This window comes from Fundulus heteroclitus, chromosome 15 (genome assembly GCF_011125445.2).
Source record: "Fundulus heteroclitus isolate FHET01 chromosome 15, MU-UCD_Fhet_4.1, whole genome shotgun sequence".
In the NCBI taxonomy this organism is placed as follows: domain Eukaryota; kingdom Metazoa; phylum Chordata; class Actinopteri; order Cyprinodontiformes; family Fundulidae; genus Fundulus; species Fundulus heteroclitus.
In genome coordinates, this window is record NC_046375.1 from 17,588,432 (window position 1) to 17,718,755 (window position 130,324).

At 40.2% G+C, this 130,324-nt stretch overlaps 4 protein-coding genes across 6 annotated transcripts; 2 read left to right on the top strand and 2 right to left on the bottom strand.

Annotated features, from left to right (window-relative positions):
• The first annotated feature begins 808 nt into the window (after positions 1–808).
• Positions 809–1,774, top strand: LOC118566112 (C-C motif chemokine 4-like). The gene is made up of 3 exons (XM_036147165.1): positions 809–977; positions 1,198–1,303; positions 1,494–1,774. Exons 1-3 carry the CDS (start codon positions 899–901, stop codon positions 1,630–1,632), a joined length of 324 nt encoding a protein of 107 aa, XP_036003058.1. The 5' UTR covers positions 809–898; the 3' UTR covers positions 1,633–1,774.
• A 5,028-nt stretch (positions 1,775–6,802) lies between these two features.
• On the top strand, positions 6,803–37,770 carry stum (stum, mechanosensory transduction mediator homolog). The gene is made up of 5 exons (XM_021324752.2): positions 6,803–7,068; positions 7,551–7,790; positions 28,805–28,987; positions 31,750–31,758; positions 34,019–37,770. The coding sequence occupies exons 2-5, from the start codon at positions 7,580–7,582 to the stop codon at positions 34,051–34,053; spliced, it is 438 nt and encodes a 145-aa protein (XP_021180427.1). The 5' UTR covers positions 6,803–7,068; positions 7,551–7,579; the 3' UTR covers positions 34,054–37,770.
• A 4,873-nt stretch (positions 37,771–42,643) lies between these two features.
• coq8aa (coenzyme Q8A, genome duplicate a) lies at positions 42,644–73,123 on the bottom strand. Of its 2 annotated transcripts, XM_021324756.2 has the most exons (18): positions 72,682–73,123; positions 65,301–65,365; positions 65,110–65,210; positions 62,512–62,594; positions 62,152–62,399; positions 61,877–62,069; positions 61,713–61,779; positions 57,927–58,001; positions 55,664–55,792; positions 53,671–53,756; positions 50,815–50,955; positions 50,389–50,470; positions 49,946–50,039; positions 48,875–49,016; positions 48,608–48,715; positions 44,537–44,602; positions 44,293–44,379; positions 42,644–44,175 (listed from the first exon to the last, which is right to left on the bottom strand). In XM_021324756.2, the coding sequence occupies exons 3-18, from the start codon at positions 65,201–65,203 to the stop codon at positions 43,885–43,887; spliced, it is 1,986 nt and encodes a 661-aa protein (XP_021180431.2). In that variant the 5' UTR covers positions 65,204–65,210; positions 65,301–65,365; positions 72,682–73,123; the 3' UTR covers positions 42,644–43,884. The 2 variants fall into 2 exon arrangements, with proteins under 2 accessions (XP_021180431.2, XP_012734492.2); XM_012879038.3 differs by lacking the exon at positions 65,301–65,365 and having other exon boundaries at positions 72,682–73,122.
• A 2,973-nt stretch (positions 73,124–76,096) lies between these two features.
• On the bottom strand, positions 76,097–117,613 carry itpkb (inositol-trisphosphate 3-kinase B). Of its 2 annotated transcripts, none has more exons than XM_012879062.3 (12): positions 117,119–117,613; positions 112,129–112,334; positions 111,635–111,782; positions 109,724–110,002; positions 107,579–108,538; positions 86,526–86,625; positions 86,242–86,279; positions 85,977–86,152; positions 84,197–84,401; positions 81,614–81,715; positions 80,458–80,529; positions 76,097–79,938 (listed from the first exon to the last, which is right to left on the bottom strand). In XM_012879062.3, the coding sequence occupies exons 2-12, from the start codon at positions 112,173–112,175 to the stop codon at positions 79,729–79,731; spliced, it is 2,337 nt and encodes a 778-aa protein (XP_012734516.2). In that variant the 5' UTR covers positions 112,176–112,334; positions 117,119–117,613; the 3' UTR covers positions 76,097–79,728. The 2 variants fall into 2 exon arrangements, with proteins under 2 accessions (XP_012734516.2, XP_012734515.2); XM_012879061.3 differs by having other exon boundaries at positions 111,635–111,785.
• Positions 117,614–130,324: the final 12,711 nt, after the last annotated feature.

Consider the following 130,324-nt stretch of genomic DNA (forward strand, 5'->3'; position numbering starts at 1 on the left):
GAAGCAGAAAAAAAAATCAAGTAGAGCGCACTATTTTTATTTAGATTTATTTATTTTACAAATAAATACCTAGAAGTACTGTGGCGTGCATTTTTACCAATAGCATGGTTCTTAAAAACAGGATGCAGTGCAATATGTTGCGTTGCATGTAATTCCAAAGCAACTGAGGAACAGATGAGAAACAGGCTGACATCTATCAATGTGGGAAGATATAAAAAGTTATTTCTAAGGCTTTGGGACTATTAACACACCACCAGAAAATCCAGAAGGAGAAAGTTCGGACATAATTTTGAGACTTGAGCTCAGTTGTTATTCAGCAGAAATCCCATCTCTGAATGGCAGATTTAGGCTTAATATAATTTCATTTTACCAACATGTTTCTTCCCACTGGAAGTAGTACCAAAGTATTGGAGTGGTCCAGCCAGTCCAGAGCTTTTCTCTCAAGCTGACCTTCATTCTTCTTTCTCTGACATTGAAGTTCACCACGGCCGATAGCAAATCACACGTGAGTCGTAACAGGTAGGGAAGATGCAAACCACCGTGCATCTGCACACACATGCAAACGCATAAAAGTTTGCATACCAGTAGTCTGAGACGTTCTCAGTTTCAAGCTGCCTGAAACCCACAGCAGTATTCACCCCCCCTTCCTTTCTTTACCCTCATGCTTTTCCCCTTTTGAGAAATGTTGACCACATGACCGCAGCGTTTTTTCTTTTTTTTTTTTCTTTTTTTTTTTTTGCAGGTAGTGTTTTGTCATGGAACCTGTTTCCTGCACATACACATGCATATGAGATGCAGGCCAATAAAAAGGTACTGAGAGAGAAGCAGACCCACAGACATCTCAGCAGGACCTGCAGGCGAGCAACAAGAACAACAACAGAGACAAACAACAGACAACATGGTGATGATGAAGAGCCCCGTCACTCTGGCGACCTGCCTCCTGCTTCTCTCATTTCTCGTTCTTCAGACACAAGCCAGTAAGATTAAATTACTTTCCTTCATCATTCATAACAAACGTGTGCATCAGAGTTGAATTTATATATATATTTAAACCGTATCTTCATGTACAGTATGCTGCTGATTACTAGTGTTCCTGGTGGATTAGTCTGACGATGGAGAAACACAATTTAGTTTTTATTTTTTTTATTTTTTTTCTGCATGCCAAATAGTTTCTTAAAATTTCTGCCATCTTTTTAGACTTTGGTCCAGATGAATGCTGCTTCAAGTTTGTCCCAAAGCTGCCGAAGAGAGGTGTGGTGAGCTTCAGATACACAGACTCCCTGTGTCCCATGAAAGGCGTGCTGTAAGTGTCCTTAGACCCTAATACCTTTACATTAAATACAAATGATTTACTGTTGCTTTTTATGTATTTTATGAAAAATTAAAAAAATAGTTTTCCACTTTTACGTTACTTTTAACAAATCCCCAGAAATTAATTTAACAACAGACATGACTGTTTACTAAGCAAACTTGTTTCCTCATCTTTGTTGCAGTTTTACAATGAAAAATGGTAAAGAGTACTGTGCCGACCCGGATCAGGACTGGGCAAAGGAAATCATCAAAAGCAAGGAAAAGAATCAGACCAAAGGAGTGAGAGACTCCACCACCACCACTACCACAGTGTTCCAGTGATATCTACCCCAACCTGTCAACGCTCGCTGAGCCAAGCTGATGTACTGGTGGAAACATTTACCTTAAGCTCTCTCTACCTGTGCACTGAGAATTTTTTTAAATATATATATATATTTTTCAATAAATGCAAACATCACTGAAATTATTTGTTTGTTGTTGTTTTTTTTGTGGGGGGGGGGGGGGTTGGGATGCATGTCAATTTAAAATAATTACACATTAAAAATCGACGAAACACATGTCACCTGTTTTCATGGCATACAGTGGAAAGGAAAAAGACTGAACTTAGCTTAAACCAACTAAACCTAAGCGTAACAAAAGGCCATCACATACAATTCAATTCAGTAAATTTACGTATTGCTAATTCACAACAAACGTCACACGACGATCAGAACCAACTCATATCCAGAGATATATTTTCAAATCCATCTAATTATTGAAAGCGTTTCAAATAAATTGACACACTTTCCATTTTTATCTAATTCTAAACACTGTGCAGCTGATTTCAGTTCACAATGCCATATGCTAAAGGTTATCTATCTATAAGGAAGGCTAGAGTCACTGACACTGCAGCAATCCCTCATGCTGAGCAAGCATGTGGCAACAGCGGACTCCCTATCCGATGCTAGATGGACCACCTCATAAACCAAACTGCAGGCTTGTTTAATAACAATCGCTGTGATAAAAATGTGATTTATGATACACTTTATGTTCAGAAAGAGTCTAAATCTACCTTTTCATACTCGTTCAAATGATATAAAGCCTCAGAGTTCCTGTGGTTTCTGGTCGTTGAAGGAAGGAAGTTCTTATCTAAGCCACAAAGGTTTGGCTGTGACCTACAAAACAATTTTAAAAGTTACAAAAACTCAAAAACAAACAAACAGGTTGAGCTCTGTGGAAAAAAGTTACATGTAAGATTAATAAGCCCTTTTCCATACTTGGGTGTCGTCATATGTTTGACGACTCTGCATGTGTTTGCAGTTTTTTTGCACCAGGGGTCGCACTTTCGTTTAACACTGCAATGTTTCAAATCAAACATGTTTATATTGGACAGAGTGGACCGGTCATAATTAGATTTTTTTTTTTTTAAATCTCATTTCCAAATGCACTGTCATCAGCAGAAGCTCAGTAGGATCATTTTATGATGATTTCAAAGGACAACTTTGTCATAAAACCCTTTTGATGTGCTCAGTGCTATATGCAACACACTGCTGAAAAAATATTCTCATAACATTTAAACATTTAAACATTTAAAGGCCATGCATATAATTTTTTGTTGGATTTATTTACTGTATTTAATATAGATGTAAACAAAATGGCAAATGGCGTCACCTCAGCGGGACATCACAACACTTATCGTCGTCTAGAAACAGATTTTAGAACAAGATTTATATTTTTTACACCAATTCCTCCATGCAAGCTATGGAAAGAAGCTTTACTGGCTCCTTGTGTGGACTTTGGAGGACCTGCTGCATGGATTCACGTGATAATTGGATTGAAAACAGAAGAGAGACGGAGTGGCTCGAGTGCCTCTTGTTTGCAATTGGCATGAGGCTCTTCTAAAGACGGAGCGAATTAAACAGAACAATAGGTGTGTGACATATTAGAAGGGATGCTAATGGGCCTTATAATAAAGTCAAAGCAGATATGACTCTTGTTATGTGGGATTTATTTTGTTTAGAAAGCTCAGTTGTCAGTTTTTCTCAGAGGTGTCTTATTAAATTTACATAAAACTGAGCAGCTTAATGAATGCATGACCTACCTGGGGCAGAAGGAAATTAGGGCAAAGCAAAAGCGGGCAGCCGGAGGTTTTTCTTTTCACTGCAAACCAATGTCAGTCAGAAAATGTCAGCGCAGTGAGAACAGATCTGAGTAAAAGGTTCCCCAATAAGCTATGAATCTCGTTATTTACCGAGAATCTTTAAAGGACGGAATATGTAGTGGCTGAAAAAAAACAAGTCATGACGTTGAAAACATGAATTTCAGTTTGCTATTTAATTCATTTTAGCCATGAAAAAAATCCTTTTTTTTTGGATAATACAGGCAGGGTTATGGTTAGTTAGGGTTAGTTTGGTTATTTTTTAATTGGTTTCTATTTCCTTTTTCACATTTCATGACAAAAATTACAACAAATCAAGAAGTATTAAAATGCTTCATTAAAAGTAAGAGAAAGACTGACTTTTTAAGCATTGGATGTTTGAAATAATAAAGTCAGTCAATGAAATCAAACATTTTTGTTGTTTTGTTATTTTGCAATACATTTACTACCCACTCCGGCATGAACAAGAAAATTGCAGTTGGAGTTTGAATAAACTGACCTACTGCTATAATATAGCGGTTTCTATTGCTCACAGGGTGCCTTCACACAAGCAATCAAGTTTAACCTTTTTCATTTTGCATTTTGTGATATTGCAACCATAACCTTCAATGCATTCTATTGCAATTGTATCAGATCAACTAACACAGTAGTGAATAATTGTGAACTACAAGGAGAATAATACAACATTTTCAAGCAGCAGAACAAGGAAAAAAGAGACAATGAGGTTAAAAAAAACAATATGACCCTTTGAGATCTCATGGAGCAATGTCTGATCTATCATTCAAAACTGGAAAGGGTGCAGCACAACTTCCTAAGCTTAGAGGCAAGGCAAGGAGAGCGTTAATTAAAGAGGCCCATGTTAACTTTGGAGGAGCTGCACAGATGCATCTCTCAAATGGGAGAATCCATTCACAGGACAACTATTTTTACAGGATTAATGAATGCTGTTGTATCAAAGAATATATATATATATATATATATATATATATATATATATATATATATATATATATATATATATATATAATTATTTATTTATTTATTTTAAGCCATGTACGTCATACAGCAAATGTGGAACAAGGTGTTCTGGCCAGGTGAGACTAAAATGTAACTTTTTGGCCAACATGTAAAACTATGTGTGGCAGACAATTGCACACCCCGCTGAGCGCTCCATCACCACGGTGAAACGAGGTGATTGCAGCATTATGCCTCACAATAAAAGAATAAGAAAAGAATGCTTGTTCATTAGAAGCAAAGAAAGAAAACCAATCTGCTGCATTACACTTGAGTAGGGGAGCTCGTGTGGCGTTATGGGCAACAAGGAGGAATGAAGGAGGCAAAAAACAGTGAGTCAGACCACAAGATGCAGACGAAAAGCGAAAAAGAAAAGTGTGCGCACATGCGGCGTACACATGTAAAAATAACCGGCATGTGATGTCAGCTTTTCCTGACAGATGGGATCAACATAAATTAGGTCTTGTGTGAACCGGAGAGAGGCAGGGTGGGGGGTGGGTTCCGTGTCTGTGTGTGTTTCCCAGCAGTAAACGGAGGAAGTCAAAAGAGATGACAGGAGCAGACACACGCGGATGGACTCAGTTAACAGCTCGTTATGATGCTTGCAGGGTAATTACACAGTAAATCACTGTGGTCACATCTCAGTTTCTAAAATGTTACGATTAGAGCCTCAATGTAACAATTATTGTATGACTTTTAACGAGACACTATCATAATAACAGGCATTGAACTGAGGTTGGGTCCAGATAGTTTAGAGCCGTGTGCTGAAAAAACATAAGCCTCCTCTTAGAACGATTAACCAAAATTAAGAGTGGTCATCAAAGAGAAATTATAGGGAGGGATGAGAGAGAGAGAGAGAGAGGGAAAACGAACCAAAAACTCGAGATCGATATCTTCTTTATAATTACCTAAGGCTTCCCCGTTGCTTAGAAACCAAACAGAGATGAGAGAGGGGGGAAGGAGATGAAGATGATGAGACGGACGGGGACGCTAATACAAAGCCTGAGACTAATTCCAGGGCTGAGACGATTTCCACTCTCTTTGCTACTTCTGTTAAAACAGAGCTTAGGATGACAGGCAAGGAGGTGAAAAAGTGTGGGGGGGGGGCATGAAAAGTCGGATATAGAGTTACAAGGAGCTACAAGGAGACGGGGTGAAAAGACGGAGACGTATGTCTTACATGCAGGAGAGTGGAGGCATGAATAATTACTGAGATATTGACATTGGTCCTCTCTTCGTCTTTCACCAATTCATATTTTTTTTGTGTCATCTTTTCAGTTGCAGAGCCAAATCTTTATTTATTTTTTTATTTTTTTATTTTTTTTTGGGGTGGGGACTAAGACAGAGGTCTGTAACCTGCGGCTCCAGAGACACATGTGGCTCTTTGGCCACATGATTTTAGCAGTGTTTTATTCACTATCTGCTTTATATATCTATAACAACAGGGCACCAATTCACAAAGCTTTTAAAAACAATCTAACGTGAGTGAGCTTCGAGCTGAGTGCTTTATATTTTTATGTGGGCCGCTCCCTTAGCCTTCAACCGTCTAGCTCCACCCCTGCATCCTTTGTCCTGGATGCCCTGCCGTCTCTTGTCCTCTCACCAGCATCAATAGGGGCCGTTGTTAACTCAGGCCTCAACCGGTCTGGTATGGAGATTGTGTTCTTGACTTGCATGGTACATTTAGCTGACTGTTCTCTCACAAAATGTGTCTGACCTGTGATTGTTCGGCACTCTCATTGCATTTTGGTTCATCCAAAGAAATAGCACAGATCCAGACTGCAACAATTATGTCTCCAGAGAGGATCGCCAGTTTTACAGGATTTTATGCATTACATATTGCAAAAATGGCTTTGCATACAGATACATGTATGTTCCTTTTATTTTTATTTCCTTTAAAGTTGATCTATTTATACTTAGTGTCCGTATGGTGTTAGTGCTTGAGAGCATAGATAAATCTGATTTTGATTCTGAACGGGTTTCATATTGAGCATTATATATATATATATATATATATATATATATATATATATATATATATATATATGTATGCATTGAGCTGTTTTCAGCCTGAGAGCATTTGTATCTGCTATCCCTCCATTATCTCCGACTCATTTCTGGAAAGCCTCCTGTGAATGTTTTAATAGACGAACAGCATTTAAATATTTTAACATGAAGCTGCACAAAACATAAAGCAAAAAGTGCATTAACTTCAATCGACCGGCCCCACGTAACAGCTTGTTGAATGTGACCCTATTGCTGTGAAACAATGGAGAGGTGTGCTGTTGCTTTAAATTGAGGGAAGACATGGGAGGAGCAGAGGGAGAGGAGAGACGGGAGAGAGGGAGATGTAGTAAAATAATCAGCGCTGTGTTCATGTTTCCTTCTCTGTCGAGGGGTGTGCATGGATAAGACAGAAGGATTTTAAGGAAAGAAACAAACAAACAGACAAAGAAATTGCCTTAAGGACTTGCACGTCTAACTGGATTTTTTTTTTTCTAAAAGCATTCCAACAATTTGAGGAGGAGTTATCTCAGATCAGCATCCTGCAAGAAGATTTTGTGCAAGGACTCAGCTCAGAGATATTGCTGACCTCTGATGAAGAGGTAGCATCTCTATTTTTGAGAACAGCTAGTGGCTTAAACGGGGAATATTTTTATGATATCAAAGCAAAATCCTTGCCTGCATAAAGACTTTTAGAACCCCCGACTGAAACAATAAGTCACTTTTTAAAAGGAATTTCAGCACCTCATCCAGAGGATATATATGAATTTAAGAGACATCTTGTTTACCCATGAAAACCTGTAAGGCAGAAATAATTGTCTGCACATTTTTCAAGTTGACTGAAAGAGAAACATACTTCAGAAATTCATGATTTTTCTTTCTACTTTATATCCTAACTACTTTTAGCCAGCCCATTTACGCTTTAATTTACGTTGCACTGAAAAGACAGCTGTTGACATTAGCTGCTGAAATTGTAGTTGATTCTTGTCAATGATGAGTTTTTAGACATTGGCTGAATTTTGTCACAGATTTGCCAAGCTGCTGTTTTAAAGTTAGCACAGTTACTTAAAATTTTTGCATCCAGGTGACAGAGGGAGAAAGAAGAGAAGACAGATGGCTCAGAAAGAAGGAGTAACAGGGCAGGGGCGCATCAAAACGGAGGACAGTTTAGGGGCTAAAACCATGGCTGGGGCCCCCTCAGCTGGTGGAGGAGTGGTGGTGGAGGTTCGGGAGAAGAAGGGACCTCTGCGGGCTGCAATACCCACGATGCCTTTCCCTGTGGCTGTCATTTGTCTTTTCCTAAACACCTTCATACCTGGGCTTGGTGAGTTTAAAATCACTCTTTCTGTCTTAGCTCAATCTGTAATTGCTGTTGCAAGAGGGGAAACCCAAAGCTAAATTTTGTGATTTTCATTGTTTGCCACTGAAATAACCAAAAGAAAGTGGTCATGCATGTGATGTCATTGTTTATGTGTTGCACAGGAGTTACGCCCATAGACTGTACGGTTAGGTCCTCCCTCTATGTGGTTGCATCCACAAACCATGTACGAATACACATAGACTGTGTGGTTACTCAAGCAGACCTTACAGGTCTGCTTTCCTCAGCGCCTCCCCCACACTGGAGCCAGCCGTACTGCTCTGATGTTTACCCTCGTTTAATTTCTGGCTTGGTCCAATTCTTTCATTTTAGCTTGTTTTTCGTCATTGTTCTTCGAGAAATTGGCAGTTTTCTTGTAACATTAGGTTGTTTCTCCGCCATTTCTCCACACAGCTTGAACGACGGTACAGATGTGCATGGGAGGGGTGGGAGCAGCGTGTATAGGAGCATTGCAGTGACACTCCTCCTGGCTCTGATTGGTTGTTTCAGAGCAGTGTATTTCTGCAAATGGCAGTAGGACCACTGGGAAGAGCAAGAAGAGCTTGATTTTTTTTTCACAGATTGTCCGTCTTATTTTTTGCTGTCAGGATATAGTGACAGTTTTACTCAAATGTGTACAAAAATGCATTTTTACTAAAGCTGCAGTGGGTAAAAATGTGTGAAATATATTTTTACCTACTGGAGCTTTAAAGTTCAAATAGAAAACCACATACTTATAGTTTCTCGTTTGATAGTATGTACAAAATTGAATACATCACAAGTGAAAAAAATTCCACCGTTTTGTTTTTATAGCATAAAATATATCACTAAGATAGCAAATGACGCTAAATTTCTCATTCAGTCACGTGACCCACTGTCTTAGCCACAAGGAGGCGCTGCAGAATGCCGTGACGTCAGTTTAGTCACACAAAAAATCAGGAAGTAGTCATTTTACATAGCAAGTCAATATTTATTCACCTTTGTGATGGAGTTTTTAACCTTAAACGAGGACGAATACGAAGCTAGCCAATTGGATGTTAACAACGAAGAGTGCCGTGTCCAGCCACATGCTTTTGAGACGATAGTTAGGCGTGAATTCCGGGACAACACTGAGGGCAATGGAGAGTGGAGTAGTAGCGATGATGATGATGATGACGCTAGTGTCCAGCATGGCAGGGATAGGGATTTAACAGGGGTAGCTTTACCCAGCCTTTCTGGATCCAAATTTGATGCAAAACCGGGTCCATCGGATAATTAAAAATTCCTTTCCCCGATCCAAAGCCATTCTTACAATTGGCTGCAGTACAATAGACCATTGTAATGACTTTTTAACGATCCTTTCAGAGTGCTTAAAGGCATACTATGCAACATTCTTCAGTTAATGAATGTGTTCCATACCGTTTTGGATGATTAAATGAGTCATTTCAGGTCGAATAAAGGTTTTCTCGGCCGCCCTGGGGGTCTGTGGGGGAAATACCGTACTTGCAATTGCAAGAGCTCACGGCCCGCACATACAGAAGTCTCGCTTTACGGCGAGAACTGTGTTTTTGCCCTGCCATTCACTATATGCACGCGCGAAAGCAACAACAAAGAACCGCATGTTAACGTCAAATAAACATGCAAGCATATCGAGTTTTATTATTATTATTTTTATTTTTTTTATGTTGGCGAGACGCGGCCGCGGCGAGGCGGCCGCGGCGGCGGCCTCGCCAAGTTAGCGCTGCGGGAAGCTTGATGTTCATACCTTCATTGTGTTAGTCATTGTTTGTACTGACGTTTTTTCCACTTTTCGTTGCGTTCGCCTGTCTGCTAAGCTCAAAACAACCGCGCCTGGCTTGACGGAGAAACCAGAACAGCTGAGCATCTTTACGACAGTGCACTTTTACTTTCGCCCTCTGGGGGGAGCCTCGCTGGAAAATCAACCCCGGTTGCATAGTATACCTTTAACAATGCGTGAAGTAGTGGTTCTGGACACACACTCGAGGATGTTTGAGTACACTGATGTCACGGCTGTGTTTTCGTCATGTGACTGCTCTCGCTGGACTCGCGAATCGCTGGAGGTGCCCAGCATAGTGTAAAATTTTCGCAATTTTTATTACTTGGGGCATTTTTATCGCGATTTGGACCAATCACATAGAGAAAAAAACGATAATCTACCATCACACGCGATAAAACTGCTCTAGACACACTCCTTTCTATTTGAACATTAAGGCCATAGACCGTGTGGTTATGATCATAGACCTGTAGATTTTATGGTCATTTGTCTGGTTTAGTAAACTTGACATGTATGATCTTGTTGACCTTTTCGGTCTACAATAAAATGTATAAAGCTGTCCATTGGCAACAAATACACTCAGTCGAGTAACTCATAGCAGAAAGTTTATGTGAGACCTGATACCCAAACCTTTCATGCTTTGGTTTGTAAGTTCTTTAATAGACACACACACACACACACACACACACACATCCTTGTTTAAAGTGCAAAGTGTCATTCATTTGGAAGCCTTTCTATGGCCTTACCCTAACCCTAAATACTTAACCCTGACCTAAACCTTTCAACATCTTAGTACTAAAACTAACCCCTAGCCCAGAATAAAGTAAGGACTGAAAAAAGGTCTTCATTTACATCAAAGTCCTCACTTTAATAGTAAAAACAAATGTCTCACTCAGCTACATGTACAAGAACACACACACACACACACACACACACACACATACAATAAATAACTTATTTATTGTATGTTTATTGTTAAATACTTACACAGTACGAGCTACATTCTCTTATTCCCACATGAACCACTTTATGTTCATTTATCATGTTTTATGAGCTAAAGTCTGTGACAATTACTAGATTTGTTTCTTGATCCCGCATTGATTGCAGTTTGGTTCATCCAAACATGCACATGTTTTTAATATGCCCAAAATGACATCAAAGCTGCCCTTGTTCGCATATATTTCTAATCCTGTCAGTGTAAAATTCAAGACTTAGTCTCCGAACCCCAAACCGTAACTATATTGTACCATATTTAATCTAAAAGGCAGAGGGATGTTTACAGCTTCAGTACAGGACTCTCACACACATAAACGCAACAGGTGCCAGAGAGAGAGAGTCCCGTTTACTCTCCCACACAGACATCAAATAGGACCCACTGTGTACGTGTACACCCATTCAGGGGCGTGCACAACACAATATCAGTGTTCTGTTCATCACATTGGTGAAGAAGATAACGCCACAATGCAGACATGTCCAAGCTGACACACCTTCCCCTAAACAGTCATTCTGTCCAATCTAAGTATGTCAGGCTCTGGTCTCCAGAGTCTGTTTATCTGTAATTTCCATGGTAACCAACTTTGCAGTCCAGTCTCTGTAATCTCATAATCTCTAACAAAATCAATGAGCGTATGGCAACGTGGCTATGAGTCACATCACACTTTGTTCCACGTGAAGTTGCTTAAGTGCATCCTTAAGCAACTCTCGGTTTACTGCAGCCACTTTGTTCTCAAACAGAATGTTTACTGTTACAAGAAAATTTTTCACTCAGTTTAAAATTTAGGTTCAGATTCTAAAGAAATAATAATATCACTCATCAAACTTGTCATGCACTCCACATCATGAATGCCATGTACCTACAGGGGACATGTTGAACTTGTGCTTGGAGGAAGTGCATGACCTCTGTTGCGACTCCAAAGAAAAAACAGCCTAGTCGCTTGAGAGGGAAAGGTAGGGTCCTGTCTGTCTGACGCACTGGAGTCGCTTGAGAAGAGAAGCGCACTGAGTCGCAGATTATTTCTTGAACGGTTTATTGAAACAGCAGCTTTCAGTGTTGATTACATTAAGTTGGAAACATGTCAATATGGTGTAATGTGATCTGTAATTTATCGAAGCAAGGCAAAATGGTCAACAAAAAAATACAGCTACTCCGTGCCCCTTTCTCCTGTCAAATCCCAGTACAGGTAAGCACGCCTCTTTTAAAGCAATCAGATCCATTCACCAAATGTGTCACATGACACACACTCTACGCATCACCACAGCAACCATACACCATGTGAAGAAGAAACATAATACATGGCTCCTACAACCTCTATTAAAAATCACGTTTTTAATTTCTTGTTTTATTGTGGTTGACAAAAGCTAATTTTCGGAATACTCCAGATAGTACTTTGAATGTGCAAAATTTAGGACACTAACCTTGTTTTAGGATGCTGTGTCAAAGTTCCTGAATAGTTCATATCTTATCTCTGTGAAACACCTGTAAGAAAACACACAGAAAAGCAGCGAGAGATCCTTTTCACACCTAGGAAATGTGTTAGGTGTATAAAAACACTACCTGACTTTGCGAGGTGTTAATGCACTGCAGCAAGAAATGTCAATAATGTGGGTGAAAAAGAAATGTCAGCGGTGTCATTACAGGCAATAATATCCTCCCTGTGGATGGATACATCAGGTCAAGTGTGGACAACATTACTGTAGCGGACTCATGATTTGTCATTATCAAGGCATTAAACCTTGACACATCTTGGAGGAAACGGCACTTTATCAGGCTGTTAGTCCAGATTAGCTGGCTTTCCATCACCATCTAACAAGGAACCTGTCATTAGTCTTGTCTGTTTTTTTTTTTTTTTTTTAACAAACCAAACACTTTTATGCAATCTTTCCATGAACTTATACTCTGATTTCTTTGAGAATTCATCACTGTTTTATTTATCCCTACTTGGGTAGACATCCGTTTCTAGGCTAGGCTAGTTTAGAAATTATGAATACAAGTTACAGAGTTACAACTTTGCAACAGTACAAGTATCAATTTCTGAGTACGGATCACAAATTTATGGGTACGAATCTTCAAGCCCTGATGAAGCTGTTTTACACTCCTTACCACTTGGTGGCGGTAATGCAATTGAATGATTTTGCGTGCCAAACGGAAATGACCAAACTGAAAATTCTCAATATAAATGTGTGCACTGTTAAACCCCCAGTGGATAAGGATTGCTGAGTAAACATGAGCCAAATTCTTAAATAACCCCAACTTAATCAGTCTGTTTAAGCACTCGGTGGTTACTTTAATTGCTCTACATTTTTCTTTCTGGATCTAAACCTTGTTGAAAAGTTACCCATCTTTACATTTTGTTGGTATAGTAACCATGTTCGTTTATACACACACATTATCCACTCTTTGTACTGTATTTTTTCTTCTATATGAACAGTATTTATTCTTGTGCTGTTCCATGCTCAGTTCACACTCACCCATGGACTATCAAATAAATCCTACATTTTATCGCTTGTCATTATACTTTTGTGAAATGCCCCTTTGTGTTATTTATTGTGCCTTGCAATTATTGAGCTGCAAAGCAAACATTTATGGAATTGAAGATACAAATGACATCAAGAATATAAAAAAAGTCAGAAAATTGAAGTTTTGAAATGACAACTTAGCTTATCTTAACACATTGTTCAATGTTTCTCTTAGCATTTTGGGAGGACCTGGAAAAAGAAAAAAAAATTAAACGTCATAATATGACTGGCCCTGTGCAATAAAATAAAATTATATATATATATATATATATATATCTGGCATGCTTTTAATATTTGAGATCAAACTGTGGCAAAAATGTATTTTGATGCATTCTAGACTCCTGTTCATGACAGGTTTTACTGACAGTATAACAATACATTATAAAAATAAATCCATTGTAACTTATCTGTAGTGTGTAGATGGACTCCAGTCAGTCTGAATCGCTTGGTATAACACAGCAATTAATTAAGTCCATCAGATTGTTTCACTTTGTACCTGTACTTTTTGGTGCAAACAGGTATCCGATAGACATCGTTTTCTAAGATAACGTTGTGTTTTCTTTTGTTTCCACCTTTTACTTTAAACTACCGGTCCTTCATCCTTCACTTTGTTGGGCGTCTATGTTTTGTGCAACGCAACGTAGCAACATCTGGTGGCTAATGACACACAAACAAATGAATGCACAGTCTCAGCAGGTGGCCTCGTCCTCACTTATGTGTTGGTCCACATTTTTGTTTGGAACAAAGCTCGCCGAGCTGGAGTAACACTAATATAAGAAAATTGTGCACACTGAATTTATTGCATAAAACCCAAAAGAATTCACCTATAAACAAGAAGAAATTCAATGTAAAAAAAACAGAATATGCAGGGGGGGGGGGGGGAGAAGAGGTGATTATTCTCTAAAAACACTGTATGGGAAAATTGAAAACAAAATTACTTTTTTTAGTAGCAGAAATAATTAAACTGATGTCTCCACAGTGCTTGATCTGAAATTTACAAAAACTAATGATGTGTTTGTTGCTTACTGGGGAGTTATCCTGTTTTAATCCACTTTTTCTTGACTCGAAATACAATCTGACTAATAATCTGATTTAACAGAAAAATGATTTCTCTGAAAGTGACTTTTTGACATGAACATTGGCAGCAGACTGTGTCCTAGATGCCTTCAGAAAGCATCAAGGCGGCAGTTCACCTCGCTGTGTCTGAGCTCGCGCGCTTGTGTGTGTGTGTGTGTGCGCGCGCGCGTATGTGTCGCCTGAATGCTTTGACATTTCGTTGAATGGCTGCGGCTGGTTGCCATGACAACCGTGACTAAAATCGCGCGCGCCCCTTGTGCGCGTCAGTGTGTCATGGCCGCTCGGCTCTAATTGACTTTGACTGAAAACAGCGTCTCGTTCTGTGCAAACCGCGGCCAGAATACAATAAAACGGAAAAGTGTGATTGAGTTTGGGCGATAACCGGAGGCGCGTGCCACCTGCCCTGCAGGCGTTCGTGCAACACGGCGTAACAAATCAGGACACATCTCAGAAGAAGCACCTGCATGGGGGGGACAGCCTGCAATTGCAAGGTCACTGAAACCTACAAAACAAAACGTTTAAAGGTATCTAAAGCCTACTGCTTGAAGTAAATTGATTATGTGGGATGTGAATAAAGAGCTGTGTCAAGGTGTAAATCACAGCAAATCCCTTGGTGTGAAGACCTGCAGCTGAAACCAGATATTTAAACCCGATAAAAAGACACTAAAACCTTATTTTCCCTTATATTTAATTGGACTCAACCTTTCTGGCAATAGATTAGATATGATTACCAAATTAATTCTCTTGGCTAAATTCAAGAACAATGAGGAAATTTTTACTTTTACTTCATTAAAATGCAAACGTGTCTTAAGTATTTAGTGTTTTCTTTAAACTGTATGATTTGGTTCAAACATTTCGGGTATGCTTCCACAGGTTTCTTACAATTCAACCAGACAGTTGTAAACGAGCCAGGTTTGGCAGCCACCTGCTTGAACATAGATTTTCATGCGTACAAGCTGATGCTGCCACTGCTGTAAATCGCTATTGGAATGTAGTTCTCATGCCTGCAACTTTCTCACTTTTTCCTGTAAATGTAACAATGGTCATTAAGGGCAAATTCTTCAATATTAGTTTCATCAGACCACAGGATGTGTATTCAAAAATGAAAAAAAAAAAAAATTTTTTTTGTCCCTGCATAGATTTGCAAACTGTGCTATGGATTTTCATTTTGCTCTTGGGGTTAATGGCTTCGATCCCGTTGAGTGGGCCTACGGAAGCCCTGAAAGGCAAGTAAAGAAAAAAACTACAGACATATTTTCAAAGTCTGACCAAATAACCTTTTGCTCACGTCTTTAGAAGCTGTGTGCAATTTAAAAACAATTGTAGATTAAAATATTTTATAGTATTTTTTTTTTGTGCTGCCCTGAAAGGCAAGTGAGGAGAAAACAAACATTTGATAGCCTTGTTTGCTGTCTCTTGTTGTGATGCTTTTTTTAGCCAATAATAAAACCACAGGCCTTCACTAGCAGCTGTATTGTTCCTGTGGATAGTCAGATGCCTGGTTCTGAATTTAAAAGCAGGTAATTTTAGAATGGACTGATTCCATATTTAGTCATATTTTTTGTCTAAAAACACCTCAAGCAAAATATAACTTGCTGCACTCACCTGCACCGTAGCTGGCAGCACCACCCCTTTGATATACTGAATAGGTAGTATTACAAAAATATATTTCACTTGACTTTTGGCAATTTAAACAAATAATAGACCTTTTTAAGGTCTGGTTTCCCACTCTGCTGTTTGAGGTTTGTTTTTCCCTATTAGTTTTTATTTATTTGTTGTTGCTGAAATATAAATAAATGAATTACTAAATACATATATAAATTATGAAATGGTTCATATGAAATTTTTTATATTTTGATTTATTATACCCCTTTCTAATTTATTCTGACAAGTTAAGATGAGTATGTGCTGACAGCAAGCTTTCAAGGTCATTTGCAAGATGCAAATTTCAAGCAAGAACACATTCCTCTTTAAAACACAGAACCCATTAATTTTAATAAACAGTGTGATGGCTGGTGTTTACACTTCTATAGAAATATTTGAACAGATGAATTTGCCTCTTTCAGATATCTAGAAATGGTATTCAAGACCTGTTGGAGTCAACAATGATTTTCCTGATATCTTACCTGTTTTCTTTTGAGGGTTTTTTTTTTTCAATTCTGCCAGAAAAGGAAGCAGTGTGTTTGAGGTGTTGCTTTCAAATGGATTCAATTAACTCAAATGCTGTAAGTTGTTATATCAGAAGCCTACAACATGGCTATAATTTCATTATCCAGACCTGCCAAATTATTTAAAGGCATAAAAATCTTAGTGTATGTAAAATTCTGAGTTTTACAGAAAGTTTGTCCCTCATTATTTTGGCATTAAAAAAAGTGTAAAATACTTGTGTTACCCTATCTGACCAAAAACAGAAAATTTCAATCCTATTTAGTATCAGACTGTGAGTAAAAGGGTTGAGTCTTTTTATACAGTGTGTGTAAAATCTGCTTTCAGCTACATGCAATACAGGCTGGAGTTTGGCAAAGTAGTGCGTAATATTACTTCTAGTATTATGCCCTTATAAATATAATGTTTGTTCTCTGTTAGGTTAACTATAAATAAAATCTAGTACAGGAGATGATGATATATAATACTTCCCTGTAGTCAGGTTTACACCACCTTGAACTTGACTAACTGATCTGAAGTATCATGCTACCATGGGTAGCATGTCAATGCTCTGTTTTTTAGCCTTCTCCCTCTTCTATGTGCATATCCATACAAGAACATGCAGATATGCATACAGAAAGACTGCAGCAGATAAGAATCCTGAATTAAAAAAAGCTACTTAGATGTATGTTTTCTTATTTTTATTGACTTTTTTTATCGTTGTGACTAATGATGTTGTTTTCCTGTTTGCCTCCGCGCTTTACTCTTTTGCTCCACGCCTTGTTATTTTTGTCTCTTTATAAGTGTCCTAGCCTGCCCTCTTTGTTAACAAAAGCAGATGCTCTGGTTCATAGTTTTAATCTAATGAAGTCATATTTCCATCAGGAAGAATACCATCCTTTCCCTAGAGCAGTTCTGCCCCTACATGGTGTGGCAACAAAATAGTCTTTGCCTAAGCTGCAAGGATATGAAAAAAAAATTGTGACCAACATTGGAAAAAGGCATTGCTGTCGTGGTTATTTATTTCACAGGAGGTCTATTCCTTACTTTCAATAAACATTGTCTGGAAAATCTATATCTGTGTATTGCTGCTATTTTCTAGATAATTAAATAATAACCAACATTCTTTGCAAATAGATTCAATAATCTATTCAGATAATGAAAGTTTAATAGAATATTAATGAAATGGAAAAAAATGATAACCAGATTACTTTCTGAAACATAATGGGAAATATCAGCGAATATCAGATTTCTCAGAAATTCAAACAGTAACAGTCTCAGTGTTTCTCTGTTGTCGGTAGATTTTATGCAGCTGAGGTCTTCGTGATTAATTTAATTCTCGTTCAGCTGCCTGAGGACAGAAATAACATGGTTATTAACAACACATTAATACCTGACAAACCCTGCTCAGAATCAACAAGTGCTTATGAACTGATAATTACACCTTTTTTTTTCTTTTGGTTGTGAATTGAATCTAGAGGCATCAATAGGCAAGTACTCATGGGTGTCTATTGAACGAACATTTGATTCTTCCTGGAGAATTTGAGAGTGTTTATTTTCAGGCTAACAGGTGCTATACTAGGCGTTGCAACACAGGGGAAATGCTGTTCAACAGGAACCCACCTGCGCATATCAATCAGTTCCCATCAGCTCCTAGAGGAGAAAAAAAGGCTATATGCTCTTGCTATTGTTAGCTAAACGTTAATTTGCACGTAGGAGCCTAATTAGGACATTTTAAAGAAAAAAATAAAAAGCAAATTTCAGTTCTACTGTACTTATGAACTTGAGTTCTACTTATTTATAATTAATAGGGACATCTGAGGGGAGCTCAGCTAATGTGAAACGTGACTGACCGATCTGGGAGGTTAAAGGTTCAGATTCGGTGTGATCTATTTTACAAAGGTTAGCATGTATAGTTTCCAATATCATGGAAAGGTATCCATAGGCTGTGTGTTTGAGTGTATGGGGGAGTTGGTAGGGATGGGACATTTTAGTGCTGAAGTCACTCATTTTCTCCAGAGCATCCCCTCAGTCTCCCTGCACTTCATTTTTTTTTCTTCTTGTAATCAGAACCATGTGCTTGTGTAAGAAGGGTAGAAGCTGGCCTTACCAGACCAATTATTGTTTGTTCAATTGGAAGAAAACAATTGTTGCTTCTGTGGACAGATCAGGTTAAGTTCTCAGAATGATTTGTGAAACATTTTTATCAGTTGTAGCCATACGTGACGTGTGCTTGAAATCGGATTGAGAAGCTAAAATGTCAGCTGAGACCTCTTAACACACCTACAGTTCTAAGTTTCATTAAGTATTTTAGTTCACAAAAACACACTCTGTTCCAGGAGCTTTGCAATAGGTTAAAAAAAACGAGCCAATCAGGATCAAGCTGTGATATTCCTCTGGGTTATTTTAAAATGTCTGCTCTTGCATTTCTTTGTCTCCTCACAAGTGGCCATCAAATGACAACTGTTCAGCTATTTTTACCATGCGCTGATTAACTCACTGGACTGTTGTTATAGGCTGGGCGTGCTGAATTTACAAAACAGCAATGTTTTACTAGACTTAGGTTAATTTTAAGCAAAAATGTGCTTTAGTCCTGAAAAAATTGGTTGCCAAAATAAAGCACAACAGAAACACCTGCAAGAGCTATAAAGACTAAAAGATGTGCCATAAAGTTTCCAACGACATCTAAATGAAGACACATTTGTGCTTTCAGATGAATGTGCCACCACCTGGCCTCTGGTTCCACCAGTTTGAACAGCTGCTTTCCCCTTCTAACTTTAGTTACTACAAGCATCCTGCTCACATCAGACCGATTTCAACAAAGAGTCTTGCCAAGCCTTAGCACAGGCGAAAGGTGTATAAACCAGCTTGTGTTTTCTTTCCCAAATCTTGATAGGTATAAGAAGTAAGATCTACTCTTAAACCTTTGCTGCAAAGCAATTATCTTACATTCAGTGACACATGGAGGGCAGCAGCATTTATCATAGCATGCTTCCAATGAATCAATAGATAAGTAGTCATTGTAGCTGTTTTGCCCACAATGTCCTCCCACCAGGCTACGTCCAGACTCCGTGACAATCAACCGCTGTGGTTGCTATCGTACCATGTTCCTCACAGCTTCAGCCTTTAGCTCTAGTAGGAGCCCCCAGCTTGAAGATCAAATTTTTTCTGCAGACACGTCACTATGCAGTCGGTACTGAGGGACGTTAGCTTCCAGAACTGGTAGCACTTTGGCCCTTACTTGCAAGTGTACGTGCTCGGTGTGTAGTTGCAGCTGTGATTAAATGTATCCTAAAATCCAAAGATTAATAGTAGCAGAAAAAGGTTGTGAAGTGGCGGTGTCTCCTGCGAGGCAACGCTTAGCCGTGCACTACCAACACCTCTCCTGGCCTGCCTCCATCTCTGAGCTAACAGCATTCCCTGTGTCTTCACTCTGTGAGCCCATTGCCTCCTCAGCAGATGGCCATCCAGCTTCTCCATAACAAGGTGACTCCGAACTTCTATCCATAATTGAAAGTTACCCTACATTAATACCCCAGCATTATGGTACATGGACTAGAAATGAAGATGTTTTTTCTAGGAGTAAGAAAGGCCAGTGAACAATTCTACCTAACCATTTTTTAACAGTTTGAGCCATTTCAAATTCTTAGAAGTAGGAAAATGATTATCCGTGGTCATATTGAGTTTATTCTAATGCCTACGTGCATTCAGAGAAGTTTATTATATATGTCTTAATCATTTCATCTTGCAGGTATCAAGTAATTTATTTAGCATTACTATCAAGTTTGAAATTTAGAATCCTCACAGTCTAATTAGAAAAGAAATTTAGCTCACAGATCCAATTCAAAATTTTGTCCAAACTGTTGTGAACACACTGCAGGTTCCCTCGGGTGGCATTTGTAGTAAACGTATGCTTGATGACATTACCTTTTCCAGATCCTCATCATTTCAATGAACAAACTGTCAGAGGAAGCTGTCAGGGTTGGAAATTTAATATGAATAAAACAAACCCTAGCTGTGATTTAGCATGGCAGGCGCTACAAATTATTCTTTCTAATACTACAGTACTGTCAGAGGGGTAGATTGGACTCATGTGGGACGTAGCGGTCACATTTCTCTGCGTGTACGCGTCCACGTGCGTGAGGCTGGTGTCATGTGATGATGGAGAAATTGCATCAGTGTACTGAGTCATGTTGACATCTCACCATCACAGAGTTTGTGCGCACATTTTAGAAAGTCGGTGCTTGAAATGACCCTTCTTTGCCACCCGTGTATAGAGAATTTCAGGGCTGACAGATTAAACTAAGATTGCTTTTTGCAGCAACATGTTGTGCTGTAGTGCTTGAGCGTTTTGCATTGGACCTCTTGGAACGGTTGTTATGAAAGAACCTTGTAAGCTTTAAGATTTGATGAACTTCAAATTCACAAGTTAAAGAAAAAAATAATTTTTTTGAAAGCACAGTGTTAGGCTACTTAAACAATTCCCCTTATTGGGAAGAAGTTTGAATTTCTTATGTCTTTATGTCTTCCTCTCCCTTTAAGTCGTCTTCTCTTTTTGTCCTTGACACTCTCACACTCTGTCATTAGCCTCCCACACTAGCAGTGGGTGCCTTGTGGAGCTCTCCGTGTAATTATAGTAATAAGTCTGGCTAATATCTAGGCACACACTTTCGAACTCTCACAGTGTCCCACATGCTAAAGCAGCCAAGGGCTGTTCAGAAATGCAACATTTTTCAACATCCCTCATGGAGAAAAACTGGAAGATTTATGGAATCTGGTAACAACGTTGAGCTCAAGGATTTGCTCACTTTCAAACGCAGCGCCAGATATCATACAAGATAAGCTGTTTTCATAATCCTTGGCTTTAATATGGCCCTTTGATCGTACTTTGAATTGCACTCTTCTAAGCTTGAGGTTCTAATTAAAACTGTAACCAGACCCTAGTTATGTCCAAGATTTGACACAATCCCAGCTCGGTATTGCAAGGCATTGCTCAACAACTCAAGCAAGCTATGTTTAGGTTGAGAGTATAGGAGCAGCACCAGCTACACACAACCTGCCGCTGCCTTCACCTAGGAAATGCTGGGTTTTTCGGAGGTTTTGTATGAAACTAAACAGATATTCAGACAGAACGCCAAGGAGCAAACAAAGCTTCTAACTATTGTCACTTAGTGGCAGCTCGGTTGTGTCACAGACAGTAAAAAGGTTTGTTCTGAGTTGAGGAGGCGGTGGTGTCGCTCCAGGAGGTGGAGAAGTCGTCACCTGTTGTTGTGGAAGCCAACTGGTGCTGCTTTCTTACATTTTGTGGGGATTAACAGTCTTTATCCAGATTGCCTTACTGGTTATAAAAAAAAATAGTCAGATGAAAAGTTATTCTCAGTTTTATTTTACTATACTTTCTTCTAGAGTTAAAGACGGACGGAAATAGGAAGTCGTTTTCTTACAGCGCATGTCTTTCCAAAAAGATAGGAAAGATAAATGAACATGAAAGTTCACTTTTTTCACAGCAAAAACTAAACAGGTAAAATGCATATCTTGTAAATATTAACTAAAAAGCAAAAATCACCATATTTAACTGATTTAATGCACAAGTATTTAGGTTAAATGTGTTTCACTGTGGGCACTGATGACATAAATCAACTGTCTCCCTGAATATGATTGGTTAAACCACTAGTCAGTCATCTTTACTGACATGCTACTTCAACCACTCACATCGAAACTGACATCAAAACCGAAACGATCGTTTCCACTAACAAAAGCCTTCAAAGCCGTTGAAGGCTTTTGTTAGTGGAAACGATGACCAGATTTCTCTAATGGAAACCAGGGACGTCTCTGATTTTGCTCTGAGACTCTGTCAGGGGGTTGGTTTCTTTTGCCCGATCTGTTATGCCGACGGGGCAAGGAAGACGTGTTCTGCTCAGCTTTTCGACAATGCAGGGACAGCGGCAGGACCGGGTAAATACTTCTTGCTGCGTTAAACTTTTGTACTCCATCATGATACACTGAAATTGGAGACATTTAGGGGACACTTGCCTGGGACACCCAAAACAGTGACGTCTGGTCAGCTCTTGCTTCCTCGCTGCAAGCATCCATCGTTGTCTGAATCTGAACAGTCTCTTCTCTGATACCTCACATCTACGAAAATCCCCCCGGGCGATCCTGATTGGCCGGTCCATTTCATGTGGTATTGAAATCCCTCCCAACGGCAGCGAGTCCAGATGGATGTGTGGAGCCGTGTGGAGCTTGGCGAAACTACACCCATCTGGCGAGGGTCAGGTTAGTTTTGAACTGCATTTTGTCGACTTCCTGATTGTCAGAAACCGCAGTAGTCCAGCATTGAAGTAACAAGTCATTTTCCTTTTTTAAGTGTGACCGCTAGCTCTCCTAGGCAGCGATCGGCGAGCATGCTGAACGGTCCAATTAACAAGGTCGTCAAAAATGACTGATCGGCATCCTGGGGTAGAAAAAAGCAAATCTGTCATTCATCTCATGCATCTACTAAACTAAGACACAATATTCGCCCTGTTCAACTCCGGTGGTACTGAGCTGCTGAACTCGTCCCCTGCATTCACTTGTTTCCCCAAGTCGCTTCAGTAATCGCAAATAACAACAAGGAATATTCTACCTCTTCCCCTTCAAACGGTTTGTTCTCCTCCTCTTAAAATATTTTGTTAATAAATTATTCTCTTTGGAAATAAGCTGCTTGTGTTTATTCTGTGCAGTTCTAGCTATTAGGGAACGCCAGCGCACAAACTCACTCCTTCACCCGTTGTTCTATAATAAGATAAGATAAGCTTTATTGATCTCACATCGGAGAAATTCACGCCTCACCAGGCAGGTATTCATAAAACGATAACTGACAGGGACGGTGAACTTTTGGCTGTTATTACCTGATAATGTGCCGCTCCAATGCAGCAGTTTTGATCAAAAACAAATAACTATACTGGTATTTGTTACAACCAAACCAAACGTGTTTGGTTTGGTTGTAACTTTGGGTATTTTCAAAGAACAAAGGGGATTGCTTAGAAAATCACTACAGGCAACATATGAATTTAGGCACCAAAGAGAGAACAAATAAAATTTTTCTAATCATTGCTTTCTTTCCTAGCGGATGTATAATACACCAGAGACACATAGGACGTGTTTCAGCTGCTCGGTGAAGGCGACACTTGTTATCTGTACCTGACAGAGTGAGCAGGACTTGGAAACCAGACAGGAAAATTGAAAGTAGCCAGACCGAATAAATCCTGTTCTTCTTGCCAAAGCTCAGATGGAAGTGATGCGTAACCACGTAGCTCGCTGTCACTCACGTCTGGAAGTGGGCAGCTCCACCGGCAGCCCGAGCAGCTTCTGGTGGGCGAGGCCTGCACGACCCGAGGATTTGAGCACTGGATCGGATCTGAGCCTAGTCTCAGTTTGTCTTCCTGCTGCTCTTTTATGCGAGAGGCTTCAAAGTGAGTTTTTGAACGCACCGACTTTTTTTCCCCCCACGTCATTTAAGGCTTACTCGCGTTTGGGTTTAAAGGTATCAGGTGTATTCAGATTTTTTCAGCTCTCATGTAAAAGACTGTTGCATCTGTTTGAATAAGAGGGCCCTGGTTATTAACGAGAAGTAAACTGAGATCAAACTAACTCGAACGTGATCTCTCTTTGGCCTTTCCCTCCTCCCAACGAGCAGGATGCGGCGGGCAGCCGGGTCATTCCCGCTCCTCCTTCCCTCCACCTGCTCGGCTTTTTCTTTCTGGTGCTTGAGTTCCTTTCGATGCGACAAGAGCTAAAGCGAGCGCAGAGGAAAAGGACCGAAGTTGTGATGCACATGACGCCCACTGGCATTTCTTGTGTGGCTGTCAGTGTTCACAGAAATCGGTTCAGATTTTTCAAAAAGAAAAACAGCCGAGCTTTGAGAGACAACAGTTCCTTCGTTGACCTCTTTATATAATAAAAGATGGTCAACAAACGCCTCGTGACTCCCAGTGCTTCATCGTGTCTTTATGTTACTATTCTGACAAACTCAAGTTATGTTTCCTTTCTTTCCATTCAGTGTGTAACAACTGGGGTGTGAGTTACACACTGTAAAAATGCACATTCAATGGAAAACTAAACTGCTGAGAATTAAAATGATCTTGTTAAGACTTTATTTCTTAATATATCTAACTAAATCCCCATGTGGTACATCTGCATAATTCCTGGTAAATTTCTAACTTAATAATAAGACGCGGCCTTGTTCTTTAACGTTTTTGATCAATGAGCTCACGAAGCAGAGCAGACTGGGAAGCGTTTTTTTTTTTTTTTTTTTTTAGCAAATTTCCTCTAGTACATACCCACAATCCAATTATGAGCTTGGAAATAAGCAGAACAGCAGCCCTTTCACTGAACAGTACAAACTTTACATGATTAAAGGCAATTTTATGAGTAAATCAATGGAAATTGCGGATTCATCCGGACACTTGTTATATACAGACACTGGTGTATCAGGATACGTATCCCTGGTGCGAACGAAGGTTTGCTTGGCTGAAAATAGATTAGAGGCTGTAAAAGAGGGGATTTGAATGTGAAGCATAACAAGACAGGTTTCTAAAAATCTGTCAGAACGCCAGAAGTGCTACAAGTACAGTGTCTTTCTTCAGAAACTCTTTTTTTCTACTGTTTATATCTATTAGCAATCCATTCTTTAGCCATAAACAACACATCTAATCATTGAGTCAATCCGGTTGGCAGTAAAAGGCTACCATGATGAGTAGGACATCTTCCACATGAAAACCTATGCACACAAAAGGGTTCTGTGCCCCAAATCCTCTTTCTCTTTGGAGTTTTTAAAGATTTTCTTGTAAACACAACATCTTCTGTAAAAAAAAAAAAACACACTTGTAAGTAGCCACGTCAGACCCATTTGCTTCAACAGAACGAGGCGTTTGGACTTGAGGATAACATCCGGTCATCGGTTTCAAAAAGTTACACATTGGTTTTCTTCTTGAAGGTTTTGAGGCTCCAAGTGTCCATGTGAATGCAAAGTCAACGTGACTAAGAAACACACACATTTGTACATTCACTATGTAACGTGTGTGTACAAGATTAAAATCTGAGTTAGCTTAGCCAATATCCAATACATCAGTGTATAACGTTAACACAGAGGAAATGCAATGTTTCTGGGTAGCTGTATAAGAAATGTATCCTGCCGGGTGTTTCAACTTTTTTCCCACTAAATGTTTCAGATCAAACGTATTTTTTATATCTGACAAAGATAAAATGAGTAAATAAAAATCCTGTTTTCAACTAATGGTTTTCTTTATCAGGCGACATAAACTATCCAAACCATTTAAACAGCTGTTTAAATGTTTGAAATTAAATGGCCACAGGACCTGCTTTGAAAAATGATGTCGATTGCATCTTTCTTTTCTCTTTTTGCTGAGACATGTGTCCAGAAAACACAGGTGGTTCACAGGCTACCCCAAGACTTTTGAATTAAAGCAGATAAAAGCATCCCAGGCCAGATCTGTTGGACGTCTAACTAGGGCTGGACGATCTAGAAAAAAAGCATATTGATCAAATAGAAATCCTTATTGGTCGATATCCATAATAACAAATTCAAAACATATATTTTAAGTGCAACCCTGGCCATGTTATGCTGTTAGCAACCTATTTTTAAATACAGAATACACAAACACTGAATTCAAACTCAACCCTTCATTCAACCAACTATTTACCAAAACTGCACGTTTTTAAAAAAGAAAAAAGAACGCGTGCTCTCTGAACTCTTTGAAGGGGGCGGAGCATTCCTGGGTCTGCGTTTGTGATTGGTTGGGAGGACGTGATGACTGTAATATTACCCTACATCATAGGCTAGAATGCAAAAGGAAGGAAAACTGTTCTATTGAACTTTTTACTGACCATTTTTTTCCATTATCAATATACATCTATCGATCGATGTATATTGTTATTGAATTATCGTCTAACTCATGCCCCCCTCAGTTCATACTGCGTGTCCTCACACCTTCATTTTGCGCTAACCGTCCCTGAGAACGACCAGGATGGATGTGAGTGCCGTCTGAACGGAGCACTCAAAAGGTTAAAGGAGAAAAGACTCAGGGTGATCAACTAAGGGGGGCTGAGTTTGTTACCAAGAGAGCTGCTCAAACACATGAGTGTAAGTCAAAGTACACACAGGAATAAATACGAATATTTGCATTAAAAAGGGCTATTTTTATATTGCAGAATGTTTACTAGACAACCCAGTGTTCAGTAGTCTGATAAATAGTGTTTAGACTGGAAACCAAACATAATCTAAGACCTCTGCCTGCTGTGCCAATATAGTCTGAGCCCCATTTGTGACCATAAATGGATGAGTACACCCAGGAAGGCCTAATCACACACGGTTTGGCCACCAGTGAGACAATCCATATGAAAACACTGCAGGAGCTACAAGTATCACCAGAAACCTTCATATCAAAGAGCAATAGTCACGCCACAGAATATTCTATTCATGAGCGCGTGTTGTCATGGAAACACAATGATAAAATAATGTGCGTGCACAGACACCGCGACACACATTCACACAGAGCGTTCACGGCAACAATAAACGAGGTGCGAAGGAGCCCGGTCAGTCCTGTTATCCCCGGACAGCGGGACGGGGAGCCATGGTGCGTTCAGGCACAAGATGATCGTCCACAGACCCGATCCCTAGTTTCCGCTCACATTACCCACGGTGGGTTAACATCTCTGTGGGCTTTCAGTCAGTGGAGACCTGACGATACGATGGCTGCAAGCTGAGTAGATGAATGGCTGAGGATGTGGAGTGAAATCACAATTAAAACTGAATGAATGTCTACTGCCAGAGTTTTATTAGTTGGTCTACAATTACAGTGTGTACAAGAATGTCATGATTAAAAGAAAGTTTTGGCTGCAGGATGGCCACAGGTCGATGCAGCGGCTTGCAAACTTAGTCACACGTCTTTATTTATTTCGTTTTTCACGTTTTCTCCTGTAAAAGCCACAGACTTGAGTGTGTTTTATGTCATACACAAAGAAAACGGACATAATAACTGTGAAGTAGAAAAATACATGGATATTTATAATCTTTTACAAGTGAAAACAAAATTTTAAAAAAATGTATTTGTACCTGTCAATATTTTGCAGACTCACCTTTCACTGCATATAATTCATAGAGGGTCTCCACCAGCTTCGCACATCTAAAGACTGACAATTTTTTACACATGGTTCTTTGCAAAGAAGCTCAGGCTCAGTCAGGCCTGAATGGTTGGCATCTGTAAATGTTATTTTTGAAGTCTTAAAATATAAATGTGGTTTGATCTGAACCATTCCCATGTATCTCTGACTATGTCCGGTGTCGTTGCCCCTCACTGGAAGGTGGAGCTTTGCTCTGCAGGCTCAAAATTTCTTGTTTGTATTTTTTTACAGGTCCTTTTTTCCTGTATTTAGCTCCATTCATCTCCCCATCAACTCTGATTGGTTACCCTGTGATATTCAGTCCCACAGCATGATGCTGTCACCACCATGTTTAATAATGGGGATGGTGTGTTTAGATTTAGGCCTAAAAAAGACCAAAAACAAATCTTTAAAGCCTTGACAGAACAATTATGTTGAGATTAAATAATAAACGAGCGGATTGTATTTGTATTTCATTCAGGGATATGAAGTAAAACAGATGCACTGCGAACCACACTTTTCACATTTGTATTTGTGTGGTTAAAAAAAGAAAACCGTGTTTCGTTTTAGTTTGTGTCGGTCTATCACATACATCCCAATAGAATTTAAGTTAGTGGGTTTTAGCCAGACCAAATGTGAAAATAGTTTAAACTTTTGTAAGGTGTCTCATTGTAAGCAGACGAAGTAGAGCAGGTGTAAAGGAAGTAGTGTGTGTTTGTGTAAACGTGTGTGTGTGTGTGGTTGTCTTGTCTGATAGCTCCGAGTCAGAAGAGTCAGGGGACTGTGGGATTTCCGTGAAATTATGTGAACTTCATAAGGCTGAGATTTGTGTCAGGAAGATGAATGCCAGCACCGTAGTACTCCCACTCCGAACGCTTTAAAAAAATGTAATCACATTTCCAACAGTTATTGTTTTTTTTAATTCAAGCAGCAAAAGGATGTAATTATGCTTAGATGAGGATGGAGAAGACTTCCCACATGTTGTCCTGCAGCTCAAGGCCCCGCCGTGAGTTTTCCTTCAGATTAACTTGTGAAATGTTTTCATCAGGGTTCTCTGGTCTATTTCCCAGGGGAGACAGTTATTTGGTATAACTCACCAGAGACGAACCAGAGCGCAAAACTACTTTAAAACCCTTTAATCGCGTCAGTATACAAATCAGAGCCAGGTACACGGCAGCGACAAGTGCCACTGCTTCAGAGACTTCCCAGCTGTTACTAACCTAAAAAAACCTAGTTTTTTATATATATATATATATATATATATATATATCTCAGGATTTTCTCTTTATGTGTGTTTGTGTTGCAGGAACGTTCGTCTCAGCGTTCACCGTGCTGTGTGGAGCGCACAGCGAGCTGATCTCCGAGCGAGGCGTGTGCTGTGTGTTCTGGCTCAACGTGGCAGCTGCCCTCATCCAGATCCTGACAGCCGTTATAATGGTCGGATGGATCATGAGCATCTTCTGGGGAATGGACATGGTCATCCTGGCAAGTCAGTAACTGCACTGTTTTTTGTTTTGTTTTTTTCCTTCCCCCTGTGATTCTGGCATTAACTTTTTACCTCTTTGTTCAACGCTCGATCTGTAATCAAGGGAAGCCTGTGGAAATGGAAAGCTTGCATGATATGACAGAATTAGCTCTACCATTCTGACAGAATGCGCAATGATACGTGAAACCTGTTAAATTGTTAGCAAAACAGACGCACTCCATCAATAGTCTGGTCCTTCTTTCATTATCCTGCCAATTTCTGCAAGAAAGTTCAATATTTACACTGCCTTGCAAAAGTATTCACCCCACTTGGATTTTTATCTGTTTCATTACATTACAAGTTGCAATTTAAATGTTCATCAATCTTATTTTATGTGATGATTTGCACAAAATAATCTAATTTAGCAAAGTAAAATAAAGGAAATGAGATATTGAGAAAAGGAACAAAAAAAAGGAGTTTTATAGTGAAGGGCACCCTCTTGCTAAGGCATACTATCTTATAATTTACTTATTTCTGGGTCTCCATTGGTTTTTCTAAGGTCTCCTGACTTTGGTTAATAGGCGCGTCAATTACTGGCCGAGATAATTCAGTTGCGGCCTTCTGTTTAGGGTCAGACTTCTTTTCGTCTTCCTAGAAGACAAAAATGTTAAGAGATCTGGGTGAATAATCAAAATGGGACAAACTCAACATCCTCCAAACGGTATGAATAGCCACGTGGACGTGTCATTATTTCTTAACTCTGGTATGTGTGAAAAGGTAAAATGGCACATATGATGCCCACATGTTTCCAAATGGCACATTTAGTAGTTGGAAAAAACAGTGGAATTGCTCACATTCACATTTTTTTGTTGTTGTTTTTTTGCATCTAGACTTGCACGGCTACTTATCAAATATTACTCGGTGATCTGTGTTAAGATGTGTTAATTTAAGTGTAACTGTGGTCTTCTTTATTTTAGACTTATTTATTAATAAAAAGACTTTTAAAACAGAAATAATACTTTAACATATTTAATCTAACAAGCCAGAGGAAGGGTACGGCTTCAGTACTGGACTCTCATACATAAAAACCATGCAATCAGATATACGGATAAGCAAGGACCTGCTCCAGGATTGGTCGAGCCTTCCCATACTGTCTTTGTGAAGCGTGTCACCTTTAAACTCTGGAATAGCCTGGCTCCAGGGATATCCAGGGATATCCACATGTGCATTTTGCCCCAAGATAACTGTCCATTTGTTTATGCGTGCCACATCTGTGAAGCCCTTGGTGTCTGTGAGTTATCTGTTGTTTCCCGGTTAACTGCTTTCTGCAGCTCTAGCCTCTGTGATCTCAGATGCAAATGTGGTTTTCACTCGAAGCAATGGTTTACAGGTTGTGACACAGTAACACACATCTTCATTCTGACCGTGACAGCCCGGTAACGTTTTTTTTAAGGCCAATATTAAATATGAGCTGGAGGGTGGAAATAAAATAGGATGTAAATGCAATCCAATCTAATATCGTGCTGTGATTGCAAAAAAAAAACAAATCTAAATTACACGAGTCCTATCTTTTAGTGGTAAGGTTGCAAAAACAAAAAAAAACATCAATGCACCTTATAACTCTAGTTGATCCAGATCTGTTCAGGACACAGTAGATTATGATTTAGTTCACAAAAAAGCAAGAGTGTGTAAGCCAGACGTGAGAAGGTGGTCTAATTTCCCTTACAGTAAGTAATTTCTTCTTTTTTGGGGGGGGGGGGGATAATGCCTGAACAAGCTCCAACACAGAGAAAGGGTCCCCGTGGCCCCAGGGCAGAACCGCCTCCTTTGTGAGCATGCATGAGTGTGCACATGTGAGGCGGTTGCTGCCTGCGTGCGATCAAAGCGCATCAGCTCACATTTGCCTGTAAGACGGTGTGTGTTTGCGACCGCAGCGCAGTGCCTGTTCATGTCTGTTTGGAGCGAGCAGCCCCCACAACCCCCGGTGTGTTTTTGTGCGCGGCTCCCAAATGTTGTTCAGGCCTTTGGGCTCTAGTCCTCCTCAACCGAGGCTGCTGACATCTCTGCTCCTATTATCTGCTGCAGAGCTGGACGTTTACAGTGAATTTTTCTGGTCCGCGATGCTTTTCGAGCTGAAACCATTCATGCTTGTTTGGTTGGTGTACTGCTTGTTGGATCGTTCTTACAACACAAATCTCTGCAGCTTTGGGAGTTTATGCTCCTTTTCCGCTGCACTTTTTCCTGCTTTTTGCCTCCAGCAATTTAAGACGTGGGAAACGTGGGACTTTGATCAGTCTTCCTCTCTACTTGACTGGCCTCCATTTCTCCATATTTCTTTTCACGCTCTCTCTCTCTCTCCATATACAGTATCTAATGATGTAGGTAGTATTTCCACTACTGTTCCTTTTTCATCCTTATCTAATGATTATTCCCATTTAATCTCTCCACATTGTTTCCTCCCCTTTTTCTTTCTCCTATATTCCTCCCACTCTCTGGCCTCCCACCCTATCTCCCTCTGCCTCCCTTTCTTCTCTTCTCTCCTATCACCTTCCCCGTTCTCTGCCTCCCTCTCTTCATTCATTGATCCAGCAAACTAGAGTTGTTTTCCTGTAAATGCTTTCAATAGACCATGTAATGCATCTGGATTAAAAGATGAGCCCCCCACCCCCATTCCTCCCGCTTCCTCGTGTTTTGTACACGGTACATAAATGCAGCAATCTTTGTAAGAATATATGACTAACCTTGTCTTTGTCTCTTTCCTCTTTCTCTGCTCTCCTTCGCGAAAGTTTCTGACGGTAGGTGTTTTGGTTTTCTTTTGCTCGCTGTCCAAAATGCCACCAGGTTTGACACAAATACGATAAATTAAAACCCCAGAAAGCTTTGAACCTGAGACTTTACTTTGCCACATGAACTGTCAAAATGTCCAAAACAATTGTTCTCATTAGCAAATTGTAATACTTTGTTTCACAGAAAGCCTTTTAGATTACATTTTGAGTTGCAATCACACAATGTTACTCTCCTTAAACACAAAAGCTGACATAATCTGCAACTATGTGAAATAAAGGCAACATCTGTACTGTTAAATGGGCTCCTTACCTGAGAGAAAAGCGAGAAGTGTAACAGAATGAGAGTAAAGCTGAATTTTTTCCTCATCTTCCACCAACAAACAATAAAATTGGGGGGCAAAAAGCTTAACCAATCATCCTGATTGATCTGGCAATGGTCCTTTAGTTTATTCTAATATTTCTAAAGTGAATCTGAGGACATTATAATGAAGTTTAAAGGGAGAAACATTAGTTATCAATATTGGGTAATAACAAAGATGGCAAAATCTATGTGATCTGAAGAGCTGAACAGCTGCTGCCCTCATGCAAATAGGCACCCAGCAGTCAGCCCAGCTCTCACCTAGAGGGAAAGTATTTTTGGTTTATCATGCATAAAATATTTACAAAGCTTGTCCCCGATAAACTGCACAAATCTTTTGATCACCCCGAAATGGAGCACATGTTACTATCACATCGATGAGTCTGGATTTAATGAAGTCACTCACACAATTATTATACCATCTTGAGATATTCCTTGAGAGCAAAACTGGCCTGCCCCTTGTAAGCAACCTAAATGGTATGACTGAAATGCCACGACAGGGCACATGGGAAAAAAAATCAGATGTTTCCCACAAGGACTAAATAAAGCAAAGCTTGTTTAGCGAACCCTACTCGACTCTTGCCTGGATGTTTCCATGGTAAATTCTTGCGCTGAAAGTCAGTTCCAAAGCTCCCTTTAATGTCACTCCTGTGGATTTGCAGAAGTTGTCAGCAGACTGATTATTTTCCTGGTACATGCCTGTACACCCTGCTCACCAAAAACTAACCTGGAGTCTGCTGTCATCGCTGCTTCTGTAATATTTCACACCTCCAGCCACCCACTATCTTCACAACCTTTCATCTGTTTGGTGACTCTGACTGAGAGATGTTATGATTGTCATGTAAAGCCAGAATGTGGATTGCCTGTTTTAACGATAGTCCTGGTCAGAAGCTTACATACAGCCATCATGAGTATGAATGTCACTTAGGTTTTAGACTTTCATACATGGTTAAATATTTATATAAATCCTCAGTTCCATTTGCTTTAGTGTCCCATGGCAAGTTGCAGTCCAACCCATCATAAAGCGTTTGGCATAATTCTGGCTGAATTTGTTTTCAATCCTATTGGCAGAAGCAGTTGAGGTCCACAAATTTTCTCTTGGGTTTATGTCCGGGTCACTCCAGAAGTTAAAATTTAGCCAGCTTCATTCTTTTTAAAAATCCAGTTTGAATGCGCGTTTGAGGTCATTGTTCTGCTAGAGCACCCGACTGTGTCCAAGTTTCAATCATCTGACACAAAGTGTCCCTCTCGGATGGAAGGAAATTGTTCAGGCTGTTCAAGAACAACTCAAACCACCGTATAAGAGGCCTCTGCTCCTGATTTTACTTGATCAACCCCACCTAAGAACACTGTACCAGCTGTTGGATGAAAAACAGCTTAGAAACAATTGGGTGTTACAACAGGACAATGATTCAAAACGCACATCACAACTGATTTGCAGGCAAGGCAATGCAAATGTGCTTGTATAGCACATTTCAGTACAAGGACAACACTAAGTGCTTTACATGATTAAAACAGAGGAATAACGAACAGAGCAGGCAAACATTAAGCTTCTGGAATGGGCACAACATCAACCCTGTTGAAAATTTGTTGACAAAGCTGGAAAGCCAGATCTATGACAGGAAATCAGATATATATTAATTTTGATGTTCTTATAAAAAGTAATTAGGTTTATGTGCACTGATAATGCAATATAACTAGAAAATACATTTTCAAATGGATAATTTAATTAAATAAATGTATCTGGAAATGTATTCTGATTATGAGTGTATGCAAACTTTTGACCAGAACTGTGAATATATGTGAACAAGCTGGTCAGTGGGTGCTTTAGCATGAGCTACTAATGCTTTTAGTCTTTTGCAATCTCTACAAACAAAAAATGTGACGTTTCTCTGTTTCTTCATTCCTCAGGTTGTAGAGACCAAGGTATCCCTCAAGATGTCTAAGACGTGTCTTTCTCACATTTATTGGCGGATCATACGAACAGTTTGACCAGGAAAGCCACCATGGAGGCAAACTGCAACTTTCACCTTGATAATGAGTTCACCACGCGTGGCAGAGACGTAACTGAAAGCAATGGACATGAATTGACTGATGGCTGGCTGCTCATTTGGTCAACACCATACCGCATTTACGTTTATATTGAAAAAAAAATTGGGTCATTAAAGAAAGATCAATATGTTTTATTCTCAAATTTTAGGGAAAATTTTAAGAGTGCATTTAAATTTTGTTTTTCTCAACAACAAAAAAAGATAACGGCTGTTTGACCTCTGCATCTTTGGGTTGTAAAATTGGTAAAAATCCAGTTAAATTGTGAATCCAACAAAAATAAATAAAATAGGTTTTTCAGCTATTCACATGTGGTGAAACTTTACAAAATGCTCATAATGGGGCTAAACCATTTATTCCATTCCTGAACTGGAAGTAGAGTAAGGGTCAGATTATCTTTGGTTAATCCGGAGAGTGATGCTCTCTCCTTGTATAAATGTACGTTAGCACAAGCTAGGGCATTAGCATCGCCGATTTTTACTGGGAAATCTTGCAAATATCCTCCCTAAATTTCTTCACCCTGTTTAAACTTCTCATAGGCATTTAGTTTTTTCCAATGAAAAGAATCAACATTTTCAATAGCATACTAACAGCCTGTAGGGCTAGTGGATATTTTGTCATCACAGATTCATGCTAACACTTCACAAAAAGTGCTAGCATGGAATCAGTGCTTTGCCAAAGCAAACATGTCTTTCTCAGTTGAATTACACATAAAACATTAAAACTGCTGTTCAGAACATGTATTTTGAACACAAATTCAATACAATAATGTAACCGTTTGCTATGTATAGCCTACGTAATTGCTAGCTGCTATAGTTCCAATATATTTGTTTTAAAATGTTATGTCTTTCTACCACGATTCATCCTTTATCATTATTTGATTAGAGATTTCCCACCACCTAAATGTGTAAATCAGTGCCAACAGGATTTTACATATTATTCAAGCTTCAAATATGATTAACAGGTCTCAAAATACCTGCTCACCATGTTTGGCGTGACGTTTAAAACCAATGGATTCTGGTTGGTGAGAAAAGTCTGCACTTTCTCCCATGCATGGTTCTGACCCCAATAAATTTTAATGGAATAAGGATGAAGCTGTTGAATTAGAGTTTATAGACAATTTAGTGGTTGCAATGTTGGAGGCAGAAAGTACAACAGTAAGCCAAGGAATCTCAGAGGCGCATTGGGTTAAAAGGGAGGAATCCATAAACCATTCTCAATCATACACCAGAAAGTTGCTTTGGAATCGTTGCTCTGAACAGAGGTTTTCCCATGATATACCCAGATCATGTGCTGCAGCGCTGGCTTCTTTCCAGTAACTCTATCCACAAATGTCAGAAGTCAAGGAGCAGTCTGAGACTGAGCAGCTTCACCAAGACTGCAAAGCAAAAGCTCCAGGATCCAGATCCAGACCAGGGTCAAAAGTTAATGACTTTGTAGCTGGAGCCGTTTCATGTCTTACAACATAGTCATGCTAATCTGTTAATTATGTTTGAGTAACCGTGGCAGCAGATAAACAAAACTTATCACAGCCTCACTGTTGTGGCTCGACTTTGATCAAAAGTAAAGCATTCAATCAAAAACTCGGATAGTATGTTTGCCCAAAATGTTGGGGAAAATAAATCGTAAAGGACGAGAAAGTCAAAAGTTAGCTGAAAAGGGACTCCAGCTAAATAAACATTTGGCTGGAGTCCATTTGGGTCTGTTTTGAGTTCACAGTCTGTTTTTTTTTAAACGGTACAGTGGACACAGATTATCACAATTTGCTAGATTCCACTGGATAAAATGTAATGAGGATTTTTACTAATCCAGTGAACACAGTGCAACAGTGTTAATGTATTAAAAGTGTTTTATTTTATGTAAACATTTAGATCAAGTTTGGCATTCTAAATTGTTAGTACTTTCAGCTGGATAAAGCATGGTGTAATTTTAAAACTGCTTAATCATCCTGGGAATGTTATTGTTTCCTGCCGCTGTAACTTGGTATATTAAACACTGGGGAAATCGGAGGGGGGATATTTACATTTAATGTGAATATTTCAGGTTCAGTTCCTGTGCATTTTATTTATCGTCAGTATTTTAACCAGATGCCTTTTCAATGATACCGCCCTGTTTTGTATAAAAACAATGTTTCTATGTCTTTAAATGTTGTACAGTGTTTATATGCAAGAAAATGATGACTATGTTGATGAAGTTATTGATGATGATGACGATGATGATGATGATAATGAGGAATGATGTCCGCAAAGGGGGAAATTATTCTATGCCTTACCAACTGATTCATGTTCTGTTTTTATGAGTGAGTGGCACTGACATGTCTTTTATGTTATTAAGATTTAGATGCAGTTTATACATCCAAAATTAAACATAACACTGTAAGTACATATATAGTAACTTCTAATGTGTGTCAAGGGAATTCTTCAGTGGTTGTATTGTTTATATTCAATAATGACTTTGTGGCAGCGTTTTTAGCCATACAGTGCTGTGAAAAAGTATCCGTCCCACCCCCCATCCCCCTGACATTGCTTTTTTTTTGTCTCTCTTGAATTATTTAAATTATCACATAGTTTTTTTGTTTTTTTTTTCTATTGGAGAAAGATAACCTGAGTGATTACAAAATGCTGGCTTTTTTTTTATCATGATTTTGTTTGTTAAAGCACATCAGCAATTCCACCTTTGGATTGCCTAAAAAAAAAATTGAGATTTTAAAGTGCCTTAGTTAAAGTTCAAACTAGAATCCGACTTAGATGCTGTGTGGCATGACCTTAAACAGGCCATTAATGGTTAAAACCCCTCCAGTGTGACTGAAAGCAGAGAGCTAGATGCACCCCTTCTCCAACAGGCCTGATTCAAACGGCTGAATCCCCTCATCAGCAGACATTCGGCTCCACAGAGACCCGGTAACGAAACATTCATCTGATTCATGTGTGTTGGGGAAGGGATGCATCTAAAAATTGCAGGATAATAGCTCTCGAGGACTTGGGCATCTCTGCTCGACAGCGATGTTAAAGACGCACTGCCAGTCATCGCAAATGCTTGATGTTTGGTTTAGAGGGGACCTTTACTTTCCATGTAGGGCCAGGCTGGCTTGGACAGCTTTTGTCAATTAGCCCCATAGAAGAGTTTGGAGTGTGTTCTTTGTGCATGTACATCTTTTGCTGGCACATAAATGTATATACTAATGCATATCCTTGCAAATACGTGTGCAGCGTAAGAAGTCTGAGTCACAGTTTCAGCTTTATTCTGTGGCTTTGCAGCCCGAAGATGAATTTAAGCAGCTTAAAGGGTCACGGAATAAATAGTCAGCTTGGTCTTTGTCATTCGCAGCTCAATAGGTGTGCAAATTAATAACTGAATTATTTCTTTTTTACTATTTAAATCACAAATGTTTTCCTCGTGTTTTTTTCCCCCTACTTTGAAATTCAGCTGGTATACAAATAAGAGCGTTTTTACTTTAAGGACATGCAGTTTCTGTTTTACAACCAACGACCACATGAGCGTTTATCTTCACTTGGATGTGCTTTGTTTTTTTTTTATGGCCATAAATGAAGTGTGAATTTCTGTCTGACTCATGAATAAACCTACACGTCTGAACATGACTGTGGAGCCTCCTGCTGATGGTGATGTGGCAGTTGTCAGCGCTGATGTCTTTGTTGTTTTGAATATTAGGAGGGGGAAAAAAAAATCTATAAATTTTTTCTAGATTTGCTCCCTGAAAAATAAAAGCACTAAATGTCTCTCACACAAGTTGACACCCATCTTACAGTAAGTTAATTTTTTTGTTAGGGCCGCATTTGCACAACTACACCAAACTACAAAAAGATTATATCTGTTTCCATGGCGAATTTAAGAATAGCTTCACTAACGATCTCTGCTGTAATTGTGGTTAGGAGGGGGAAATGGTGCCAAATCAAACTGAAGTAGACTGTTGAGGTCTTGATTTCTGAGCTGTTTGTCTGAAACGATTGCGCTGAGACTCGCTGGCTGTCTCGTCGCTCCAAATAAGGATTTGTTACTGCCTGCTCTTTGCCACCAGGCAGTTTCAGTCAGCAACATCCTCCCCGCACTCCGAGCTCTCAGCGGTATAAACACAGACGGACACGGAGATGCTTTTCAGCCACTTGAGACTGGACACGTCTCAGAAAGCTGTAATGTCAAAGCGTACACACGTCACGGAGACTCGATAAAGAGACGCGTTTATATAGCAAACTGTTTCCATCCCCCATGGGTATGGGTACGGCACCACAACTAAAGGAGGCGCAGTATTCATGATAGGGTTCAATTTACAGGCCACCTTTACCGCTTTACCATATTTCTAGCTTCATAGTCATAAAATTAAAACTAAACGTTTAAATTAAGTATATTTAGTTTATGACTTCATAATACTTGTGCATTTTAAAAATATATATATTTCAGCTGAATTTTTGGAGCTAAATATCAACATGGGGATTACCATCTGCTAAAGATTTACAATTTACCAACTAAATTGACTTTTCCTCAGTTGTTGCAAAGCAAAGTACATTGGTGATCTCTACCCCTGCAGCAGTCTTTTGATATGATGAAGGTTTTATCAAAAACAAATGTCTCCATATAACCTTCAAAATCTAATGTAGACACCGTTTCCTGCACGATAACATGCAGTTAAGCTGCTAACAAAATCACCCATGTATCGTTTTACCATCCAAGGTGGTAACCCAACACTGAAATGGAAATGGAAGGTTTTCTAAATCTTTTCTGTTAAAAATCTGAAAAGTGTGGCGGGTTCTCGTATCGACCCTTCTTACTCTGATACCCCTTAATAAAATCCAGTGAAACCACCCGCCTTCCCAAGTCCTCTGATTTGTCCACCGGTGCTTAATTCCTTCTGAGTAGAGAGAACATCAGTGAACAAACAGCCCCACGAAGACCGAAGCACACCAAACAACAGCTATGATCATCTCAACAAGCACTGTTAACTATCTTAGACTGGAAAGGAGTATGGCATATACCAGCTAACGCATCCAAAAGAACTGGCCGTCCACCTATATGGAAAGACTGGTCAAGGAGAGCATTCATCAGAGAAGAGGTCTGAGGAAGCTGCAGAGATCTACAGCTCAAGTAGAAGGATCTGTTGACAGGTAAGCTATTGGTCGTGCACACAACAAGTTTGGCCTTTATGGAAGCGAGACAAGAAGAAACTAATCTCTGAAGGACAGCCTGTAGCCAGAAGGTGCTTTTACTTTATTTTTTTTTTATTTAAAAGGGGACAGTGTACATTAATCAACATTAAAACAATGTAAATGTACCCGAGTTAGCTAAAGAGTGCTAATTTTCATCGGTAGTCCCCCAGCCAGGTGTAAAAAAAGGCAACCTTAAAAATAATCACAAGATAAAATTACAATGCCAATTACATTAAAATCTTATGGTTAAAAAATACAATTCATGTAAAAATAATTATAAGTTATTTAAATACACACAGAAAACCTGCTTGTAGAGAGCCACAAGTTTGGCTCTCTACAAGCCATTTTTTTTTGCATTCTTTTTGAATGAAAAGAATGACATAATTCTCTGCTCTGGTCAAATGTGACAAAACTGAACTTTCTGTCCTGGATCCAAATCGATGTGTGACACAATTTTACGACAACATCCAACCCATCAATCATGTTGGTGGCAGCATTATGCTGTGAGGATGTTGTTGTAGTTTTTTCACTTTACCCAAGGTCTGGGTAGAGAGGAGGATAGATGGAGCAAAATTCTGCACGATCCTTGAAGAAAACCTTCCAGAAACTGCAAAAGACTTTAGACCAACAGGCAGTCAACAATTGATTGATTTACAGTAGATCAAAGCATATCCATGTGTAAAAAATCGGTCCGGGAACCAATCCAACAGATTATATGAGGCAGCTGGCGAAGACCTATACCAAAAAGCTTGCGGCTGCAATCACATGGCAAGGTGGGTATGCATAATTTTAACTCGAATGCACAGCACGGCTATTTTTATTTATTTTTTTCTTCATACATAAATTTCCCATAAAAACAGCAAAACTAGATTACGACAAAATGGGAAGACATTTAAAGAGCAATACTTTTGAAGCTGACTGTCTTCGAACTCTTCTTGCATCTTAGCTAGAATATCTTATCCGTCTTAAAACTGCACCACACCACACCAAAAGGAAGAAAGGCCCAACTAAAGAGTTTGTTGTTAGAGGGCTCTGGTGGCTCATAATATGAATGTAATCAGTTTTTTTCCCCCCCTTCCACTGCCTCCCAGCTCTGGCAACAGCTTATTGTTTAATAACCAACAAATTACGAATCCAACATCCAAAAGTGCACGCAGCCAGCTGCGCTCCAGATAATAACCCGTCTGGCTGGTTGTATTTCGTTTCCATTAGCTCATCTCATATTCATAAACCTATTCAGACACGGTGCTATTTGCTAAAAAAAAAAAAAAAAAAAAAGATAAGGTTGAGAGTATGATTAACAAAAGAAATACGTAACTACCCCTCTACACATAGCGTTCAGTATAATGTGTTAATAAGATATGAAGTGCTATTTGAGAAGCGTGTCGTGCAAGTTATGGTGGGAGCACAGCGCCCCGTGCTGGACAGTAAGGAGAACTGCAACTGGCTTTGTATGTATTGGTTTGCAAAACATAAAGTGTTGACATTCTAAATTAAAAGCTTCCTGTATTTAAATCCAGAGTGTATTCACAGCTGATGTTTTTTCTACGTGATGATTCTGTGGTCTGTTTGCTAATTCTTAGGGCTTCTCTTTGCACAACCTCTCCACATTCTCTGGCCTTGTCCTACATGCTCTTCTTTTCAGCTCGCCCTGCAGGTTTCCTGTCAGATTGAGGTCTGGGGACAGAGACGGACGTGGAAGTAGGTCGGTTTTGCGCCTCTATAACCATTTCTCTGTTTGTTCGTCCTCGTTATGTTTGAGACGAATTTCTTGCTGAGAGATCCAGTGACGTCTTGCTTTCATGTTATAATAAGCAGAGGTCACCAGGTCTGTAATTCAGACGCATCCTTGAATGTCAAAGTCTGCACGATGCCATGCAATCCAACAAGGTTGGAAGAGAAACATCACAGATCCTCCGTGATACCTAACCTAACAGTGGGTATGAGGCCCTTTTTCGGCTAATTCTTTTCACACCACTCATATGGAGAGCTTGTTGCCAACAAGCTCCAGGGGGTCTCATCTAACCAGAAAACACAGAGAATGTGATGGACGGCTAGAAAAGGCTTTTTCTCTCATACTTTTAAAAACAACCAGATTGGGTTCTAATGTGGATTTAAAAGCTGTTTCCATCCTTCTAGCTTTATGTGCTGGCGAGACAAATGTAGGTTTTATTCCAGATATGGGCAAGTCACGTCATATTTACACCCCAGGGACACGGCAGGTCGGTAAGAAGGTTCCCAGACACCCTGATCCAACCAAAAAACAAAGTTCACGTTTTTTTAAGTCCAAAACGTTTCCAGAGTTCGATGTTCACATTTTTCTAGTACAACAATGTAGTTTGATAACGACTCACTACCACGGTAAAAGGATATTTTACTGTGTTTTTTAGGCATTTAGACTAACTTGAGTCAGGTCTTGAGTTTAGTTTTGCTAAATATGTTTGTAAAAACAACAACCTCAAAATAGAGTAGATGGGTAGTGCTTTGAACTACATGCTTAGCATAAAAGTCTGATCTAAGCAAATGTAAGGCCAAAAAAGGTGAAAAAAATTACCTTTTTAAACTGTTTTAATTTCTAAATGCAGAAACCTTTATCTGTGAAACAGTTACAGAAAACTGAAACAGGATCAATGAAACTGGACAAAAGCCAGAGTCCCAACATGGATACATCAAAGAAAAAAGTTTATGTTCTAAATTTAAATCAACATATAAAACCCTTTTTAGTCAGAGATAACAATTTTATGTATATGTATTTACTTAACAAAAAAAAACTGTTTCCATTACATTTAACCATGATTTCTACACATAGCCCAGGTCCAGATTTCAAACATCTCAGTTAAATTTGTAATCTCAGTGGATTCATAGATGGAAAGATCTATAGATGAGATAGATGAATGAATGCATGTAGGGATGAGTGGTCGGACGTAAAGATAGAAAAATGTGCAGATGGATGTTTGAATGAAGGATTTGCTGGATAAGCGGGTCAACTGATAAATCTAACACTTCTGTGTGATCATTAAAATTAAAACCCATCAAAAACACACCGATAGACTGGAGGGCGATCATTTTCAGAAATTCAGACACCAGGTTGAATAATCGTCTTCTATTCTGTAGCTTCTTTTTCCACTTTTCTGGACTTTTTAAGGAGGTAGGAACACTGTTTAAATGCGTTATCAGAGGTACCATTAACTGTGGCATCTCTGATTTTGTGAAAAGACAAAAAAAATAAAATAAAAAAAATAATCAAAAGATTTCTTAGCTTTGAATCGCCTCCCACATGTTTACCAAGCAGAGGGTGCTTTATCAGATAAACCACGCAGAGACACGGTTAGGGCTCAAACATTTAATCTTTTTATACAATTTATCGTTCTAACATTCAGTTGCTCTTTGATTATAAAATCGGAAACAGTCATTAGAAACAAAGCAGACATTTTCAAGCAAAAAGCCATCTGCGGAGAGTGACAGGCACATTACTCTTTTTTTTTTTGTTTTGATTTTTTCACTCCCTCTTTTTTTTTTTTTTATTCTCTCTCTCCCCCATTTTCACACCGCGGAGCATCAAAACTGCATTCACACATCACAACGTTGAGAACTTTCACAGTCACACGCCGGCCAGGTGACAGAGGAGTCCGCAGCCGAGGAGGCGCGGCGTGGGGAGGCGGGGTGCGTCGTCTGGACGGGGTCGTCGTTTCCGTGGCTGACTGCAGGAAGGAGCTTTTTGGGGTTTTTTTGCGTTAGAAACACTCAGCGATCTTTTTTTAAAACTTGTGACCCAACTGGAATACGACGAAAAAACGTGGCTCATAATCAAAACCGTGAATAACAGACGTTATTTAAACAAAACAAAATATATCATGCCTTAAAACTAAAAGTTGTTTTTTTTAAAAAAAATCATCTGCGACAAACTCTTTTTTATCAATGTTAGTCTGATGAAATTTAAGCAGCTACAGAATTACAAGCAGAGAGTGAAATATTAGCTAATAATACACCATCTGACTAAGCGCTTGTGCGTAAAACTGGCGAAACCTCTCCGACCTCAACACCCAAACGGTCACTAAACTATTCTCTGTCGCCTTTCTCGCTTATATTCAGGCTGAAAAAATGAGTTACTCGTAGCGACGCAGACAAATTGGTCAGAACTGAGACCCCGATAACCCACAAAGTCCTTTTAATGCCATCGTTTTGTGACTGTCTGGTGTTTTTCGGGTTGATCAACGACAAAACACAGCAACACAAAATGCAAAAACTACTCAGGATGAAATAAGCAGACGAGGGAGATGACTCCAACCTTTTGGCGTCCGTGCTCTCGTTTCAGGGCCGCACACTTACAAACACACGGCAGATACCGGGCTAGCGCTCCCGCTTCGAATGCTCCTTTGAAAACCGATTGCAGTTTCTTAAAAACGTCCCAGATGCTCCCCCCCCCCCCAGACAGGAAATACTGGATCTCATAGGTGGGTAACACATCAGCCGCTCTGCAGTTCTCCTCAACCCAACCCCCCCCCCCCATCAACCGGCACCTCGCTGTTGGCCCCCAGGACGAGTCGGTCAGATCCGCAGCGCGCCGGCTCAGACGGACGGAGGCGTGCGGCCCTCCCAGTAGCTGTCGTACGCCTTCTGGAACATATCCTTGCACTGCAGCTTGGCGTTGAGCCGGGAGCAGATGAGGAAGGAGCCGCCCATCTTGCGGTGCAGCGAGTACGTCTCCTCCGGGGGAGGGGTGAGCCGGTGCTTCAGCATGACGGGGATCAGGTTGTGGATCCTCTCGGTGGTGGACTGGGAGCCGAAGTCGAAGGTCTCGCGGGACGCGAAGGCCTCGCCGAGGATCATCACGGCGTCCACGTGGGCGCTTATCATCGCCTGGTGGGGAACAACGTTTTAAGAAGACCTGAAACTCTTTGCAAATGTGGAGCAAGCTGGGTTTTTCTGAGGGAAGACCTTCCCCGTCAAACTTTAGGAGGACGAGGACGGATTTACCTTTGACTCGTATCCCGTCAGGAACCTCATCTCGACGGATCTCTTCAGAACTGCCTCTCTGTTGCCTTCAGCCGCTGCACGGATGATCTACGGCCACAGGTTGGGTTAGGCACAGGAAATATTCACTGCCAGGATAACTAACCAACACACCATCCGACATGATGCAGCTATAAAATGTCAGAGAGATCTGCAGAAATGTGCATGTCCTCATTTACCGTCGACTCTTATGAAGTAATGGCCTTACCTCTATGTAGACGTCTGTGAAACTTTGATCAAAACCTCTGGTGGCACCAAAGTCCAACAGCGCCACCTGCCGATTCAAGATGAAACATAAACTATTTACTTTTGTGATCTTAACCATGAATAAATTGCAGCACAATGCAGAAGTATGAATTTTACATTTATTCCGCACTATAACCACAAACCAGAGATCTTGTGTGCTCGACAAGCGCAAAGTAGCGTATGATTGTTAAGTGGGAGGAGAAAAAGAGCTTTTTTTTAACTATTTAGCAATAAAAATCTAAAAAGTGTGGCATGTGTTAGCCCACGACAATCCTACAATAATAAATAAATAAACAGTTCCCCTGTTTGTAAATCCAGCTGCTCAGGTCAAGGAGACGTTTGTAAAGCAGTTCAAAGCGAGGTTGGGTTGTATAACATCCCATGTCTTCAACATCTCTAGGAGCTTTAAAACTCAAGGCTTTAAAATTAAAACCTACCTGTTTTTTTTATTATTATTTATTTATTTAATCAGGACAGTGCACATTAATGAACAATCATATACTCTTGTACAGATTGTAAATGAGCCAGATTATAGCATAGATGCTAATTTACATCTGTCGTCCTGAGGCAGGAACAATAAAAAGACAACAACACAAGATAAAATACAATATCAGTCAAAATACTAGACACACGTTCAAACAATGACATTACAAAAAATAAAATTAGTGAGTGCATGACTGAGAACTTTTAAGAAACTGTTTAAGGTGCTTTTTAAATGTGCAGTAAGTGGGACATTCCCTGATGTTTGTTGGGAGGCTGTTCCAGAAGTGACCCCCTCTGACTGATAGAACAGTTTGTCCAAAGGTTGTTCTTCTGTGGGGGATCTCTAGGTCTCCTCTGGAAGAGGCTCTAGTGCTGATACGTCTGCCAGGTCTAATGTAGGTAGAAAGTGGAGGTGGGGCTAATCCATTCAGAACTTTGTAAATTAAACAACTATTTTTAAAATGCATAAAATTTTCAAACTTGAGCATATTATATTTTTCCAAAATGTTACACAGATGAAATGACAGGGGCTTTTGATCAAAGATTTTTAAGGATTTTTTGAATAATATTTCTATTGGTTTTAAAGTTGTGTCTCCAGTGAGTGAGTAGGTTGTGATGCAGTAGTCTATGTGTGAAAATATCATCGAGTGTAAGAACATTTTAGCAGAACTGATTGTGATCGATGATCTGATTTGCTTAAAGTTACGTATATTATATTTAATTTTGTTTGCAGTGATTTTGATGTGTTTTTTGAATGAAAGTGTTGTGTCCAGTGTGACCCCGAGGTACTTGAACTCTTCCACAAGCTCAAGTTCCACTCCCCCCAGGAACACATTGGACCGCTCAAGTTTTATGTTTTTTTTTGTGAACATCATAGAAACAGTTTTTTTTTTGTTCAATGACAGACATGATTGAAGGAGCCAGGGCTGTATATTGTCCAGGGCTGATGTGAGGACGGACGATGCTTCCTGTGTGCTTTTAGCAGGTGTAAAAATAACAGCATCATCAGCATACATTTGGAATTGGACATTTTGACAAACATCCGGGAGGTCATTTATATATAGGGAGAACAATACCGGTCCCAAAATAGAACCTTGTGGGACCCCTGCTGGACATTCAAGGTAGGACGACATAGTACCACCAACACTCACAGATTGTTTTCTGTCGGATAAGTAAGATTTAAACCAAGCTATGGCATCATCTGCGAAGTTGAAGTGAGTCAGTTTGGACAGAAGTGCTTGATGGTCTACAGTATCAAACGCCTTCTTGAAATCCAAAAAGACTGCACCAACACAGGTGGTTTTATCAAGCAAGGATTTCACTGTTTCTATGAAGACACAGTTTGCTGTCTCTGTGGAGTGGTACTGGCGAAACCCAAATTGCATGGGGTGCAGGAGAGAGCGGCCTTGGCTAAGATGTTTGTTTAGCAGTTTGGAAATCCACTTTTCTGCAACCTTAGATACAACAGGGAGAATGCTGATGGGGCGTTAGTTTGAAATATTTGTTTTGTCTCCTGATTTAAAAATTGGTGAGACTGTGGCCACCTTCCAGTCTGATGGGACAACTGCCAGTCTGATTGATAAATTGATAAGATGTGTTATTGGGCATACCAGTGTATCTCTATGGATTTTTAAAAATTGTGTGTCAAGGCCATACGCATCTTTGGCCTTTGAGGGCTTCAGGGAGTTAATGATGTTGGCCACTTCTAACTCAGAAATTTGCTCTAATTTAAAAGTTGGCTGTCCAGGATCTAGACCTGATATCCAGCTAAAGCAACGGCCCGGGTAAACAGAGAAGCACATGGAGAGAGACCGCTAGTAACTCTACAGGAGCTGCACAGAACTACAGCTCAGGTGGGACTATCTATCGACAGGATGACGATTTGCCGTGGATTTTATAAATCTGACCTTTATGAAAAGGGTTTTAAAAAACATAGCATAGTGAAGAGAAAGCCAAAGTAAACATTCTAGAAGGCGTTCAGATGAGACCAAAGTTGATCTTCTTGGCCTGGAAGCAAAACTTCATTTTATGGCAGGAAACTAACACCGCACATGATGCCTATGGTGAAACATGGTGGCGGCGGCCCCATGGTGTGGGGAAAGCTTTTGTTCGGCGGGGTCAGGGAAGCTGGTCAGAGTTAATGTGAAGAGCTACATACTGGGGAATCCTGGAAGAAAACCTGTCCGACATTCTTTTGTAGTTTTTAATTTATAACAACAGCTGCAAAAGACTGTTTCTTCCAAGTCATAATTATGTTTAGCCCTCAGTGATGGTCCGTCAGATAAAATCCCAACAAAATGCATTGAGGTTTGTGGCTGGACCAGGACAAAATGGGGAAAAGCACAGCATCTCTGCTATTAGTGTAAATAATAGGGCTGGGTATCATCTAGGATGAGCCGATTCGATACGATTCTCGATACACAGCTCACGATACGATACGATTCTCGATACATAGCTCAGCTTGATTTGATTCCAATATCGATATTTATTACTTTGAATTAATGCTCAGTGATTCAATCACCAAAATCAGCCAAATATTATGTTTATGTTCTATTTATTGATCACAGACATATTAACAGGAAAATAAAGTGCATTTGCTTCAATGCATTTAACGTGTCACAGAAACCAAAAATGTGCCCAAACATCTGATTTTAGGGTCAAAGGAGCTTCTAAAATCCTGTCGGCCGCTCCACAAATTCGTCTCACTTGCTCTCCTTCGCTGTGAACTGTAATGGTTGCGCTGTAATAACGCCCCCTAGGGTCTTCGGTTCTCCACAATCACTATCAAGCTATTTCTGGATAATGTTCACCTAAACTAGTGCACTTTCACATCTCCCACAGGTGCTGGGTCCCAGGTATTAAGTGTTCACTTATATACAGTAATCTTGTAATTTATTTATTTATTTATTTATGTTCTTTCACTTTCTTTTTTCAAATATCACATTACACATGTCAGCTTACATAATAATATATATGATTTAGCAATGGCATCTAGGTGTTATTAGAGTGTATCTGTTGCTTTATGTCTGTTGGTTGTGTTGTTCTTTTTGTGTCTCTTTCCAGGTGATGGAGCAGACAAAGAAGGTTTTATCATTCTCTCCCTTTTATCTCCTCTTTCTTTCACCTCTACTCTTTTTTTTCTTTTCTTTCACTTTTTGTTCTTCCTTTACTCTCCCATTGTCATGTCCATATAATTTGAAATTCTCCTTGCAGGAATCATAATAAAGCTATTTACAAGCATAAATCAAGTGGAGCACTATGGCGAAAGCCGTTTGCTCCACTTGTAAAAGCAAAATCTGTCGAGCTCTATCTGGCATTGAGACATCAATTCCTATTGCCATATTGCTAGACAGGACACTGGGGGAAAAAAAAAAAAAAAAAAAAAAAAAAACGCCCCCTAGAGGTTGGGAGGTATATCGATATTGAAAGCCAGAATATCGATATTAAATCGTTTTTAAAAATATCGATATTAATCTTTATATCGATTTTTATGCACAGCCCTAGTAAATAACCCTTCAAACCGGCGTATTAATGCAGTGAGCAGACTCACCCTGTGGGTGTTTGGGTCATAGAAAAAGTTGGACCAGTTGGGATCGGTCTGCATGTATCTGAACTCGAACAGCTCTCTGAGGCACAACAGCAGGATGTTCTGGCAGACCTGAGAGAAAGAACAGACACGCGCTGTTTCTGATTTTGCTTTAGCGTTACCACTAACAGCATATATAACGATTGCTGTCGGGTACAGATGGCGGTGATACGGCAATCGGATCAAGCAGGAAAGCCAGAGGGGCCTAATGGCTCAACTCATTCGTTTTACCTCGTTCTTCAGCTCCTGGGAGAGGCTCTCAGCCTTGTCCAGCGGAAATCCAGGAACGAGTTCGGTGGTCAGGACGTGGCTGCTGCTCAGCTCTTCGATCACCTCTGGTACGTAGAAGAACGGATCGTCCTTCAGCAGCTCCCTGGGTCAGATGTGAGGAGATAAAAAGGGATGAGTGAAGCCGTACCAAAGCACGCAGGCAGTTCATATAATGCATCTGCACCTCGCAAAACATCCATATTATGGCTGCAGGATATCAGGAAAGCTTTACAATGACAGCACTGGATATAATTAACCCACATTCTCATCACTCTTCCTTGGTTTTCATCATGATGGTAGAAAGATCTACTCTGAAGATCTTAGTCAATGAAATCTATATGGGCTGTGTGCATCGAGGCCTGGAAGATATCATTATTAAACATTTACAAGGCAATGAGAAAATCTACATTTTGTCTGCTATAGTATGATTTTTTTATTTGCTTAAATATCGTCTGTTAAAAGTTCCTATTTGATCCTTTTTATTATTATTTTGTAATAAAAACTGACAAGAAAAATAGAAAACACCCAACCCACTCCAGAGAAGAGATATAAAAAGAAATGAAAAGAAACAACAAAATAAACCCACAAAGACTCATTTTTCCATATTTATCCAGGCTTGACAAATTATCAAATTAAACTCCGTACTCCTAAAAAAGACTGACAGGTTTACAATAACACCACAAGGTGGCAGTAATGCACCAAACTGCCACCGCTGTCAATTTCAAGACATCAGGGCTGTTTTTCTGCCACCTACCACCCAAATCCTCCCTAAAATCACAACAGTCAACTAGTTCAGCTCCTCCTCTATAATACAAAACCATCTGATCCAGAATCCAGTCAGCTTTGGTCTCCAGGGCGGCTTTTATAATTACAGGAAATCAAAGGACTGATCAAGGCAAAAAAAGAAATTCTCTTCACCAGAGGGGATAAAATCTTCACCTGAAGGCTTGCAAAGTAAAAAAAAAAAAACTGTGAAATGACAACAAGAAGGGATTTCTGTTGATTTAAAATCAAACGTTTTCTATAAAGTACCTGAACTTCTTTGCACACTGAGCTTCTCTGATGTAGTCACACTCCAGGGCCAGCTCTCTTCTCATCACATCAATCAGATGCTCTGGAAACAGACCTAATAACGAGCAAAGAAAAGAAACAGTTATCAAACGTTTTATGTTAATGATCCATACGTCTACATTTTGGATTTTATGGACATTTTATTGTTCTTGCATAAGCTTAACTAAATGCCTCCAAGTGTCCAACCTGCAAGGACATAACTGCACTGGGAGTAATGAATGGTGAGGATTCAGACATTAGGCAGATGTCTGACTAAGTGGGAGTAACGCATGTTTTTGGAGGTCCAAAGGAGATGAAACAAAACACAAGAGAGAAGCACGGGTTGGAGGAGGTGAAAGGTGTGCCGTCGCTGTGAGGGGTTCAGCGGGCTTTAGGGTGCTGGGATCGGTTCCCTGACTGCGTACCCTCGGGCAGAGCGTTGCTCATGTTCAGCACAGTCATCAAGTTGTTGACGTCACTGTTGATGCTCTGAGCCACACCGGGATACTGAGGACAGAGACGGACAGAACAGGTCGTTTTATTCGTTTCACCCCAGTGACTCAATGTTTTAAAAGGCAATCTCTTTAAAATATTGTCATCAAACCACTTTGTGTTGATCTGATGTTCTTCAGTTGCTGTGATACTAATTTGTGCAGCTTTTAAACATGTTGTATATCTAAGAGTAAGTATCCCGTAAGGTTTTTCTGCTTGTTTTATAGAGACTCTGAACTGTCTGCAAACAGATCAGACGGATCAGATTGTGGCTGGTTCACATACACTCTCTCCAGTAATCCCGTTTATCCCAACAACATGGGAATATCATGTGTCCACACACTTGTTTTCATCCTAACCTGGATCTTCATGGCCACCTCCCTGCCGTCCTTCATCCTCGCCAGGTGCACCTGGCCGATGGAGGCGGCTGCAAACGGACGATCCTCGAACGATGCCAGCTTGTCCCTCCAGTTTGGACCCAAGTCGCTGTTCAGCGCCTTCTACAGGCGGATGAGAAGAATTACATTTGCGGGTTGCAGTTTTATTAAAGGGACAGATGAAAGTGAATTCAACTATGGATGTCACAAAAGTCGGATTTTTTCCCCTTCCATGGTACCTTTTAAAGTCTTTTGCGATGATTAGTAGCAGTATTGTAATCTGATACGTGCAATAACCTGCAGCACACAACTGCAAATTGCAATATAAATCGAGCAATGAATTCCTCTGCTTCATCCATAGATTAAAGACGGAAACTCTGGTCAAGATGTATTTTTAGAAAATAATTCTCAGTCTTATGAAATGCTTTACTGCCAGATACGGAAAGAAAGAAAACATGTTATAGGATTTGGAAATGTGTGGTGAATGATGCAAAAACACAATATTTCACAGATAACTTGAATTATTTTGTCAAAGATTGCAAGTATAACTACTATCTTTGAAACTAAAGGATCAAAATGAAACGACGAATAGTAATGGTGTTAAATGACACCAGATACAAGATGCAGCTGTCTCCCTCGCTCCGTCCTCCTCCACTACTCAGGGAAATTAAATTTCTGTTTTATTCACATTAGGAAACCATCAGCTGGGCTTGAATTGTCCGTGACAAACGTGGCAGTTGTTTAATAATCGGCTAAGGCTAACCGGCCATGTGCTAACTGGGTCAAACTGAAAGAAGCCGTTGGTGTCACCAGAAAACAACAAAGATCGTTTGGTGATTAACACACCTGACTGAAGCTCTAGTCACACAATCTGATCTTGCCATGCAAGTACTAGTAAAACACGTTTAGATTTGGATCTAAACCCGGAATGGGTGAATGGCTCCATTAATCAGGAAATATGGCTAGGTGCTCCGCCGCCTCGGCCACTGTTAGGATTCAGTGAGTCGAGGTGAGTGATTCTTCATCAGCGCAGACAGAGTGTCTGCGTTGTGTAGCACAAGTATTTTAACCTAAAAAATACAATGTTAGAAGCTATTTATAACCTTCTAAATAAATCTATGCAAATTAATTTATTAGCAAATACATAACCATACCCTACTTTTAACTGCACTGCAAAAACAGAACTAAAAATAAGTATAAATTCCTTGAAATGAGTGCATTTGTCCTTGATTTCAGCAGGCAAATAAGATGATCTGTCAATGGAATGAGTATTTTGACCCCTAAAAAAATAAGATAGTTAGATATACTGCACTTGAAATAAGATGATGGGGATGAGTTGTTCCTATTTTAAGTGCAAAAATCTTATTCCATTGGCAAATGATCTTATTTACCAACTCGAATCAAGGATAAATGCACTAATTTCAAGAAAATTTTAGTTATTTTTAGTTCCGTTTTTGCAGTGTGTTGACCAGTTTTTTACATGTTTTCTGGTATTTTGATGCTTTATCTTTGGTGACAGGCTCCAAATCTTTGAGGTGAGAAGGCCTCCTTGTCATCACCCTAATCTTTAGCCCCCTGAACAGACTCTCTGGCTGGGCAGCTCCAAAATGCTACTAATATTTTCAGTCAGGAGAGACATATTAGTAAAAATAAAAGACAGGTTTAAATAAAAAAAATGTAATCTAAACAGGAGGGTAATAAATCATTTTGGGCTTAACTGTGTGTGCCACAAAAAAAGTTAAAAAGTTAAAAGTTGCCACTGAAACACCAGGCAAAAGGCCAACGATGTGACAATGACACAATAGCAACATGACTGGGAGCCGTGTTTGATGCTTTAATGGGGTACCGCGCACGTGACGTCACCGTCTCAAGAGCAACGCCCCTTTTGCCGCTTAGGTAGGGCATACAGGAGAGAACGCACGGATAACCAAGCGCAACAGAAACAGCGATATGACCGACTTTACAGCCGTTAAACTTTCCCAAGACGATGTTCCAGGCACACGGATTACTGGTCGAACTGTGGAAGAACACACCAACCTTCAGCTCAAACGATGGCTTGAGTGTCGAGGGTTTAAAAAGACTGGAAAACTGGCCGAGTTGATGAACGGTAAGCTTTGTTTTTTTTCCTGCGCGGCGATCATGGCAGTGTCGGCCGTTTTTTTTTTTTTGTTGTTGTTTGCAATCACCGTCCAGGAATGGGTATATGTTTAATGTTTGTCTAATTTGAAATGTTTTTGAGTAAGCTATCCTGGTAGCAGGCTATCATGTTAGCGCCTGCTACCATGATAGCCTATATGCTGTCATGGTAGCAGGCGCTACTTTATTAACATGTCGGCCACCAAAATACTCTTACCTTGACTTGATGTCGCTGGAATTGGGTCAGGATGTTCTTCGGTTGTGCCCTTTCCTCCGACAAAATGCTTGCTACATATGTACTTGAATTTGGTAACTTTTTCCGGGTTGAACTGTTGTGTAGGCCGACCGCCCCGGTGTTCCAAGCGCACACATTTCTCCTTGGCAGTCTTGAAGAAAACATCCTTCATATGCGGCCGATCAGCGTACCTCGAGTCACTATTGCACGTTCCATAGCAACAATGTTTAAAAACCATGGTCTTAGATTTGGAAAAAGCAGTCGTTTACCGAGTAAAACCAAGGGTAACGCACTTCTTTTTTACAGCGAAACAGCAGCGGGTTTCCGGAGTTTGCCCCACTGCGTACCACGTGATGTGACGTCATCGTGACGTTGTGTTTCTAAAAATAGCTCGCGCGCGGTACCCCATTGAAACTGTAACATTCATCGTTAAACATGCAGGTTTCTGTTGGGGAGAAAGCACTTACTGTCATCTGTTTGATTGGCATGAAGTCAGCGCTCTGCCTGACACGCTCAAAGATCTTGGCGAGCTGAGGGTTAATGAACGCATCATCTGAAACACACAGAAAGACAAAAAACAACACTTCTATTAGCAAGACAAAAAACCTTAACTGCAAATTTCCAAAAGAAAGCTTTTTTCCTAAAAGCACCTGAAGGAAAGAAGTTGCATAAGATCACGTCCACTAAAGACTGGATAAAAATAATCCTCATCATACTAGACCAAACGTCAACGACCAATACATCTATTTGCACCATTACACACCGCAGCGGTAAAGAGGTTCAAGCTTTTCTGTCATTTTGAAGAAAACTACACACTAATTGGCAGTGACTGCGACTATCTAAGACAAACTCTGCAGATGGTATCAATAATATCCACAGACATGTATGCCACTTAAGGCAGGGGTGTCCAAGGTAACGCCCGGGGGGCATTTGTGGTCCCTGGACTTATTTTGTGTGGCTCCCACAGGCCATTTAAGAAGGATTTGGTCCACCAGCACAGGTAGTTAATGCAGATGGAGACTTTTTAGCTTTAATTAGAGCTAATTTCTTACAGACAAGTTAAAATCTTATTACAACGTAAAATGGCAGGTATAACACAAAACACAAAGTAATTGTCTTTTAATAAACTTAGTTTTTTTTTTTTACATTCTCTTTAATTTCATAATAAACAAGACCTCGTCTATTCACACTTTTACTCAAATGCAGACTTCAATGCACCAAAATTTTTAAATTAATTTAATAATAACTGCCTAAATTACAGCAAGACTGACTCAATTTCTGTGCTTATTGCTGAGAATAGACCAAATTTCTGTCAATCAAGCACAACAGAGTTTACAAACTGAATGGCCACATATCAATAAGGCAACTACGGAAAACCCTTTTATGATTTTATCTATAATCATTTACACATCCCTTTCTTAAAGGAAATCTGACTAATATGTTTAATTGAAATATTACAAGCAAATATTATGTGGAACACCTAAAAAAAAGAAAAGAAAAAAGAGAATCACAGTATAATTTTGGTGTAGTTTTAGTCTTTTCTAAATTATATTATTTGGCATATATTCTTCCACAGCATTGGCACCCTGTGACACAAAGTTTGCAGATCCCTGAGTTAAGGCCTCTGAAGGTCTATTTTGGAACAACAGTGGAACAATCTCAGTGCAGCATTCCTGCCATGACATATGTATGCCAGTAGGGGGCAGTGATGCCTGCAGCAATTTTTATTATGGCCCTAAGCTTATTTCTGTCATTTACAGTATCCGCTGAGCATCGTCGGCTACAGACCTCCTCACCCTGTCACCGGTTTAAAGATAGCCGTCCCGCTTTTGCCACCCATGACACACGTGTGCGCCAGGCTCACCCTAACTAGAAAACAAGGAAGATTATGTGCCGTCCTTGAGTACGGCTACGTTTACTCATTCCCCGAATTGCGCTGTCCAAGTTTGCGCCCGAGATGTTTATGGTGAACATGAATACCAGAGGAAGGCGCTCACCGGGACAAGGTCAGGCTGTGGGACAGAGCAGCGGCGGTAAACAAATTCAGGACGAGGTGTTTACTGCCGTTACCTGAGCTGGGTTCATAACTTTGCTGCTGGGATGCCTGCTGCGGTTAGCAATGCACTTTAATTACCTGAAGTTTGTGCGTGAAAGCAAATAAACAGTAATCCATGGGCAGGTTAGTGTCAGGACATAATTACACAGACACGCTCATAAAACATCCCTGTGTCCACCGTGTTCACGGTCAGCTCAGAGCAGCACTAAAAGGACTGTTCCTTGTTGAGAAACGTGGAGTTCAAAGACATTTTGGAGAGTCTTAAAGACCTGGCTGGTCCTTTTCCTCCTAGGTCAACATGCTGATGAGACACTTTAAAAGATCTTTTTTTAAGGCTTTGATTGGAGTTTTAAAGACCAAATGCAAGCGTGAAGTGCACGTTTGGGGCGCGTTCTGTAGCTCACCTTGAATGCTTAGCGCTTGTCCAAGTTTAAGAGCGGCTCCTCTGACTTTGCACAAGGTTCTGACGATGCGCTCAGCGTTGGCCTCGGACAGGAAGGGGCTGGAGTCCAGAACGGCTTTCTTATTTTCACCTAAACAAAGAAAAAATAAACAAACAGTCTTGACATTTTATTTGTGTTTCATAGAAAGAGGCTTGAAGCGGTCGGCGATTCTGTTCCACACCTGGAATGTTTTCATTAAAAAGGAGCAATAAGGCAAATGTCATTATTGTGAATAGAACTAAAAAATTGTTTTGTGAAGAACTAAAAAGGTATCTTTTTAGATGGACTTTGGTATGACGCAACACACAATCTGTGTTGTTCTCCAGTCTGTTGTTTACCAAGCCGGGCCGACCGCACAGGCGTGCGCATCCATGTGAATAGCTGCCTCTCAGGGCTTAGCCCCCCCCCTGAACATAAAATGCCACCGCCAGGGCACACGTCCAGCAGATTAAAACGTTCTCTTGCTAACAGCATTATAAAGTTACGACTTACTTCACTCTTCGCTAGACATGCTCCCCCTGAAAGGTGTGGCTGTTCTGCTGTGTATTTATCCTTTGCAAATATGCGCACAGGAGGCGACGGGTGAGAGGTGAGAGGTGAAAAATCGCTCCTTTAAAAGCAGGTGTAAAGTGACTGCACAATCTGTAATCTTAAGACTTTATTTAATTAGGAAGGGCCAACTAAGATAAAGCATACTTTCTTACAGTGCATTTCAATAAGATAAGCGAAAAGAGAAACTTTAACGTAATTACAAGTCCATTAAGGGTAAAGGTATTCCTGCTTCTTCAACATACCCCTTATCCCGGATATCCCAAAATAAAACCCTGAGCATGAAGTCACCTAATTACTAAATACGAGCAGATATGTGCAAGTATGAGTCCGGCTGTTCAATGAAGGCCTCGGAGGTCTGCTAGTGAACATTAGAGAGCAAACAGGATCAATAAAGCCAAGGAACGCATCGGACGCGTCAGGGAGAAAGTTGCGGAGAACTTTAAAGCGGAGTCGGGTCATAAAACAATATCTGTGAGCTTTGGTCTTCTCTAATCATAGAGCCGGAGCTACTATAGGACGGTTATATAGGTCCAGTCAATATCTGGACCTAAGTCCAGCTGAGAATCTCAGTCAAGACTCATAGATTGATGTTCAGGGGGCCGTCTATCCGATCTGACCGAGCTGGAGCTGTTCTGCAAAGAAGAGTGAGTAGATATTTCACTCAATAGATGTGAAAAGATGATACAGACAAATCCCAAAAGATATGCAGCTGTAACTACAGCAAAAAAAAGTAGATTTACAGACTCAAAGGGGCTCAATATAAATAATAGCTGCACTCCTAAGCTTTTTATTAAGAGCTACTTTGTGTACGTCAGTCACATGACACTCAATGAAATACATTAAAGTTCGTAGCTGGGACGGGACAGGATATTAAAAAAAACTGTTACTCTTGCAAGGTGCTGTGAGAGAGAGCAGCCTGTCTGTTTAGGACACACCATTGCTGTTGTGGTGTGCCGCACCTTTAACCCGCCCGTAGGAACTCCTGACGGCGTGACAACTCGAACGAACCTAACCCGGAGCCCGACAAGCTGGATTCTCTCGTATCTCTGCGAAAATCCAGCTGCCTCGCAAAAGTAAACAAAGAACGTCCTCGGTTACGAAAGCGCCTCGACCCGACCAAACATTACGTCACGCGTCTAAAAAGGAAGACGCTTCCTTCTGTTCTGGCGACTGGAGGATCTGACGGTGTAAATATAAGTGACGGACTTGGAAGAAGCACTTCTCCGCCTCGTCCAGGTGCAGAACAGAGCGAGCTTGTTTACGAAGCCAGCTGAGGGGGCGGGGTGCGTCCGTGCGTATTTATGTCAGTAGGCCATCAGGTAGCCGCCTGCAGAGGCTTTAGCAGAGATTTAGCCGTCACTCGCTCATGGGTGCGTTCTTGTTGGGATTAGAGCACAAAAATACCAACAGCAGAGACACAAGTGCTTGAAATTTACGCCTGGGAGATCTGTTTCAGCTTAGGATTACTTGGTCATCGGTGCGGAGAAGGAATGCTAGCTTAAGAGGCGGACTCATTAGGGAGGCGGTTAAAGCGTGTTCAAGCAGGAGAAAAGAGGTATTCTTCAAGAGTGCATCATTCTAATCAATCGGAAACAGGCAGGGGGGAAAAATGTCTAAATATAGATACATTTATATTATGCAAACATAAAACACACAAATTATTAAAAATTACCTCCAGCTCCGTTCATTCCGATGCTCTTCTTGGCGACTTCTGCCAGGGCTCCTATACCTAACCCTACAGCTAAACCTGTGCAGACACAGTAAGAGACAGAGGGACTGCAGTAAACAGCTTTATTAAAAAAAGAAAACAAAAAAAAAACCAATGCATTTTTCAATACAGGCAAACACACTCAAAGTAGTTGCATCACTCAACAATACCACCATACAGTGATCTAAAAAGAGCCTTTCAGTTAACCTACGCGCACGTAAACAATGTTTCTCTGCAAGTATGAAGTGGAGCATTTAAGTCTTTATTTAATGCATTTAATGAAAAGCCTGCCATGCCACGGAGCAACACAGACTGAGCCGCTTCCTTCGTGGAATATATCTGTTGATGATGGAAACACAAAGCTGAGGGCTGTTTGTGAACTAGTTCCTCCGTGCCTAGCCAGCCTTCACCTTGCATAACCTCGCATTTCATAATCTGTTAATCAGTGGCTGGCGTGAAGCAACAAATCGGAGCTGTGTTCTCTGTATGGATGGAGGAGGACGCATTGTGTCTTCACTGTCTTACACACGGCCTGACTGAGGATCTCCTCAGCAGTAATCACAGAGCGGTATGTCACCGTGTACAGAATCAGAATATATTAATACAACATAATGACAACTCTTTTCTAATGCTGATGGTAAGTGTGCAGAAATGAAACAAAAGACAAGGCTCCTATTGTGCAATTAAAGACGTTTATAAAAATATCTCTCTGATGTCAGAGAGTCCTCTTCCCTGACTGACAGGTACTTTTCCAGTGTGAGCACAAGCGCCTGTCCATCACTAGACGCAACAGAGCAGCAATGTGTTTATGAAAACACATTGCTGCTCTGTGTGTGCGCTCTCTACCGACTGACACACTTTAACAATATATATATATATATATATATATATATATACACACACACACACACACACACCGCAATTAGAGTGAAATTGGAAATAAATAAAACGAAAAGAAAAAAAAATCCCCTTTTTAAATGCCTATAATTTATAAAACAATTGAATGATTATATTTGAAATTCACTAAATCAAATTTAGAATTACACAAAGAAAGCATATACAATTATTTCAATATTTGAATTATCCTATGGCTTCTTGTGCTAGAAAGCATCATGCAATGATTGAGACTGCATTAATCTTCATGCTTATTAAATTGCACTGTCCCCTTTCAAATAAATCCAATCAAATTTAGGAACCAGAACATTTTAAAGTTTATTTACAGTACCCTATTGATTCTTTTACAGAATCAGTACCATAAACTTGTCAGATTAGGACTAAATAAAGGCCCTTCAAAGCACCCTCTGTGATCTTCAATGCTTTAAGGTTTAAATTTGGCAATTTTAGTGTTTTGTTTGCTGCGGTCTAAACCAGACCTAGTTTAAAACCTAGAAACCCAGATGTCTAGAACACTAAAACAATCAGCGCAATGGGTCTCTTTTTAATGTGCATTCAGCTTTTGGTTAAAATACTGTTTATTGAAACGGTCAACTCAGTTTCTGATGTGGTAAATCTAAGACAGATGATGTCATTGAAATATAAATGGATATAAAACACTAGTTTTTACAACATTTTCTTTTTCAGAAAAAAGAAATAATACAGTCTGGAAAACTTTTTCCTTCTAACTGAGACCTGGAAACTGATGAATTTCACACATTTCCAGACTTTTTCAGTGTATAGAACCCCCCCAAAAAAGTTAAACAGACCGGAAAAATCGGAATGGCTAACCTGTAGAGCAAACCCTTTTATGTTGACTAGAGCCGAAATAATCACATATTTTATGTATTTCCTAACTTGCATATGTATGTGGTTTCAATTTTAATTGATAAAGACATCTTAAGTAATTATTTATTCATTAATTCAATCATTGCTGGAGAAGCGGTTCTTGTGGCGTTGCAGTGCACAGCTTACACGCTCATTCTCCTACTGTAAAATAGTCCTCTAACCAAAAAGGTCCTCAAAACCTTCAGCACAATCTTTGAAAGCGGCAAGAACCATGGCAACGGCGAGGAGGCACCAGAGCCAGGCTGCAGCCAGAGAAACGAGCTGACTCATGACTATAAACGAGCTGTTTTTGTTTTTCTCCCTCTCCCCGATACCAAAATCTATACATTTTGCACGCACAGCTGGGAGAAAGATAATGAACTGGTTGAGGTTTATTACGGGAGCGTCGCAGGAGAGCGAAGGACGGGCAGAGGCCACGTTACTCCACCACCTCTCCCCCACGCTTTTCAACACCTTCTAAATGTTACCGCTGTCAACGTGCTGAATCATCCCAGGACGACCGGCTGCGTCTCACTGTAGCCCCTGTAAATCCTGCCGCTTTGGAAACCGGCTGCAGCCAAAGTCTGACGCACGTGTTTGCATTGGCCCTGCGCTCCGATTTATCCCAGACCCTTCCAGTGTTTTTTTTTTTTTTTTTTTTTTTAAACGCTGTATGCTTGCTTTCAAAGCGCCAGTTTGAAGTTCAAGAAACATGGTTGGGTATACAGCGTCTTAAACTAAGCTGCAAGCTCCCGATTGGCTGCGCTACGTGGGAGCTTTCCGATATTTGTCTCAACGCAAAGCCTGTGATTAGACAAAAAAAAAAAAATCTAGATGTGAGCAGATCCAGAAATGTTCTAAAATCTGACCTGCTTTCAAGCATTTTAATGCACTTTACAAGCTGCCTCGTGAGAAAGTTCGTCGAGGCCAAAAGGTAAAGAAAATGTGAAATGCAGAGAAACTTTCCATTAGTTGCTCAATGTTTGATCTTTATAGAGAAGAAAAGGGGGACTTTCCACAATGTTGCCCCACTTTCTATCTATATCAGGGTCTGGATAAAAAAAAAAAAGAAGTTATACGTTTGTGGGTCAGAGGGGGATTTTGTTTTACCTGAATTAATCCATCTTGTAACATCCATTTCCCTAAAGCCATGTTCTGATTGTTACCATTTGCACACACAATGCTCAGACCGGGCCATCTGTGGCCCGATCATCCAGTCAATTACTCATTTTAAGTTTATTTCAACCTATTGGGTCCCCGGAACTTGAGGGTTAATAAGAGAAGTACCCTAAAGAGAGGTAAAAAATGTAAAAGGCTTAAAACCATAAGCTCTGATTTATGAAATCAATTGCGTTATATATGAGAAGTAAATATCCACAAATAACGCAAGCACAACCCCGTGGGAAGGTGCAACGCTACCATATTCTGAACGAGCGCAACAAAAGCTCGCTCTTTATTGGCTGCTGCTCCGTAAACATGTTGTGAAGCTGAACTCCTCCGTCAGATCAGACCGAATATGAAATCTCTGCAGAGTCCAGAGGGAACAACTATCCGCAGGGACCCCTTTAGACTCGCAGCTCAAAGGTCTTTGAACTTTCATTTTGAGAAACGATCCTAGTTTGACAGCAGACCCAGGTGTGTCTTTCCGAACCACGCAACCCTCAGCTCTACGGCAGGATTTGAAGCAGGAAAATATTTGAATTTGCTCTAAGAAAATGTAACTTTCACTTAAATACCAGGCATACCAGGTGTTTAACTAAGGGTTATGGTACTGAGAGAGCCTCAAATCAGTCTAGGATATGTGGCTGTAAGACTGCAGAGATTAAACTGTGGGATGGATGCAATGTTTTGGGTTATCTGTCATGGTTACACTCTGCTGCTGCTGAACATGCACGCATGCAGGACACCTATGACTCCACATATAGTCAGACTAACAGCTAATGAATCATCCACGGATTCAGACTCGCTCGCGGAGTCACGTCGGCGTACCTCCAAAGTTGGCCAATCGGCCGAGCCGGGTCACGGGCACCTTCCTCTCTCTGGCTCTTTCACTCAACTGCGGAAGACACAACAAGACGACACCGTCACGTCAAAATGCTGCACTGCAGGAGTAACAGCTGAAGTCTGACTGCCGCTACGGGACCAGGCCTTACCATCTGTTTGTGTGGCTTCGAGTCGGCCCTCTTGCTCTGGCTGGTTTTTTCAATGTCCTCCGCTGTCAGTCCCCCCACCGAGGACTGGTCCTGATGGTAGCTCCTGAACTGAGCGACTGGCTGTTGACCGCTGGCCTCCCGCAACGCACGTCTTTCCAGGGCGTGGTTATACAGCCGATGTCCGAGGTAATGCCTGTAGCAGATCGACACTGGTATTTGCCAGAACTCTTAAATAAAACAAACTGTTGACGGTGAGAGAAGCAGACAGTACATACCCGGCACCTTGGTGGTATGATCTGGTGTGACCCATAAACTGGTTACTTGGATCTTTGTACCCGTCGAACATCGACTGCTTCCCACCGACGTTGTTAGTCCCCGCTGTCGCGTCGGTACCCGTCCCCGAGTGGTCGGCGGTAAAGTCTGTGTGTTCTTCCCTGAACTCCGATGCTGAGAACGACGTCTCGTCCTGAGGAAAGTCAAAGTCCGACTCGGACGCGCTTTGCGGCTGCTGGCCGGACAGCTCCTGCGAACAAAAGGCGGATGCACCTCGGGTCACGCCAGGTGCAAATCAAACCCCCCGAAAAGGCGCTGCTCCGTCCCCAGCGAGCGCGCTGACAGTACAAACAGAAACTCGCCTGCATTTTCGTCATGGCCACAGACAGGCCTTGCTCTGCGGCTGCCTGGACGCTCTGGACGGCGGCACCAACGCCTGCAACTCCTGCGTATGAAAACACAAAATACAACCAGTCATCAAAGGGTATAATGCTGTACATTCATCCCAAGTTGTCTGTTCTACTATGACAGTTTTATTTTGCCCTTTTGCAATAAGCCCAACAAACACCCTCAAATGTGCCGTTTGAGGGTGTTTGCCTAAGCTCCAAGTGCAAAAAGTCTAGATAAACATATCGGCATCGAATCAACTGTTCACCTAGTCAAGCACAGGTGCGGTGAAAGCTGAGCTGACAGCATGCATACTTTATAAACCTTCCAAGTCATATTCATATGCAAAACCCAACGGACGGATTTGGCCTCACTACACATGCAACACTAAATGGATCTTTTGAATATCCAAAAAAGAAAAAGAAAACTACATGTATTTTCAGCTACATCTGCGTTACCTTAAGACGTCTTTATAGATGCACTGTTATAAGTTTATAATGCCTGATGACATGCAAAGCCTGTCATCTTTCCTCTCCATTTACGCATTATTTCCAATTAAAGTTGCCAATTAACTTTGTGTTGGATTTAAATCAACCCGTATTTTAAGGATTTTAAAGTAATGATTTGAGAAATTAATTGGAAAGTTCTTTGGGATGACATTTGCCGTGAACTGCCGCTGCCCTAACCATTAACCATTAACATACCTTTGCAGTATCTTGCAAAAGTATTTTTCAGTTTTCGACACATTACAAATCAACTTTAATGTAACTAATTGGAAATTCAAGTCAACAGGAGTGAAAGGAAACGGATGAATGGTTTTCAAAATGTTCTCCATGTGACAATGTGGTGGAAGCATCATGCTGTGGTGGTACTTTTCTTCATCAGGGGGAGTTGATGGGGGAAAAAAACAGAGCTTTTGATTGATTTCTTGTTCATAATTTGTTTTGCATAATTTTAGTTTTCTATTTCTATGCTCTCTTTGTGTTTTTATTTTTAGCACTTGCTTTATCCTTTAACCCTTTGAGATTTGCTTAAATATAAAATGCACTACAAATAAAATGCATTATTATTATTATAGTCATTAAGACTAGGGTTGAGGCTAGATTAAAACATGAATCCAAAGCTACAATGCAATCATTTATATCAAAGGCATATTCATGAGCTATAAAACTGAGCTATTTTGCAATTCTGAAAAATTGTTAAAACCTCAATATGAGAAAAGCTGCAAGAGACGTACTCCACAAAAAATGTGCAACCTTCAGTGCAGCAAACAATGTGTTGAATCAGAACCACTGAAGAGATACGAACTGCACACGTTTTAACAAAATAAAATGTGACAATGTTTTCTATCTACACAACAATGGTTTGTAACAGTGTGTTGGCCCATAACATCAACCTCCAACAAAATACATCGAAGGTTAGTTGTCGTAGCATAAAGAAATGCAAACTGCACATGTTTTAACTAAATAAAATGTGACAATGTTTTTTATCTACACAACAATAGTTTGCAGCTGTGTGTTGGCCCATAACATCAACCTCCAACAAAATACATTGAAGGTTAGTTGCTGTAGCATAAAGAAATGGGGGAAAAAAAGTTTTGCAAGGCACTGAAATGAGCTCAAAATAATATGAACATTTTATAAGTAAAGACTTAGGCTAGGTTCACACTGCAGGGAAAAAGTGACCCAAATCTGATCTTTTTGCCTGTATGTCACCCGTATCTATCTTTTTCTTGGGAGTGTGAAAGACTTAATTCCGATCTTTTCACCCCCCCCCCCCCCCCAAAAAAAAAATCTGATTTTTGCCACTTTCATATGTGGCATTAATTCGGATACGTATCGGATATTTTTCAAAGCTTCCACGGTCCGAACAGCGGTGACGCATTTTATCCGACTTTCGTGTCACTGTCCTTGCCCCAACCACACATCCACACAGAGTAGTAGCAGTTAGCGCTCCGTAAAAGACCATTATTAATAGCTTTCTTCTTACCTTACGTTGTCTTGCTATGATGTCGTCTTAATATCGTCGGCTTCAATTGTGCAACAGCTTTCTAATAATAACCAGGACAGGCAGCGGCCGGTATCCGCATTTTTCTAACAAAGCCACCACAGCCAGCCTCAACTTAGCCAATTACTACAAACAATTACTTCACCATTACTTCCGTAAACAGTGCTCTGCTGAGTGACGTCTCCTTCTGTTATCTGTGCATGAGGGTTGCTTTGAACTGTTCAGACAGAAGTCTGACAACAGCTGCATTTAATAGTAGTATGAATGGCCACCTCAAAAAAAAAGCTGATTTCAGCAACAACAAAACAATGAGCATCAAGACCTGCAGTGTGAACGTAGCTATAGAAAAAGGCTGAAGCATTAAAATTAGTTATTACAATAGAAAGTGGTTTGATAAGTCAGCTAACCAGCACTGCTAGCTCGCTAGCAAGCGAGCTAGCAAGCTACTCACATCTCCACACTGTTCGATATTGAATATTTGGTTCCCCTTAATTTCCTTAGCTGTTTGTATAGATTGCTACTAAATAAAACAAAGTTTTGGGAAATCTGTTGCTTAGTGTACGTACCGGTACCACTGCGCAGGGCGTTGCTCTGGGTCTCCACCACAGCCTGGCTCAACTTAGCCAAGCCACGCATTAGCAACATCATATCACCCGCCATGATGGTGCTGGACACAGAAATAAGAGCAGAGGTTAACCTTACATTAGTTATCCAGATGGAAATATATTCTACCATGAATTAATATAAATGAACACACGTTCAGATATGTTTGGGTGTGAGGATGGCCCGTCCACGGGGATGAAAGGGGAGAGAAACAAAGACCTGAAGACCGACAAGGATGCAAATGGAAAGGAATAAAACTTGTCAACACTCTTAGTCCTGCCAACAAGTACGCTCGCACACGAACATGCACAGCTGTTCTGACTTTAAGTCGATGACCAAAAATACTCATGACCTCCACTCTGTCCCCATTTGGACGCACATACACACACACACACACACACAGGGGGTAACGCGAATCCCGCGCAGGCGAGCGGTGAATATGCAGTCCAAGACTGGATCTGAAAATGTCACTGGAAACGCGAGGGGAGGAGTGCAAAACAAACGCCACAGCTATTTCAGGGCTCGAGCCACTGTAGGTGCACGTGTTTGGTTTATGTTCAAGGTCTGCCACCGCACTGTACTCCTCTCAGGTTCTTATACAACAGACAAGTTTGCGAGACTGCTTTCTATTAAACCTCATCTTAAATACTTCAAACTAAGTAAAATAAATTCGGGTGAATTCAGGTCACAGACAAAAAATATATATCTTTTGAGTCCCATTTAAACAGTACAGACATTGCATTCCAGTCTGTTGCAATATTCTACGGCTGTTTTGACACAGGTGATCCATTGATGGTGTGACAATGTGCTTTGGCTGGGACTGAGTCCTGTGCAAAAAGCTGCTGCTGCGAAGAGTCGCAGCAAAATACGGCTGTGCATGAATTGCTACACATACACTGACAGAGTCAGGAATTAGGTCATCTTCCTGCTTCAGGCCTGTTCTTTGTATACTTTGCCACTGACCCCTGGTGAACCCACAGCCGTTTACTTACCAGGCGAACATGTTGGCAGATGATGCAGTCGACCTGGGACTACACCACATCCTGCACCGCCTCGACCACCTAGGCAGGCATGGCAGGATCCTGTTTGTGAACTTTTAACTCAGCCTTCAGCATCATCAGTCATCCTCCACCAGAAGCTCACCCAGCTTACAGCGCCGTTCTCCACCTGTCAGTAGATGACCGGCTTTCTACCTGACCAGCAGCAGCAGGTGAGGCAAGGTAGCATCTTCTCTCGCACAAGAACCATCACCGTTGGCACCGCCCATGGGTGTATCCCACCCCCCTCCTCTTCTTACACAAATGACTTCCCCTAAGCAGATGTGTCAGAGAAACTCCTGAAGACTGAATTGTGCTGGATCAGCCCAATAATCCAGGACAGCGATGAGTCTGCATACAAGACTGGAGGTGGATCTGCTGGTCCATTGGTGCGACCAGACCCACCTGGAGTTTAACCTGCTCCATCTATGGAGATGACAGAGGACTTCCGGAGAACTCCCCCAATAATTCCTCCCTTCAGCATCCCCAACAACACTGTCTACTGTGGATCACTTGAGGTTCCTATAGGAGCCACCTTTTCTGGACCTGAAATGGTCCTCACACACAGACACTGTTCGGAGGAAGGCCCAGCGGCAACTCAAGAAAAGCAACTTACTGCTAATAATCTTCTACACTGCCAATTACTCAGTCTTTCCTGTGTTCGTCCATCCCTGAATAAGTTTACTGTCCAAAAAACAGGACAGGTCCAGACTACAACTCACATTTAGGTTTGCCAAGAGGATCATCAGGGTCGACCTTCCATCTATCCAGGACTCTTTCTATATATAGTTTGATGGGTAAAAAATATTATATTATAGGGTTACAACAACGAATCGATAAAAACCGACAATACATTGGCAACGAATTTCATCATCGATTCATTGTGTCGAGGAGCAGTTTACTTGATATGCCGACCATTGTCATTGCTGATTGGCTGTAGAGCAACGTAAACGAGGCGGAGCCGTATTTTCAATTTCTATTTTTTGTAGTAAACTCTACAAATGACGACACAGAGAAAACGACTCGAACAGTAATGGTGAGCTTTAATACCGCCCCCTAGGGGTTGGGAGGTATATTAATATTGAAACCTAGAATATCTACATTAAATCATTTTTAAAAACATTAATATTAATCTTTGTACCGATTTTTATGCACAGCCCTAATATTGAGATGGTCTATGTTGTGTTATATTTATACTTTTATGTACTCCAGGAGGTTATTTTTCAGCCGTTTCTCATATGAAGCTGTTAAAAATAAATGTGCCTAGGAGACATTTGGGATAAAGTCCCAAAAGATAGGGAGCACGTTGCGCTTCACAAAACCAAAAAATAAGTAGCATGCTAGATTTGATGTGGTACAAGAGCTCCACAGTGACACAGGACCTGAAATAGCATGGAATCATTGATGAGGGTGAAGAGAACTCAACAGCAGGGTCAGGCATGTCTTATAATATCTGACGTTTGTTCTGCTTCAAAGTGAGAAGACCCTGATAGTTCTTGGCTCGCGGAGTCCTGCGTGGCCAAAGTCATGCTCCGGGGTGCCGCGTTAACGTCAGTCTGGTAGCTCGTCTAATGCGGCTGTTAGCTGGAGACAGGAGCTATGTTCATATGCGTAACGTTCTCTGATCAGACTGAAATGTGTTCAGATTAAAAGAAAGTATTCCGAATGCACAGTTTATATCGGCTCAAAAATCAAATAATCCGATCATGACGTGCGTTTACTTGAGCCAAGATTTTTCAAAGTAGAAACTCTCTGACATTAGCAGAGGTGGTGAATTTCCGCAGAGTTTTATACTTCTTCATGCGAGAAAAAAAAACAAAGCAACAAACGCGGAGGTGGGTTGGTGCCGACCATTCTGAGCACATAGAATGGACCCGTACCGGGTTCTGAGAGTGGCTGAGACTTCGCTTTCCATAATTACACTACAGGCTCAGAAACTCGTGCTGTTTCTGTTAAGAGAATGGGAGGAAATTATGATCATCCCTAAATGTTCTGTGCTGCTCAGCGCTGCGGCTCCATCCTCCACATGCATTTTGAGTTCATGAATTAATCAGAACAAGTGTTTAGATGGATGCTAATTGGATTATGGATCATAAACCAGCCCTCATTAAGCTTTGAGTCTGAGTGGAGGTATTGTATGGGAGAGAGGAGCAGGGCTCTAAACTAACTTTTCAATAAAGACTAAGTCTTTATTATTGTTGTGTAACCATAGTGACATTTTAGTGAGATACTCAAAATGATAAGAGGCAGAAATAAATTAAAAACACTTACAGAAAGACGAGACATAAACATCACTGAAGGACACCCTCAAAAATGTAAAAACCTCAGAAGAAATACAAAGTATTGTATATCTAACACCCGTTACGACTCTTCAAAGAAAAATTTGAAAAACGTATAGAATAAACGTCCTTGGAAGAAAAATATGTACAAGGGCAAATGTAGTATGTAGTATTTACAGAAGTGGTGTTTTTGCACTGGTTGCATTTTTATGCCCAATTTTCTTCCCTGGGTGCACTAGAACAAGGGTGAGGTTCAACCAAACCACATCTGACACCAGTTTTACATCTTCACTTTTGTTGTGTTAAATCACTCTTTACATATACATTGACTATTAAATGATTGACTTACAATTTAGTTAACATAAACTTCTTTATTTGAAGCAAAATTATTTATTACCTTATATTATTGTAAGTAGCAACTTGTTTTTTGTGGGCTTATATACTCTCAGTCCAAATGCTCCATTTTTGGAAATAAACTTTTTTGTCTGATTGATTGATTAATCGTAAAAATAATCGACCCATTAATCGATTATAAAAAATAATTGTTAGTTGCAGCCCTAGGATATTGAAGAAGGGCTGAGCAATATATTGAGAAATTTAAAATATCGAGATTTTAAAAAAAGGTGAAACTATCGTTTATATTGAGTAGGGCTGGGTATCATCTAGGGTCAGCCGATTCGATACGATTCTCGATATAGCTCAGCTTGATTTGATTCCACTATCGATATTTATAACTTTCAAATTAATGCTCAAAGTCATTTTATCAACAAAACCAGCCAAATATTATATTTATGTTGTTTATTGAACACTGATACATTAACAGGAAAAAAAAGTGCATTTGGTTCAATGCATTTAACGTATCACAGAAACCAAAAATGTGCCCAAACATCTGATTTTAGGGATGATGCCGCTTCTAAAATCCTGGCGGCCATTACGCAAATTCGTCTCACCTGCACTTCCTCGCTGTGAACAGTAATAGTGAGCTTTAATACCACCCCCTAGGGGTTGGGAGGTATATTTATATTGAAAGCCCGAATATCTATATTAAATCATTTTTAAAAACGTCACTATTTATCTTTGTATCGATTTTTATGCACAGACCTAATATCGAGATGGTTTATGTTGTGTTGTATTTATACTTTTATGTACTCCAGTAGGTTATTTAAATTTGTTAAAAAAATAATTTGCCTATGAGACATTTGGGATAAAGCTTTGCTAGAGGTGCCCTTTTATAATAACTTAATAAAAACAAAAACATGAAGAAAAATATAATATATCAGCATTCAGCCTAATAATATCACCAAGCCCTATATTAAAGTAATACTTTTAATCAAACAGTTTCTATGGTTTATTGTCTTTTTCAAGAAAGCCCAGAGAAAGTGCAAGAGTGACCAGAGTTGCTTCGTGCTGTATAGAGAAGGACGGCAGCACTGAACTCCACCACCTGTTGCTGTTCACTTTCAGTCAGCTGGCTGAAAGGAGGCTCTCACACTTTTCCTATGTTTATGCAGAATCCCAAGACATGATGAAACATTGCTATTTTTACTAAGATTATCATTCTGCGAGGGTTTCCTACAGGCTCATGTCTAATGCACTGTCACCTTAATAATAAAGCTATAAAATGTGTTTCATCCCAACAAATATATAGATAATCATTCATTTGCATGTTACAAAACAGATAAAAAAAACTTTAAGGACTTTGTTAAACTGTTAATTTAAAAACCTTATAAAAGTGATTTAAAATGGCCACTTAGCTCTTTACTAACACCGCAGAGAGGGAGAGGAAAACTTAAAGGTTAATTTTTTTAAAGCTCACACACTGTGATAATACAGTGTATTGTGTGCTAAAGTCTCTCTCTCCACAAGCACACATATATGACCCTCAGCTGTCGTCTGCTGCACAGGATGATATGGAAATAGCCGCAAAGTTTGAGTCACTGTCTGATCCCTAACAGGAAAAAAAAAACAAAAAAAAACTCACTGCCCTTGGCTGCCAAGCCTGTGCCAAAAGTGAGAAATGATTCCCGATGCTGTGAAGCGGTGAGAAGCCAGAACAGTGCCATCACCGCTTCTTACTGGGGAAACTAAAATTAGACCACGTTCCCCGAAAGATGACGAGGCTGGAGTTAGTCTGGGCTCCATTTTCACATATGAGAAACTAAAATTTTCTTAGCGGATAATAATGTGGATAAAAATAATGTGTACACCAAGTTGGTGATCATTGTCTCCATAAATTATTAACAGTTTATTCTTGTTAAAAACGCAGCAATCAGCCAGTTTTCCTCTGACAGGTTCTAATCAGTGAACCACAGGTCAAATACTGAAAAACCTGAGGGTGGGAGTGTCCTATTCATTAAAAACACCAAAACTAAGAGCTCCTAACTAAGAAACCATCACTTTGCACAATTCCCCCACTGTTTTTGAGTTCAATTAAAAATCCTCACATCAGCGAGGATAATCTTGCAGTTGATTTTCTGTTGTTTAAAAAGAGGGCTGCACTATATTAGGAAGACACAAAACTATGGGGTGTCAAGTGGACCAGTGGTGGAGCAGACACCCCATATGTTGATATGTTGAGGCTGCAGTCCTCGACACAGCCATCCCAGGTTTGATCCCTGGTCCCAGAGTCATCGACTGCTTGCCTCTGCCCTACTTCCTGTCCAGTCACCAAGAACTAGATCAGATAGTCCATATCTAGTTCTTGTAATATATTTTAACAGACTGACACTTTTCTATGACTATTACAAAAATGAAAATCACAGTAATAACAGTCATATTTTGATTTATTAGTCATATCAGCCTGTTATAATTCTACAGGGTAAAAAATAGCTTTTAAACCTATACCTCTAGCAGTGGGGAAATTTCCATGTGTTTATCTTTGTGGCTGTTTTCGCACGTTTGCCATCCTGGACGAGCCCCTCTTTTTGCAGCCAGAATAGATTGGGTACACAAGATTATTTGGCTATGAATTGAAGAAAACTATCGATCCCTGTATTTTTGATTCCATCAATATGTTTCAGACGCCAAGCCTGTGTTTTAAAGGGTCTGTTATTAGTGTTGAATGCATAAGTCCTAGTTTGACCACTCAACATGACAATTTTCACACTGGTAGCAATAAAAAGCAGGTTTGGTTACCAAAGAAGATTTTAAATGTTTAATTTCCTCCAAAATGCAGAAAGCGCTTTTAAAAAAAAATCAGTGTAGAATAATCCAGTTCAGAATCACTGAGAAATTCAAGTGCAGTCAATATTCCTTTAAAAAAAGAAGAAGAAGATTTTTCAAGGAATATTCCTTGTAAAAAATAAAATGAAAACTAGTAAAATAGCCCCCAGACAGATTGGCGTCCTGGGTGGTGAGCCATATTCGGCCACCTCAACAACAACAGCCGCTTTCTTTGATACTCTATTGACGTCAGTTTTATTTATACAGAACATTTCATACCGCAATCGCAGACTCAATGTACCTTAGAAGGAAATATAAAGGATAGATTGTGAGAAAAAATACAGACAATATAGAAAATTAAAACAAATATAGTTTAGAAAGCACACATCACATGCTGAATCAATAAAGAGAAATATACAAATAATACATTTTATTCTAGTAAAATACAAAATCCTAGCTAAAGTTTGGGGCAATCAATCACAATATTATGATAAAACAATGGTAAAGTTGTTCACTGTAATAATTCCAACGCATAAAAAACACAACCCTGTGTTGCAACGTTACTTATACTTCATCTACACAACTTATGACCACATCTATGCGACGTTGTGTCATTAAATCTTTTCAGAACAACTCCTTCACCATAAAGCCTTCGAGGTCGCCGCCATATAGTCCTCAAAGTGTCCACGGCGGCCTCCCTTTAAAGTCTTCCTCGAGACCGCGCGGCCACGAGACTTGACGGAAACCCACGAGCGCGGTGCAGCGATGTACTCCATGTTTTAGCTAGCGCTATAATAAGCGGGTTAAAGCGCCCATGGCTGCTGCTCCGAGGCTCTGGAAGTTTGTGCGAGCAAGCTCGGTGAGTTTAGCAGCCATAGATCTGCCGCCATATGTCGGGTTGGTCCGCACGCTGACCCCGCATTATAGTAGCCTGGCCGGTTTAAGGGTGAAAAGCTGAGGTAAACTCGACTGTTTTTTAAAGCTAGCTGCACGAGTTTGTCCTGTTACGCCTATGCATTTAAAGAAAAAAAAAAAAGGTTGGGTTTGAGGAACTCACCAGCAGCCGTCCTGCAGAGTCCCCGCTGTCTATCAGAGGTCAACAGTGGCGAGCGACTCGGAGTAAACACCCCGTCTTCAGATTCGCCGCAGAGATGCGCAGAGGATGTTGTTTATTTGATTGAAAGAGTTTGGAAGATTGCTCGTCCTCCTTCTTCTCCTCCTCCTTCTTCTCCTCCTGCAGGCAGCGCTTGATCCAGCCTCTGTCAACACGAGGTCATACCCTGTTTCCCAACTTCGCGCAGCAAGAGCAGCCCAGAGTCGCGTATTGACGCAACCTTTATCCTGCGATCAAAAGTAACCTTTCACGGCGCTCGCCTCAACACTTTACCTTCCTGCGCCCTCAGTCCCTGTTTCTGGGCTCATTAGCTTCCCCTTTGGTATGCAGAAGGGAAGGAGAGATATGCATCAACATGGTTTAACCTGGTTTATGCAGGACTCTGGTTGTTTTTTTCCCCTCTCCCACGCCCCGCCCACTCTTCCTCATTGGTCCTTCGTAGTTTGTTTACAGTCAGGGGAGTTGGATCCGGGAGGCCCCAGGTTGCTCCTCAAGAAAAGAAAAAAAAACTCTGGCTGCAAATCGTTCACATGTGAAGCGCATGAATTTTACAAGCATAACATTTTTTTACACTTAAAATATGCAAACGGCCAGGGCTACGACAGCAGACGGCACCATAAAACCTGCAAAACAACACGAATACACGTCTGGTGACCTATCGGCTCTCTGCTGCCATCTGCTGGCGACAGGACGGCAGCGCAGTGACGTGGCCTTGTTATTGACGTTTCTCTCCGCTCAACTAGGCGGAAGTGTGCAGCGTTTGCCTTTTACGTCTACGTCAAATCACGTGTTCACTTCGAAGCAAAACGTGCTTGTTTTCCCCGCGCTGGCGCATTAATGGGGATCTACAGCTTTAAAGCGTTTTAGCTTAAGCGTTTTTAAAGGGTTTAAGAAATGTCATATATTGTTTATCTCGCTTGAAAATCTTGGAATAACCTTTTTTTTACCCTCTCCCTCTGTATATTTAACAAACATATGAAGAATAAACGATGTTTACATTTTAGGGTACAGCACATCAAATGCAAATGATAACAAAGATTGAATAAAGTGTAATTTGTCAGGTAGATAGTTATAAACATGTCAAGAAGGAAGTCATGCTTCCTATTTTATTTAAGACAGTTTTGTGATGAAAAAGCACATTGATTCAGGGCTTATGGGAGTTTTTGTTTAACTTAAAGGTCTAAATCTAGGATTTCAAGACCTTCATCTGCTTTGCTGATTGAAAGTATGCCTACATTTCTTTGTGGGATATGTCTTCAAATAAATCTTTAGACGACTTTGTTAACTTGTTATTACCCCCATGGGTGTCAGCTCATAATATCATTCTCGTAATATTATGACTTTATTCTCATAATGTCCATTATTCTTGTACACCTAATATTATTACTTTATTCTCGCAATAAAAAAAAAACACCATGATATTAGGATCATTGTAGATTAAAGAAAATAAATTTCACATATTTGCGAGAAAAACTTGTTCTCAGATGTCAAAAAGTCTGACATTTCCAGGGTGAAAAATATAATTTTCCATGATTAAAGGCATACATTTTTTCTATTAAAACTAGGAAAACATTGCAAAGTCAGAAATCTGGAGGCTGTATGATGTTGCAACCCTCACGTGGTGTCTTGTGACCCCCTGGGGGGTCCCCTAAATAAGGGAAGCTCTTTGTTAGATCATTAACAAAAAGGAATAAGGACGGCTATACAAAGCGAAATAGGCCTTCTGCTCTAGAACGCTGCCCTGGATAGACGAGCCCATTTAGAGCCAGGCATTGAAAGTAGGTTTAGTTTTAGTTAGCTTATTTAAGAAGTTTAAATATCGACTATTTTCATTTATGAATATACCCTGATATCTGATATTTTTTTTACAAGTTGGCTTGGAAGATCTTCAAGCTTGAATCATCACCTTCATTTGGTCCCTTTCTACTTCATACCAGTTTATTTTTCAGTGGTATTTTTCCTAAATGATGCAATGAAGTGTAATAAAAAGGTAAATATATTATGTGTGATGTTAATAAATTGAAGCCCATATATATATTTTTTTGTGAACACTTTGTATTTTCCATTGTTTGTTTTTATATCTCCAGAATGATGAGTTGATTTATGAAATATGAAACATTATAACATTGTTCTTACCTGAATAAGTGGCTAACTGGTTGCTTTTAGATGTTATTTATTCACCAGTCATATAAAACTGTTCCCTCACAGTACAGTATGAGTGGGTATTAGAAAAGAGGCTAATCAGATGCTTTAAATTCATTTTCTAGGATCTACTGATAACCTATTGTAAGGGAATTCTGATATATAACACTGTAAAGACTCGTATTTCAGATGAATTCGGCCAATGATTAGAAACAAAATCCAAGTGTAATATAAAAACAAATAAGCCAAAATCAAAGAAGATAAAATACAACTAAATTAAATCAAATGATTGAGATTTGAGCATTTTTTATAATTACTTTTCTTCATGATATACATGAGAATACTTGATGAATAGTCAAGATAAATAAAAATGACACTCCTGCTTTGGTGCATTTAAAAAAAACACACACATTAATTTTGGTTAAATTGCTTATATAAAATGCAAAACCCTTTCAAGTAACTGGTCTATTTAGGAAGTGCCACAGATGAATAGAAGATTCTCCTTTCAAAGCCAGGCCTTATTTTTGTGGCCCTTTTCAGAAAAGCGGTCAGTGTCAGTGTATTGACAGCAGGGGGCGGCACTAACCAGCAGTTCTTTCATCGTCCCACACAAACGTGATGATCTGTAACCTTTGTCCGAGTAAAAACACATTTCTGCATCTTATATCAGCATCCCTTCTGTGGAGCTCTGTTGACGGTACAAAATAAAGGCATTTTATATTAAAATAGCTCAAATGAAAACGTGAAGACACATTTTGTGATGCATCCAATGATGTTCTGGGATGAGATTGTGAATTCCAGAAAATAGTACTCCAGCTCTTAAACCTATGTGGATCGCGATTAAAAGAAAGACTCCCTAAAAACGTTTCTCTATTTAGCGAAAACTCTCCTAAGGACGGGGCTCTAGTCTGCCCCCTCACACATAAAGGACTGGAGGCACACGTGAACCATTTCTTTGCCCAAAAGCACTTGTGCTCCGGATGCCGGCGCTGCTGTTGTGGACAGGTGTGATTTGAATGGCAAATGAGCCTCATGCAAACACAGCAATTAGTGTGGGCAAGAGAGGGGTCACAGCTCCAGATAAAGTTAAATGCACACCATGATAGATAGATAGATAGATAGATAGATAGATAGATAGATAGATAGATAGATAGATAGATAGATAGATAGATAGATAGATAGATAGATAGTTGGGCAAACATTAGACAGACACAAGTGTTTCACCACAAATGTATTTTTAAAGGAACAGTCCAAAAAAATAAATAAACAAACCAGCAACACTACAAACCTTTTAACACCTACATTTAACACCTGTAAGTGCACACAAAGGAAACCAGGCAACATTTATTACTGTTGGCCAGAAAAGAACAGTTACCAAATATCATAGTTAAAGTATGAAAACAATTCTGTTCCCATCTCGTTTATCTATTTCCTTAAGAAGGCACAGCATTAAGTTGCAGTATTTCCTTATTTACTGTAACAGCAAGTATTTTATAAAGGCCAGTCTTTAAAGAACATTTAAAATCATTGGAGGGTCCCCCACTATATATATATATATATATATATATATATATATATATATATATATATATATATATATATATATATATATATATATATATAGCTTTACATGAATAATGGGAGTCTTTTCCCCCTGTAATATCCCTGATTGTCCTACTCTGTGACTACCTCTTAAAAGGTGACTTGTTTGAAACCAAAACCAGATATACCATTAATCAAAAGAATCACAAGTAAAATATGTTGTTTAAATAAAATCAGAACAAATGAGAAAGTCCTAAACGTTTAAGAGGATAATAAACATGCAGCCACGTTAGGACTAAGCGAATAAAACCCATATGTAGAACTAGAACAAGAACATGTTTTAGCTTTCTGACTTGGCTTCGTAATGTCAAGGCACTGTGTAGCTTAAATAGGGTTGTTCATGGCTGTGAGTGTTCAACGGGATTTAACAACTACTATGTTACAGTAAAACAACAAAACTACACAGAACTAAATACATCTTACTGTACACTGCATGAGCTACCTGGAGCGACCAAAAAAAAAAAAAAAAAAAAAAAGGGGGAAGGGTGTTAAGTGTTTGACAACAAAAGCACAACGGATGCTGAGTCTATGTTACAGTTCAGTACATGGCAATGACTGCTGGGAAATCTACTGTTGCTTCTCCTCACCGTGAGTAATTTCCAGATGACTGTGAATCAAACAACGTGCGCAAACCTCACTCTGTTTTTGCCTAAGTGGGAAGCTGTTGGGACTAAATTTATATGCCTTAAATATGTGGACCAAAAAAAAAACACACTTAAATGTACAAACTCTCCCACTGCAAATGTAACAGGAGACCGTCTCTGACGTCGATGCGTTTAAAACTGCATTAAGACCGGAAGAAAAGTAAAAAAGAGATAAAACTGAGTTAGATCGCGTGGCTAAAAGGGGTTTAAATTGGCAATCTTGAACATTGCGATTGGAATTTACTTCTTAGGTTCGTCTCGCCGAATAGTGCGGCGCATGCTTGAGCAATGCCCCGATGAGCAACGGCACTTCTGTGTTTTCGCTATCGCGAAATCTAGAGGTGTTTAAAAATAGAGCTTTTTATTTGAATATGAAGACTGTAAACGAGAAGCACTATTTGAGCTCCTGGAGCTTCAGGCTCGTCATTTCTGGCCAACGTACGACAACAGAAGAAGGAAAATAACAACCCTGAACCCACTGGCTTACATCTAATTATAAAACCTGTTCTTAATTACTGTAATCCCTCCTCACCATAACTGTTTATCTGGGTGCAGGTGTCTCTGATCCATCACCCGTACACCGCCTAGATTATCAGAACGCAATCTGTCAGCCAAGAGATGCACACACTGGAGCAACATTTTCTGAAAGCTAACCATAGCAGTTTCCCAGCACTGATATTTAACCGGATAAATCTGATGAAGCAGTCCCCCCTTAGACCCGACGTGTGTCCGAGTGAGCCGACTCTGCTGTTATCGTTTAAGGAACCCTGCGAAGTGAAACGCTTTGTAGTCGTAGCTTATTTTATTGTGACGTACAACTATCGCAGATACAATTTAGGAAGAGCTTCCTGGTGGGGACGGAGAAACGGTTTTGACCATGAAATTGGCGCAATTTTACCTTACGTTGAGTGCAAGCGAACAAGAGATTTAGAGGTTTGACATCACAGCGGGATTGAAATGTTAAAGATTGCCATTTTAGAGCTCTATGATGGGATCTGACTAGTTTTGAGGGCCCAGAATTTTTTCAGATTTTGAATCTTCTAAACTAAAGAGAACAGCGAGTGCTACTGTGTTAGATATTTTGCCAGAAGTGCCAAATCAAAAAGGTGAAAATATATATATATATATTTTTAAATCTCTGGTGTCTATAAAAACATCAGTAGTAGGCCATACTATAACAAGCTGAATCATACTTCACCCACACATATAGTGTTTTGCAATGGTATACATCTTATTCTGTTTCACTTTGTGTCACATTACAGCTGTAAACTCTAATGTCTGTTATTGAGATTTGATGCAACAGACCAAGACAAAGTAGTGCATAATTATGTAGTGGAAGAAAAATGATACATGTGTTTCAGATATCTTTATATATAAAAATCTAAAAAACGACACACGTATGACTGGATTCAGACCCCTTTATAAGTGGAAAGCCATTGTCGCAAGAAAGAAAGGGAGCAGAAGTTTTTACAATGTTAAACTTGTAAAAAGGTTGACCAGGCTTTACAATGCCTGGCCAACCCCCTCCCAAAAAAACATGGTGGTGGCAGCATGATGCTGCGGGGACGCCTTTCTTCAGCGGGGGACAGGTAAGCTGGTTGATGGGTAGATGTACGCAGCTGAATACAGGGAAATCCTGGAATATAGCCGGTTCCAGGCTGCAAAAGAAACCTGAAACTGGAGCGGAGGTTCACCTTCCTGCAGGAAAATGGCCTGAAATACACAGCCAGAGATGTTTTCCATGTATTAGACTGGTCCAGTCAAAGTACGATCAATCTAGCTCCGAAAAATAGCTCAAGCTCTGACAGACTGGATGGAGGGTATTCCAAGAACGAGCAAAACATTCAGTAAGTCGATGTGCCATGACGTACCCCCAAAACAGCGAAGAGCTTTTGATTCAGGTTAAATGGACATAAATTATTTTTATTTGAAAAATCCATGTATCATTTTGCTTCCACTTATCAATTATGTGCTACTTTATGTCGGGCCGTCAGATAAAATTTCAGAGAAAAACGCAGCAGTTTGTGGCTGTAATGTGGCAAAAATGTTAATAAGCTCCATGGGTGTGAATACTTTTGCAAAGCACTGCATATAAATATATCCTGTGTATATTATAACGAATTATTGTAAGTCCCTAATGTAAAAAATATAATATTTAATGTTGAGCCTGTCATTAAGCAGTCAAATATTAGGTAACGTCTTGTTGGTTTAGGCCTTTGTAGAGGATTTATTTATGAAATTAAAGTAAACGTCTCAGTTTGCTTTAGGCAACAGGACATAATGTTTGCTTTTCAATAGGAGATTCCTTTAGGAAAAGGTTATGCTGTCAAAATGAGTTTATATAAGATTGACCTTCTCCCCACTTTTAAACCACAGCATAAAAAAACTCTAGTTTAGCACAATTATGAGGAACTGAGGCATTGTTGCTGTAACTAGTTCCACTCGTGAGGAACTAAGAGGGGTTGGACGACGCGGTCTGCGTCGCGAGTTCAAGTGTCAGTGTTCCAAAGGGTTCCCCAGACGCACGAAGCATGAAAGGAAGCGGTAATGGCGGCGAGTCCAGGACGTTTACTTGGTTTTTCGAAGACAAAACCTTCAGCCTTCAAGTCTCAGAGTTCACCATGCTGGAAAAGATGTCCACCAAGCTGTCCAGTCCGAAAAGGTAGCCGTCTTCTCTGTTCCCTTCCGCCCACAGAGCTCGGTGGGTTAGTTCCTCCCCGTCAGGGAGGGGCGTGGTCTTCCCAAAGTCGATCATCCACACTTTGGCCCGTTTCCGGCCGTCGTGAACAAACAAGAGGGAGCTGCCGATCACCTGCGAAGACACACAGCAGCCTGATGATCCACGGGAGCTGGACGTAAAACGGCAGAGCACAACAGCGTTCTCCCTCTCATGTACTGAGCATGACACGCCTGGTGGTGTCTACTCAAAAACAGGAGCTCACTTCTTGTTTCTGCGACATCGACTGTTTGCGAAAGTGAGAAAATGTGTGAGTGTGTGTGTGTGTGTGTGTGTGTGGCGAGCCCGTAAGAGTCGACGTTCTGTGATGAAGCACGCTGCGTCTGAGAGATCTGTAGTGTTTAATGAACATTAAACCGCAACGGAGACTGAATAAAGAGGTAACAAGTGCTGAAACTAAAGGTGGAGGAAGTATCAAGCACATAAAAAAAATAATAACAAGCTTGCATCCAGCCAATCACTGGACTTATTTCATATATCATATGACATTAAAAGTATTATATGTGTACATACAGAGAGCATATTGAATGCTTTGTTCTATTTGATAAACAATCCTAAGAGTGATACAAACCAGCAGTGTTAAAATGTCTTTACCTCATGGGATTTGAAGAATGGAGAGATCTCCAAAGTGGCTCGGATTTCCTTTAATCTTGTTAGATATTTGCTCTGTAAAATAATACCCCCAAAAAAAAGCAAAGTTAGCCTTGAATGTGCTTATTAAAGTCATTTTTTTAAGCTTTGTGTCTTTATATGGGAATGATGAATTCCCAACCAGCTTTTAAGCCCCTGCTGAATGACAGCTCCCCCACAGCATGATGCTGCCACCACCATGTTTCACTGTAAATGCAGCGTGTTCAGCAGGATGTGCAGTGTTAGGTTTTCTTAGTTTCAGTCTCATCTGACCAGAGCGTCTTCTTCTTTCATGTTAGGTGAGTTCCCTAACTGGCTTGTGGCAATCTGCTGATGGGACATCGCTGGCTTTCATTCAACAGTGGTTTTCTTCTTGGCCTTCTTCCATAAAGACCCGATTTGTGAAGTTCACGGCTGATAGCTTTCTTGTCGACAGATCTTCTCACCCGAGCTGTAGAGGTCTGCAGCTCCTCCATAGTTACAACGGGCCTCTTGGCTACTTCTCTGATTAATATGCTCCTGGACTGTCAGTTTAGGTGGACAACCGTGTCTTAGTAAGTTTGCAGTAGTGGAGTTAGTTGCACTTATTTAGGGTTATCTGAGTAATTAATATAAATGTACAGCACACTTTTCAGATTTGTATTTATGATAAAGTTAGAGATGAAATGTGCCATTTCCCTATGACTTCACAAGTCGGCGCTAGTTTGTGTTAGCACATAATATATTCCTAAATACACCCAAAAGTGGGAGTATAGACAAAAAGGTGATCAGGTTCATGGTATACTTTTGCAAGCAAGTGGTTCACAGTGTTTCTGTTAGGAAATGAAACTAAAACCCAGAGATGTCAGTCCGATGGCCTCTGACGTGATGTGGCTCTCAGTAACTGTGATCCCGACACGCACTCTGACGCAAACACGAACGCAGACATTATAAACAACTTTTATGCTCGTTTTCAGATCCTTTACTCTTCCTATGCTGTGTAACAAGGTGCACAGCCAGTCTGTTTCGGTATCGTCGGTACAAATATAAAACGTAAACACTGGCATCATCATGTAAATCCTTCCAGGTGGCATATACGTGGACTGCTTATTGAGTTAGAGTGTTTTATACAAACACTCACCAGTATCTCCTTATCTCCTTTTACAAAGTCATGGAAGGCTGCAACCACTTGCTCCCTTGTCCTTGTCTTCTTAAAATCTCTGTTCACAGTTCCATCTTCTTTCTACAGGAGAAAACAAAAACAAAACAAGAGAACATTGAATTAAAATTGGCTTTATTTGTGACTCTCTTTAAATATTTACTTGTACTCTTATCAATGTTTGGAGGAATATGGCTAACACTCTTTATATTTAATCTTCTGGTCTACAGTGCTGTGAAAAAGCGTTTGCTCCCTTACAGATTTCCTCTGCACTCGCCACAGTTAGATGTTTGCAATCTTCCAACACATTTTTATAACGGACAAAGGTAACCTGAGTAAATGTAAGATGTTTTATTCATAAAGTTAAAAAAAGCAATTGAAACCCATTTGTGTGTAAAAAACAAGTAATTGCCCCCCAAGTGTTTGTGAATTTATAGGTTCACAAACTATTTGAGGATTTTGTGGTACAGAGCAGAACTCATGGTTCCATCAATCACAGCAAGTCTTCCAGGTTGTAACAAAACTCAAACTTTCAAAAAGTTTCACTTTTAGTCAACAGAACCTTGGGGCTCATCGAGATGTTTTTAGAAAATTTTAAACAGACCTCGGTTATTAAAATCATCAGTTTCCATTTTCCTATGTTTTATTTTGTTTCTATTCTCCTACATTTTATTCCAAACTGTGTTCTTGTTTTACTTCCTTGTATTCTGTTTTTATTTTCCTATGTTTTAATCAAGTAAAGCCCTTTGCACTGTCCTTGCACTGAAATGCGCTATACAACTCAACTTGCCTTGCCTTTATGCTCCATTTATCGAACAGGGGTTCTGGCCTTGGAAGTCTCCCACGGATACCTTTTTTTCCCCGTCTCATTTTTGATGCCGACCTTAAACACTGACCTTAGCAGTGACAATTAAAGCCTGACGTGCTTTAGATGTTCCACGTTCTGTTACGACCTCCTGGATGAGACGGCGATGCTAAATCATTTTGTGAAGGATGGATGGATGGATGGATGATCCTTACTGTGGTTCACTGGAGTCACAAATTCTTAGAAATGGAACCCATTTGCAAACTGTGTGTCCCATCTTTCTATAGAACGCTGTAGTTGTTTGGTTCGGCTTGTTAAACTGTGTGTTCCTGTATTTCTATAGACTAAGGCATGCATTTTGATATATTTAAACCTACTTCATGTTGTCTGACAGATCCAAGCCATTTCTTGTTCTGCCTTATATTTACAAAAGGGTAAAGTTAATTGTAATACCTTTTTTTCTATTAATAAATTAAATTGTCAAAGGGAAACTGTTTTTTATTAATACGGGTTAGCCGATATTAAATTCAGATAACCGGCTTGACGTTTAAAACATTTGAGAGTTGCCAAACAAAAAAGCAAAAACAAGAAATTTGTAAAGGCGCAAATACCTTTTCAGGCTGCAGGCTTTGGAGAGCAGGGAAAAAAAAGAGAACAAGGTAGGAAGGAGAAGGAGGAGGAGATGATGGAGAAGAAAAGGAGAACAATGTGTGGAAGGAAGGCAGAAAGCTGCGAGAGATATTTTTAGAAAATTAGCCTTCAAGAAAGAAAGCATATCTGTTTTTCAATCTGAACATCCACACAAATATTTTTAAATCTTCAACTTTCCACTTCGTACATCACTAGTAATTATCGTAATAATTATAGTTTCCCACACGCCTAAAAATAATCCATTTTGGTCTCAAATATGTCACAGATCTGCTGCCGGGCGCTGTGCCTTTAACCGTAGTAAAGCTGAAATGAACTCATCAGCGATTAAAAGCATCACAACAGGCCAAACCGTACACTTCCCTTCTAACGGCGCAAATGTGGAAGTACGAGTGTTAGAAGTCGTAACAAAGTACTGCTGTGTGAAGCTGAACCTGTTGCAGGACATGCAACGCTACACCAGCCGGTCTTTAGGAGAGGCACGGCCGCCGATGGTCACCGGCTAGTTGGCTTAGCGTGAAATAAATAAGCTTTTCCTATCCTGCTCGCTGCCTAGCAACAGGGTAATATTTAGAAGCAAAAGTACTTTTTTCTTCCCGTTATGGTTTAAAGTCTGAGGAGTCGGTGACCCAATTCGACTTTAACTCACACACACACACACACACTTCATACCTGATTATACCGTGTTTTCAGCTTACGTAAGAGGACCGCGGCTGTCTACAAAACGAGCTGGAGATCCGTGCATAATTACCCGAGTGAAAACGCACGTGTCTTTTTCTGGGGGATAACCCTCGGTGTTATCGCAGCGGACCACCAGGAGGTTGTGAATGTCCTTATATAGCCACGGCTCGCGCAGACAAAGAGACTCTGAGTGTGGACACAATATGTCAGAACCAGATGCCAAGGCCGACACAGCTGACACTGACAGGACTCGTGCACGACAAAGGTGCTTATGTACCTCAGAGGAAGTTTCTGGGAAAAACAGGAAGTCAGATCACAATCCTGACTCAATCACACAGCAGAGCAGACCGTTAGAAGAAAGAAGGGAAGGAAAGCTGCACACACACACACACACACACACACACAGCTCTCTCCTTCTTTGTGAGTCTCACCTTGACTCCCTCTATCCTGAACCCCAGGGTGGCCGTCGAGCTTATGGTCTCTCTCCACTGCATGTATCTGGGCTTGGTCACTGCCTTCTTGTCATTCTCCTCCGTCGTGGGTGCCTCGGGGTCAACCTCGACCATTTTCTGATACATGTCGGGCCTCGGAGCGGGCTTTCTCCGAGCCTTGGTTAGCTCTTCCTCGAGGTAGGTCCTGAGGCGTCAGAGGAGCACAGTCGGTGGGGAGGTGAACATAACGTGAGGCGAAGCATGGTGCAGCTTTACAAAACAAGTTACATATTATTCACAAAGTCAGGTTTCTAGCTATAGCTCAGCGACAGCTGTTTGGCCACAGCTGAAGGAAAATGTTTGAGTTTCTTTTTCAAGTGCGCACCTTCATGAGAACCTTGAACACAACGCTATGTTCTACATGACTAACTTGAACTGAGCGCAGCTATCCTTGGTGTAAGCCAGCAACGGTATTCTGGTGTTAACAACCAAAAAAAAGGAAAGATGTATTTCTTATTGTGCCAACTTTATCCATTCTATGTAGAAAAGAGCTGCAGCATTACCCCACAAAGATAAGAACTTGGTGACTGCTGTACGTTTGCACGGATAAAGGGGCTCTTCAGGCTGTTTAAACACACACATGTCTTTTTGAGGACCTGATACTCATATTAAATACCCTTTATACTGGGGTTTTAACACCTTTCTCTTTGCTTCAAACCTAATAAAAAAGGCCTATCTTTAACCATCAAAACTGATAGACTACACTGAGTCTTTTCAGTGACCTTCTCTCACTTCTAACTCTGTTCTCATTGCCGTTTACCAGTTTAAAGGTACGTTTAGTCAACTTTAAATGCTGTCTCTAGAGCACATCAGTGATATATATATATATATATATATATATACATATATATATATATATATATACATATATATATATATATATATATATATATATATATATATATATATAGATATAGATATATATATACATATATATATATGTATATATAGATATATATATATAGATATATATATATATAGATAGATAGATATACAGTATATATGATAGATAGATATACAGTATATATATATGATAGCTGAAGTGCTCAAACATAAACAGGATTTTTATCCCAGGGAATCATCCAAAACTTTTCACCTTGAAGTCAGATATTTTACTTTACTCATTTTACTCTCTAACAAATTAAATATTTACACATTTGTTGGGATTTCAGCCAAATCCAAAATACATTCTATATAAGCAACGACATTAATCAGATGGAAAGAAGTTTGTAAAGACCAGGCTGTAAATGCTGCACAGTAAAATAGTGAACACCGAGAAACATTCACAGCAAAAGGGCCTCAGATCAGGAGCATCATAGCTGCCCAATTAAAAACCCTCACAGACCTAAAACAGTCCAACAACAAAGTAAAACAATCGCTCAAATCTGTGAACATTAGAGCAACTTTTCTATATAGTCTGTATGTTTTTCATGTTTGTATTTGTTTTGTTTCAGGTACCTGGTCTGCAAATTAGCTAGATGACCAAAATGAATATGGCGTCGGTTGCAGTTCGAATTGTAACAATGTTTTTCTTTTTGTTCTGTCCCTATCAAATAAACCTATCATCACTAAATTTGCAAGCTGACACATAATGAAATAGCTTTCCGTCTGACGTTTAAGACGACAGACAAGCTCGTCTGTAAAATCAAAAACGCTAAAGCGCTGGGAATAGGCACATTATGTAGAGCTTTTTGTGAGAGCATCTCAATCATTCTCTCACCTCACTCCCATCTTACAGTCCATGACACACGGGTAGTCGAACTCAGCCAGCAGGTCCTCCATCTGGTTGTACTTCTGGCCGTCCTTCTCCACGTCTCCATGATAACCAGGGACATAGGGCCGCAGCACATCTTCCATCAGCCGGGACAAGCAGCGCTGCTCGCATTCACAGTGTTTCTGACAGACACCATCAACAAATTATCGTTTAGATCCGGATCAAAAGTAGGGCTGGTAATAACAGAGGGGATTTGAAGCAGATGTCTTACTTTTAATATCCGTCCATTTGCGCCTGCCTTAAAACTCCCTGTGAAGACAAACACCTTTAGAGTGAGGCAGCTGCAGAAAGACTCTGAGGAACCTAGCTTAGGTTAGCTGACTGGAGGCATTCCTGCTGTGATTTGTATCATGGTTAAACAAAGTGTCTGTGGGGTCCGCTGACATCACTGGAAACCATTTTTCAGCTTGCTCTGCCAGAGCGTTTAGGATTCAACCGGCCCCTTTCTTATTTCGCCAGGAAGTCCTCTGTGTTTTTCACCATGTGCGCACGTACCTGCGTGTCCAGCCAGTTGAATCCAGGGATACTTTTTCTTGAAGGACATCACAAACGGAGACCAGTGGACCATGTTCTTTATCTTCTTCCATGACTTGTGCTGCAGAAACGCAAACAGAGAAACAAAAGAGGCTCAGTGGGATATCGTCTGTGCTGAGGCTTTCCTTTGAGCCTTATCATATATTCCTACTGGTATACCGCCCTGCTTGGCCATAGGGCATGCTAGTTCAGGATGTTTATTCGTGAGGAATTACATGGGGAGATGGCAGTCTGCTCTCCAAAAAGATATTAAGTGGAGTTTCCGCTACAGAGTATCTGCCATCTTTAGCAAGATTTAGATTTTAAGTACAACCTCAGCAACATGAACTGCGGTCCTATCTGTTCTGAAATACAAAAAAAAAAAACATTTGAGTCCAGAGACAGGAGCCAGGCGAATAAGGCAAACAGATTAAAATCAACTCTGATATTTGATTAGAACAACATTTACAACCTTAAAGGTAATAGCAGTATCAAGAATCAAACGTCTTTATGATGTAGCCATAAGAACGTTTTGGTAAGACTCAGAATTCACACATAACACCAGGACACAAATGAAAGACATAATGTTCAAGTTGAACAATACTTCCTGAGAAGCGAAGTAGTCATCAGATGCTGATAAGATTTACATGTTCCACTCAAAAAAGACAGATAACAGTCAGCTTACAGAATTATGTAAACTACTGCGCAGTTGCATAAATGTTTCAGACAAACAGAAGTTTAAAGAGGCACAAATAGTCATGGTGATAGTTTGGTGATATGTCCGGTTTTAACACCGCTAAGACTAATGTTTGAGCAATTATACAATTTGCCTTAAACTGCTTCTGATCTTCAAGCAGCTAAGATGCCTGTTGATGTATATTCTTCACATACAAGGAACATATTAAAGGTACTTTGCTGCCATCTAGGGAACATTGTGTGAACTACACCTGGCAATAATTCTGCAGTTTTGGGCTACAGGTAAAACTATGGCACGGCCATGACCGACCAGAAACATTCAATTTCAAACTCCCATTTCAGCAACATCAAGAAAATAATACACATCATTGAGTTAAATATTGTGCCCCATTATGCCGAATGTCACTATCTTGCATCATAGCTATATTATATACAGACTCTATTGAGTATAAATCAAATAAACAATCTTTACTTAATTTATCATCTGTTTGACAAAACACAATATGTTTATCAATAACAGCACTTAACAACAAATCCTAATAAACTGCTGGTAGGCGGCCAGGCCCTTGGAGGTATTCAAAGAAGGCTCAGAGTGAACGCAATATTTTTATTCAAATCTTTTTTATTGACCAAATAAAAATAATCAATAAATGGCCTGTCAGTTATATAACATATTAGCTCTTATACAGTGAGAATGTGACAATTAGACGAATAATAAAAATATGGTCAGCCACAGTTCTGAAACTCTAGCTTCAGATTTGCTATCAGTTTCATGCAAAGCAACTAGAAACAATTCACTAGGCTTAGTTTAGGTCAGGGATAGAAAAGGCCCAAATGTGCCAGGAACGCTTTGGAGGTGTGCAAACAGTCTAATTCAGTTTAAATGAGGCCAAATCAAACTAAAACTAAAACCACAAATCCAAGAAGGTCTTTTAGCTGAAGCTATTCTCATTGTCCTGTTTATTAAAGAAGATGCTTCCAATGAATAAGATAAAAGAATGACTTTGCAGTAGATCAAAGAAATATTTCTATCATATACAGCAAAAAAAAACTGAATATATTTTCACTGACATTGCACACATCATTGTGCACCAGCTGTCTGTTTTCGTAGATACTCACAGGCAGTCATTAACCAGCCTCTCTCCTGTTTGCAGCCAACTCTGCATGAACCAGGAGTCATACTTATTGATTTATCTAATTCCAAAGGTACACATTATGTATTTACCCCTGAAATCTAAATTTAAAAGAAGAGGAGATGCAGTGGTTAAAGTTGGTCTTTAAATAAATTGGTTAATTATCTGCATTTTATGGTCTTGCTTAAAAGCTATGAGAGAAATAAACACACACATACATCCTTGTTTAAAGTGCAAAGTGAGGACCGTGCCTTGACTTTCATAGACTTCCATTAATTTTTTTGCCTTTCTATGGCCTAACCTTAACCCTAAACCTAACCTTTTACCAGTACATATATAATCCTAACCCTAATCTAAACCTAATCTTAACCTAACTGACACCTTAGTCCTAAATTTAACTCCTAGCCCAGATGCAAAATGAGGAAAAAATGGTCCTCACTTTACCAGTAAAAGGAGTAAAAAATGTTCTCACTGCGAGTACAAGAACACGCACACAGAAACTATGTTGGGTACCAGCGGCCTTAGGAGGCCATCTTTCCTCTTAATATTTGCTGTTTTCTAACATTTTAGCTAAACCCGGAGCACCAAGACGGGGTTTCCCCGGGTAACTCTCACAAACACAAACAGACGCAGCGTTTCAGCAAAAGCTCTCCCTGTCCCTGGCAAGGACACATTGAACTGTGGGAGTCCTGCCTGACAAACAGAAACTCATTCACAAAGCGGCGCACAAACACAGCAACGTTTCAATATGCGCGGCTTTTCTCTCATTTAAATCCAACTCTTCCTTTTTTTCTAGTGCTCTGGCCTTGTGGTGCTCAGACTTTCCTTCCATAATCGTCTTTTCCATATGTTGTCATGTTACAACCACACTCTTCAGCCTGTCTTAATGGGTTTTTATGTGACAGACCAACACGAAGCAGTGCTTTTAACTGTGCAGCGGAAGGAAAAGGAGACACGGTTTCTGATGTTTTATGAATATAAATCAGAAAGGTTTGGTGTGCATTTATATCAAACACCCCGAAGTAAAATCCTGTGCAACCATTGGTTGCACAGGATTACTCCTGATTAGTAAATGTAGTCCACCATGAGTAGCCTAAGTTCAATATAAATACATCATGAAGGTCAAGGAACTAGGCAGACAAGTCAGGGAGAAAGCTGTGGGGAAGTTTAAAGCTGGTTTAGGTTATCAGGCTATAATGCAGGCTTTGACCTTCTCACTTTTGGCCAATGTGTAGAAAAAAATAACATTACAAATCCCTCTGCAAAAACAGTCCCTACTGTAAAACATAGCGGTGGCAACATCATGCTGCTGGGAAGCAAAGATGCAAAGATGCAAAGCTGGTGGAGAGTCGAAAACAACTGCCTGCCATACTTTTTCAAATTTTTTCATATTTTTACAAGTAAATAATTTCAAAACCCATTTATCATTTCCTCCCCCTTACAATTATGCACTACTTTCTATGAAAAAATTAAAAGTCATACAGGTTTGTGGTTAAGGCGTTACTTTTGCAAGGAACTTTATTAACAGTGCATAAACCTGGTGTAGTGGAAAAAAATGTTTTTCTTTAGTAAATAAATCCACGCTGTACCATGAAGACCAGCGGCCGTATTCACTAAGAATCCTAAGACTAAAAGCATCTCTTAGTGACATACGTCATTTTAAGAAAAATCTTTGAATTTCCTGAATTCGAAGATTTTTCTTAGAATTTTACTTCAGTAAAATAAAAGTTATTCACGAAGCGTTTTGAGCCTTAAGAGAGCTCCTAAAGTGACAAAATGTTAGGAGTAGTGAGGAGGACCTTTAACGAGTCTAAGAGTGTCTGAAGCAGGAAAATGGTGGAAACAGAGAGAGCTGATTGGCTGATCCACCACCTAAACAGTGGAGGAAATAAGTACGTATACTTCTTTATTTATCACACAATTATTAATATCTTAATAAGATAAACTTTATCATTCCCATAGGGGGAAATTAATTAGTTTTAGAGGCCTGTCAGGTTAAATGCACGGCTCTACCGAAAGTAATCATATGAAAGATAAAAGAATAGTAGAAACGTTTTGGGTAATCACGATTAAAAAGTGGACAGATGTACAAAGAATATATATAAAAGAGGTGAAAAAGTATTTTTTGTATTGCATGATCATTTTAGTGGCCTGAATGGTCATCTAGAAGTTTGTTTGTCTGACACCACCTCCTCGCTTTGAAGCGTAGAAGCATCATGTCGTGCAGAGTAAAAGGCGCCTTGATCTGAAGCAATATGCTTTAAACTCTGTGTTTTTGTGCCGCGATCCGGGGACCAATTTAACTTTCAACACCAGTCATTCTCCTCCCAGGTTTTCGTTCATCCATTTCAAGTCGGCCATTTTGCCAAATACGGATGCTACATACAAGCAGGCAATCCCGGCAAAATGCTGACGGATGAGTGCGCCTTAATATCAAATAGATAAGCTAGTAAAAATGACTGGTGTGTAAAAATAAGCAACTCAAAATACTGATGATCTAACGGTGCTTTAAAATATTTTGCTGCTGTGTGACAAACAATACGTTTTGTTAGCTTTCACCATCTTGACACATTTCTTAATCCAGTCTAACTTTTCTCCTTGCATTACTAGGAGTGCATTTGTGTTTTTTCTTTTTCTTCTACTACCAACCAATCACAGCTCTTAAAGACAGCGTCACACCCAGCAACGGGGTCAACCCCACCTCCTCACTAAGATAACAATTTCTGTCGTTTCCTTACTCAGGGTCGCTCTCAGCAGCGGCCTGAATCGCTTTAAGACTCCTAGGTAGGAATGTTTAGGCTGAGATAGGGGCTCTCTGAGAGGACTCTGAGAATCTTTGTGAATACGGGCACTGATCTGAGATCAGGCAATCCTAGCCTGAGTTCTGTGAATAACTGGATCATTACATCAGATGGAAAAATTCTGCAAAACTCTGAGGGTCGAAACAAAGCTCGGCTGTTCAACGCCGAGGCGACCAGCGGCTGCGACCGACCAGAAAACATTCTTTGAAAATCCGGCTTCCTAAACATGCTTTGGCTGAATTCTGAAAGCTCACTTCATGATGCAAACTGAACGTTAAAGGTGATCTCACTGAGAGAAGATTTGCTCTGTGAACACAAGGGGAAAGAATATTATGTCTCCAAATAACTGGAGGGAAGAAGAAGAGCAGCCAGAGGAGAAGGGATAAGATAAAGAGAAGAGAGAACCATAGAAGGAGACATTTAACCCTAGTCCAATGATCTGGACCTGAAGAAAATTCATCAGCTGTTACTATGACTATCTATGGTTAAATGTGTCCACAGAGAGCGTTTTTTTTTTTTTCATTCAAAGCAGTCAAAAGTCACATGATGGCTTTTTTTTTTCCTCCTCCGGACCAGTGAAGAGTTTAGGAAAAAACTCACCCCCTTTCATGCAGCGAAAGACCCTCAAACCCTGACGTTTATAGAAAGCACATGATGGAAACTCATTAACAGTGAGGTCATCTGAAACGGGTCCCTGAGCAGAACGTCTAAACTTTTCAGGACAGTCGGTGGCAAGGCCCAACAAACAGGCAATGTTTTCCTTTTAGGTTGAGTAGAAGAAATCGAAGGAGATAAATGACGGTGGCCTGGAGGCAGGGAATCATTCAGTGTTACGTGTGCTATCCGTAATTAAAACAAAACGGCTAAAACACTCAGCTATCAGCCAGCGCGTTTGTTTTCTAAACCCTCGTAAGGTTTGGAAATCATCTTTTTTTTCTCAACGTGTTTAAGCCGGGGAGCAGGAAGGAAAAATGTGGTGGCTAGTGGCTGAAGTCATATTTTCCAGCATGCGGCCCGCTGACAGCTGAATGCTAAACTCTGAGCAACACCTTGACTCGGTCAGAGGTTTTACCAAACCCAACCATCTACAGCACAGGTGTCAAACTCAAGGCCCGCGGGCCGAATACGGCCCGTCAAGGTAAGTTATCCGGCCCTCTAGAGCCAAAAAAAAAAGCATATCATGTCATAAAGTAGAGGCACACATCCTTTCAAAGTGTATAAAGTGGCTAAAACTGTACCTCCTGTAAGTGGACCTCACCCCAATATCAACTTTCTTTGCAGATAAACTGGGCCAAAGGTTGCTACTTTTATGTTACCGTGCATTTTTTTATACTTCTATCTGAACTGGAATGAAATTATGAAATGAAAAGTATCGTCTATACACGTGCAACCGGCCCTTTTAATGACTTCATGACGCCAAAGTGGCCCCATATAGAAATGAGTTTGACACCCCTGATCTACAGCATCAGTTGTCCCATTGAAGCAGCTGGGGTGCGTTGCTGTCCATCAGAACCTCGCTAGAGCTCGGCTGTCAAACACGACAGAACTAGAACTCGCTACTAAAAGCTTCCAGCTGAGTCGAGCTCAAAAATCACCTGCGAGGGTGAGAGTTACCTGAGGGCTGCCGCGTCGCTGGATGACAATGATGATGAAGATGGCTATGAGTGACGCCACAACGCTCCACAGCGAACACAGCCACGCAGACCACATCGTGACGGATGGGCCGCCGGTCAACCAGGCAAACTGACAGGAGTGACGATCTGTCCGGAGCGCGTCCCTCTCTTCGCTGGAAAGCCCGGCTCCGCGGACTCCTCTTTCCTTACCCTCCGCAACATTTACACCTGTGTGTGTGTGTGCCGGGCCGGGCCGGGGCGCAGGCACAAACAATCGCGGTGTCATTTGATTGGCAAAACAGCGGGTAAACATAATCTGGCCATGCAAATCTCCGGACAAGTGCCGACGTTTGAAAAACAGATGGAGCAAAGCGGGCCGGGGGAGACGGATAATGCAAAACGCCGCAGGTTTCATTAGGAATCGGGCAAGTTCTCAGATGTGCCTCGTTTTTTTTAACACGGTTAAGTTTATATGTGAGTGTGAATAAGAGCATAATTATGACAAAGGTCACAACATTGGCTAAAATAAACCAAAGGTAGCCAGCACCACCCTACACTACCTAAGGCAACCTATCTTCGCTGCTGCCTGGCCGTGCACCTAAACACACAAGACACTCTCTAGTTTATTTGCAGTCTCTCTATTTGGTTTGACAAAATCAAAATATCTTGAAGAGATATAACAAATACGTTGCATCTTATTACTGTTACATTAGGCAACTGTGCACCTAATAATCCCATTATCATCCTGGACAGAACTTGAACTGTAATCACTTTAAAAATCAAGCAAAATATCGCATAGTCCTTTCAACGATGCTATTTTAAAGCAGCCTATATCTGTCAATCCTTTTATTATTTTTAAAGCAAGAAATTTAATTTAGAAACACAGTCAGTTTTCCACCTTTTGGCATTTTAGCTGCATACCAGACTGACTGCACCATTATCACTATCTACAATAACTCTTTGAAGAATCTGGATCAATAGGAGTTACAGCATTAAATTTACCTTTGAGATCAACAAAGTATATTTGAATTGAACTGAATTTGAATTCCCTGCTATGAAACATGGTGGCGTGGCTGCGGTTTTTGTTCGGCGGGCTCAGGGAAGCTGGTCAGACTAGATGCAAAGATAGGTGGAGCTAAGTACACGACAGTCCTACTTATGGTCAGAATGGCCCAGTCAAAGGCCAGACCTACATGCAAATGAAAATATGTGGCAGGATTCGAACTAGAGGACCATAGATGTTCTCCATCCAGTCTGACCGAGCTATTTGCAAAGAAGAATGGGTCAAAATCTCAGACTCAGGTGGAGATATATTATGTTCTTTCATTTATGCACTACTTTTTCGTTCCTTGATTGCATTAAACCCCAATTAAATTTGTTTAGGTTTTAGTTGTAATAGAACCATAAAGGAACACATTTGCAAGGCGTTGCAAGCGTTCCTTCACAACTGCATTAACTAAACATTTATCTTAACTGCGATAAAAGGTAGTTTGATTAAAAAGACTGAAAATGAACGGTGATTTTTCTAGACTTGTTGAGCAGCAAAACTGCCTAATGTCTAAAATCGAATGTGTATATAAACAGCAAGTACATTTAGCTCGCTTTAGTTAACCTACGACGACTCACACGGTCACAGCTTGATAATTCTGGAGTAAAAACATCATGTGACCCAAAAAAAAAACAATAAAAAAAAAAAACATGGGCTATTGAAAAGAACATTCTTGAGAAATTAGTGCTTGTAAGCAAAATAAAGCTGGCCTTGAGCTCTTGAGGTTAGACGGTACGTAATCTAAAGAGGGGGGCTTTTCTAGAGAATCTGCTGGAACCTAACCAGAGGCCTCTGACTGGACAAACAACCTTCATTTTCACGTGTTTTAAAGTGCTCATGGTCTGCCCGATCAGCGTTTTGTTACTATTTCTGTATGCCCAGTGAGCGTTTCTCCAGAATCTAATTACCAAAAAATGCCCTGCGTTCATACTCGTGTCTCTTCATGTAAACCTTAAGACTGCTTTCAGCTAGCCGACATCACTTCGAAAGCCTTAAAGCTCCCTCGCTGCCAGCTTTCAGCCTGACTCGCGTCTTTGGATGCTCGGTGAACGATTTCTTCTATCTCTGTACCCAGACTGGCTGAATGACAGGAGGATAGCAGGAAGAACAGCAAAGTTTCCATTGAGGGAGAGTCGAAGAGAGAGAGAGAGGAAATTGTAAGCGAAGGAACTTCTTGTAGACAGGAAGTTGGGGGGGGGGGGGTGCCGCTTGCCTCAGCGACAGTATTTTCCACATCCGCCGCTGACTACAAACAAAATAAAGCACACAAAAAAGGGCCTTGCCCACTGTAAACAGCAGATAGGGCAAATATAAGAGAGCATCTAAGCAGGAGATGCTCCACCGGTCATTACTGGCTCTAAAACATGCATGATTTTCCACATATGCATCAGATACATACATGTGCATCAGTTAATAATTAAATTACCTGACGTTTGAATAATAAAAAAAATATAAAAAACCTGCAAATATATACTGAAATGTAATGCTTTATTTTTAACGAAAAGAGGCTGCAGATGTGCAGCCAGATCCGAGATGTTTGCTTGCAGTAAGTAGCGCCGGAGGAAAGGATGTTAAATGGTTAAAAAAAAAAAAAAAGAGAGTCAGAGCAAAGGGTGACTCTGGGTTACCAATGTGTAACGTGCACAAGCAGGGGAAACACTGATGCGCGCCGATGTTTTTCACGGCGAGACTCTGAGGAAACAACAGGGCTCGATATCTCTCACCACAAGGTCCCCTTGCAGATACAAATACTGCAACAGTCTGAGTCTGCAGAAGTTTAGGCTGCGAGGAGCGCCAGCGTGACACAAACACACTCTCACTCTCTACGCTGAAATCAAACACGCAGGCAGCATTTGGGCTGCAGCGAGGGTGACGCAGTTTAAACAACGTGCTCGGGGGGGTGGGGGGGGGGAATCATTAGCCCTTTGGTGGCCAATGTTTGCAAAGCTAACTGTGAAGGTGAAGTGGAGGGAGAGGGAGAGGGAGGGGGAGGGGGAAGGGGGGCGGACCTCACACAGAAAATGTGGTTAGATGTCTTGACTGTGGCTGCTGTTCGGAGATGTTGTAACTAAACAATGCAGTCAGATAAGGAGACTTCTTTTCCGAATTGAGGTCACTATGGAACATTAAGGGCTAATCTGAGTTTCGATCTGGGCTTGACTCTGCAACTAAACAAAGCCGACGCGATAAGCTCGGCCGCTGCACCGAGTCAAGGAATGCCTTCCGTCCACTGCACTAATCGCTCCTACGCGTTGATCTCTGGCTCGCACGTATGCGCCGCGTCGCCTTCTCACAGCCGTGTGTCAGGACCAGCAGGGTTTCCCCCGGAGCAGTGGGTCCAGATGAGTGGGGGGGGGGGAGTGATCAAAAAGGCTTGTCTGTCATCCAGGCCGTGAAAGTCGGTGACAGCCGTTTGACCCGACTTCTTTGTGTCACGCAGAAAACGTGGAGGTGCGCAAACGCCGCCAAATAGAGAAGTGGCCGGTGTTTCCCCTCTCACGGTAAACCAAGTAGGCCCTGAAACAAGCACGGCGCTAAGGTTAAACACACACCCATAAACTTAGAGACTCTGCACAGCTGTGAGAGGGAAACTCGGTTTGACGTCACAGCGCTGCTGCTAGGCAACTTGTGCTGTGGCGGCGAAGATTTTCCACTGCAGTACAAACACTCTGTGTGTGTGTGTGTGTGCGTGTGTGTGTATGTTAGTGTGCTGATACTTCACTCCACTCACTGTGCTGGACATACAGTAAAAATGGCTGCTTGTCTAGCAAAAAAAAAAAAAAAATAGCTTTTTTTAGTTTGAATTTGCGGGGAAAGGCCCAAAACGGACTTGGAAAGGTGGCGACGTTAGCTTTGGGTCAGCGCCCCCGGCTGCGTTTATAAGAAAACACAGAAAAGGGATGTGAGTCGAGCTTACGCAGGTCACAGTTTCTGTTTGAACTGATGCGTGCGTGATACTTTGCTGACTAAATTTGTAGAGAAATGTGTGCAGAAGGTGTGCCGACGACGTTTTACGGTTTACAGTTACTGCGGTGCGGGTGTGGCCTTCGGCTCACAAAGCCCGGCCTGTTTATATAATCGATCTGTGTATTTAATAGGCGCATCTTTTCAGCTGCTGAAAGTTTATAGAAATCCTCTCAAGCACGCCTTGCTTTACCAAACACGACATATAGCTTTATAAGAAACACTCAGCGGGCACCGCTTCGCTTCTAGATGTCCTGCCGTGCTTCCTTTCTGCAGCTTCTGCCCCAAAAATAGCTTCAAAGCCTTTACAGAGTCTGCATGAAAGTTGAAAGATGAGGTCGTTTTATTCCCACCCTGACAAGCTGATCGCCTAAACAAAGAAAAAACCGAGAAAGCTGATTTCATTCCAATATACAAACACTGTAATAGTTGAATTCCCGATGATCAAAATGACGGAATGCCGGATTATTAAAGTTATTTTGGTATTCAAAAAAACTACTGTTACATTTGCTTATATAATCCGTCAGACACACAGCTTTAAGAGAGGCGATCCAAATAAACGAGAAAAAAAAAATAAAAACCTAAAACAAAGAGAGACCGGCTGCCGGACGACCAGGTTCTGAAGAAACCACAAACCTTTGCTGCTGTGGGACGTTGTGACGCGTGAAAAGATCTAACACACTGACAGGTTCTCATAAATGAAAGGTGAAGACAGTAACGTCCCCCTGAGACAGGCCATGGAAAGGCATCACAGTTACACTGTTACAATAAGGCAAAAAGCTTTATTGTAACAGTGTAACAATGTGAATAATAGTGTTGTATGTGACTGATGAAAGTGACCTTATTGCATTTTTTATACTATCTGTAAATGTTACGATAGATTTTCTGTGTGTGTGTTTAATCAGTTACTTTGTTGATCTGACTGGATTTTCCCACGGAAAACATCTGAAACACCAGTCATTAAAAAAATGAAAGCGTTCAAAGAACGAAAGCCAAGCTTTGAGGCAGCAGGCCGACCTTTTCCCTGTCGGGAAAATGAATCGGTACCACACCGAAACGCGCCACAAGCCAAATTATCAACCAGCGGTATCCAAACAAAGAAGAAGCATGCTGGCGTCGCCACAGCACTTCAGTAAATTCTTCCACATCATCTGCAGGACCAAGATGAGAGCATTATTGGGTTAAGAACGCTGCCCTACAGGAGCTGTGTGGTCCGAAAAAAAGCACAAAACATCATTACACATCATAGGATGTCACCCAACCATAATAGCTGTTTGGTAAAAAAAAAAAAAAAAGAGAAGACCCTGTGCAAATAGCTCCAACATCCTGCTCACATGTTTGTGCAAAAAAAATAAAAATAAAGCTTTTTTTGTATCTCAAACTAATTTGAATGCTCCTATACATATAGATTGCCTTAAACTGCACTGTTTAACAATTTTTTCCTTAAGATAAATTTTCATTGAACCAATCTCCCCAGTTAAAATAAAAAATGTGCCAGAAAATCCATTTTCTGGCACATTTTTTTTTTACACTTTCTTTCGTCTCTGTGCTGCCAACCCTCTCCATCAGCTTCAGCATGTGTGTCAGGTGTGGGCATCTGCTGCAGTGAGACTCCTACAGGCCTACAGGCTGAAGATTTCTCAACGCGAAGCAACAAACCAGGACATCTGGAACAAAACAGCCAACATTTATGCCATTCCTAACACTACTGCACAATATTTCTACAAAAAACAGCTTTTTTTATGATAGAATGCGGATGTCCTTTCCAGTATAGTTGAGGTAAAATGTAAGAAAGTAAAAGATTAGGAATTATTGCAAGTTGTGTTAAAGGAACCATATTTGTGGAAGGTGGCCTGCGATACCGATAAAAAACGTTTCTGATGTGAAAATTACATGAAAAGGTAAACAAAAACAATAAAAAACAGCAGATTAATCGCATTTATTACAACTATTACACTTTAAGCCCTCCTTCAATTTGGATGGCTTTGCAGAAATATTTGTAAAGCAACAAAAAATCTAGTTTGAAACTATACGTATATGTGAATGTTTCTTTGATTTAGCTTTGCTATTGTTGAACGTACTTACAGTTGATATAACAAGTCGACAGTTTTTGTGAAGTAAAGAAATTAGAGCTTTTATAGCTGTTTCACGCTTTAATGCCACATTTATTATGCAGATTCAACTGGAAAACCTGTTAAAAGGAATAAAACTGCTGCAACCTGTTCGCATTTAGGCCACGTTCGCAGTGTGGGTCTTGATGCTCAATTCCAAATTTTTGCTTAAATTGGATATTTTTGAGGTAGAAGTTCAAACTACTAGTAAATGCGACCGCCCTCATACTGCTGTCAGAACGGTTCAGGAGCGCAAATAACAGAAGGAGATGTCACAGAGCAGCTCGCTGTTTGCGGAAGTGATGGTGAAGTAATTGTTTCTAGAAGTGCTCAATAAAGTTTTGTTAAAAAACAAAACTTGATAAAAGTAAAAAGATGAGGATACTGGCTGGTGCCAGTATTCGCTCAGAAATCTGTTGAGTAATGGGAGCCGACACATCATAGCAAGATGAAGTAAGGGTAAGAAGAAAGCAGCACAGCTATTAACAGCGGTCTTCTATGGAGCGCTAACTGCTGCTACTGTGTGTGGATGTATAGTGAGAGACAGGAGAGTAAAAAGACAGATAAAATGAGACATGACCCTTCAGAAAGTGGACGATTTGAAAAATATCCAAAATGGATCCGAATTAGTACCACATATGGAAGTGGCACAGATCAGATTTTTTTAGTTTTTCACTGAAAAGATCGGATTTGGGTCGCATTTCCCTGCAGTGTGAACGTAGCCTTAGATTACCCTGACATAAAGTTCAGCTGTCCTAGCTGGACTTTCATTACATTTAGGGCTGGGCAATAAATCGAGTAATTTGAATTTACAATTTTTTACGATTTCATTTTTGAAAAATCTGGATTTTATTTTGCATATGCGCTCATTGGGCTTCCATGAAGAGAATAGCATGCAACGCTGGAAATTTGCTTCGGAAAATATATTGTGAAGTATTGTAAAGATGAAACTTTTTTTGTATCATAAGATGAGGCACTTTAATTTTTTAATTTGCTTTTTTTGTTGTTGTTCTTAGCTAATTGTGTAATACCACTAGCAGTGAACATTTTGTTATATTTCATTGTTTACAAAGACAGGCTCACCATCTTCCCATTTTTAAAAATGGGAAAGAAAAAAATTAATTAATCGGATTTGGTATAATTTAATTGGAGATTTTCTTTTTAAGCCATATCGCCCAACCCTGATTGCATTTGTTTGGATCTATCAGCTAACGCCATAATTTGCACATAAGTTACAAAGTATCTCACTGTACAAAAGTCAGTCAGGAGGGGGGGTAGAAAACAAATACACAGCATTATAGGGATACCAAGGAACGGTATAGGCCATTGTCAATAAGTGGAGAAAACATGCAAGAACAGTGACGCTATTTAAACCGAACGGGATAAATGCCTGATAGAAATCCAAGACAGAAACAAGTAAGGGAGCCTAGAAGCGATCGCAAAACAATACCGTGTGATAGAGCAAAGATATTAATAAACATTAGCAGCGCGTCTTTTTCATAAAGCCCTGTGCAGCTTTCAAGACGTATTCCCAAAATCAACCTGGTATACTTCTCGGCTAATTTTGCCAGAAAATTTTTTTTACCCAGACACACACAAATAAGGAGGTTACATCGTTGTAGTTTTTTTTTTTTTCTGCTAGCTCAGAACGAAGCGTCTGCTCCCTGTATTTACATTTACATTTGAACAAGGGGCGGACCGTTCCTGCGTAGCGAGCGGTGACAAATTTCGCCTGGCCAGGAGTTTTCTCTGTGTGAAAAGAAACCGAATCAGCGGGAAACGTAGCAAGCTAACAAACCCATCGACTGATTCAGGCCAAAGTAAAGAAACCGTAGTAGTGAAAACACTATTAGTTTAAGGGCGTGCACGTTTCCAATGAATCGCATCGGGTAAATGGGCTGCATGGTGGCACGGTGCTAGCACAAATGTCTTGCAGCAAGAAAGTCCCTGGTTTGAATCTATGATGGTTGCATGTTTCCCCTCATGCATGCATGAGTCCCAAAATATCACGGTTAGGTTAATTGGGAGCTAAATGCCCGTTAACTGACCCTGCAAATTTCTGTGTGGGTATAGGCAATGGATGGATGAATTATTAACGTTTTATGTGATATTAAACATGGAAAATAGTTAGGAAATTATTGATAATGGTCTCATTTTCCTTGTAGACCATTTAAAGAGCGGCATGTTACCATGCCAAAGAGGCCCTGAATTAATTCTGAATGTGTTAATTTCTGCCATAACAGGATCCAATTAATCCAGATACCGCGGTGACGTTTTGGTTTGTTGCTCTGTTTCCTGAAGACGCTTCCCCACTGTAACTACCAAGCCATCGTCTCGCCAAGGCAACAGCGGGCGTTATTCATTCCTCCGCCGAGCTCAACTGAAACGCTGATGCCAATCTGTGACAGGTGTCTCTCTCTGCTGCAGAAAAATTACCAGAACAGGAATAAACTGCCAGCACATTTCTAAGTGACTGCTAATTTTGGAGGGACGCCAAGTAGCGAACGTTTCTGCCGAATGTCTTGATGATGATAAAAAATCGTTTTCAATTCATCCATAAAGTCACGGAGATACATTACTAATTTACATTTTTAAACCTCATTCAAAAATGCCTTCATTTAAACCGACTGTTATTTGCAAAGATTTATAAAGCAGAGCTAAAGCATCAACTTCTAGCTGTGATTAATGGGTTTGCCCTTGTCTCATATTAGCATTTTTTTCACCTAGCATGGAATAAATATTCAGTTTTCTTGCGCTCGTTTCATTCACGCTGCTGCATTTATAGCTGTGTCAGAGCCACGTTGACACATCTATGTATTTCCTGGAACATTTAATAGTATGCAAAACATCCCTTAAAGAGGTGCTTTCAGTTATTCTTTGCCTTTTCTGCAAACTTAATATTATTTTTAACAAAAGTGTGTGTGTGTGTTTTCCACCCCTGTCCGCCTTTGAAGCAGCTAAATTCTTATTCGGTTTCACTGTGTTTGGATCACTCCTCTTCTCTCTGTCCCTCTCCTCTCTCCCACATACCTCCCACACAATCAAGCATGCTTTATGTGTTTCTGCACGTTTGCCTCTTGCACACATACATCAGATTTCCTAAAAGTACTCACTAGGAACTGTAACAGGGTAAAGACAAAAAAGAAGTCGCATATTTATTTCATGTCCATACGCTCAATTGCCTGCAAATTGCCTGCAAATTGCAAACAAAGGCTTTGGCTTCTGTCTTTAGCTGGATAAATAAAAAAAAAAACAACAACAATGAATGGAAATATGCAAAGAACAATACGAGCCCTATGCAAATCTATTAAGCCAGATTCATTTAAACAAATGACTTATGCAGCAGCAGGGCTAGTGGAAGAGGCTGGTTTCAGGTGCAGTCTTTCAGGAAACTTCTTTAAAAAAAATGGTTTTATTGTTATTGGAATCTGAAAACGGGGTCACTTAGAAGCGAGGCCGTTTTAAAACAATGCAAAATCAGTCAAACAATCCTTGCTTATGTTCTAAAGGAAAGAGAAATGATTTCGCAAAAAAAAAAAAAAGCTTCCACCCACACACTTCAAACCCAGAAAGGGCCTGGCTTTTAACTGCATTAAGATGCGGGAGGCTGCATGTGTCTGACTTGCAATATCTCATGCTTTTACCTTTGTTTTATCATTTTTCACAATCTCACATAGCTTCAGAGAGACACAAAAAGCCAGGGCACATACCAAGCCCTGCTAGTGTCGAGGCAACCGAGGCAGAGCGCTTAGGGCGATTTGATGCAGAGGTATCCACAAACATGCACGGGCATATTCAGAAACATCAACAAGGGGCATAAAGAGCCATTTCTGAAGCAGGTTCACCAAGACAGAAGTTTCCTTTACTTTGCTGCGTGCATTAATTACAATTTCTCCAACGCCTGACTCCAGACCAATAAATAAAATGTCCCTAAGGTATGTGACGGGTAAGCCTCTTATGAACTGAACTGGTTTAGATTGACTGTAGTTTCTGCGCCCGTTGAAATCTGTCAGCGCTGTTTGTAAATAAGTTGTGTAACGGCGGATTGAGTGCTGCTGATAGTGGTTGCTTTTCACTCAGTATGTGACATACCACTCTGTTGAAATAAACACAGACCAAACAACAAAAAAGTCACGCAGTCTCTTTCTTAGGAAAGAAAAAGCACTTCCAAGTATCTCAGAAAAAAAAAAAAACATACACGATGGAAACCCGTCAGGTTTTGTGCTTAATTTGCTCCGTTTCGCACTTAAAAAAGAAAATACGAATGTAGAAAATATTCTATACAGACAAGAGGTAAAGAGGCAATGGTTTCCGAGAAACAAAAATGCTACAAACTGATATTATGCGCTAGTAAGAATGAAGGATCAGGGAATCAACAAAGTTAGTCGGAGTTGTCGAAAGAGGAAATAACTAGAAAGAAATCCCAGGAATCCATTTAGTACCGGTTGAGACAGTTGGCCAAACAAAGAATAACACAACCATAGCAGCAATTCCTGTCATAGCAGCTAGTGTAATTCTTGAAGACAAGCCAACAGGGAAAACCTGAATTATAGGGCCGTGTCGTCATGTTTCTTTTAGGTAGAACCAAACTGGATTTTAAATGAGGTTTCCTCGTTTCATTGGTGGTCTGGAGTATACGGCATCATCGACAAAGATCGGGAGTTGAAACTACTGAACCTTTTCAGTGGGAGGTCAAGGCTTCAGCGGGTGCCAGTATGCGCTCTTATTAGCAAACTACTCATGATAGAAAAAATGTATATTAAAATCAGACTGCAGAAGAGAAAAAATGTAATTTTTGATTCAAACAGGCTAACTTCCTCTACAGTTTTGTGTCATTGCTCCAAGAGACCTTTTGCAGGTCTGGAAACACCACAGGGTATGTGTACCAAATTTTATAATACTCGATCAAAACTGGCTTGAGGCTGATTGTTGTAAGACCTCTGGAGGACGGCTTATGCAGGTATTTTTCCTTAATATCTTCTTTTTTGGGGGGGTGGGGGGGGGGGGGGAATTAATATCCATCACATTGAATTTGGTGTGGATCTCATGATATATGAGGAAACTAAAGCCAACATGACGTCAGATTTTGCCACAGCCACGCGGTCTGTGTTGGAGACCCAGTGAGAGCAACGTTTTTACTCTCTTCTGACACATTCAATTCCGGTGGATCAGTCAAGAGGGTCAGAAATGATGTTTTCCACCTTAAACAAGTGACTTCCTGTTCTCAGGGGGCGGGGCCTGATGTGAGCATATGAACATATCACTGGGCACCAAAATTGGATAAGTTACACCCACTTCGGTATAATTATGCCTTCCTTTGTGAAAATTACATTTACAAACATTTCGAAATTGTTTGTGGGAAAGGCCACACCCCCTAGACATGCTCAAAAACTCTCCATTTTGAAAGCTTTTAATCCACCATGCCCTGAAGGAGCAACAAGCGAAAGTTCACCACTAGGTGGGCTGTTGAGCAATGTCTGTAGACCAAAACAAGATGTGTGACAAGCCACGACTCTCTCACCTCAACTTCAGCTTTAACTCAGCCCCTCCTTTCAGCTTCTCACCCCCTTCTCTCATATTTGCAAAGGATTAACACACAGCAAAACAGGATCACCTTTCAGGAGGAACATGTCTAGTGGACAAGTAACTCACAACTCTGTGATGCCGTTAGCACGAGAACATTTCGATCCGTTGGACGCGCTCTCCTGAGCGCTTCACATAGACGTACTCGCACGTGCGGCCGGCCCAGCTTGTAAATGAGATACGGGAGAAACTGGTGTGTGACATCATGCCACGTTCCATCTAAAAAAGATTGCTCAGTTCTTCAAACATCACTATTTTTCAGTTCCTTCTACCTAAAATAATGACGTCTCGTTTATTGCTTCTTTAAGGGGACACTGACCCAATTTGAAGTTGATACGTCCATATCTGTCAATAATGACCCTTTGACCAAAAAGGCCCGACTTTCTAATGATTTTAGGCCATACCTCCAAGATACTTTGTTTTCGTTTGGAGGATTTTCTCGTTGAACCAATAGTGTTGCACCAATGCCATTTTTTAGCACCGATACCGATACCGATACTCGATACCTGATACCTGGCTGCGCAGTATTGGCCGATACCGATACTATACCGATACCATCTGTTTGGAATTGATGTGTGTGTATATATATGAAGAACTGCATACTACTTAGGGTAGTAGAACTTTTTATTGCTTACCTGGAATGGGTGACAATAGTTGAATAAACTTTTAGCTCTAAAAGGCCAAAATAGTGCAACATTTGTGAAATTATAACATGTATAATAGTAGTGCAACAGTAAGACAGTAAAATTACATTAATAATTGAATAATCTCTTTTAAATGTGAGTTTTGGCTCTCATATGCCAAAATAGTGCAACTTTCATGAACTTATATAACATGTATAATGCTAGTCGGGAGAGAGAAGGCTGCGTTCAAGTGACATACAAACATCAAAATGGTATCGGTGCCTAGTTGTTGGTACTTGCCGATACCGATACCGATACCACCATTTTACTGCTGGATCGGTGCCCCGTTCGATACTGGTATCGGTATCGGTGCAACACTAGTTTTAAATTAAATGTGTTCTACTGGTTGACCTGGAACAGTTTAGGGAGCTTGGCCACACCCCTTTTAATTTCCATTGAAATACTGCATTTTGTGCAGTTTGGTGACGTTTTCAGTATGTTTAGGCCACAAAAAGTCAATTCATTCAGGAAAAAAATAATGAAATCCTGCATTTACAATAGCTCTTTGCACCGCCTTCAGTGCTCAGGCCCAGTTAGTAGTGATATGCATGCAGACATGCAGACGTTCATGAGCAGAGCTCACTTTTTTGAGAACTCTGACCTGAACCATGCAATGTTTGTAATTTACATCATTGAACACTTAATCGGCTAATGTTTAAATCAGGATTATTTTTAAATGGAACATTTTAGTGTGTTAAAGCCTTTATGGTCATAATTATGTATAAGCCCAATTGATTATTTAGTTTTTATGGCCATAGAATTTTTTTTTTAAACTGCAGTAAATGTTTTTGCCCTTCCTTTCAGGATAACTTCAACCTTCAGGATCTGGCAGTAATTCAATATTACTGTGTGTTTTTGACAGAGCAATAAGTTTAAAGGGCAAATACAAACTTAGTCTAAATAGACTCATGTCAGTCAATATAGTATATAGAGTTCCAACTTAAACAAGTATATCTATCTATCTATAGATCTATAGATCTATAGATAGATATATATCTATATGTCTATAGATAGATAGATAGATAGATAGATAGATATATAGATAGATAGATAGATAGATAGATAGATAGATAGATAGATAGATAGATAGATAGATAGATAGATAGATAGATAGATAGATAGATAGATAGATACATAGATACATAGATAGATACATAGATACCATATTTTTTGGACTATAAGGTGCACTTAAAATTCTTAAATCTTGTCCAAAATTGATGGTACGCCTTATAATCCATTGCACCTTATATATGAATAAAGTTGTGCTTACTGACCGATTGTATGTGGTGCAATGTGCCCTAAAACGCCGTCTTGTCACGAAGTAGAAACCTGACCTTTAGTCTGAGTCTGTGTATAAATGTTTTGCAAAGTTATATGTGGCCGTTACTTTTCCATTTTTTTGACTCTGATCAGTTAATAATCATCCAGCTCGACCAATGGATATTTGAGCTTCAGCCCTGTGTTAAGGTTGGAGCTTGGTTTCCACTTTAGGGTCTTTTTCAAATAAGCAGATGCTTAGAGATCTGAATGAATTAGGAAAATGAGCCGAAAACAAACACACCTCTTGATATTTTAATCTGAGCAGATGGACTAATAAATAGTTCTGCAGTCGTTCATGTTAGAGACGTGAAACGTGGTTCTGGTGGTTCAGGTGTTTAAAAAAAAGCTGAACTCAATAGATGAGACGACACAGACAACTTCAAATTGTACATTTAGGCACGTTGTTCCCAGCAGCCTGTCAAAAACACACAATTTAACTTTTCTTTAGAACAATGAAAAATCCTGTGACTTGACCTACGGAATATAAAAATAAAGCGATTTAAAAATAAAATATTTTAGTTCTAATAGAGGTTCTTCCCACAGAGCTGTCAGATGTCCTGAGTGGGGATTTAACAGCATGAATATTTATTTCAGAATTATATTATCTTGGTATTGTTAGAAATATGCATTTATTACTAGTAATAACGATTATTATCATTATCACGAGATTCGTCTATTTTACTCTCAGACAGAACATCCTCTTTCTTTGTCCTTTGACTGAGTCACAACCTGCCCAGGCAAAAGTGAGTACAGAACCTACATGAATGGATAAATATAAACTATAAATTGTGGAAAATGCGTAAACAGCAATTAAAAGATGGATAATAAATATTTCTGCGTGTAACAGTCTCAAGTTACGAATCAACAGCGGAAGGCTAAAGGTCGGCATTATCAAAGGTCCAGCCTTAATGGTTGAAACTCAGCTGAAATCTCTGCGGTATTTGCACAAAAAAATAATAAAACAAATTGTTGCATACTCAACATGAATAAAACCTGCCTCAACACAAATCCTTGAGGAACTCCACAGCCGACAAGCTCTCCGTTCAAGACAAAAGCCAGCGCAGAAACTTTGCATCTACTTACAGCTTTCTGCTGAGAACTGAGATGTGCAGGGTTGAGAAGATTGTCCCCTTTCTCCGTATCACTGGAAATGTCATCCTCCGACTCCTCCCACGAGGAGGAGAACCCGGCCGAGGAGGCGGAGGAGGAGGACAGCTTCCTGAGGGAGCGAGTGGGGGAGCGTGGAAGAGGACTGGAACTGGGACTGGGGGATCGTGACAGCCCCCGTTCAGAGCCTGAGCCCTCGGTAGTTTGAGACAGGGTCTCCAATCCGTGGTCAGTGATTATGACGGCGGGGATGGAGGGGGGCAGGGCGGGTAAATGGTCGCATGTCTGATCGGGTGTTTCCAGCAAACTCAGCTTCACGTTGTTACTGTTTTGTGTGTGAGGTAAGGCGGTGGTTTCGGAGATATCGTTAATCCTTTTTCCTTCGGACTGAATCAGCGCCGTTGAGTCACGCCGATGCTCTTCCCCATCTGTGACTTGGTTTGTCCGTTCTCTCTCATCGCGCTTCATCTCTACGTTTTCCACCACCTTTTCATCTTTTTCTCCCTCCCCTTCTCTTAGCTTAGCTTCGTTCTCCTCCGTAGCTGAATGATTTTCCGACGTCTCGGGGGAACCATGAATAACCCGTTTGTCCACCACGGGAGTTTGGAGAGTTGTTTCTGAATGGCAGTCGTTTTGATCAATCAGTGTCTTGTTCTCTGGGTTTGACTTTGCAGCACCGCTGTCCTTCTCGCCCTTGTCCACTCCACCTTCCTTCCTTAGTCTTTCTGTCATTCCTTCCTCCACCTCTCTGCCATTCTGGGCGACGGGAGGGGGGGTCATTGGATTTTCAGGAACTGTGTTTCCTTGGCTGGGATGCAAAGGGGACTGGCACGACGCCCGTCTGGTCATCCGAGGGCTGCGCTGGAGCTCACTATTAAGGACCTGGGCGCGGATCCCGGAAATGTGGGCCTCGAATATGCCCACTTTTCCTCTGACCTGAAAGGCAGAACGAATGAGAGAATGAAGGATATACTTATATGAATATTTATTACGGTTCCAAACTTTTTCCATGTTCTAACTTTAAATGCAGTACGAATATAAAGGAAAAAATCGTGTTTGTATTGTGCATACAGAGAAACTAATCTCTCTCTCTCTCTATATATATATATATATATATATAATGCTCAGGTGGTGCGGCGTGTAAAAACAAGCATATATAAACTGAGATCAGGGCACACTATCCCAATATAGAGGGAGTAGGTTACGACTACCATTTTTAAACTAAAACTAACCCTTTACCCCTTCCATGCAGGGAAGGTAAAAGGAAAAGAATATTTTTAAGTTGTCTACTTTGTACAGTTTTTAAACACTTTTTTTTATTCGTTTTGGTTAAGAGTGTTAAATTGTAATGCAATTGTATATAAATGCACTGTTTCAAAATCTTAAAATAAGTATTTTAAATAGTTTTTTTCCCCCTGCAATATAATAAGAAGGTGGAATGAAGCGGATGGTGAAGACACCACAACTAGTCCTTGATTTCAAATGAATAGAGAGGAAAAAATACATATTTATGAAAATAAGACAACATTGTTTACGTTTCATCCGTTTTCTAGTACTAACATTGTTCTTTAAGTTTATATCTTTAATCCGTATAACAAGCAACTGTGAAAAAGAAGGTTTATCTCTTTGGAAGACGGAATATGTGTTATTAGCACTGCAAAAAGGGAACTAAAAGTAGGTAAAATCCTCTTGAAATTAGTGTATTTTTCATTGAATTGAGCTGGTAAATCAGACTTTATGCCAGTGGAATAACATTTTTTTGCACTTAAAATGAGAACAATTCCTCTCCATCATCTTATTTGAAGTGTAGGATGTCTAATTATCTTATTTTAGGGGTAGAAATTCTCATTCATTGGCAAATAGTCTTATTTAGCTGCTCAAATCAAGGAAAAATATACATATTTTAAATTTTTTTACTTACTTTTAGTTCCCTTTTTGCAGTGAGGATGTAGGCAGAGAGCTCTTAACAGCTTTGTAATTTGATCAAATCAATATATAGAAGTAAATTCCTCAGAGTTTCCATCAATTATTCAAAATGTTCTAATGTTGGCACTATTAGATTAGGAGAAGGAAGAATGAATATATAAGGAGACATTTCTGAGGAAAAGTACATGAAATCACCTCAACGTTTTGCAGCTCTCTGTGGATCCGTAGCAGATGTTCCTGTCGTTTCCTCTCATCCCGCGCCTCGCCTCCTCTCGGCCCTCCGCCTGTCTCCTCCTCCACGTCCCCGTCCCCTCTGTCTTCACCGCTCAGGCGTCGGATGCGCTGGCCCACATTGACTCCCAGGCGCTCCGGGCTGCGCGGCGAGGGGGAGCGAGGGCGAGTTGAGTCGCAGGGGGAGAGCGAATTCGGATGAGGAGGAAAGACAAAGGCCTGGCTCAGAGACCGGGGGCTCGTCTGAAGGGCGCACAACAGGACAGAAGAAGTCACTACCGCAGTAATCTCTGGTTATTTTGAAGGATTTGCAACAAATTTATGAATGTTTGTCGTTGTTTAGCGTTCAGTGGTACTACGCTCTTCCCTAGAAAAGCAAATACAGTGTGTTTTAACTACTATGGGTCAAAGAAACGGGGACAATGTGCTTTAGAAAGCGAGTCATATTTCAGAAACAAAGCTAAAAATGAAGATCTCGTGATATTGAAACATCACATTTAGGAGTGCACAATATTAGAAAATGCTACGATATGCAATAAATTAGTAAATGATGAAAGGTGGCGATAAATACAGGTAAAAAATTTAAGTGTTAATGTATTTCTACTTTAGGATGATAGCAAACAGACAGACCCCAGATAATAAGTAGTCTACTCAGCTACTTAAAAACAAAACCATTTATCGTTTCCATCACAGAAAGCAAGGTTTTAAGCGACGTTTTACCAATGAAACCAAAGTTTCTTATCAGCTTTACAAGCTCTTTATCTTCCCAAGCCTTCTATGTTGCATTAAACAACACATTTTACTACACATTATAGGGGCATTGAGAGCCTGAATGCAGGGTGCATAAATAATTAACTAACACTTATTGCTCTCCAGACAATTCTTTGGCATATGCACATTGTGATCCATGATATTAAGATTATGATAAATTTGTGATATATCGTGCAGCCCTGATAACATTTCTTCTCAAGGTTAAGTGAGCCTGACTCTGAATCCAAGGACTATATTTCCAAAAAAGGATACTACCACAAGTGCTACTGTTGTGCTAAACGCCAAGGCAACACTTCAACTGTGCTTCTTTTTACAAAATTGATGATGATGTAACCTAATATTAATACTTTGCAATAATTAGGAAATAAATAAACTGCTATACTGTTATTGATCCCTTTTCTTCTGTTATTCTTATGCCTTGAAATGCATTTCTGCTCTATCCAAAACGACATGAAGTATTTTTGTTAGTACTGATACCGAGCTGACGAGCCTAATTCGGTAATGAATTGCTTTGTAAAACTTTTGACTTTGTAAAACTTTGACTCTGGTCTTACAAACACAAAACAAAAAAAATTTTTTTGCCCCAAAACATCTCTAAAATCTCATCTTGTGAACCTAAGAAAAACTTATAAGAAAAATATTTTTTCTACGTTATTATAGAGGCAATTTGCATCAGGAAAACAATTCTATCGCAAACAAAAAGCAAAACACAAGTAAAAAACCTATTGAGTTTCCCTCTACCAGTTTTCTTAATAAGAGACTGAATAGAAGCAATTATCAACACTTTAACCGACAAAAGGTAATACAACGATAAAGGAATTGTGCAAAGAAAATACCGTGCTTTGAATCTAACCTCAAGTTAAAACCACACGCTAGACTACCCAAATTGAGCATTTATAACAACAAAAATGAAAAAGTCCTCTAAAAACTACAACATCCTCCAAAAATAAAACAGATACGTAGAAAATACGAAAACCAAAGAACGAATAGGAGGTCCATTCTTCTTTAACGCGACTATATCTGTCTGCAGCATACGTTTCTAAATGTAATCCGTGTTGTATAATGTGAACCGTGGAGAAATGCTTGCAGGTTGTTTTCTGCTACCTTTGGGCTGGTTGGGCTGTAGAGGCTTCCACCCAGTAACGGGCAGTAGGTGCTCCGATCTGGAACCGGCAGCACGGGACGACCGACTGGGCTGGTGTTTGTTCTGGACGAGGCGTTCGAGGACCCAGGCTGGGAGTGAAACTGATTACTGCTGGAGAGAGGAGAGAAACACGACGACTTGTTTTTACAACATGCTGTGCGTGGATATTGTTAAATGTTGTGTTTTATGGTAAGGCGACCAAATTTTAACCCTTTAAAAAGGTAGATAACTAGAACGTCAGAGGAGAACAATTGTGGTCTGATCGGAACGATTGATCTGCAGTTCATGGTGCCGCATGCTTAAAGCTCCAAATAAAAGCTGAAGCCAGAAGTAAAAACTTTCAGCAATTAAGCTTAATCTTGCCACTGTGGTCTAACAGTTCTTTATTCACCACAGCTAAAAAATAAAAATAAAAAATAGTTTTTGTTACACATTTTTCTCACAGTCCTTGTACCTGTTCATGACTACAAGGGCGTTCAGGTTCAAGGCAGAGGCTGCCATCCCCACGGCCAGGCCAGGGGCTTTGTGTGCCGGGTACACATCTGACAATGTCCCCTGGAAGCTGCAGGGACGCCTGCCGAACAACTCTCAGCGTTTCCCCTGCATCCGAGGGGCAAGCGGCAACAGAAGATCTGCAGCAGGGCAGCAGGTTTCCCACCACTGGAAAAGACGAGCAGAAAAAGCCAGGTGAGCTCACTCTACGCCGTTTAACGCTGAGAAATATTCCCGACGGGACCCGACGTCTCGTTAATAACATCGAAATCAGATTGTGTTAATTAAGCTGGAAATTAATAAATTGACGAACGAGGGACGAACGAGGAAAAATATGTGAAACAAACAGCCGCTCCCAGTACAAAACCTTATTTTGCTTCCGTCACATGTGATAAATGCTAGCTATCAGGACCTTTTATAAAGTTTTTATAAAGTTGCAAAAGCACTACAGGTTTCCACAATTATGTCCCTACTGTATAAAGTGAGGGAGTTTGTTCTTGCTGTTTGGAGTTGCCCCTCCCCCACCTGTTGCTCTGAACTGCTCGAGGGCTGGCAAAAAGAAGGAGATAATGCTTGTTACCACTTACAAGACTGAAAAACGTGTTTTGAAAATATTTAATTGTTTGAAGATCATAAAAGTCCCCCCCCATCACTCTTGTTAGGATAACGGTAATTTTAAAGTCCCTTTGGCAAAAAAATGAGTAGCATGTTCAGTAAGCAGCCCCACTACATAACCAGCTGGCATGCTCTTACTCTATAAAGAGCAAAACAGCACAAGATTAAATTAATTATTATTATTATTGCTGCGTTAATCTATATAATTGATCAATGACCAGCTGATCAAAACCTGAGAAATGAACCCCCCCACCCAAAAAAAAAATACACACACACACACACACACACACACACACACACACACACACACATATATATATATATATATATATATATATATATATATATATATATATATATATATATATATATATATATATATATATATATATATATATAATAATGTATCCACAGTAATATCTCTCGCCATTTTCTTTCCATAACTTTATCAACAAGCAACTTATGCTTTGCTGTTCTTTTGTTTATTTAATAAAAAGCAAATATACTGTATATTGACATTTAGACGGGTCTACTTTCATTTTCTCTAGGATTCATAACTAGATCTACATCTGTCAAGGAAGGCGCAGCACATTTTTTCTCCTTTCTGTCTTACGGGTCAGGTGTCAAATAAACCTTACATAGATTGGTGCACCTCTAAGCATCATCTAATGGTAATCATCAAAATATTGTATAAGTTTAGCAGAGGTAGGAGCTATGGTTGTTTTTATGTTTTAAATGTAAAAAAAATGTATCACTTTTCTCATCTTTGTTTAGTATAGATAAACAAACAAATACGAGTAAAACCCTGCCCCTTTATAGCGTCTTAGCTGCTTTCAAATCGCACAGTAGGAAAAGCTGAGAGGGGACGCAGAGGCAATAAAAGGACTGAATGATGGAGACAGAGGAACAACATGACAGGAAGAGTAAAAACAGGCAGAGGTGGAGGGAAAAAAAAAACTAAAAATAACTGAAAACAGAGGATCTCCTTATGATGCAGTGACCTGGACAAAAGCAACACTTGTTCTGGTAACGACGCTGCGGTTTGGTCACGTTTTTTTCTCTCTCCCATTTACACTTTATAGAGAAAAAAAAAGTGTGAAAGAGGTTTACCTGTTTGCTCACTTTGAATGCATTTTCTCAACATCCGCTTATATTGGATCAGACTAAAACGATAACTTTAAATCATAATAGTGCAAATTTTTGCAGAAAATTCCTTAACCCAAAAAAAAAAAAAAAAAAAAAAAAGCCTTTTGCACATTTTTCCTTCATGAGCTAACACCGGTTAGCGATTAACTCCGGCACACATTTCATGACAACAGTTTTTGTCCTGTAGTGGTCAGTTTAAACACTGTATAATAGCTCGTTTCATCGGGCCCTGCTGTGAAACAAGCCATGCAAATAAGCCTGACTGGGCGGCGGGAGCTCAAGGCTGGCGTTCCATGCGCAGATGGTCAGCTGCAGAAAACCCGCAGCACGCGTCGCCTCATTTAAGCGGCTCCGTGTTGCAGATATCGTGCCTCAGCTCGAGGGACGTTGCAGCGAAGCGCTAAAAACACCTGTAGCGTCACAGCTCGGGCAGATAAGCGTTCATGGCAGACTGCGAGAAATCAGGCTTTATCTACAGAATCTATGGGATCTTTCTGATCTAAAATGCACATTTTGTCAGAGTTAAAGGACGACGCTGTGTGTTTCTCTGCTCTGCCTCGTTCATCAGAACACCCAGCGTGGCATAACCGAGGCCCTTATCTCTGCAGATCTACGGCTCTTCAAATCCTTTCCACTCTGGTCCCAGGGGCCCCTCTGAACCAGAGCGGAAAAGGATCGAAACATATCGCCGATAAGCGAAGACCTCGGGTCACGGACATCGGGGTAAACGTGGGATTTCCTTCACAGGGAGTGACGCAGTTAGAAAGAAGCAGAACGGCTGATCTGAAAGGCCTCCCCGACTCTCTGTGTGGTTTAATAACCATCAGAGCTGCTTTTTTTATATATATATATATATATATATATACGTATATTGTGCACAACCTGATATATACTGGCTCCGTTTCTGTGACCGGCTGCCATGTTTTGGTGAAAACAGCCAAAAACAGAAGGCTGGGTGAGCGAGCAGGATGGAAAGAGAGGTGTGTACGAGCTATTTTGGTGCTGTTGTCTGTTCTGAAGCCTTCATGCAGAAGCAGCAGATTTACTTTCTGTCAAACAGAGGGAGAGTAATGAAGCAGCACTGGGAACCTGGCACTACAGAGGAGAGCTCACTCCTCTTCTTCTTCTTCTTTTTTGGCGTTTTCCTGGACAAACTTCTCACAATAATAAAAAAAGGGGGGGAGCAGGTAGAAAAGAAACCTGACCGTTAGACCCAGGAGTTAATCCCACACCAGGAGGTGCTTTTAGGAGAAATCAGGGCGCACAAATAAGTCCACCAAGCCACTAACGCGAGCATTATTATTATTACGAAGGCACAGAGGCTTTAAAAGGGAGAACCTTCAGTGACACCTTCATTATGACGGCACAAAAAGATGCAAATCGTGTTGCGAGCTGAGCGTTTTCTTTTTATCCGCCTGGCGAGGGTCCAACGTCAACAAGGCGATTAAACAGAGAGGAAAAACAAATCTCCTCGCCACGCTTTTCCAAATCGCACAGGTGAGTCAGGCTTTAGGGCCCCCTGGCAGACCTGCGCCGATGCCTCTGCGCTGACTTCGGCGCCCTCAGACCCCTTCAGAGGGTTACAGCGTGGCCTAGTTCGTCACGCTGAGTGGGACAGGGTTAGCCTCCGAGCCGTTTCGCTTGCCTACGCAAGTGGGCAAGTTATGGATTAAAAAAACACAACAACAACAACAACCCGTGGGCGGAGAGGTCTTAAAATGACAGTAGCGTTGAGACAGCATGCAATTATCTGCTGTATAGCACTTTTAACACTAACTTCATTTCATGCGTTCTATTTGTGGCTGACTTTGGCTCGTGTTTAGTAGTAACGATGCTCCAAACAGGTTACTTCTGGATGATGCTGATGTCAGGTTAGCTCTGAGGTGCGATCTGGCAATGCCGATCTTTAACTGTAAAGGACCATAACAAAAAAAATAAAATAAAAATAATATATATATATATATATATATATATATATATATATATATATATATATATATATATATATATATCTATATATATATATATATATATATATATATATATATATATATATATACATATGTTGCAGGTTTTATTTGGAATTAGTAGTCAGAAACCAACAGACAATGAGTGGATAACGTCATCATCCACATTTAGGCGTGCATCGAGTCTGATTTGTATTAAAATAATAATAAAATAAAAACATTAATCGAAGGTCACGTTGCTGGTTTATGTGCGCACATAGAAATAGTCCTGATTTTCATTTTCTTTTTTATATTTGAACTTCCAATTGCCGGTCAGTGCAAAACCTGTCGATTCGTTGGTGCATAATCAGTGTCACTCGAACAAATATTTAATTTATTCCGCTCAATTACCTTACCTAACAGTAAGTAACCTATAAATGCTCCACATTGCAGCAGCGGAGGATTTTCATCCGGATCCCCCTCCTCCTAACACATGGGATAATCAAAGCTCACCCTGACATCTACAGCTCAGGAGAAAAGGACTTATGTGGGCCTTGAGTTCATACGCAAAACAATTAGACAGGAAAACCTTAACGAGCAGCTATTCAAGTTTATTTTCTTCTAAAGTGGAAATGTATTCGAATTTTATATATAATATTTGGCAAGATTTGCACTATTTTGTTACAGGTTTAATAGGAGAGAAAGAAATTAGCTAAATTTGGAATAATATTAACCTGGTTACAACGTTAATAAAGTTTCATAGTCAAGCCTGAAATCTAAGAAGAAATGTAGAATATTTATATTACACACAATAAAGAGTTTGTCCAGTTCAATTCAAGTTGTATAATTATCTCATGTCGCATTTAAGGAGGCTTTAAGGTGCTTTTTGGATTAGTGAACACCCTTAGATATGAATATCTGTAAAATAATAGGTACAGATGATCAAACAGTGCTGCTACTCTGCAATGCAATGCAATCCAAAAAAAAAAAAAAAAAAGCGTGTGCGCCCTAAAAGAAACGTGCGAGAGACAGCTCGACTGCATTTACACAAGGATCGTTCAAAATTCCTCGCATTCTTTGACTTTCCCACCATCTTAAATAATGTCTCCGCCCGTGTTCCTGAAGGGGTCTTCTGCTCAGAGCAGCCAGCGCCGGCTACGTGTAATGAACTGCATCCTTCTGCAACAATCAGTTTATAATGACGGCTGCTGGCACGGCGCACAGCGGCCCGGGGTGAGCTCTTACCTCCGCCCCGTCCCGTCCCGTCTCCTCCGGGTCGTCTCCTCCTCCGGGACACCTTCTGTTTTGTTTGTTTCCCCCCCCCCCAAAACCGACCAGTCCCTATGCGCGAAACGTACAAAGAAACCAGCCGCCGTGCACCATCTTTGTTTTTACTTGTCACGAAGCAACTTTGTCAGGACGCGCTCGCCGGTTTTCTGTTGTTGTTGTTTCTTTTTTTGTTTTTTGGCTTCTCCGCCTCTTCTCACAAACACACGCACACATCGACCTCCACTTAGAAAAAAAAAATAGCCCGAAGAGCATCTGCTTGTTCCTCCACAAGCCTCAACCCTGAAGGCGTCCGGGTGTGCAGCTACCCCGCTCTGTCCTGTGGATGGACAGCGGCTGTTTGGGCAGAGATGTCTGTTGACATCCTCCGCTCGACTCCTCTCCGAGTGTAGTAAAGCTTTTTGTGTCTGTAGTCTAAAGGCGGAAGCTCTCTCTCTCTCTCCTTCCCTCTCTCTCTCTCTCTCTCTCTCTCTCGCGTGTCACTCCCTCGCGTGGACCCGGTTCAGTGGAAGGATAATAAAACTGAAAAAGCATCGCGCACGTGCAACACCGGGGAAACCCGTCGCACGCACGTATCGGGCGCGTGCGTAAATTGATGTATGAAAAGTTGGAGGACCCCCCCACGGTGAAATTTTGCCCACTGCCACAGCGGAGGTGCGCTCCAGACGTGGGTAGTAACTAGTTACAATTACTTACGTTACTACAAATTACATTTGCGTGAGTATGCTGGTGAAGATTCTCGTTCATCCAGGTCATGGTCATTCCAAAAAAAGTAAAAAACAAAACAACTGGACTTGCTTTCCGTAGTTTTAAGATTTCTCAATTCAAAAAGTCTGGAGTAATGTGGAAATAATGTACAAATTCAACAGAAACAGGTCCACCCCCTTAGTAATGGGCAGTCGTTAAAGTCATTAAGCCAGCAGATTGAACCGACGTTCCGTAGTTTGAAACGTCTTCAAACTACGGAAAACAAGTCCAGTTGTTTTGTTTTTTTACTTTTTTTGGAATTTGCTTGAGTAATTTTTTTTAACAAAACATACTTTTAGGAGTGGTTTTACTGCACTGTACTGTTTTAATTTTACTGAAGTCATATTATTACTCAGGTGTTGCTACTCTTACTTGAGTGAAATGTCTGGCTACTATGCCTACTGTGAGTACTTCATGAATAAAGACCATACTTGTTTTAACCAATTGTTTTAACCAAAAATGCACCAGAGAAACAAAAAGCTTTGTTATTTTAATGTTGTTTTCTACCTGCTGAGCTCATTTGGATGTCAAATGAACATGCAGTAAACAGTAGATATTGTCCTTGAAAGAACAGTTCTAACATACTGCATATACATTAATTATATTAATTTATAATATTACTTTCAAGTTTGATGTTGAAATTTTTTTAAGAAAAGTGTTTGCCTGAATTTATTAAAATCTTTTAGACTCACAAAATAGAAAATCTTTGACTGAAAATGCATATATATATATATATATATATATATATATATATATATATACACACGATCGCTGGAGATAGGCACCAGCAACCCCCGCGACCCCATGAGGGATAAAGCGGTTTGGAAAATGGATGGATGGATGGATATATATATATATATATGTATATATATATATATATATATATATATATATATATATATATACACACACACACACACACACACACACACACACACACACACACACATCACGTGGATTGTTTTTATTAGACAAAGATTTTCTTTTTTGTGGGTCTAAAACAGATGTTCTACGTCACAGGTGTCAAACTCAAGGCCCGCGGGCCAAATCCGGCCCATCAAGGTAAGTTATTCGGCCCTCAAGAGCCAAAAAAAAAGCATATCATGTCATAAAGTAGAGGAATATATCCTTTTAAAGTGTATAAAGTGGCTAAATCTGTGCCTCCTGTAAGTGTAACTCACCTCAATATCAACATTTTTTACAGATAAACTGTATAAACTGGGCCTAAGGTTGCTACTTTTATGTTACTGTGCATTTTTTATACTTCTATCTGAACTGGAATGAAATTATGAAATTAAAAGTATCGTCTATACACGTGCAACCGGCCCTTTTCATGACTTTGTGACGCCAAAGTGGCCCCATACAGAAATGAGTTTGACACCCCTGTTCTACGTTATCATCAACAAGAATGGGGTATCAGAATCAGAACCAGCTTTATTTGTTAATTATACATATACGAGAAATTTGACTGGATTGTTCAATGCTTACAATGTACTTACTTATACAGTAATACAACAACACAATGCAGTTATAAACAATCGAACTCTGTCTGTGGTGTTGCGAACACATATTAACACACTATAAACAAGTAGATTGAGACAATAATGCAATAATGCACTGAGCAGAGTGCAAAGGATGCAGAAGTAAATATTATTTCAATTATTATTATTATTTTTATTATTATTATTATTATTATTATTATTATTATTATTATTATTATTATTATTATTATTATTATTATTATGTACATGTCAGATGTGAAAGTGATTTACGTGTGCACATACACATACAAACATACATGTCCATTTGGAAAATATATAGATCCTGATGAAAGGCAATTTAACCCCGACAATCTTTTCTGCAGTCCTGACTGTCCGTTGCAGTCTGACCCTGTCCTTTTTGGTGGAAGACCTAAACCAGACAGTGATGGATGAGCAGCGGACAGACTGGATCATGGCTGTAGCAGTGGATCAAAAGCTCCAAGGGCAGGAAGTACATCCTCTGCTGGGGCTTCTTGATGATGGGTCCTTTAGGACCTGGGATGTAATGGATCCAAGAAGCCTGAAGGTTTCCACAACAGACAAAGACACAAAGCTGTTGATTATAGTGATGGGGGGAAAGAGTGAGAGGGGATGGGGGGAAGTTCTTTATTATTTATGTAACATTTAGTCAGTTGTAAACATACCACTCTGGTGTTTATAAGATGGGATGTTTCAGCACTGTTTATTTGCACAAAATACCATGTACCACATAGAACAGTGTTATTGCCATTGTTGTTTTAACATTATTGTTAACAGTGGCCATAGTGATGAAGAATACACACCACAATGTTTTACATTTCATGTTCAGTTGAACAGTTCAGAACTGCTTAGAAAAAGATTTTGCAATAAATTGTGACTTTAAATAGCATTCTGATCCTTAGGTTGGCTTTATTTGTACATTTAACAATGACTTTGGTGCGAGCGTCCATGTATTTTCCTACTGTTAGACAACTGGGAAACTGGAAGGCTATCAACTTGAAGATGATGTCACTTTGACTTCCAATTTCGAGTCCTGAGGCAAACGGAATGCAGCCTTATGTGCTGAGGGAATAGTGGAGAATGACATTGAATGCTGGTGATCTAATCAGGGCATCATGAATAGCTGTGGAAGAAAGCAAATAGGTAGACTGAGGGAAGATGAATAACTAACACATATGAAACTGAACTTGGCACAAAGAAACAACAACAAACCAATAGGAAACAGACTAACACTGATCTAAAAGAAATGCATTTCAAATAACAGAACACAAGAAGAAACTAAAAAACTAAACCAAAAGGAATGAACTGGTATGACACACCTTTCTACCAATAATGAAACCAAGACTTTTTTTTAAAAATAATAAAGAACTCAGAAGTGATCAAAACACAAACACAAATGAAAACCAAAATCAAAACATCTAATGATCATAACATTCCCTGTGAAAACTGTATTTACCATAAAAAAAACAAAATCTTAAACAACTTTCCCTATCATAAGTAATGTTGCAATATAGCTTTCAATAATGGATAGTATTAGTATTCTTGAATGCAGTACTTGACTTAATTGTCAAGTATGTGGAAAAACTGTATTCAAATGAAAACATGGACGTTATGATTCACATTGTTTTCTGGTTCTATGGAAGTTCAGAAGAATTAAAAGGTCAGGCGACATGAATAGACTTTTAGAGCCTCTGTGTGGACAAATATGGCAAAAATATTTCTGGACATTTAAGTATGATTTACTGTAACTGTTGCTCAGCAGTACAAACAAAACGTGTAGCTACTGCAAACTACTTGATGTGTTCAACGTATATCAGCTAGTTAAAATTAAGGATTTATGAAATAAAATACACTACCAGTCAGACGTTTGGACCTTTTGTCATCCAGTGGCTTTTCTCTGTTTTTATGACTTACTACAATGCAGATAGATAGAGACGACATCAAAACTATGACTCAAAAGTATTTGAATTATGTATCAAATACAAAATTGTAAAATAACTCAAAACATTTAGTATAGTTTAGCTTTTTCTAAATACCCCCTTTTGTTTTGATTACTGGTTTGGTCACTCTTGTCCTTCTCTTGATGAGGTTAGTCACCTGAAATGGTGTTTCAACTGTCTTGAAGGAGTTCCCAGAGGTGGTAATAAAATTAAAGACAAACTATTGAATGGAAAGGAGAGTTCAAAGTTTTAATTGATTATGTATCATACAATTCTCCTGTATAATTGCACTGTAGCGACAGTATCTACAGTAGCATTATAAGAAAATGCTGTCCAAAAACTATTCTGCAGGTAACCTGATATGGTATGCAGCTGTTCTAACATCAGTTTACCTGTTTCAAGTGGAAAACACAAACCATGAAACAGCTGTCAGAAACTACAGATCATATGCTAACTTCAGCTTGTGCAACAATGACAGAAAAAAAAATGCTGACGTTACTTACCTCAATAGTAACATAAGGAAGATGTTAGGGTAGCGTTCTGTAATGATTCCATCTGATCCTGCATGAGAAAACCCTGTCTGCAGTCTTTGTAACGTCATTCCCTGCTCCTGACACTGCCTGATAATCAAGGCCTGAGCAGTTACTCTGTGAGGGAGATGAATGGAAAACTGCTTTCAACACTGAGTTTCAAATATGAGTATTTAGTCATGCCCTTTGGGCTAACTAATACACCTGCTGTCTTCCAAGCTCTAGTAAATGAGGTCCTTTGAGACATTGCGGGGCACTGTGTGTGTGTTTATCTTGACAACGTTCTGATCTTCTCTAAGGAGATGCAAACCAAAGGGTTTGTCAAGAGCCGGACCTTGAGGAGGAGGATGTACTGTAATGATTCTGTCTGATCCTGCATGAGAAAACCCTGTCTGCAGTAACAGTGACATCATTCCCAGCTCCTGCTCCTGGCGCTACCTGGTACTCAAGGTTGGAGCAGTTACACCTGCGGCGGCTACAATTAAGGGGAGTCGCTGCACCTAGGATGAGCACAATATATTCCAGGCTCTCCCAGTGTGTAACTGCCAGATTCTTGAAAGCCACTGCGTGTGTAAACCGTTCCGCTTTCCTTGATCGCCTCCCTCATGTCGATCTATCTCATTTCTGTGATTTCACACAGGAAATATAACAATGTAAAGACCCACTCACTCCTAGGGGTAATTTAGAGAGACCAATTAGCCTTAAAAGTAACTTTTTATGTAACTGCAATAATTACTATGTTCCACTATTGAAATTGATTTATACTGGCATTTCTTGGTTGAAGACAGGTTTATTGGTATTTTTCAACATGAAGTAATTTGGGACTGTACAACTAAAAAGCAGATGCCATTGCATTAGGTGGCATCCTGTAGATGGCTGTGCTCAAAACAGTGGCATCCTATTCTTAATCCATAGGGTTTAAAATAATGTCAGATGACCATTCTCAATCCCCTCCCTGTAGTTATAAACCTTTGTTTGTTTCTTCACCTTCTTGTCAGATCTTTCCGTGGTCCATTGCCCATTGTCTACCATGCCGGTTATGCGTGTGTTCCTGTCACTGTTGTTTTCCTGTTCAGGTGAAATTCTACCCATTTCCTTGTATGCCTCTTTCTTGTTTTTCGTTGGTTTTGCCAATAAATCCCCAGCAATATGAGAGTGCCAATCCTTTGTCTTAATATGGGTCCAGCTTCTTAACAAAACATGACAAGAAGACAAAGAGACTGCACAGGTCTTTTGTATAGAGGCGTAGTGTTTTCTGATGTAAGAAAGTCAGCCTCTGTTCTCTTCCTAATGCATCGATTACGGCGGAGACTCAACAAAGTAGCCAGGTGAACGAGCACGTGCAGCGTGTCACACCCACATGCATGCTTAGAGTCACAGCCCGAATCGCTCTCTAAGAAACTGAGTAATCCAAACTATGGAGCCAACCGCGGTAAATGGAGGATAACTCATTTTACACATTGTAAGGGCATGTAGGGGGGGAAAAATAATAAAATTTTACTTCAAAACTTTTACTACGCACGTTTAAGAAAACCTCCAATAAATTTTCACTTTGATGGAATCCCTTATAAGCACAGGGCGACAGCAAAAAGAAATTATTCTCTTCTAACAGGAAGATAGCTCAGTTTCATGAAGGGTGGCGGAGGGTAGAGAAGACAGAGAAGAGACACAAACAAACACTGAAGCACTGAGCTGGGTGCACTTCTATGGGAAAGAAAAACAGAGGGAACACAAAGTTAATATAGTAGCCTTGATTGCATGTGTGTTAATAAGATAAACTCATTGGAGTAAGTAAAGCTGATAAGTAGGTAAACCAATGTTGCAATCATACAACAGCAAATTTAAAAAGGGATCGCATTATTAAGATATTAGACAGTCAAATAATAAGGCACGTCGACCAGGGATTCTCAGATAGCATGATTAGACCAACCAGCAATCATGTCAAAATCAGGCTGACAGTACAGTCTTTGTAAGATAACAAAACCACAACGCTCTGCTGTACCTTCAAGGTTTTATCTATCAGCAAATACCAAACCATCAAACAGCAACACAAGACACTAAATCCTTATTCATAAAATAAAATATTAGCCAAAAATTTAGAAACAGAGAGTGAAAAAATACATAAACCTGCTGCTTCTACTGTCATAAAAAAAAAAAAAACGTGTGCAACCAAGTGGCATATCAGAGATCTCTTTCATCACCAAATCATCCAGGTGATCTCTTCTAATTGAAGCTGAGGTTTATATGTTTATATAGGTAGAAAGCAGATGAGGTGTAGAGATCCTGTACGCCTCTGCTCGTGACCATTTATTTATTTCGGAAATAAATATGTTTAATAGATTGAATGTATCTTAGTATGGAAACAAAGATGAGGTGAAATGTCTAAAACTGCTATAAATAAATGCTGGATTTGCAGAAACCTAAGCACTCTAGTGCTGTTCAGAAGCTACATAGAACCGGTTTTGGTGTGTGTGTGTGTGTGTGTGTGTGTGTGTGTGTGTGTGTGTGTGTGTGTGTGTGTGTGTGTGTGTGTGTGTTTGGGATCATTGTCCTGCTGGAACAAATTGTGTCCTAATTTTAACCATCTCGCTGTTGGTTTAAAAGGAAGTTGCAGAGTTTTGAGGAAGTCCCCCTTCTTCAATATTCAATTCACTTTGTGCAATGCACCAGTGGCTCTGGTAGTGACACGGATCCTCAGCATGATGTCGCCACCACCGTGCTTGGCCTGTTTAAACATTCCTATTGAAACAGTGGCCTGATAGCTCAGTCTTTGACCATTAAAACTTTTCTCCAGAAAACTTTTGACTGCTCAGTTTGGGTGTCTGTAGGTTCCATTCAAGCTTGAAGGTGCCGATACCGACTTCTTTCTTGGTCAGCGGACTCTCTGGCCACACTGATGCACCATTAATTTCACACAGACGTTAGTGTTCCACCAGGCAAGGACTTGACTAAAAGTCAAAGCTTATGGAACTACTGTGTCTCTGTATCAGTAAACTCAGAATTTGGACCTTAAATCTCACCTGGAAGGATTTGTGCTTTTCAGGGTGGTTTGGAGTGGAGCTCTCAAGCAGTTGGCGAAACAATACCTAACAGACACCCTTAGCAAAAAGTATTATACTTGAAGTTAACTGTATTAAGTAAACTTATAAGCTTAAGTCTTAGTATTAATGTACTTAGTCTTAAACTTCTGTTTATTCTTTTCAGTACAAGTCAAGTGTACTTCACTATACTATTGTTAAGTATATGTAATATAGTTTATAAAAAGTAACCTTGAAGTAAGTATACCGTACATTTTTATAAACCACTTTTTGCCATGGGCGACATTCATAAAAAGAAAAAGGAAATCTTTATTTGCCATTGTAATTGTACATTCCAATGAAGTTTGTCTTTTGCATTTAACCCATGCCTTAGGGAGCAGTGGGCAGCCATCACAGCACCCGGGGAGCAATCTGGGGCTAAGGGTCTTGCTCAGGGACCTGTAGTGGCAGTCTGCGGAGTTCAAACTGGGTACCTGCAACCTTCTGAGAGTGCAAGCACACTGCTCTAGCCACTAGGCCACCACCCCTAATACAACTTACTAGAACTGAAATACCTCTTGGAAAATATTTACTCCAGATACAACAGTGATTCTTATGCAAATTACATCTTTTTATGCCTTTGCCTGCCTAGAAAGGGAGTTTCCTGTCCATTTCCCCTGAATATTAATTAGTGACCTGCAGTGACTGACTGTATACTTACCCAAGAGGTAGAACATATGGGTTAAGATTTGTCTCATTTACTTTCTCCTGTTAATAATGACATTTTTTAGTTTTCAACGAAAACAATAAAACTAAAAATAAGCTGATAATTCAATCAACACCTTTATTCAACAACACAAGAAGACAATTTAGAAGGAGCAAGAAGGAGCTGTTGCCCTCTAGTGGCATTTGAGTACATTGCAAGCTGCCAGTAGCTCAATTTTAATTTTATGGCGTTAAAACCACACTAAAGTTTAGTTTAGTCACTAAACCAAAATCAAGCCTTAAACATTAACTAAGGAAGTCATCTTGCACATAAATATGTCAGTGTGCCAGTGTACCAAAGACTTGTCACAGTGTTGCCATGCAGTATTTGTAAAGAGGATTTGCATGCCACAGAGAGCTGCTGTTCTTAAAGACAAAATCTTTTTAGCCAATTTGCTTGTTGACAGCTTTCACTGAAGCTTATCAGTCATGATTCAGAGCTATCAGGTATGTTTCACTCAGGAACCGGGACACACCTCCACTGTCTGTTCATCCAAATGGCCTCATAAATGTCACCTGATGCTGTGTTGGTTTGCTAAGTGCAGCGGTGTCGCAAATACAAAGTGTCGGCTGAAACGCAGAATTCAGGGACTTGAAATAACGCAAAACTGATGATAATAATAATAATATAAGAACGTAGGAAGATAGGACAATTGGAAGAAAAGTAAAAATAATTAGATACAAGTAAAAGAGCAGAGAATAGAAATAAGGAAAGACAAGCGAGAAGGAGAAAATAAGGAAACAAAGAATGAAAAAGAAAGAAAAGCAGATGTAGAAGGGATACACACAGGGAGGAATAAAATCTAGAAAATAAAAATAGTATCTCCAAACTCTTTTATTTTTCCATATGCATCCCAATCTGGAATATTCTAAAATCATACTATTCCATATTTTTACAGAATATTCCAAACTGTGTGGAAACCATATAAACAAACCAGCAGTTGTCAACGTCTCAGCAAGCGTCTTCCTGCCGGACTTGGAGCCACTTCCAGCCTAGTGGGGACCCCCAACATCCTCTGACAGCTCTTTATTCTTGCACTGAGATTTGATCCGAGTTTAAACTGAATGCACTGACGAATGTCCTTACATTTGCTTCTAAATTAGTTCTCTAATGCAAAATAGCAAGTTTTCTCCTATGTGGTATGCTTTGGTACCATTCCCCAAACAATACAGACTTTGAGATCTTTAGGCAACGAACCTGTGTTTAAACATTTTTCTCCGCCTTAGCCTTCATGGCATGAAAGTTTCTGGCCGACTGTTCTTAAAACCAAACTCAGGCAAGAAACTCGCACAGAAAACAAACAAAATAAATAAATAATCATGAATTAGGGCCCAGGCAGAGATCTAAACATGGTTCAGATTTGAGTGAGATTTGATATTCTGGCGTCTTTTCCCATCTATGGTGCTCATCGGAAAAAGTAAGGCCAAAAGAAAACTTTTGTAAAAAGCTTTTTATTTCTGCTACTCTTGTACACTTATATCATTTTAGTCCCTGCTGGTGCTTTTATCCCTGCGCTCACGCCGTTGTTGTTGTTCTTCTCCTCCTTGCGTGAAACACGATCCTTGAGTTTAGAGTTACCACTCACACATACAAAGGAGTGCAAGAGGAAGCGAGAGGGCTCAAGCGCTTGACATTACATCAAGCAAACAGGTGTGAGCCGACGGGGAAATATTTGTTCAGTGTCTTTGTGTTTCTTCAGCAGGCAGGAAGATAAAGAGAGCGGGAGAAGTGCGGGGGTCACGCAAGGAAATACTGACGCAAGTCGTTCCGGTTGGTTTTAGGGATTTCCAGGTAAAAGGCACCTCGCTGTGTGTGTGTGTGTGTGTGTGTGTGTGTGTGTGTGTGTGTGTGTGTGTGTGTGTGTGTGTGTGTGTGTGTGTGTGTGTGTGTGTGTGTGTGTTGGACTTATCGTGATGCCTTTAGGATAGGAGTGGCCTTCATGGGAAGCCTTCAGGTCTAAACAGACAGATGATGAAAATGAAAGAGCTGAACTGTAAACAGTTGCAACAAGTGTCAAAATGTGGCGGTTCACCTGAAGCAAAATGTGAGATGAGCTCTCAGACAATGCTTAGGTCTGAGGTATTGTTTGGTTTTATTTGTATGTAAAGGATCAGGACAGGGTGCTATGAACCTTTTAAGTTTTTGGGTATGTTTTCTGTCTCTGTTCTGATCATTTTGTGTTCTCCAAGGTGTTGCTATGTTAGTTCCCTCCTTTGTGTTTAGGTTTGTGTTTTTTTTTTTCTGTTCATTGTACATTTGGATTCTTTTTTTTCTGTACGAGCTCTGGTAGACTTTCCTCCTTGATTGAGGATGTCCTTGTGGCGTAGTTTAGTGTCCTCTTGTGTAAGTTAGTTAGGTAGTTAGTTAGTTAGTTAAGTAGGTAGGTAGGTAGGTAGGTATGTGGGTAGGTAGGTAGGTAGGTAGGTAAGTAGTCTCCCTCCCTCAGTCTCCCTGCTAACCTTCTGCCTCAGCTGCTTCAAGTACTTTTTGATTATCTCTCTGAATTAAACTTGTGGGTACTTTCAATCAAATTATCGTACATGAACCATCAGCCTCATTAAGTTTTGTAATGCATATCGTAATCTCAGCATAATTCAGTACTGACGGATGAAGAACTTACCCATGTCAGGGAGAGACTGATTTACCTCTTTAAAGGAGGAAGGAGGGGATCTTGTGGAATACAGTTGTCCTTCATTTGTCTGTCAGTGGGGAAATTCACAATATTGTATCAATCAACAAATAGGATTTCTTTACCAATCAAACTAATTACAAATGACCACGGATTATATTTATTGTTAGTCTCTCTTAATTCTGCATCCTACTGATTTAAGCAAAGATACCCGCTTTATTTTACAGTCTACCACTTTTTCTCAGACAAGAAAGTGATTAAAAATCTAACAGCGTTGACAGCCATTTTCCTTTTTTTATTATTCATTTATGACAGTTGTCTTTTACCTCATGCAAGAACCTTAGTGGAAAAAACATAAGCACTTATTGTTGGACGGAGTTTGATTTTTCAAGATCCTCCACTGTTGTGCTGTATAACCCACTGCCCCAATCCCAGTTTTGGAAAACACTGATCCAATCATTCAATTACGAAAGATTTGAAATATAGTGTCCTAAACCTTTGAGTGAATCAAACAGCTTTCTAACCCAATCAAGTTAGCCTGTTTTTATCCATGAAAGGCCCTGGATTGGGTAAACTAATTAAAACTGATTGGTTTAAATGGAAGAGTTGTTAGGGAGAATTCGGTTAGAGACAGTGTTTGTCTGACACTCAGAGCCAGCTGACCGATGCAAAATGTAGCTCTTATTTACATACTTTGGTTGAATTTAATTAGATTTTTTTTAATATATATGTTTGGCTGATCAGACTTCAGATGAAGTCACCAGTCGTGGCCGGACAATAGCTATTCTTGTAGACAGTGTGTTGCTGTCCAGATGGCTCTGTCAGAGTAATTCCCCTCAGAAGGGCCTGACACTAATCCTCCAGAGAATCTGAACCGCCTTGATCTCGTGCCTGCATGGGAAAACTGAACGGCTATTTCCATTCCCGTTTGCTGCTTTCTCAACATCGAAGCCTCTCGGCTTAAAGATCATAGCATAATCTGTTCATATACAGCAGGAACAGGGCCCCCCTGCTATGATCGCCTCTGCAGCAAGCATAAAACCGGCCAGCACAGGGCGAGGAGCTGCTCTGTGAGCTCGTCAGTGACGGAGAGAGGTTGTGGCTGGGCAGCAGAGGAGAGAAAGGAGTGAAAGAGGATTTCAGAATCATAGATCGCAGCAAAACGATTAGCTACAGATTCGTGGTTGGTCATCGCTTGATGTCATGGTGGGAGCTCTTCTTGCAGGATGGGACCATTAAACATCAGGTAGATTCTTTCTGATTTCCTTCTTGATTTTTTATGTTTGTTGTGTCTTTACTATCCTGCGAAGTGCTTTAAGACATTTCGTCACTGAGCTGGTTATCTAAAAGGCTCAAGCAACGCATGTTGCTGTCATTCACCTTTCTAACTTGTGGGCGTTAATAGCTGTGTGTTTGTACTCTTTTAGCCATGTTTGGTTCAAATATACTGAAACACGTTTGCTGTCTCATCAGAGAGCAGATTTGCTCTGGTCTGCTGTAGCGGCAGCTTAGAGTTCTCCTGTTATTTTTTTGTTGTTGTCTTGTGCAATTCCTGTGTCAGATCATAAAAACTGAGTCCGATTGGATGACATTGCTAGCTCATTTACCATTGAGGTATGTTAGAGAGGCCGCCTTAGTAGATGTAGCTCATGAAACAAACATGCTGATGTGTGTGTGTGTGTGTGTGTGTGTGGGGGGGGGGGGCATTAAAGCAGCATCTGTGCTAAATATGCTCTCATTTCCCCTCTCTGTGTGCCTCTCTGTGTGTCTGTGCGCATGCTCCCCCTTGGTCTGCCTTGGATCCATGCAACATCACTAACGGTGAGTCTGAGGATACACGCTCCACCCGCCTCTTTATCAGGAATCCTTCCTGTTTTCCATCAGGTCTGTTTAGACACAAGCATTTCATTCATTCCTTTCCCAGCGCTTACGCATGACCGGTGTCCTTGTGTGGTTGTTTACTCTTCCCATGTAGATGTCAAATCTGCATGGTTCCTTTACACCGTAAGCCAATT

What these genes read in the sequence shown, in the direction of transcription:
- LOC118566112 (XM_036147165.1), top strand. Translation starts at nt 899, where the DNA reads ATGGTGATGATGAAGAGCCCCGTCACTCTGGCGACCTGCCTCCTGCTT. An exon ending in CGTTCTTCAGACACAAGCCA is followed by an intron (nt 978 to 1,197) that starts GTAAGATTAAAT and finishes CCATCTTTTTAG; the next exon opens with ACTTTGGTCCAGATGAATGC. An exon ending in TGTCCCATGAAAGGCGTGCT is followed by an intron (nt 1,304 to 1,493) that starts GTAAGTGTCCTT and finishes TCTTTGTTGCAG; the next exon opens with TTTTACAATGAAAAATGGTA.
- stum (XM_021324752.2), top strand. Translation starts at nt 7,580, where the DNA reads ATGGCTCAGAAAGAAGGAGTAACAGGGCAGGGGCGCATCAAAACGGAG. An exon ending in CACCTTCATACCTGGGCTTG is followed by an intron (nt 7,791 to 28,804) that starts GTGAGTTTAAAA and finishes TTTGTGTTGCAG; the next exon opens with GAACGTTCGTCTCAGCGTTC.
- coq8aa (XM_021324756.2), bottom strand. Translation starts at nt 65,203, where the DNA reads ATGGCGGGTGATATGATGTTGCTAATGCGTGGCTTGGCTAAGTTGAGC. An exon ending in CGCCCTGCGCAGTGGTACCG is followed by an intron (nt 62,595 to 65,109) that starts GTACGTACACTA and finishes TTTCATACGCAG; the next exon opens with GAGTTGCAGGCGTTGGTGCC. An exon ending in TCATACCACCAAGGTGCCGG is followed by an intron (nt 62,070 to 62,151) that starts GTATGTACTGTC and finishes GATCTGCTACAG; the next exon opens with GCATTACCTCGGACATCGGC.
- itpkb (XM_012879061.3), bottom strand. Translation starts at nt 112,175, where the DNA reads ATGGCAGCCTCTGCCTTGAACCTGAACGCCCTTGTAGTCATGAACAG. An exon ending in TCAGTTCTCAGCAGAAAGCT is followed by an intron (nt 86,626 to 107,578) that starts GTAAGTAGATGC and finishes GCGTTTCTGCAG; the next exon opens with CACAAGTCATGGAAGAAGAT. An exon ending in TCAGGATAGAGGGAGTCAAG is followed by an intron (nt 81,716 to 84,196) that starts GTGAGACTCACA and finishes TTTCTCCTGTAG; the next exon opens with AAAGAAGATGGAACTGTGAA.